This window comes from Oncorhynchus gorbuscha, linkage group LG21 (assembly GCF_021184085.1).
Source record: "Oncorhynchus gorbuscha isolate QuinsamMale2020 ecotype Even-year linkage group LG21, OgorEven_v1.0, whole genome shotgun sequence".
In the NCBI taxonomy this organism is placed as follows: domain Eukaryota; kingdom Metazoa; phylum Chordata; class Actinopteri; order Salmoniformes; family Salmonidae; genus Oncorhynchus; species Oncorhynchus gorbuscha.
In genome coordinates, this window is record NC_060193.1 from 24,017,952 (window position 1) to 24,162,130 (window position 144,179).

General features: G+C 43.1%; 1 protein-coding gene across 2 annotated transcripts; it reads right to left on the bottom strand.

Moving 5' to 3' along the window:
* Window positions 1-52,826: 52,826 nt before the first annotated feature.
* LOC124007982 (inactive ubiquitin carboxyl-terminal hydrolase 53-like) lies at window positions 52,827-118,440 on the bottom strand. Of its 2 annotated transcripts, none has more exons than XM_046318896.1 (17): window positions 117,925-118,440; window positions 97,381-98,067; window positions 96,465-96,557; window positions 95,962-96,096; window positions 92,150-92,260; window positions 91,569-91,651; window positions 91,335-91,419; window positions 90,912-91,058; window positions 81,639-81,788; window positions 77,476-77,644; window positions 75,227-75,391; window positions 74,030-74,176; window positions 66,042-66,846; window positions 64,874-64,941; window positions 57,749-57,818; window positions 56,749-57,528; window positions 52,827-56,509 (listed from the first exon to the last, which is right to left on the bottom strand). In XM_046318896.1, the coding sequence occupies exons 2-16, from the start codon at window positions 97,522-97,524 to the stop codon at window positions 57,099-57,101; spliced, it is 2,802 nt and encodes a 933-aa protein (XP_046174852.1). In that variant the 5' UTR covers window positions 97,525-98,067; window positions 117,925-118,440; the 3' UTR covers window positions 52,827-56,509; window positions 56,749-57,098. The 2 variants fall into 2 exon arrangements, with proteins under 2 accessions (XP_046174852.1, XP_046174853.1); XM_046318897.1 differs by lacking the exon at window positions 117,925-118,440 and adding an exon at window positions 102,594-102,718.
* Window positions 118,441-144,179: the final 25,739 nt, after the last annotated feature.

Sequence of the window (144,179 nt, forward strand, 5' to 3'; positions counted from 1 at the left end):
TCTCATAAATAGTTAATCATATAAGTCCTACTGTGGAGAGAGAGCAAGGGAGGGGATCTGGTGCCTATGATCCTCACCCAACAGGGCAAGTCATGACAAGGGCTTGTAAGTAAGCATTTCACTGGAAGGACTACACCTGTTGTATTCTGTGCATTTTATTTACACGTCCGGAACACCTATGTGAGAATGCTATTCATTGACTACAGCTCAGCATTCAACAATATTCTTCCTTCCAAGCTCGACACCAAGCTCAGAGCCCTGGGTCTGGACACCACCCTTTGCAACTGGATCCTGAACCTCCTGACAGGCAGACCACAAGCTGTGAGGATTGGCAACAACACCTCCCCCACACTGACTTATAACACAGGGGCCCCCCAGGGTTGTGTCCTCAGCCCTCTGCTGTACTCCCTGTTCACCCACAACTGCGTGTCTTTGAACGACACCAACTCCATAATCAAGGTTGCTGACAACACCACGGTTGTAGGACTGATAACCAACACAAACGAGTCAGCCTATAGGGAGGAGGTAAGTGAACTGGCATTGTGGTTTCAGGACAACAATCTCTCCCTCAATGTCAGCAAAATAAAGGAGTTTATTTTTGACTTCAGGAAGCAGAGAATCAATTTGGCCAGTGAAAGAAAAATAGCCTCTGATCTGTTGAACTCACTAAACACAAATATGGCATTTGTAAATTATTTGAGGGTTGGAGTGTGCCCCTGGCTGTCCATAAATAAATAAAAATGAGAATATTGTGCAGCCTGGTTAGTGTAATTTAATGTATAGCATTTACTTTACTTTTACTCAAGTATGACAATTGAGAATATTTTCCAACACTGTACTAAAGTACATTTAAACCAGATCATTTTAGACTTCTACTCAAGTAGAATTTTACTGGGTGACTTTCACTTTGCTCATTTTCTGTTAAGGTATCTTTACTTTTACTCCAGTATGATATTTTACCCCTTAAAGGACCACTGCGGTCAAAAACTAGATGTCCTGTGTTTTATATTGATATATTTTCACATTGAGGTTGGAATAATACTGTGAAATTGTGAAAATATTAATGCCCTTTTAGTGTAAGAGTTTTCGTGGGACAGAGTTTTGGCCTGTCTGATGAAATAACCAGGTGGTAAATTAGTTAATAGACCAATTGTAACGACGTTCGTCTGTTGAAGAAAGAGAGTCGGACCAAAATGCAGCGTGTAGGTTACTCATGACTTTAATTAAATTAATCGCGGTACATGAAATAACTGAATACTAAATACAAAAACAACAGAACGGAACGTGAAACTAATTACAGCCTATCTGGTGACTACAACACAGAGACAGGAACAAACACCCACGAAATACAAAGCGAACTCAGGCTGCCTAAATACGGTTCCCAATCAGAGACATCGATAAGCACCTGACTCTAATTGAGAATCGCCTCAGGCAGCCAAGCCTATACCACACCCCTAATCAGCCGCGATCCCAAATAATACAAACCCCAATACGAAACACAACATATAAACCCATGTCACACCCTGGCCTACCCAAACATATAACAAAAACACGAAATACAATGACCAAGGCGTGACACCAATAAGAAAGAGTTCCAAACCTTTCTGCCAATAACAGCTAGTTTTCAGGTTTCCCCTCCCCACTCTGAACACTGAGTCTAAACTAAAGTCTTGCTTCAGAAATTGCTCTTGTGAAGAAGCTATTTTTGTTTATTTTCAACCATTTAAATTGAAACAAAACACAGAGGGTCTACATAATCAGACAATGTCCCTGGGTGGCGTTACAGACCACAACTGTAGCTGAAAATGTACTATTAATACATCAATTTCATAGTGTAAGTGTTTATGTTTGATAATACACTATTTCCATTATGCAGATTTTCACCAGATTTGACCTTTGACCCCTTGAAAACGGCCTTCAAAATCTAAATTGACCGGAGTATGGGCAAGTGGGTGTGTCAAAAGGAGTGGGTGTATGGAAAGCGAATCAACTAATTGGGCAGATTTGTTGTCACTCAAGACCATTTTGCGTGGCTGATTGGGGTGCAGGACGGTCCATAAGCCAGCAACCAGTGCACAGGTGTTGTATCGACGTGCCTACCGCCATGAAGTACTTCCTATTTGGTATCACAGTTGTGTTGTTGGTGATAACTAATATGGCCATTTTATTTAAAGTAAGATAGCAGCCTACACAATAAATAACTCATTGATAACATCTACACTGAGTGTACAAAACATTGGGAACACCTTCCTAATATTGAGTTGCACCCCTTTTGCCCTCAGAACAGCCTCATTTATTCGGGCCATGGACTCCACAAGGTGTCAAGTTTTCCACAGGGATGCTGGCCCATGTTGACTCCAATTGTGTCAAATTGACTGGATATCCTTTGGGTGGTGGACCATTCTTGATACACACGTTGAGCATGAAAAATCCAGCAGCGTTGCAGTTCTTGATACAAATCGGTGCACCTGGCACCTACTACCATGCCCCATTCACAGGCACTTAACTATTTTGTCTTTTCACCATCTGAATGGCACACATACACAAGCCATGTCGAAATGGTCTCAAGGCTTAAAAATCCTTCTTTATCCCATCTTCTCCCCTTCATCTACACTGATTGAAGTGGATTTAACAAGTGACATCAGTACGGGATCATAGCTTTCACCTGGACTCACCTGGTCAGTCTGTCATGGAAAGAGCAGGTGTTCCTAATGTTTCATATCAAATCAAATCAAATTTATTTATATAGCCCTTCGTACATCAGCTGATATCTCAAAGTGCTGTACAGAAACCCAGCCTAAAACCCCAAACAGCAAGCAATGCAGGTGTAGAAGCACGGTGGCTAGGAAAAACTCCCTAAAAAGGCCAAAACCTAGGAAAAAACCTAGAGAGTAACCTGGCTATGTGGGGTGGCCAGTCCTCTTCTGGCTGTGCCGGGTGGAGATTATAACAGAACATGGCCAAGATGTTCAAATGTTCATAAATGACCAGCATGGTTGAATAATAATAAGGCAGAACAGTTGAAACTGGAGCAGCAGCACAGTCAGGTGGACTGGGGACAGCAAGGAGTCATCATGTCAGGTAGTTCTGGGGCACGGTCCTAGGGCTCAGGTCCTCTGAGAGAGAGGAAGAAAGAGAGAATTATAGAGAGCATATGTGGGGTGGCCAGTCCTCTTCTGGCTGTGCCGGGTGGAGATTATAACAGAACTTGGCCAACATGTTCAAATGTTCATAAATGACCAGCATGGTCGAATAATAACAAGGCAGAACAGTTGAAACTGGAGCAGCAGCATGGCCAGGTGGACTGGGGACAGCAAGGAGTTATCATGTCAGGTAGTCCTGGGGCATGGTCCTAGGGCTCAGGTCCTCCGAGAGAGAGAAAGAAAGAGAGAAGGAGAGAATTAGAGAACACACACTTAGATTCACACAGGACACTGAATAGGACAGGAGAAGTACTCCAGATATAACAAACTGACCCTAGCCCCCCGACACATAAACTACTGCAGCATAAATACTGGAGGCTGAGACAGGAGGGGTTAGGAGACAGGAGACACTGTTGCCCCATCCGAGGACACGCCCGGACAGGGCCAAACAGGAAGGATATAACCCCACCCACTTACCAAAGCACAGCCCCCACACCACTAGAGGGATATCTTCAACCACCAACTTACCATCCTGAGACAAGGCTGAGTATAGCCCACAAAGATCTCTGCCACGGCACAACCCAAGGGGGGGGGGGGGCGCCAACCCAGACAGGATGACCACAACAGTGAATCAACCCACTCAGGTGACGCACCCCTTCCAGGGACGGCATGAGAGAGCCCCAGTAAGCCAGTGACTCAGCCCCTGTAATAGGGTTAGAGGCAGAGAATCCCAGTGGACAGAGGGGAACCGGCCAGGCAGAGACAGCAAAGGCGGTTCGTTGCTCCAGAGCCTTTCCGTTCACCTTCCCACTCCTGGGCCAGACTACACTCAATCATATGACCCCATATTGTTGTTCTGAAGCCATTCCAGCATTGCTTTGGCTGTATGCTTAGGGTCATTGACCTGTTGTAACGTGAATCTTCGCCCCCAGTCTAAGGTCTGAAGCAGTTTCTCACCTAGGATTTGCCTATATATTTGGCTCAGTGCATTGTTCCCTCTATCCTTACCAGTCTCAGAGTCCCTGCAGAAGAAAAGCATCCCCATAGTATGATGCTGCCACCACCATGCTTCACAGTAAGGATGGTGTTAGATGGGTGATGAGCTGTGGCTGGTTTTCTCCAGACATAGCACTTTGCATTCAGAGGAAAAAATTGTCTCATCAGACCACAGAATCTTTTGCTTTGTGCTCGGTCTTTCACATGCTCCAGATATGCTGTCATGTGCCTTTTTCTCAGGAGCGGCTTCCATCTATCCTCTCTCCCATAAAGCCCAGATTGGTGAAGTGCTGTAGAGACTGTTGTCCTGCAGGCAGGATCTCCCATCTCAGCCAAGGAACTATGTTTTTCTGTCAGAGTGGTCATTGGGTTTTTGGTCACCTCCCTGACCAAGGCCTTTCTTGCCCAGTTGTTCAGTTTGCTTAGATGGCCGAGTCTGGGTAGTTCCATATTTGTTCAATTTCCCAATGATGGAGACCACTGTGCTCTTGGAAACTTTCAACACTTTAGAAATTGTTTTATGCCCTTCCCCAGATATATGGCTCATCACCATTATATCTGGGAGATCTACAGACATATGCCTCATCACCATTATATCTGGGAGATCTACAGACATATGCCTCATCACCATTATATCTGGGAGGTCTACAGACATATGCCTCATCACCATTATATCTGGGAGATCTACAGACATATGCCTCATCACCATTATATCTGGGAGGTCTACAGACATATGCCTCATCACCATTATATCTGAGAGGTCTACAGACATATGCCTCATCACCATTATATCTGGGAGGTCTACAGACATATGCCTCATCACCATTATATCTGGGAGGTCTACAGACATATGCCTCATCACCATTATATCTGGGAGGTCTACAGACATATGCCTCATCACCATTATATCTGGGAGATCTACAGACATATGCCTCATCACCATTTATATCTGGGAGATCTACAGACAGTTCCTTGGACTTTATGATATAGTTTATGCTCTGACATGCACTGTCAAATGTGGGACCTTGTATAGACCGGTATTCCTTTCTAAATCAAGTCCAAACATTGGAATTGGCCAAAGGATGACTCAAATCAAGTTGTTGTGACATTGCAAGAAAATTGGATGCACCTGAGCTCAATGTGGAATGTCATTGCAAATGTGTACCTTTGCATGTCATTTCTGTATTGCATTTTCAATACATTTGCAACAATGTCTAAAAACATGTTTTCACTTTGTCATTATGGGGTATTGTGTGTAGAAAAAAATCAATTTAATCAATTTTGTATTCTGGCTGTAACACAATGTGGAATACGTCAAGGAGTATGAATACATTCTGAAGGCACTACAACAGAAGTCTCATGGCAAAACTATCACTATTTGGTTTTATACATAATGATGATTTTCTCTGAATAAAAATATATAAAATCATGAAATTAAATGTGTTTCTAGTCTTCTCTTTCTGCCAAACGTTAGTTTTTGTAGTGAGCTTGTGATATACATTTACATTTACATTTAAGTCATTTAGCAGACGCTCTTATCCAGAGCGACTTACAAATTGGTGCATTCACCTTATGACATCCAGTGGAACAGTCACTTTACAATAGTGCATCTAAATCTTAAAGGGGGGGGAAGAGGGAATACTTATCCTATCCTAGGTATTCCTTAAAGAGGTGGGGTTTCAGGTGTCTCCGGAAGGTGGTGATTGACTCCGCTGTCCTGGCGTCGTGAGGGAGTTTGTTCCACCATTGGGGGGCCAGAGCAGCGAACAGTTTTGACTGGGCTGAGCGGGAGCTGTACTTCCTCAGTGGTAGGGAGGCGAGCAGGCCAGAGGTGGATGAACGCAGTGCCCTTGTTTGGGTGTAGGGCCTGATCAGAGCCTGGAGGTACTGAGGTGCCGTTCCCCTCACAGCTCCGTAGGCAAGCAGCATGGTCTTGTAGCGGATGCGAGCTTCAACTGGAAGCCAGTGGAGAGAACGGAGGAGCGGGGTGACGTGAGAGAACTTGGGAAGGTTGAACACCAGACGGGCTGCGGCGTTCTGGATGAGTTGAAGGGGTTTAATGGCACAGGCAGGGAGCCCAGCCAACAGCGAGTTGCAGTAATCCAGACGGGAGATGACAAGTGCCTGGATTAGGACCTGCGCCGCTTCCTGTGTGAGGCAGGGTCGTACTCTGCGGATGTTGTAGAGCATGAACCTACAGGAACGGGCCACCGCCTTGATGTTGGTTGAGAACGACAGGGTGTTGTCCAGGATCACACCAAGGTTCTTAGCGCTCTGGGAGGAGGACACAATGGAGTTGTCAACCGTGATGGCGAGATCATGGAACGGGCAGTCCTTCCCCGGGAGGAAGAGCAGCTCCGTCTTGCCGAGGTTCAGCTTGATCATATTAATGAAATAAACAAATACAAATATTACATTTCAAAGGTAACTAACCTACAGTAGCAAGGACGTTGGTGTAGTACAAATGTCCGATACACATTTTGATTTGACTGTTTTCTGTGCTATATGACACTTAGCAGAAGTATTTATCCAAAATAACTTACAGTACAGTATACCCATGGTATACAGAATGCAGTGAGGATTTCAAGAAGACGACTGTAGAATGAATAAATACTGAATATGAGAGGTAGTGGAAATGTGGTCATAATGTGTGCTCAAGGGTAGTCCTACAGATTCCCATCTTTCAATGAGAAGTTCATTTGAATTAGATCAGTAAGGGGTCTTGTAACTGTTGCCAAATAATGACATGAACATATACAGTATTTCTAAGAATGTGAGAGTAGTGTGACTCTCCCACCTGGTCTCGAACCCAGGTCACCAGCACCAATGATGAACACCCGAATCATTGTCCCAATAAGGGATATCCTTAGGACATGTGCTTATTGGGCCAGTATAGTTACACCCGGTCCAGACGCAAACCTTAAGGGACAGATCACAATTTACTGGGGGGAATGGTGGTCCAAAATAGGGGAGGGGTTTCAAACTTTTTGCTTACTTTTGTGAGGGTTGTTAGATTTTTTTATTGGGCACAGTGGAGATTCGTGATTTTTTTTCTCCCCTGGTTTACATTTCCTCTTTTGCAGGTTTTACTAAGTCACTTCTTCCATCCTAGCCAAATTCGTCATCTGCTTGTATGCATCTGACCTACTGTATATTGAAGGTGTTTTGGTACTTCCCTTATGCACTACACTTCTCTGTGTGCTTGTATGCATCTGACCTACTGTATATTGAAGGTGTTTTGGTACTTCCCTTATGCACTACACTTCTCTGTGTGCTTGTATGCATCTGACCTACTGTATATTGAAGGTGTTTTGGTACTTCCCTTATGCACTACACTTCTCTGTGTGCTTGTATGCATCTGACCTACTGTATATTGAAGGTGTTTTGGTACTTCCCTTATGCACTACACTTCTCTGTGTGCTTGTATTTACTTTTGTTTAATACTCTTGAGATATCTTCATTGGCTAAATTTAAATCTGATCTGTCTTTTTAATTGGGGGCTCCATATTTAGTTTAAGAAAGGTCTTTTGTAAAATAACCTATAAAACCTACTGTAATTGGTTGGGTATGGTATTACCCTAATAAAGTTCAGAAACGTTTGTGAAGGTTTGATATGGCTATTATTAAACTTTAGCTACTGAAAGCATATATGAAGGTAGTGTGCACCGGTGGTCCAACAGACTCAGACAGTTGAACTTGAGTTGAGGAAGAATTTCAGGCCGACCAGAGTTACTCCTATAATGTAACAATATAAATCTGCATCAAAATCTAACCCTGATGAGCCATACATTAGAATCAATTTATGAGCCCTAGCCCAGAAAGACCAAACGTTTACACCGTTATCCAATATGCCTATGATATAGGCTACCGCACCTTACGCACAACAGAAAAACATTTTAAAAACTCAGATGTAGCCATGTTAAATAAGGTGACCCCCGAAAGCAAGACAGATGTGTAAATTAGCTGGGCATTCAGTCCTTACACTGTAGTAAATGACACAATGGAAATAAGTCACTGTGTAAGCCCAGTCACCTTTTCAAATGACAAATAAAAATGAATCCCAACAGTGCAGAGGCAATTTGATGAATGGAAGGTGACGTTACACAACGTTAAAAAGTTCAATAGCATTGAGATTGTCAGGGTAAGCCTACAAGGTATGGCGATGTGTTTTATTTAGTCAAGATTGACATAGTTATTGTGTTGAAAACGCAAACCATGATGGTATGTTTTTTTTATTGGTTGTGTGGTTCGTTGGCACAGAAACCCTCAACCTTCTGGTCCGTAGCCCTGCGTGGCATCGACTGTGCCACAAAAGCACAAGCTCACTACAGTTATTTGTGGTCATGAATCTTATTGAGTTAATTCTATGAGGGAGGAAGGTGTTCAATTTATTTTACAGTACAAGAGGGTCATGTGAAAATATGTTTTATGTTGGGGACCAGAGTATTGACACCATGAGTTGGAACAGATGTGTGATATAACCATTGAAAATTAATATCTTACATTCTGAGAACATGGCAACCATGTTCTTGTTACGCTCGCCTCTAGGAAGAGGGAAAGCAACACCATGCAACAACTCAACATAGTGTGAAAGAGGTATGGGACTCTAGGTGCGTGTAAGGATGACAAAAGGCAGAGAATTTACCATTTACTAGGAAATTATTTCTTCACACGGTAATATGGGGACAAGGGGCTGGACGGAACCAAAGCAAAGAAAAAAAATGTCAAAATCCAATTATCCATCTTACCTGCCTACCCACTACCTATCACCACCTGGTTCGCTAACCAAAATACAGGGGGTGGTCCACCAGGTCTTACCTAGTGTGCCTAGATAGTGAAAAATACAGGTTATGTATGCCCACAGGCCTCTTGCCTAAGCACTCCCTAGGTGCCTTCCCTCTCCCCCTGCGAACAAATGAAACAGAATATTATAAACAATTTCACAAACAAACTGAGAAAAATAGGACAGCAAATACGCTCTATTTGACTGAGCAACAACTCACACAGACCATACCAAAGCTGCACCTAGCAACAACTGACAGAGTACCTAGCAACACTGCCTGTCTCACTCTCAGCAACAACCAAAATATGATATAGAAATCATCTCCCTTCTGAGCAACAGAACACTGGTTTATATGCAGCTGTAAAAAGTGTTGGTAATTGACAACAGCTGCATTCTCTGATGAGAGGGCGGGGTCAGCTCTCCAATCATCAATGGGGCTGACCAATCAGCTGCTTGGGGATAATTTCAGGAAGCCATTTCCTGAACTACACACATGCAAATACCCAAAGCACAACACAGAAACCGGGGGACGTAACAGTTCTTTATATGTTAGGAGAGACGTTGGATGAATATTGTCCTAACCCTCAGAAAACTGGATACAGGAATGTTCTTGCTTCCAATGAAATATTTTATATTCTGAGAACATGGTAACCACATTCTGGGTGTTGTGTTTGACATTAGGGAATGTTCTCCTAAATTTAACACCAAAACATGCTAAAACGGTTCTCAGGAGGTTTTTGCAAACATACACAGAATGTTCCCCTAACGAATGGAAAACTGGATAGTCAAAAAAACTAGGGAATATTACAGGTAACATTACAAAAACGTTCTCTCTCTCTCCATAATTGTTAGTTGGGTTGAGTTGTCAACTAATGTGAATTAAATGTGAAATCAACAAAATATTGAACCATGTCATTTTGATTAAGGTTACAAACAATCTCCAAATTCCTTTACATGAATGATTTTTTGTAAATGCAATCCCTTTTCCACGTTGATTCATCATCACATTGAATGTTTTTTTTTTTTAAGGACATGGAAACAACCTTGATTCAACCAGTTTGTGCCCAGTGGAATGTGATCCCGTAGGCAACCCCGCCACTTGACTTTTGTCTGTCTGCCTTATTAGTGTTACCAAAATATGTCGTGTTTTATCATCTCACGCCACTCCATTGTCAGTGCTCAGTGAGGAGGGCATCCATAGAACATTGCACTGCAAATTGCCAAATGGAGAGATGATTCAAATGGAAAAAAGACTGATGCATCTGTTATGAGATTTTCCATTTCTGTTTTTTTTTTGTCTTTCTCCCATTGCCTTGAGGCGTGTCAGAAGATGAATTGCCACTAAGTACCATCTCAAACATATTAGAGTCCATAGATTATAGCCATTATAGGTAAAGCTCCTGGCTAAAAGATTAGTCGTCTAATTATAACTTTGCTCATCTTTGGTTGTACATTATTTGTGATGCATTGCCTCTTTGATGCTTGAGTAGCAAGCGGAATGCCACTTTAATAGTGTTTTCCATCTCCCAATCTGTTTACTCTCATTGCCATAATGGTTGCTGAAATGCTCAAATGGCTCTTGCCACACGTTATGAATGATGTCCTCCTGCTAAATATTTGTTTTGCCCCCAAATGAGAATGGTATAGGCGACGGAACATTGAAGAAAGAAGTCAAGCTCACATGCTGACATTGACACCCTCAACTTTGAGGACATCTTCCATCACTCACTTCGAGTTTTTCCCCCCAAAGATTGATTCCATGCTTCCCATCTCTCACTGCTAAAATAAGCCTAGACGGATGCATGACAAATGTTTCGATATATATCGGAGGCCCATTACCTAGCCTTGTTTTTTGTCTGTGAATCCGCTGCCGATCCATCAGCGCGTTTAATCCCAACTGTCCCCACTGTCTGCTAAATGTCACATAAGTTTCCAGACAGCCTGGCTGTCACAGTGGAGTGTGTGTGTGTGAGTGTGCATGTGTGTTTGTGTCTGTGTGTCAGAGTAAAGAGGGAGCCTTATCCAGAGCAGGGTAAATCCAATCGGTTACCTGGCGAGGCTCAGAGCAGCTCGATCGATGACATTTTCCGTTGTTGCTGATGAACTTCCTTCTCTGAAAAGGTGTATCAATCAGACCTGTCGTCAACCAGGACTCTGTCTTGCATTTAAAATACATATCCAGCATATGGGACCAGACAGTGTCTTTTCCAATCCTGGTCCTATGGAGTAGGGACGTACAGAATGTTCAGGGTTTTGTTCCAGCCTAGTACCAACACACATGACAGATCACTTAATGTACATAATCAAGTGCTTGATGATTAGCTGACATGTGTCAGTACTGGACTGGAACAAAATATGGTACATCCACAGGGTTGAAGAACACTAAACTCTTAGAAAAAAGGTGCTCTCTAGAACAGAAAAGGGTTCATCAGCTGTCCCCATAGGATAGCCTATTGAAGCACACTTTTGGTTCCAGGTAGAACTCTTTTGGGTTCTACCTGGAACCACAAAGGGTTCTCATATAGACGGTTTGGTTGTTTAGCAACAAAACCAACGTGTGCGTAACTATGGGGCAAAACAGACTGGGTTGGCTTAGATCAGGGTTTCCCAAACTCAGTCCTGGGGCCCCCCGGGTGCACATTTTAATAAATAATCAAAGTTGAATGATGAGTTGGTTACTTGAATCAGCTGTGTAGTGCTAGGGCAAAAACCAAAACGTGCACACAGGGGGGCCCCAGGAACGAGTTTGGGAAACCCTGGCTTAGATTGTTGACAACATGCAAACTAAATTTAGTCTCCAAATGTTTATTGAAAACATAAATACATTTGCACAATGACCACTTGTCTCTCTTACATCATTACAGTTGTTGGTTAGCTAGCAAGCCATTTTTTTGCCATAGTAGCATAGACACGACATGAGTCAAATCACCTCGAAACATGACATGGTACATGGTGACATGGTGTCGAGCCACGTACAATGGGCCACCTACAAATCCACACATGGTAGCTTCTTGTCATTGTTGCTAGCCAGTTTTGGGGAGTAGTGAACTACATGTACCGTAAAACTTAACTGGGCAAGGGCACACATTTCAGCAAATAAATGCCTGATTCAAATAAATGGTGTGTCTAAGTTAATTGTTTACGAGGTTACCATGAATTCCAATTAATTGTTTGAGGTTTAATGTTTGATTTGTTACATTAAATAATTTGGTAATGAATCAAACAAATGATGGAAATCATCCGTTTTTATTAGCAGTAAAAAACTGTTAGCTATTGGCTGCTAACAGCTGAGAGCTGCTAGCTAACTGACATGCACAAAGCGTGTCTGGAGCATGTCTGGATCCAGAATTCTAAATTATGTCCCGGGTCTAGGTCGGATCTGATAAGATTGTCGCAGGTTTCGGGTATGTGTCATTTTAACTGACTTGTCCATAAGGGCCTGTAGAGATCTGAATGTGACTGCTGCTCTTGCTTTTCACGAGAGTAGAGAGTGTAGCTTGTTGTTGTTGGCCAATCTGAAGTCATCAAAGCGGCAATAGGCTACAGTCAGAGCCATTACAAAAACGTTCTCTCTTTCTCCATAGAGGCCAGCATCCCGGAGTCACCTCTTCACTGTTGACATTGTGATCCACTCCTCTTTCTATTCTGGTTAGAGCCAGTTTGCGCTGTTCTGCAAAGGGAGTAGTACATATCATTGTACAAGATCTTCAGTTTCTTGGCAATTTCTCGCATGGAATAGCCTTAATTTCTCAGAACAAGAATAGACTGACAAGTTTCAGAAGAAAATGTATTTATGCATATCTGGCCCGGGTGTGAAAGTCCCAGGTCAATTTCAGAACAGGTCCAACGTTTTGGACCCATGAATACGTCTAGTACAGACTCCCAGAAATTGGCCGATCACCCTCTAGTGGCGAATGTAAGAACAGTCAAAGAGGAGAATAATTATTCTGTCAAGGAAGTTTTTTACCCCCCAAAATAGACATACTAAGACAAAAGAAGCATGACACGGTGTGTAAAGGATAACACATTCGAGCAGGAAATTAATAAATGGATTTATATTTTGTAAATGAAGGCTGGAATTAAACAATAAACTATGCAAATGAGTGTGCATGAAGGAAATAGACACATGGCTCAAATAGAAACCTGTTTCTAATAAGCATCTCTTGTGTTCAGTGAATTCAGAAAATAAATCCCAAGGCTATTAATTGAAGTTTTACAGTAGTTCAACTACTAATTCATCTAAATTCAGTGTTTTCAGTAGTTAATTACTTTGTTTGCAATGTAGTGGTGTGGCTAACAACGAATTACGCAACTTTTTGTGTTTTAATAGGCTAAATTACACATTCTATTAACGTGTATAACGGCAAAGTGATCCGTTTTTTCAATTTGTTGTCTATGGCATTTCAGAGGAACATTTTTCAAAGTAACTTTAGTTCAGTAAACTATACTTTTCTTAAGGGTGGCCTTACTGTAGCTTCTTTCAGTGTGAAGTAATTGGTAGCTTGGTAAGCTTTATTTTCTGAGTAGATTCCCTAACACTGCTGCTGGCTATCTGACCGTTCAGAATCATAACACCACACTGTCTTCTGCCTAATCCATGATATCTATGTCTATGGGGATAGCTAAAGGACCCTTTAGGAACACTTTTTTTTAGAGTGTAGGTGGAGAGGTTTTTGGTGATGTCTGTAAGTTGGTGATGCCACATGCACATATTGTCCTCGTAATACCCTAAAGCGAGCACCGGTAACACATGTGTTGCCATTATTCTCTTGCATAGAACAAAAGTGAGGGAAGAAGGGTTATTGAAGCTTGATGATTTTCAGTGTAGCGGACACACTGCAACATGTTCACGTTATTTCTCATAAACAGATTACTCATTGACTTTGTACAATCAGTTAATGCATGTATTAATCACAATAACGTGTTAGAGCAGCAAATGTATGTACTGGTCAAAACATGTTAGCTGCCATTTCAACACAAAGAGAGATAAGAAGATAGGATCGGATGGAGAGTCAGTCTGTGTGAAGGAAGAGATCAGGCGTCGGAGCAGTTATGATATGGGTGTCTGAAGCCTTTTCAGACGCGCTGTTTTGGCCGCTGCACCAGTCAATCACAATTACAATGGCGATGGGAGACGAGAGCAGCGAGGCAGAAGGAGCAGGAGCGATAATTACAATGCAAGGGACAAGATAATGGGAACGCGTCTTGCTCTCCCAACCATTTCCTGTATTAACTGCTGACTGACATCCGACAACCGGCAATCACAGGTAATATTTGTGAAGACCAAAATGAATGAATATGACAGTGTGTGTGTGTGTGTGTGTGTGTGTGTGTGTGTGTGTGTGTGTGTGTGTGTGTGTGTGTGTGTGTGTGTGTGTGTGTGTGTGTGTGTGTGTGTGTGTGTGTGTGTGTGTGTGTGTGTGTGTGTGTGTGTGTGTGTGTGTGTGTGTGTGTGTGTGTGTGTGTGTGTGTGTGTGTGAGATAGAGAGAGGGTGTTTGTTCATTTATCTGTGTGTTTGCGTGTATCGGCACATGTGTGATTGTGAGTGCATGTGTGAGAACATGTGTCCACACAAGCCTATGTGTATTATGTACAGTGCATTCAGAAAGTATTCAGACCCCTTGACTTTTTTCACATTTTGTTATGTTACATTCTTATTCTAAAATTGGTTAATTAAAACATTTTCCTAATCAAGCGACACAATACCCCATCATAACAAAGCAAAAACAAGTTTTTAGAAATTGTTGTAAATGTCAAAAAAATACATTCAAAACGTATTTACATAAGTATTTAGAGCCTTTTGATATGAGACTCGGAATTGAGCTCAGGCACATCGTGTTTCCATTGATCATCCTTCAGATGTTTCTACAACTTGATTATAGTCCACCTGTGGTAAATTCAATATATTGGACCTGATTTAGAAAGGTACACACCTGTCTATATAAAGTCCCACATTTGACAGTGCATGTTAGAGAAAAAACTTAGCCATGCGGTTGAAGGAATTGTCCGTAGAGCTCTGAGACAGGATTGTGTCGAGACAGAGATCTGGGGAAGGGTACCAAAAACAAATATGCAACATTGAAGGTCCTTAAGAACACAGTGGCCTCCATCATTCTAAAGTGGAATAAGTTTGAACCACATCTTCCTAGAGCTTGTCACCCCGCAAATTGGACAAATCAAGGGAGAAGGGCTTTGGTCAGGGAGGTGACCAAGAACCCGATGGTCACTCTGACAGAACTCCAGCATTTCTCTATGGTGATGGGAGAACCTTCCAGAAGGACAACCATCTCTGCAGCACTCCACCAATCAGGCCTTTATGGTAGAGTGGCCAAAGAGAAGCGACTCCTCAGTTAAAGGTCCGACAGCCCTCTTGGAGTTTGCCAAAGGGAACATTAAGAACACTCAGATTATGAGAAACAAGATTCTCTGGTCTGATGAAAACAAGATTGTACTCTATGACCTGAATGCCAAGCGTCACATCTAGAGGAAACGTGGCACCATCCCTACGGTGAAGCATAGTGGTGGCAGGGACAGGAGACTGGGAGACTAGTCCGGATTGAGGGAAAGACGAACGGAGCAAAGTACAAAGATATCCTTGACCGGCTCCAGAGCGCTCTGGACCTCGAATTGGGGTGAATGTTCACCTTCCAACAGGACAACGACCCTAAGCACTTAGCCAAGACAACACAGGAGTGGCTTTAGGACATTACATTATCTGGCAGCAGCTCTGGTGGACATTCCTGCAGTCAGCAGGCCTATTTCACGCTCCCTCAAAACTTCTGTGGCATTGTATTGTGTGACAAAATGGCACATTTTCGAGTGGCCTTTTATTGTCCCCAGCACAAGGTGCATCTGTGTAATGATCATTCTGTTTAATCAGCTTCTTGATATGCCACTCCTGTCAGGTGGATGGATTATTTTAGCAAAGGAGAAATGCTCACGAACAGGGATGTAAACAAATTTGTGCACAACATTTGAGAAAAATAAGCTTTTTGTGCATATGGAACATTTCTGGGATCTTTTATTTCAGCTCATGAAACATGGGACCAACACTTTACATGTTGTGTTTATATTTTTGTTCAGTATAGTAGACATTAAACATCTATAACCAAACTGGCTAATACTCTGTTGTTGACCGATGGTAGCTATAGCATGCCAGATGCTAATCTGAGTGCTACTACTAGCAGCAGTAAATCCAAACAATGGCTAATACAAACATTGGCCACCATGATTACCACCACCACCAAGCCGTTCCTCTCTTGGCATCAATGCTGCAATGTATTGTTGGTATAGGAGTTTTTGATGAATGTAATTCCAATTGCGAAAGTAATTGTATATTTGTTTGTTTACACTTTTGCATACAGACTGCTTAGATGGAATATCAACAATCTACGTTGTTAGAGTTGTGGAAATATAAAGTGCAACCTGTCCTTTTTAATAATAAGAAAAACCATTATTCCCAGCATCCCTCTCAAGTGTCGCAAGCTGTGGGCATTTATCTGTGTAGTCTAATGTTGTTTATGAAGTGCTTGATTACGAGGGTTTAATGTTTAATGTACATACTTGAGATGAGCAATGGGGTACAAACATAATCGTACACACTGCAGATGCCCAAACAGCACTCAAGCAATATTATGCATATTGATTTTGAGCAGGATGAAACATATTCCCAGATGATAAATAGATACAGTATATACAATACCGTTCAAAAGATTGGGGTCACTAAGAAATGTCCTTCTTTTTGTCCGTTAAAATAACATAAAATTGATCAGAAATAGTGTAGACATTGCTAATGTTGTAAATGACTATTGTAGCTGGAAACGGAATATCTACATAGGCGTATTGATCATTAGAAAACCCTTTTGCAATTATGTTAAACTTGTTGTCCTGATTAAATAAGCAATAAAACTGGCCTTCTTTAGACTAGTTGAGTATCTGGAGCATCAGCATTTGTGGGTTTGATTACAGACTCAAAATGGCCAGAAACAAATAACTTTCTTCTGAATCTCATCAGTCTATTCTTATTCTGAGAAATGAAGGCTATTCCATGCGAGAAATTTCCAAGAAACTGAAGATCTCGTAGAACACAGTGTACTACTCCCTACACAGAGCAGTGCAAACTGGTGGGTGGCACCGGTGCACAACTGACACTGGACAGAGGAACTCTGCCTAGAAGGCCAGCATCCCAGAGTCGCCTCTTCACTAAAGACATTGAGACTGGTGGTTTGCAAGTACTATTTAATGAAGCTGCCAGTTGAAGACTTGTGAGGCGTCTGTTTCTCAAACTGGACACTAATGTACTTGTCCTCTTGCTCAGTTGTGCACCGGGACCTCACACTCCTCTTTCTATTCTGGTTAGGGACAGTTTGTGCTGTTCTGTGAAGGGAGACTCTTCTATGCTGTAATGTTAAGATTTCAATTCACTGGAACTAAGGAGCCCGGACCATGAAAAACAGCCCCAGTCCATTATTCCTCCTCCACCAAACTTTACAGTTGGCACAGAGTCCAATGGTGGTGAGCTTTACACCACTCCAGCCAATGCTTTGCATTGCACATGGTGATCTTTGGCATGTGTGCAGCTGCTTGGCCACGGAAACCCATTTCACGCTAACCAAGGTTGCCAGCTCGTGGTTTTAGTGCCAGCATCGGTCTGTGGTGGTATATTGACAGCTACAAAAAATACAGATAAACTCTCTAGGTAGATAGTGTGGTCTACAGCTTATCATGAGATACTCTACCTCAGTCGAGCAAAACCTTGAGACTTCCTTAGATATTGTGCATCAGCTGTTGTTCACATACATGCATAGGCCCCCGCCCCATGTCTTACCAGAGCCTGCTGTTCTGTCCTGCCGATGGAGTGTATATCCCGCCAGCTGTATGTTCTTAATGTTGTTGTTCAGCAACGACTTGGTGAAACATAAGATATTGTTTTTATATATTGCTTTTAATGTCCCGTTGGTATGATATACGTGCTTTCAGCTAGTCCCATTTATTTTCCAGAGATTGAACATTAGCTAGCAGGACAGAAAGCAAGGGCAGATTAGCCACTCGTCGCCTGATCCTCGCAAAAATCCTCGCAGTTCTAGCTGGGCAGAAATTTGACGAACTGACTTGTTGAAAAGGTATCATTGTCACGGTTGTTGAAAAGGTCGGACCAAGGCTTTTATTTAAGTGAAACTCTCAAACAAAAACAATAAACAAGCAACAAAACGTGACTTACGTGGTACAAACAATATCCCACAACCCAGGTGGGAACAATGAAGAACTTAAGTATGATCCCCAATTAGAGACAACGATAATCAGCTTCCTCTAATTGAGAACCATACCAAGTACACCAAAGGAAAACTAGAACACCCCAACCTACAACACCATAGAGAACCAAGGGCTCTCTATGGTCAGGGCACGACAGTCCCCCCCAAAGGTGTGGACTCCAGCCGCAAAACCTGAAACCAAATGGGGAGGGAAGGGGGGGTGACTGGTGTCGGTGGCAGCTGGTCGTAGCCCCCGCCCAGACCCCGGATCCGAGCATGGCGCCCTCATCAATAAAAGTAGTGATGAATTCAATATCTCCTCCACTTTCAGCCAGGAGAGATTGACATGCATATTATTAATATTACTATTAATATTAGCTCTCCGTGCCGCCCTGTTCTGAGCCAATTGCAATTGTTTTGCAAGTCCTTTTTTGTGGCACCTGACCACATGACTGAACAGTAGTCAAAGTGCGACAAAACTAGGGCCTGTAGGACCTGCCTTGTTGATAGTATTGTTAAGAAGGCAGAGCGTTGATTTATTATAGCATCAATTTATTTCTTCTCCCCATCTAAGCTATTACTGCTACTACTACAACTCCCCTCCAAGTCTCCGTCCACTACCTTGTATCCTTTTCCCTCTCGCTCTCATCCAACACTTCCCACACTGCCCCTACTCGGATGGTATCGCGCCGTCCCAACCTTCGCTCTCTCTCCCCCGCTACTCTCTCCTCTTCCATCCTATCATCTCTTCCCTCTGCTCAAACCTTCTCCAACCTATCTCCTGATTCTGCCTCCTCAACCCTCCTCTCCTCCCTTTCTGCATCCTTTGACTCTCTATGCCCCCTATCCTCCAGGCCGGCTCGGTCCTCCCCTCCCGCTCCGTGGCTCGACGACTCATTGCGAGCTCACAGAACAGGGCTCCGGGCAGCCGAGCGGAAATGGAGGAAAACTCGCCTCCCTGCGGACCTGGCATCCTTTCGCTCCCTCCTCTCTACATTTTCCTCTTCTGTCTCTGCTGCTAAAGCCACTTTCTACCACTCTAAATTCCAAGCTTCTGCCTCTAACCCTAGGAAGCTCTTTGCCACCTTCTCCTCCCTCCTGAATCCCCCCCTCCCTCTCTGCAGATGACTTCGTCAACCATTTTGAAAAGAAGGTCGACGACATCCGATCCTCGTTTGCTAAGTCAAACGGCACCGCTGGTTCTGCTCACACTGCCCTACCCTGTGCTCTGACCTCTTTCTCCCCTCTCTCTCCAGATGAAATCTCGCGTCTTGTGACGGCCGGCAGCCCAACAACCTGCCCGCTTGACCCTATCCCTCCTCTCTTCTCCAGACCATTTCCGGAGACCTTCTCCCTTACCTCACCTCGCTCATCAACTCATCCCTGACCGCTGGCTACGTCCCTTCCATCTTCAAGAGAGCGAGAGTTGCACCCCTTCTGAAAAAACCTACACTCGATCCCTCCGATGTCAACAACTACAGACCAGTATCCCTTCTTTCTTTTCTCTCCAAAACTCTTGAACGTGCCGTCCTTGGCCAGCTCTCCCGCTATCTCTCTCAGAATGACCTTCTTGATCCAAATCAGTCAGGTTTCAAGACTAGTCATTCAACTGAGACTGCTCTTCTCTGTATCACGGAGGCGCTCCGCACCGCTAAAGCTAACTCTCTCTTCTCTGCTCTCATCCTTCTAGACCTATCGGCTGCCTTCGATACTGTGAACCATCAGATCCTCCTCTCCACCCTCTCCGAGTTGGGCATCTCCGGCGCGGCCCACGCTTGGATTGCGTCCTACCTGACAGGTCGCTCCTACCAGGTGGCGTGGCGAGAATCTGTCTCCTCACCACGCGCTCTCACCACTGGTGTCCCCCAGGGCTCTGTTCTAGGCCCTCTCCTATTCTCGCTATACACCAAGTCACTTGGCTCTGTCATAACCTCACATGGTCTCTCCTATCATTACTATGCAGACGACACACAATTAATCTTCTCCTTTCCCCCTTCTGATGACCAGGTGGCGAATCGCATCTCTGCATGTCTGGCAGACATATCAGTGTGGATGACGGATCACCACCTCAAGCTGAACCTCGGCAAGACGGAGCTGCTCTTCCTCCCGGGGAAGGACTGCCCGTTCCATGATCTCGCCATCACGGTTGACAACTCCATTGTGTCCTCCTCCCAGAGCGCTAAGAACCTTGGCGTGATCCTGGACAACACCCTGTCGTTCTCAACTAACATCAAGGTGGTGGCCCGTTCCTGTAGGTTCATGCTCTACAACATCCGCAGAGTACGACCCTGCCTCACACAGGAAGCGGCGCAGGTCCTAATCCAGGCACTTGTCATCTCCCGTCTGGATTACTGCAACTCGCTGTTGGCTGGGCTCCCTGCCTGTGCCATTAAACCCCTACAACTCATCCAGAATGCCGCAGCCCGTCTGGTGTTCAACCTTCCCAAGTTCTCTCACGTCATCCCGCTCCTCCACTCTCTCTACTGGCTTCCAGTTGAAGCTCGCATCCGCTACAAGACAATGGTGCTTGCCTACGGAGCTGTGAGGGGAACGGCACCTCAGTACCTCCAGGCTCTGATCAGGCCCTACACCCAAACAAGGGCACTGCGTTCATCCACCTCTGGCCTGCTCGCCTCCCTACCACTGAGGAAGTACAGTTCCCGCTCAGCCCAGTCAAAACTGTTCGCTGCTCTGGCCCCCCAATGGTGGAACAAACTCCCTCACGACGCCAGGACAGCGGAGTCAATCACCACCTTCCGGAGACACCTGAAACCCCACCTCTTTAAGGAATACCTAGGATAGGATAAGTAATCCTTCTCACCCCCCTTTAAGATTTAGATGCACTATTGTAAAGTGACTGTTCCACTGGATGTCATAAGGTGAATGCACCAATTTGTAAGTCGCTCTGGATAAGAGCGTCTGCTAAATGACTTAAATGTAATGATGTAAATGTAATGATATGTTCTAGCGACGAGCAATCCCGTATCCGGGAGCATAATCATAGCCTCAAGCACATTACCATAACGCAACGTTTCCTATTCATGAAAATCGCAAATGAAACGAAATAAATATATTCAAACACAAGCTTAGCCTTTTGTTAACAACACTGTCATCTCAGATTTTCAAAATATGCATTACAGCCAACGCTAGACAAGCATTTGTGTAAGTTAAGCATAGCATAATGCTATGCTAGGCTGTGCTGGCAGCAGGCAACATTTTCACAAAAATGAGAAAAGCAACCCAATTAAATCATTTACCTTTGAAGAACTTAAGATGCTTTCACTCAGGAGACTCCCAGTTAGATAGCAAATGTTCCTTTTTTCCAAAAATTATATTTTTGTAGGCGAAAAACGTCACGTTTGTTCATCCTGCTTGGCTGAGAAATCGGCAGAAATACTTCAACTGTAACGCATTAGCATAACGCAACTTTTTCTAGTCATGAAAATCGCAAATGAAATGAAATAAATATATTGGCTCAAAAGCTTAGCCTTTTGTTAACAACACTGTCATCTCAGATTTTCAAAATATGCTTTTCAACCATAGCTACACAAGCATTTGTGCAAGAGTATTGATAGCTAGCATAGCATTAAGCCTAGCATTCAGCAGGCAACATTTTCACAAAAACAAGAAAAGCATTCAAATAAAATAATTTACCTTTGAAGAACTTCGGATGTTTTCAATGAGGAGACTCTCAGATAGCAAATGTTCAGTTTTTCCAAAAAGATGACTTGTGTAGGAAATCGCTCCGTTTTGTTCATCATGATTTGCTAAGAACAAAATCTGAAAATGCAGTCTCTACAACGCCAAACATTTTACCAAATTAACTCCATAATATTGACAGAAACATGGCAAACGTTGTTTAGAATCAATCCTCAAGGTGTTTTTCACATATCTATTCGATGATAAATCATTCGTGGCGGCTGTGTTTCGCCTCGAAGCAAACGAAAAATACACGCAGGTGGAGATTACGCAATAATTGCAACGGAGGACCCCAAGCGGCCACCTGGTAGATGTAGTCTCTTAAAGTCAATTTTCCAATGATTTGCCTACAAATACGTCACAATGCTGCAGACACCTTGGGGAAACGACAGAAAGTGTAGGCTCATTCCTGGCGCATTCACAGCCATATAAGGAGACATTGGAACACAGCGCATTCAAAATCTGGCGCACTTCCTGTATGAAATTTCATCTTGGTGTCACCTGTAGCATTAGTTCTGTGGCATTCACAGACAATATCTTTGCAGTTTTGGAAACGTCAGAGTGTTTTCTTTCCAAAGCTGTCAATTATATGCATAGTCGAGCATCTTTTCGTGACAAAATATCTTGTTTAAAAAGGGAACGTTTTTCATCCAAACATTTTAATAGCGCCCCCTAATGCATAACTGGTTTTAACCATGACAGTACAATCTAGGGTTACTCCAAGTAGTCTAGTCATCTCAACTAGCACAATTTCTATAAGGGCACAAGGCGAGACCCAAATGCACACAGGAGGCAGATGGTTGAGCTCCGATATTTATTATACCAAAAGAGGTAGGCAAAAGGCAGGTCGGGGACAGACGAGAGTTCATAAACCAGGTCAGAGTCCAAACAGTACAAGGGGATAGGCAGGCTTGAGGTCAGACCAGGTAGAGTGGTCAGGCAGGCGGATTCGGTGTCAGGTCAGGCAAGGGTCAAAACCAGGAGGTCTAGGAATAACCAGAGACTGGGAAAAATAGGAGCAAGTAGAAACGCTAGTTGACTTGGCAAAACAAGATGAACTGGCACAGAGAGATAGGAAACACAGGGATAAATACACCAGAGACTAATGGAGTAAACAGGAGACACCTGGAGGGGGTGGAGACAATCACAAAGAAACAGATCAGGGCTTGACAGTATCCCCCCTCCTCTAGGGATGCCTACATGGGCGCATACCTGGCTGACCGGGGATGTCGGCGGTGAAAGTGGGGTCCAGGATGTCTCGAGCGGGAACCCAGCACCTCTCCTCCGGGCCGTAACTCTCCCAGTCAACCAGATACTGGAAACCCCTGCCCCATGGTCAAACACCCAGGATGCGTTTCACAGTGTATGCCGGATGGCCATGTGATGGCTGTGAGACACGGGCTTAATCCTAGACACATGGAAAGTCGGGTGAATACGGATGGTAAGGGGTAACACAAGATGGACAGCAGTGGAACTAAGGACCCTAGAGATGGAAAAATGACCAATGAAATGGGGGAACAGTTTGAGGGACTCCCGAGTGGAAAGCTATACACTCTGCCCAATGCGGTAGCGAGGAGCTGGAGTCCGGTGGCGGTCCTCTTGTCGACGATACTTAGAGTTGGTCTTGAGAAGTGCTGCCCGAGTTTTTCTCCAGGTACATCGACAGTGGTGGACAAACATCTGAGCCAAGGGTACGTTGACCTCCTGCTCTTGTTCTGGGAAGAGTGGAGGTTGATACCCCATAGATCACTCAAAAGGGGAGAATCCCGTGGCTGAACAGGGAAGGGTGTTCCGGGCATGCTCCACCCAGACTACTTGTCGGCTCCAGGTAGTAGGGTTGGTTGAGACCAGGCATCTTAGCGTGGTCTCTAGGTCCTGGTTAGATCGCTCCGACTGGCCGTTGGATTGGAGATGGAATCCAGAGGACAGACTGGCCAATGACCCAATAAGGGTGCAGAACGCCTTCCAGGACTGAGACGAGAACCGAAGACCCCGGTGGGAGACCATGTTCACCGGGAGTCCATGCTGATGTGCTGGACCATAAGCTGGGCCGGCTCCTTGGCAGAGGGTAGTTTGGGGAGAGGGATGAAATAGGCGGCCTTGGAGAACTGGTCCACTACCATCAGAATGACAGTGTTGCCATCAGACACAGGTAGCCCAGTGACAAAGTCCAGAGAGATATGGGACCAGGGACGATGAGGGACAGGTAGTGGCTGAAGGAGGCCAGAAGGAGCTTGCCGTGAAGTCTTGTTCTGAGCACACACTGTGCACGTGACGACGAAGGCAGAGATGTCAGAAACCATTGTGGGCCACCAGAAACATTGTCGGAGGAAGGATAGGGTATGACGGGAACCTGGATGACAGGACAGCCTGGAGGAATGAGCCTATTCCAGGACGTGGGACCGAACTGAGTTAGGGACTAAAAAAAACAGTTAGCTGGGCCCCCTTCAGGTTCAGGCTGGAAATGTTGTGCCTTGCGGATCAATGTTTCAATACCCCAATCCACATGAGGTAGGAAGAATGATTTCTGAGACCAAAGGTGTGGCAGAGGAACTGTATAGGCGGGAGCGGGCAACAGGCTTAACATTTTTGGACCCTGGGCGGTAGGTAAATGGTGAAGTTGAATCTTGTAAACAATAAAGTCCATAGGGCCTGTCTGGAGTTAAGGTGCTTGGCTGTATGGAGATATTCCAAATGTTTATGGTCAGTCCAAACCAAGACTGGCTGTTCTGCTCCCTCCAGCCAGTGCCTCCACTCTTCCAGCGCCGTCTTGACCGCGAGGAGTTCTTGGTTGCCTATGTCGTAGTTCCTCTCTGCAGGATTGAGACGATGGGACAGGAAGGCACAGAGATGGAGCTTCTGATCCTGGGCAGATCACTGGGACAGGATGGCCCCCACTCCAACATCAGAAGCATCAACCTCAACCACAAATTGACGGTACGGATCTGGATGTACTGGTTAGGTGCTGTGGTGAACCGATGCTTCAGGTCCGCAAAGGTTCTGTCGGCCGCTGGAGACCATGTGAACGATACCTTGGGAGAGGTGAGTGCAGAGAGGGGGGCCGACAGGGTGCTGTAGCCCCTCACTTCTGCCATGAATTCCTCCAGGCTATGGCCACAGCAGACTGCTGCTCCCACACAGCTGTTGCCCAGGAGAGCGCACTTCCGGACATTAGCGTGATTAAATACTCTATCTTCGATTGGTCTGACGGAATGAAGAGGGCTGGAGTTCAAAAATGAGGGAGCACTGGGAAAGGAATGCCCAGCAGGTACCAGGATTGCCTGCATAACGATCCGGAGGAGGTAAGCGGTGTTCTCGAGGAGCTGGTTGACCAAATCCACTAGTAGTAGAAAGGTTACTGGCTGGTTGGGAGGTCTCAGAGGTGCTGGGCTGTCTATGAGCTAACTCACTGATTTTCTCAATTATAGCTTTGAACCCTTGGTCGTGGTGTTCCGTCAGGGAACAAAGCCCTTCCAAAAGGTCCAGCAGTAGCTCCTCATGCCTCCCAATGGTGGCTCCCTGCAGGGAGACAGCGTGACGGAGCTGGTCCCGGTCTGTTGGGTCTGTCATGGCCAGTTCGTACTATAAGGACACAAGGCGAGACCCAAATGCAAGACACACAAGGCTCCTGTGTGTCTCCTTGCTCCTATACAACCAGTGTTTCTCCTTGCTCCTATTTTTCCCAGTCTCTGTTTTTTCCTAGCCCTCCTGGTTTTGAACCTTGCCTATCCTGACGCCGAAACTGCCTGCCTGACCACTCTGTCTGTTCTGACCTCGAGCCTGCCTATCCCCTTGTACTGTTTGGTGTCGGACCTGTTCACTGAACCCCTGCCTGTCGTGACCTCGAACCTGCCTATCCCCTGGTACTGTTTGGTCTCTGACCTGGTTTATGAACTCTCGTCTGTCCCCGACCTGCCTTTTGCCTACCGCTTTTGGTATAACAGAGTTCCTCTGTCCAGTGTCTGTGTTCTTTTGTCCATCTAAATATTTTCTTTATATTGGTCAGTCTGAGATATGGCTTTTTCTTTGCAACTCTGGCTAGAAGGTCAGCATCCCGGAGTTGCCTCTTCACTGTTGACGTTGATACAAGGTCTACTCTTCCGGGTTGGAGCGAGCGGTCGCATCGACACTTCGCTCCACAGGTAGTATAACTTTTTCATTACATTTCATTATAGCACAACGGTTTGATTTGTCTAAATCTTAGCAATTTCATCTTAGCTAGCTACATAGCCGTCTTTGTATCAAAGATAATTGCGTAATTATCGTATTTCGCCGTCCTAACGTAGTCTTCACTAGCCAGCTAGCTAACGTCCACTGATTAGCTGCACTGGAGAAACTATTACACTCAACTGAACGACTTGATTAGTGTAGCGTTAGCTAGCTACATAGCTGTCTTTGCTGTCTTCGTATCCAAGATAATTGTGTAGTTTAGAGTGTGTAGTCTTAGAGTGATTATCTTAATTTACCGAGGTTAGCTAGCCAGCTATTTGTTGTCCTTAACGTAGGAGACTCTGCTAGCTAGCCAACAGCAAGCCAACAGCTAGCCGACAGCTAGCCAACAGCTAGCCAACGTCTTCTGAATAGACTCAACAACCCGGTCGCATTCACAGGTAGTATCACATTTTCATTTTATTTCATTACAGTATAACGGTTTGATTTGTTTGATCGTAGCTAGCTACATAGCTAGCTACATAGCCGTCTTTGTATCAAAGATAATTGTGTAGTCTAGAGCGATTTTCTAGGTTAGCTAGCCAGCTATTGTCGTTCTTTTAACGCAACGTAACGTAAACAACACTACTAGCTAGCCAGCTAGCCCCCGAATAGCAGCACTGCAGAAACTATTACACTCAACGGAACGACTTGATTAGTGTAGTGTCAACAACACACCCACTGCCAGCTAGCCTACTTCAGCAGTACTGTATCATTTTAATCATTTTAGTCAATAAGATTCTTGCTACGTAAGCTTAACTTTCTGAACTTTCGAGACGTGTAGTCCACTTGTCATTCCAATCTCCTTTGCATTAGCGTAGCCTCTTCTGTAGCCTGTCAACTATGTGTCTGTCTATCCCTGTTCTCTCCTCTCTGCACAGACCATACAAACGCTCCACACCGCGTGGCCGCGGCCACCCTAATCTGGTGGTCCCAGCGCGCACGACCCACGTGGAGTTCCAGGTCTCCGGTAGCCTCTGGAACTGCCGATCTGCGGCCAACAAGGCAGAGTTCATCTCAGCCTATGCCTCCCTCCAGTCCCTCGACTTCTTGGCACTGACGGAAACATGGATCACCACAGACAACACTGCTACTCCTACTGCTCTCTCTTCGTCCGCCCACGTGTTCTCGCACACCCCGAGAGCTTCTGGTCAGCGGGGTGGTGGCACCGGGATCCTCATCTCTCCCATGTGGTCATTCTCTCTTTCTCCCCTTACCCATCTGTCTATCGCCTCCTTTGAATTCCATGCTGTCACAGTTACTAGCCCTTTCAAGCTTAACATCCTTATCATTTATCGCCCTCCGGGTTCCCTCGGAGAGTTCATCAATGAGCTTGATGCCTTGATAAGCTCCTTTCCTGAGGACGGCTCACCTCTCACAGTTCTGGGCGACTTTAACCTCCCTACGTCTACCTTTGACTCATTCCTCTCTGCCTCCTTCTTTCCACTCCTCTCCTCTTTTGACCTCACCCTCTCACCTTCCCCCCCTACTCACAAGGCAGGCAATACGCTCGACCTCATCTTTACTAGATGCTGTTCTTCCACTAACCTCATTGCAACTCCCCTCCAAGTCTCCGACCACTACCTTGTATCCTTTTCCCTCTCGCTCTCATCCAACACCTCCCACACTGCCCCTACTCGGATGGTATGGCGCCGTCCCAACCTTCGCTCTCTCTCCCCCGCTACTCTCTCCTCTTCCATCCTATCATCTCTTCCCTCTGCTCAAACCTTCTCCAACCTATCTCCTGATTCTGCCTCCTCAACCCTCCTCTCCTCCCTCTCTGCATCCTTTGACTCTCTATGTCCCCTATCCTCCAGGCCGGCTCGGTCCTCCCTCCCGCTCCGTGGCTCGATGACTCATTGCGAGCTCACAGAACAGGGCTCCGGGCAGCCGAGCGGAAATGGAGGAAAACTCGCCTCCCTGCGGACCTGGCATCCTTTCACTCCCTCCTCTCTACATTTTCCTCCTCTGTCTCTGCTGCTAAAGCCACTTTCTACCACTCTAAATTCCAAGCATCTGCCTCTAACCCTAGGAAGCTCTTTGCCACCTTCTCCTCCCTCCTGAATTCTCCTCCCCCTCCTCCCTCTCTGCAGATGACTTCGTCAACCATTTTGAAAAGAAGGTCGACGACATCCGATCCTCGTTTGCTAAGTCAAACGACACCGCTGGTTCTGCTCACACTGCCCTACCCTGTGCTCTGACCTCTTTCTCACCTCTCTCTCCAGATGAAATCTCGCGTCTTGTGACGGCCGGCCGCCCAACAACCTGCCCGCTTGACCCTATCCCCTCCTCTCTTCTCCAGACCATTTCCGGAGACCTTCTCCCTTACCTCACCTCACTCATCAACTCATCCCTGACCGCTGGCTACGTCCCTTCCGTCTTCAAGAGAGTGAGAGTTGTACCCCTTCTGAAAAAACCTACACTCGATCCCTCCGATGTCAACAATTACAGACCAGTATCCCTTCTTTCTTTTCTCTCCAAAACTCTTGAACGTGCCGTCCTTGGCCAGCTCTCCCGCTATCTCTCTCTGAATGACCTTCTTGATCCAAATCAGTCAGGTTTCAAGACTAGTCATTCAACTGAGACTGCTCTCCTCTGTATCACGGAGGCGCTCCGCACTGCTAAAGCTAACTCTCTCTCCTCTGCTCTCATCCTTCTAGATCTGTCGGCTGCCTTCGATACTGTGAACCATCAGATCCTCCTCTCCACCCTCTCCGAGTTGGGCATCTCCGGCGCGGCCCACGCTTGGATTGCATCCTACCTGACAGGTCGCTCCTACCAGGTGGCGTGGCGAGAATCTGTCTCCTCACCACGCGCTCTCCCCACTGGTGTCCCCCAGGGCTCTGTTCTAGGCCCTCTCCTATTCTCGCTATACACCAAGTCACTTGGCTCTGTCATAACCTCACATGGTCTCTCCTATCATTGCTATGCAGACGACACACAATTAATCTTCTCCTTTCCCCCTTCTGATGACCAGGTGGCGAATCGCATCTCTGCATGTCTGGCAGACATATCAGTGTGGATGACGGATCACCACCTCAAGCTGAACCTCGGCAAGACGGAGCTGCTCTTCCTCCCGGGAAGGACTGCCCGTTCCATGATCTCGCCATCACGGTTGACAACTCCATTGTGTCCTCCTCCCAGAGCGCTAAGAACCTTGGCGTGATCCTGGACAACACCCTGTCGTTCTCAACCAACATCAAGGCGGTGGCCCGTTCCTGTAGGTTCATGCTCTACAACATCCGCAGAGTACGACCCTGCCTCACACAGGAAGCGGCGCAGGTCCTAATCCAGGCACTTGTCATCTCCCGTCTGGATTACTGCAACTCGCTGTTGGCTGGGCTCCCTGCCTGTGCCATTAAACCCCTTCAACTCATCCAGAACGCCGCAGCCCGTCTGGTGTTCAACCTTCCCAAGTTCTCTCACGTCACCCCGCTCCTCCGTTCTCTCCACTGGCTTCCAGTTGAAGCTCGCATCCGCTACAAGACCATGGTGCTTGCCTACGGAGCTGTGAGGGGAACGGCACCTCAGTACCTCCAGGCTCTGATCAGGCCCTACACCCAAACAAGGGCACTGCGTTCATCCACCTCTGGCCTGATCGCCTCCCTACCACTGAGGAAGTACAGCTCCCGCTCAGCCCAGTCAAAACTGTTCGCTGCTCTGGCCCCCCAATGGTGGAACAAACTCCCTCACGACGCCAGGACAGCGGAGTCAATCACCACCTTCCGGAGACACCTGAAACCCCACCTCTTTAAGGAATACCTAGGATAGGATAAGTAATCCCTCTCACCCCCCCCCCTTTAAGATTTAGATGCACTATTGTAAAGTGACTGTTCCACTCGATGTCATAAGGTGAATGCACCAATTTGTAAGTCGCTCTGGATAAGAGCGTCTGCTAAATGACTTAAATGTAAATGTAATACTGGTGGTTTGCGGGTACTATTTAATGAAGCTGCCAGTTGAGGATTTGTGAGGAGTCTGTTTCTCAAACTAGACACTCTTGCTCAGTTGTGCACCAGGTCCTCCCACTCCTCTTTCTATTCTGGTTAGAGCTGGTCCGCGCTACTCTGTGAAGGGAATAGTACACAGTGTTCAGTTTCTTGGCAATTTCTCTCGTGGAATAGCCTTCATTTCTCAGAACAAGAATAGACTGACAAGTTTCAGAAGAAAGGTCTTTGTGTATGGCCAATTTGAGCCTGTAATCGAACCCACAAATGCTGATGCTCCAGATACACAACTAGTCTAAAGAAGGCCAGTTTAATCAGAACAGAGGTTTTCAGCTGTGCTAACATATTTGCAAAAGGGTTTTCTAATGATTAATTCGCCTTTTAAAATTATAAACTTGGATTAGCGAAAACAACGTGCCATTGGAACACAGGAGTGATGGTTGCTGATAATGGGCCTCTGCACGCCTCTGTAGACATTCCATTAGAAATCAGCCGTTTCCAGCTACAATAGTCATTTACAACATTAACAATGTCTACACTGTATATCTGATCAATTTGATGTTATTTTAATGGACACAAATGTGACCCCAAACCTTTGAACGGTATTGTAAGGTCCCTCAGTCAAGTATTGAATTTCAAGCACAGATTTCACTACAAAGACCAAGGAGCTTTTCGAAAGGCTCATAAAGGAGGGCAGTGATTGGTTGATGAGTAACAATAACAAATCAGACATTGAATATCTCTTTAAGCATGGTCAAGTTAATAATGATGCTGTGGTGTAAATATAAACCACCCAGACACATCAAAGATTCAGCTGTCCTTCTGAACCATTGGGGATTTTAAAACAGCTAACAGTTCAATGTCTGTGATGGTCAAAATTTGAGGATGAATCAATAACATTGTAGTTAAGCATGATGGTGGCTGCATCATGGTATGGGTATGCTTGACATTGGCAAATTCTGTGGTTTTCAGGATGAAAAGAAACGGGATGGAGCTAAGCACAGTCAGAATCCTAGAGGAGAACCTGCATCAGTGTGCTTTACACCAGGGACTGTAAGAGGAATTCACCTTTCAGCAGGACAATAACCTACAATAGAAGGCCAAATCTACGCTGGAGTTGCTTACCAAGAAGACAGTGAATCTTCTGCTTACCAAGAAGACAGTGGCCAAGTTAGTTGTGACTTAAATTAGGTTGAAAATCTATGGCAAGTGCTTGAAGAATTCTGAAAAGATAAATGGGCAAATAGTGCACAATCTAGGTGTGTAAAACTCTTACAGACATACCCAAGAAGACGAACAGCAGTAAACGATGACAAATGTGTTTCTAACATGTATTGACTCGGGGAGCTGAATATACTTATATTTTAGTTATGCAATTTCTATTAATAAAAAAATAAAAAAATGTTTTGCATATGGTTCACAAAAAAAAATCACAATTAAATTAATTTTAATCCCACTTTGTGGCTAGTATATTAGACATTTTTTTAAAGACTATCACAATGTCTGAAAGACACTGTTTGGAAAGATTAGTGTGATGTAAGCCTGATCAATTGATTAAAAAAACAAGTCATGGCTACTCGTAATCAAATGTAAAATAGTCACAAAAGTTAGTCATTCTTGTTGTTACCATTCCAGAGGAGAATACAATAACCTATTTTTGGAGGGAAACAGTAGAATACTCACAACCGTCCCGTTAAGAAGCCTCCTTGCCTCTCTACTGCTCACAACACATCACTCAACAATCATCTAGCGAAAAAATGGAGGAAGCTGCTAAAAGCTGTTTACACGCATGCAGGCAGTGTGTGGGGGGGATTACGACAGCCCCTAACATACAAGCTCACCGCCATGATCTTTTTAGAAAAGTGTCAAAGATAAGGTTACATTCTTTGCACGCGTATCAGATGTCACCGCTGGAAAAAGTTGAGCCCACTCGAGGATGATTGAAGGGTAGATTATTAGAGGGATGATTGTGCATGTTCCAGAATATAACCTCCTTTTGTTGTGGTGCTGCTGCAAATTATGCAAATTCATGTTGAATGAAGGAGGACGGGGAAGGAGAGCTGTGTGTCATTGAGCTTTTCCCTCATAGTCACTTGCTCATGCTTAAAACAAACACACACAAACACACTCACAGACCACACACAAAGCAAAGTTACTTGAGGGGGAAGACTGGAAATGTTAATCCCTGGTTATTAAGTCTTTAAAGCTTGCAGCCTTCAGAGCCATTTGCAAAAACTGATTATTTATTTTTTCTTTATATGTTAGTTTTCACTCATGTACCCCTGTGTTTCACCTACAACCATGACAGAGTGGCTGCAAGTGGCAGCAGCCGGGGAATGGTTTCCTAGGAGATGGCAAAAGCAGCACTTGTGGATGTACTAGTGGTTCAATGAGTTATGCCCCATTTCTACACCGAAGTGTCAGCCACCGACTTCTCAGCTCGGCTCTATGTCGACTGCATGATGACAGTGTAACACACTGTAATGATTTAAATGGCATTCTAGCATGGTAATGTAAAGAGTTTGAAAGGATAGTGGTAATCGTTCACCACAAGTTTTACCAAACTGGAACTGCGGAGTGCGTACAGTCTCATCCGGGAGGGGTTGAGTGGAATACAGCATTTAGCACTATGTCTGGTCACTATGAGTACTTGGTGATGCCAAGTGATGGGGCGGCAGGTAGCCTTGTGTTGGGCCAGTAACCGAAAGTTTGCTAGATCAAACCCCTGAGCTGACAAGGTAAAAAATCTGCCGTTCTGCCCCTGAACAAGGCAATTAACCCACTGTTCCTAGGCCGTCATTGTAAATAAGAATTTGTTATTAACTGACTTGCCTAGTTAAATAAATAAAAATTGCCATTTGGCTTAGTCAATGCTCCGTCAGTGTTCCAGGCGTTCGTTAACCTGTTACTCCTACCCCCTACTTTTTTGAACATTCTGTTAAAAATCGCGCAACATTTCAGCACCCTGCTGCTCATGCCAGGAATATAGTATATGCATATGATCAGCATGTGTGGATAGAAAACACTCAGACGTTTATAAAACTGGTTAAATCACGGCTGTGACTATAACAGAACGTGCGTTTCATCGAAAAGCGCAGGAAAATCTGATCACTGAAAATGGAAATATATATCCATCCGCCACTTCAACCCATTGATAAAGGCGACCACAATAAATGGGGCTGAGGTTGCAATACCTACAGCTTCCACACGATGTCAACAGTCTTGTCATTTGCCTAGGCTTTGTTTCTTGGTCAAACGAAGAAGAGACAAGCCATTTCTTCCGGTCTCCGACCGGATATTTTGGTTGAGATTTACCCGGACATTATTTCCAGACAGACAGCTCAAGAATATACATCGCCTCGTGATCAATTTGGTCGCTTATTAACCGGTTAAGACTCTAGGGGCAGTATTTCATTTTTGGATAAAAAGACGTGCCCGTTTTTAGCGCAATATTTTGTCACGAAAAGATGCTCGACTATGCTTGGAATTGATAGTTTTGGAAAGAAGACACTCTGACGTTTCCAGAACTGCAAAGATTTTCACTGTGAGTGCCTTAGAACAAAACCTACAGGCAAAACCAAGATGTTTGAGCGACCAGGAAATCAACAGGATTTCTGATGGCACGTTTTCCATGATCGCCTTATATGGCTGTGAATGCGACAGGAATGAACGGACACTTCCTATCGTTTCCCCAAGGTGTCTGCAGCATTGTGACGTATTTGTAGGCATATCATTGGAAGATTGACCATAAGAGACTACATTTACCAGGGGTCCCGCACGGTGTCTGTGTGGAAATTGGTGCGCAAAAGTCAGGTACCAGTATTTTTCCATCCGAATCTGAGAACAATGCAGGCTTCCAGGAATGGCATTTCAATGAAGAGATATATGACAAAACACCTTGAGGATGGATTCAAACAACGTTTTCCATGTTTCAGTCGATATTATGGAGTTAATTCGGAAAAAGTTTGACGTGTAGGTGACTGAATTTTCGGTTAGTTTCGGTAGCCAAATGCATAGTAACAAAACGGAACGTTGTGTCCTACACAAGCATCTTTCAGGAAAAACTGGACATCTGCTATGTAACTGAGAGTCTCCTCATTGAAACATCTGAAGTTCTTCAAAGGTAAATTATTTTATTTGATCCCTTTGCTGGTTTTTGTGAATATGTTGCGTGCTAAATGCTAACGCTAAATGCTAAGCTAGCTATCACCACTCTTACACAAATTATTGATTTTCTCTGGTTCTAAAGCATATTTTGAAAATCTGAGACGACAGGATTGTTAAGAAAAGGATAAGCTTGAGGATAGGCATATTTATTTCATTTCATTTGCGATTTTTAGAAATCGCTAACGTTGCGTTATGGTAATGAGCTTGAGGCTATGATTACGCTACCGAATACGGTGTGGGTAGGACTAACAGGTTAACGTGTACTAATACCTAAAGTTGCATTACAAAAGTATTTCGAAGTGTTTTGTGAAAGTTTTTTAATATAAAAAAATGACGTTACGTTATAAGACGCAATTTTTTTTTTTTTTATCACACAGTCTTCATAGATCGATATCTAGGCTATATATGGACCGATTTAATCGAAAAAAAGTTTCGAAAAAGGTTTGTGAAGCGCCGACTATGCTAATTATTTTGTTTACGTCCCCTGCGGGTCTTTTGGGGTGTTACATGCTATCAGATAATAGCTTCTCATGCTTTCGCCGAAAAGCATTTTAAAAATCTGACTTGTTGCCTGGATTCACAACGATTGTAGCTTTAATTCAATACCCTGCATGTGTATTTTAATGAACGTTTGAGTTTTAACTAATATATATTAGTAATATAATATAATATTAGCATTTAGCGTAGCGCATTTGCATTTCCAGATGTCTAGATGGGATTCCTGTGTGTCAGGTAGGAGCAAGAGGTTAACCTCTTCAGTCGACCCTCTACTTTTTCGAACATTCTGTAAAAATCGCGCAACATTTCAGCGCCCTGATACTCAGGCCAGGAATATAGTATATGCATATGATTAGTATGTGTGGATAGAAAACACTCAGACGTTTATAAAACTGGTTAAATCACGGCTGTGACTATAACAGAACGTGCGTTTCATCGAAAAGTGCAAGAAAATCTGATCACTGAAAATGGAAATAAATATCCTTGCGCCACTTCCAGGAATTGTTCAAAGTGAACCGAATTACGAGGCCGAGGTTAAAGTGCCTACAGTCTTGTCATTTGATTCAGCTTTGATTCTTGGTCAAACCGAATCAAGGGAATCGATTCCCTCCGGTCTCCGACCGGATGTTTTGGTCGAGCTCTCTCCAGACATCTTTTCGAGACCGACAGCTATAGAAGTTACATCGCCTCCTGATGAATTTTATCGCTTATTAACGTGTACTAATACCTAAAGTTGCATTACAAAAGTATTTCGAAGTGTTTTGTGAAAGTTTATCGTCGACTTTTTGAATTTTAAAAAATGACGTTACGTTATGAAACGCTATTCTTTTCCGTATATCACACAGTCTTCATAGATCGATATCTAGGCTATATATGGACCGATTTAATCGGAAAAAAAGACCCAATAGTGATTATGGGACATCTAGGAGTGCCAACAAGGAAGATGGTCAAAGGTAATGAATGTTTTATATTTTATTTGTGCGGTTTGTGTAGCGACGACTATGCTAATTATTTTGTTTACGTCCCCTGCGGGTCTTTTGGGGTGTTACATCAGATAATAGCTTCTCGTGCTTTCGCCGAAAAGCATTTTAAAAATCTGACTTGTTGCCTGGATTCACAACAAGTGTAGCTTTAATTCAATACCCTGCATGTGTATTTTAATGAACGTTTGAGTTTTAACTAATACTATTAGCATTTAGCGTAGCGCATTTGCATTTCCAGAGCTCTAGATGGGACGCCTGCGTGTCAGGTAGGAGCAAGAGGTTAACGAGGTGTTCAGTGACATACTCGGATGTCAGGTGGTCATGTATGTTGATGACATCCTAATCTACTCAGCTACCCTGGAGGATCACATCACTCACGTTCGTGCAGTCCTGGAATGCCTCCTGACTAACCACCTGTTTGTCAAAGCTGAGAAGTGCCAATTTCACCAGAGGGCTGTTAGCTTAGGTTTATGTGTGGATGGATGATTGAAAGGTAGATGCAGTCAGGTCATGGCCAGTCCCAACCACCATAAAGGGGTTAAAACGTTTTTTGGGGTTTTGACAAATTCTACCTCCCCTTCATCAGGAACTTCAGCTCTGTCTCCGCTCCTCTCACCTCTCTCCTCAAGGGTGGGCCCCATAGGTTGGTATGGAGCCCAAAAGCCGATGAGGCCTTCTATCTCCTTCACCTCTCTGGGATATTCGGGACTCAAGCGTCCCACCTCAACAACAGCCAGTGAATTTGCAGGGGGCCAAATTCAAAAAACAGAAATCCCAGAATTAAAATTCCTCAAACATACAAGTATTTTATACCATTTTAAAGATAAACATGTTGTAAATCCAGCCACAGTGTCTAATTTAAAAAAGGCTTTACGACGAAAGCACACCAAACGATTATGTTAGGTCAGTACCTAGTCACAGAAAAACACAGCCATTTTTCCAGCCAAAGAGAGGAGTCACAAAAAGCACAAATAGAGATCAAATTAATCACTAGCCTTTGATGATCTTCATCAGATGACACTCATAGGACTTCATGTTACATAATACATGTATGTTTTGTTCGATAAAGTTCATATTTATATAGAAAAATCTCAGTTTACATTGGTGCGTTATGTTCAGTAGTTCCAAAACATCCAGTGATTTTGCAGAGAGCCACATCAATTTCTAGAAATACTCATAATAAACATTGCTAAAAGATACAAGTGTTATGCATGGAATTTTAGATCCACTTCTCCTTAATGCAACCGCTGTGTCAGAAAAAAGCTTTACTGAAAAAGCACACCATACAATAATCTGAGTACAGCGCTCAGACAACAAAACAAGCCATACAGATACCCGCCATGTTGTGGAGTCAACAGAAGTCAGAAATAGCATTATAAATATTCAGTTACCGTTGATCTTCATCGAAATGCACTCCCAGGAATCCCAGTTCCACAATAAATGTTTGATTTGTTCGATAAAGTCCATCATTTATGTCCAAATACCTCCTTTTGTTAGCGTGTTTGGTAAACAAATCCAAACTCACGAAGCGTGAGCAGGTCCAGGCGAAAGTTCAGAGGAAAAGTCATATTACAGCTCATAGAAACATCTCAAACAAAGTATAAAATCAATCTTTTTGATGTTTTTACATAAATCTTCAATAATGTTTCAACCGGAGAATTCCTTTGTCTGTAGAAATGCGATGGAATGCAGGTTGCTCTCACATGAGCGCGTGTGATCAGCTTATCCCACTCTGGCAGACCTCTGACTCATTCAGCTCCCATTCCCCCCTCCTTCACAGTAGAAGCATCAAACAAGGTTCTAAAGACTGTTGACATCTAGTGGAAGCATTAGGAAGTGCAATATGACCCCATAGACACTGTATATTCGATAGGCAATGGCTTGAAAAACTACAAACCTCAGATTTCCCACTTCCTGGTTGGATTTTTTCTCAGGTTTTTGCCTGCCATATGAGTTATCTTATACTGACAGACATCATGCAAACAGTTTTAGAAACTTCAGAGTGTTTTCTATCCAAATCTACTAATTATATGCATATTCTAGCTTTTAGAAGCAGGGACGTTTCACCTCCGCCCCATCGCTCAAACATCCAGATCCCACAACATACTTTGTGGTGGAGGTGGATGCTTCAGAGGTAGGCGTGGGGGCAGTTTGACTCAATGACAGGGTAATCTGCAGAAATAGTACCCCTGTGCTTTTACTCTAAAACTTCAGAGAGGAATTATGACGTCGGGAATCGTAAGCTCCTGGCGGTGAAGCTGGCATTAGAGCAGTGGAGACACTGGCTGGAGGGCGTCAAGGAGCCATTCATCATTCTCACTGACCATCGGAACCTGGAGTACATACGGACAGCGAGGAGGCTAAATCCGCACCAAGCGAGGTGGTCCCTTTTCTTCACAAGGTTTGACTTCACACTGACCTATTGCCCAGGTTCAAAGAACACCAAGGCCGATGTCCCGTCTCTAAGATTCGGGAGAAGGTCCTGTCCAGAATGCGCCTATAATCCCATCCTGCTGAGCTGTAGCTCCTGTAGTCTGGAATGTAGATGCGGACATCTGCCAGGCTCTAGTAGAGGGAGCCCGCACCCACTGTCCTCCCAAGCGCATTTACATTCCCACAGGGATAAGGGACCAGCTGCTGACCTGGTTGCACTGGTCGTTGCTGAACATCCAGGTATTTCTCGCACTACCCAATCCATCTCTGGGAAATACTGATGGCCTACCTTAGCGCAGGATGGCACTCGCTATGTCAACTCCTGTTTTGTATATGCCCAAACTAAATCCCCCCAGAATGCTCCAGCAGGGAAGCTCCTCCCCATTCCCGTGCTTCAGCGACCCTAGTCACATCTATCCATTGACTTTGTAACTGATCTCCCCTCCTCTGATGGTTTCACCACCATTTTGGTGGTTGTGGATATATTTTCAAAGTCATGTAGATTAATCCCTCTTTCTGATCTCCTTATCTCAAGGTTTTCAGGCGGCCCTGGCCCTGTCGACTCCGGGCCAGACTGATGCTCCTGCGGTGGATAAGTGGTTCCGGCGCGCAGAAGAGGTGTGGAGCAACGCTCACGTGAGACTCCCGCACGCCATCCACTGGCAAAAGTAGCAGGCAAACCGCCACTGCAGTGCGACCCCCTGTGTTCCACCCGGGGATCGTATCTGGCTTTCTACCAGGAACCTCTCTCTCCGCCTGCCCTGCAAGAAACTGAGCCCCCGTTTGTGGAGCCGTTCAAGGTTCTCCGGAGGGTCAACGAGGTGACGTAGGTTGTGGCTTCCTAGTCACTATCGTATCTCACCTTCTTTTCATGTCTCCCTTCTCAGGCCAATGGTTCCTGCTCCCCTAGCTGATGCTGTCCCCTACAACAGTCCCCCCCCCCTGTATATCGAGGGGAGTCCACCATACGCTGTCAGATCCCTACTGGACCCCCGGAATTGTGGTGGTCAGCTCCAGTACCTGGTGGACTGGGAGAGGTATGGCCCAGAGGAGCAGTGTTGGGTTCCGGTGGAGGACATTCTGGATCCCAACATCATCTGTGATTTCCACCTTTGAGGACCGGCCTGCTCCTCGTCCTTGGGGTTGTCCCTTTCGTTGGTGTCATCATGCGGCGGGAGCCACACGTCAGATGGGGGTTACCTTCAAGTCTACTCCCCTCCGGTGCTCGATGTTGCCAGTATACTAACCACCTGTCCTGGGTCTCATCATTACGCACATCTGCAGGGTCATTAGGATACTCACCTGTACTCCATTACCATCCTGATTACCTCCCCTTTACCTGTCACTCCCTTCGGTTCCTTCCTCAGGTGGTATTGTCCATGCCTTATTGCCACTGTTATACTGTCTCGTTTCAGGTTTGTTGTTTTATGAAATGTTTCACCTGCACCTGCTTCTCTTTTACAGTCAGATAAGCTAGAGGAAGCAAGTAAATAGAAATTCAAGCCTTGACTATGAGGAGAGGGTAGATGGTAAGCACTATTAAAGCTGAAGCCACACCAAATTCGATAGAAACTTGGAATAGCACAACACAGAATGTACTTTAAGGACAATCCAGCGAATCTGACACTTTGCATCTAGAAATATATTTTAATTATGTTCCTCTCTTTCTTTTTTAGATGACTGGTGGATACGGGTGGGGCAGTCAATGTCCCTTCTATTGGGACTCAAAGATACAGAGCTCTGTAGGTTAAAGCGAGAATGTGCTGGGCTGAGCAATGTCAACAGAGCTCAGTCGTGAACATTTTTGCAAGTGGTTTGTGAAAAGACCAGGGTCAAAGTGCTAATACGCAAACACTGTCTGACCTCTTTGAGAGAAAAGGGGGGGGGAAATGATTAACGGTCGAGAGAGAATCAAACATTGCTTCACCAGTCCCAGAGAGAAAAAGTTAAAGGAAAGATTCACCCATTTTGAGTGTTATATTTTAGTTTTTTTGTGTCTCTGAGTGATGTTCTATCGATTCCCGGGTTTAATGTTGTCTATCTGAGCTATTGTTGTCAAGCAGGCAGAAATTCATCCATATGATGCATCATTGCGATAAAGCCACACTCTCTACACTAGAAGTTCATAGGAATATAACGTTTCGCACACAAAAATGTTTATCATACATGTCAGATTTGAATACTGTCCGATATCATAAAGTCAGAGGTTGCCTTCTCTCGAATGAACTATTGACCATATTTTTGCAATATTTCTACCTCAAGAAATGTGTAACTTAACAGAGGGTCCAACAAATTTCTCCTATTTGTCTGCCTCTTCAGTCCAGGGTGCATTGCTTGGCCGTTGCGCATGTCAGAGTCCACTCTGCGAGGCACATTGATCTGCAGGTTAAACATGCTGAGATTGAAGACCCCTAAATTGATAGTGTTTAGGCGATTTAAAAAAAAGCTAAATAGGTACTTAACATGCTGATATTGGTGTTATGGTGTGTAGCTTTGTTTGCTTGCTAGCCAGCCAGCCCATAGAGGGAGCACTACATTGGGTTTTGTAGTCGATTTATACTGCAACCGATTTCCACAACTTTCATGTTGTTTTACCAACCATACTATAAAGATAAAATGAAACATTGGTTCACAAAAAATAAGTGTAAATTATAGGAATTTGTGGTTTTGGGTGGAATATTCCTTTAAAAGCAAGTTTTGCTTGTTTTTTCTTCTCTCTTGCTTCCTTCCTTTCTCTCTCTAATCTGCGTATTTTCCTTAAAGGTCCGCTAGCGTCTGAGCTTTGAACTTCTTTTGCCCTGCAAAATTTCAATTAACCTGCCAATGGAAATCGGGGTGGCCTGACCGGAGGTTTGCCATCACCTTCAGGAAGCTTCACTGTATAAGGCATTAGTGTTTTACTGCGACTAATCTGAAAGTGGACCTGGCAGCTTGGCTTTATAGGAAAAGCCAACATGTTGCCACCATGATTGTAATTTTCTTCTCTCTCCCTCGGAGACACTTTTACTTGCCAATGTGTCTGTGTCACATAGTCATTACATTGGTCTCGTTTCATGCAGCAAGTGGGAGAGGTACTTGTGTCTTCTCTGCCAGATAGCCTTAGGATAGCCGGGACATGTGATATCTCACTGCCCCCTAGTGTTGAACTACAGCAAGGACTTTGTCTTGACATGCCCTAACATGTCCTAACATAACACAGAGAGCTTCCTCTTTATTATGAGACTTGAAAGTGATTTCCTAAGGTAAAATAAATGCTGATCGTATTACATATCGTAATATGGTACGATATCAGCCAACTGAAACTTCAGAGGGCAAGTAACAAGATAAAGATCTGACCCAAGTCAGATATAAACAACAAATAAAACAAGCATGTATCAGAAACTACAGCATCTCATCATACAACCTGGGGAAGGTTGCTGGCGAGAGCTTCTTCAGTGTGGTAACATATATTTAGCCTAGCCTCCAGTCTGCTCTCTCTTGGTACCTCATTAAGCCACCCTGTCAAATCTCAACATTTGGCAAATACCCAGAACGAACTACCCCCATACCGTTTTACTTCTCCAGCCAGCTCATATTTAGGTTTCCACACAACTCTCATGCTCCCAATTTTTTTACATCTTCCAAAGCAATCAGATTTCACACTTTCTACAGACCCAAATGAGTGGCTTCTTCCTATAATGTACTAGCCCAAGTTAGAGACTTTTTCTTATAATCCGGTTCCTACAACTCGTCAGGATGAAGGTGAACAGAGGCCTGGGGGCTTGAGTGTGCATGTGTCTCCACACAAGTTCACATGGGGGAGGGTGGTCTAACCAGGGGAGAACGACTTCCCTCTCGCATTGAGGATGTCAAGTTGAAAGCTGTCGACGCTACTGCAGATATTGTTTCCAGAAAACAGAATTTCCCATTATAGTGAATGGGGAAATGGCCACCTTCGTGTTCAATATTCTTGGATAACAAAAGCATTTCCCAACACAATCATGGTACCAATAATTGCTTTTATTTCACCAGATGAATGTCATTGAACCGATACTTTAAAATCACACACAGGCAAAGTTATCCAGATAATTTAGTTGCTAATGGCAACTTGAGATACTCCATGAGAGTGGGCAGAACTCTGCTAGCCTGCGACTTCACTTCGTAGAATAGCTCACACTGCGCATGCAATGTTTCCAAAAACTCCTACATGTAAAAAAAAAAGATGGCAACACGCTGAAATGACACTTTCTGATCATCAAATGCACCACTGATTCTCATAGGAAATAACGGGTTGACGTCATCGACGACTTTGTCCATCTTCTTTTTTTACAGTCTATGGGTCTAACAGATTAAGAAAAAAACAACAAAATCCGAGAGAAATACAGAAAGGGAGGGAATGGATATAGACAGAAACGGATATGGTTCAGAAAGCGAGTTCTGGAGGGGAAGAGAAATTGAGACACAGAAAGAGGAGGAATAACACCAGGAGAAACAACAAGGTTGGAAAGGAAAGTAAAAAATAAATAAAGATGATGTAGAGGAGGCGGATGTGATGGAAGGATGAGGACAGGAGGGAGTAGGGGGCAGAGTGAGGGAAGGGGTAAAGTTAGCAAAGGGGAAAGAGATTGAGGCAGGTTGACAGAGTAAAAAATTACATGGAGATGGAGTGTAGCGAGAGAGGGAGAGGGGAAAAGAGAGAGAGAAGTGAGAGAGAGGGGGAAATGAAAAAGCAGAAGCCTGCCTCTGACAGTGTTCTCAGCCTGGCTGATGGCTCCTAATGAAGTAAGTCAGCTGCAGAGGAGGAGCCGCCTGACAGGCAGCGAGTCAGAAGAGGAAACACACACATACACAACTCTCTGAGTCAGCCAAGACTCAAACACCCAAACTCTGTCTTTGACAGACAACCCATGCAATCAGGAGGAGACTTCTACCCAAATGGCAGGAAAGATAGAGATGGACACCTTACTTTTTTACGTTACGTCTCATCAATAGGGGTTTTGTGATCATCTAGGGGAGTGTACTCACCCTTGGAGTTAAAGAAAATAGTAACCCCCTCAATTAATCACAAGCCTGACACCTAATCATTGAATTGTGGCGTCTAGTACACTCGTCTACCTCGATTGCAACCATACCGTTGACAGACTTGATATAAATGATGACAACGAATCACTAGTCTCATAGGAACTTTACAAAGGCATCATCACATCTCTATCAGTCTTTATTTCCTTCCCCTCTTCTCCTTCTCAAATAGTCAGCTGGCACGTCAGTTTGTTTTTAGTCAAAACACGGTCGACTGCCTCACAACGCCAACCTGAAAATAGGAACTTAGATTGGAGAAGAAGTGAGCCGTGCAATTTTCATTCAGCCTGGTTCTCTCCTAGATGCGAATGGAGACAGTCCTGAGATCAATACACTATTTGTGCATAGAAATTGTGCAGGGAGGGTAGGCAAATTAGCTATGATTAGCAAAATGGGCTGCGGTTGAGACATCGCAATTACTACAGCAAATAACAAACTATAAATACAATTCTAGGCTGATTGCATGCAGGGATTATTGAGATTAGGGGTCCTTATTTTGTAGATGAAATGTATTTTTGTGAGAAATATCTTTCACCTGCTTATTATTGATTCTGTTATAATTTTGGAGAGACAGGTGACTGCTTAAGAGATGTGCAAGGGCGTTAGTTTTCGTTGTCCTTTGCTGCCCTCTAAGGGACGAGGAGGTGAATAAAGTAGTTTATTCTAAATCAAATCAAATTTTATGTCAGAGCAGCATAGACTAAGATACAGTAGAATAGGATAGAGTACAGTATATATGTACGAGATGAGAAATGCAAAATATGTAAACATTATTAAAGTGACTAGTGTTCCATTATTAAAATGTCCAGTGATTTCAAGCCTATGCACACTACTGTTCAAATGTTTGGGGGCACTTAGAAATGTCCTGGTTTTTTGAAAGAAAAGCAAAACATTTTGTCCATTAAAATAACATCAAATTCATCAGAAATACAGTGTAGACATTGTTAATGTTGGAAATGACTATTGTAGCTGGAAACGGCTGATTGTTAATGGAATAGCTACATAGGCGTGCAGAGGCCCATTATCAGCAACCATCACTCCTGTGTTCCAATGGCACATTGTGTTAGCTAATCTAAGTTTATCATTTTAAAAGGTTAATTGATCTTTAGAAAATCCTTTTGCAATTATGTTAACACAGCTGAAAACGTTTGTTTTGATTAAAGAAGCAATAAAACTGGCCTTCTTAAGACGAGTTGTGTATCTGGAGCATCAGCATTTGGGGGTTTGATTACAGGCTCAAAATGTCCATAATCAAAGATCTTTCTGCTGAACCTCATCAGTCTATTCCTGTTCTGAGAAATGAAGGGTATTCCAGAACTCGTACAACGCTGTGTACTACTCCCTTCACAGAACAGTGCAAACTGGCTCTAACCAGAATAGAAAGAGGAATGGGAGGCGCCGTTGCACAATTGAGCAAGAGTACAAGTTTATTAGAGTGTCTAGTTAGAGAAACAGACGCCTCACAAGTCCTCAACTGGCAGCTTCATGAAATAGTACCCGCAAACCACCAGTCTCAACGTCAACAGTAAAGAGGCGACTCCGGGATGCTGGCCTTCTAGGCATCGAACCCACAAATGCTGATGCTCCAGATACTCAACTAGTCTAAATAAGGCCAGTTTTATTACTTCTTTAATCAGAACAACAGTTTTCAGCTGTGCTAACATAATTGCAAAAGGGTTTTCTAATGATCAATAAGCCTTTTAAAATGATAAACCTGGATTAGCTAACACAACATGCCATTGGAACACAGGAGTGATGATTGCTGATAATGGGCCTCTGTACGCCTATCTAGATATTCTATTTCCAGCTACAATAGTCATTTATAACATTAACAATGTCTACACTGTATTTCTGATAAATTTGATGTTATTTTAATGGCCAAAATTTTTGCTTGTCTTTCAAAAACAAGGACATTTCTAAGTGACCCCAAACTTTTGAACGGTTGTGTACTGTATATAAAGCAGCAGCCTCTAATGTGCTAGTGATGGCTATTTAGCAGCCTGATGGCCTTGAGATTGAAGCTGTTTTTCAGTCTCTCTGTCCCAGCTTTGATGCACATGTACTGACCTCGCCTTCTGGATGATAGCGGGTTGAACAGGCAGTGGCTCGGGTGGTTGTTGTCCTTGATTATCTTCCCTGATGTAGAGATGGATGGAAGGATGGAAGATGGAAAGAAAGAAATACAAGAGTGAAGACAAAGCAAAGAATGCTAGATTGGCTTCGAGAAAGGATGTGATACATATTGGCTGGAACAGTTCAAAAGCATGCTTGTGGAACACAATAACTACACCTCCCAATCTGATAACACGGACAATATTTAATAATAAGCAGTACCCTTAAAGGAATAATTCACTCAAAAAACATATTTTGGTATTTCTTTTCATTAGTCCACTGTTGATCCAGTCCCAAAATGTTTTGTATGTCAGTAATCAAGTTTTCAAGATTTAGGACTTTGAAAAAACAAATTGCAACTTGCCCCATCATCACGATGATGCAAAATGTGGCAAATTGCAATTTGCCTTTTGAAAGTCTAAATCTTGAAAACATGATTGTTGACATGCAAAACATTTTGGGACTGTATCAACTGTGGACTAATGAAAAAAATATATATATATTGTTTTTGAGTGGATTATTCTTTTAATCTGGATTTTGTTCCATGGTGCCAATAACATTACATATGGTATTAAACTGCCCCAGAATCTCATTAAGGCAATCGCAGCTTAGCATGGGTTTATCTAGCTTGGCTAGAAAGCAGTTCAAATGCTTTCACCATTCGTTTCCAGGTGTTCAATATTCCAGGGCCTTTGAGGGGAAAAGGTGATGCTTATCTGTGACAGAGCGTCAAGAGCTGCGCAGTTCCTGTGACATCTCGGCCTCCGCCGCCTTTTAGTTGTGGTCCTGTGAAGCTCAGTTGGTAGAGCATGGCGCTTGTAACGCCAGGGTAGTGGGTTCGATCCCCGGGACCACCCATACGTAGAATGTATGCACACATGACTGTAAGTCGCTTTGGATAAAAGCGTCTGTTAAATGGCATATATTATTATTATTATTATTATTAGTTAGTCAAATAAGACAGACTGGGGATATGCCACACAGTGTTGCCTGTCTCTATGCTATGTTGTTGGTCAAAAAGGGTTTTATTTTTAAGGTTATGTGTTGGGAACCTATAGGGCAGGATTCAATCCGTAATGCAGAAGTAGGGTGGAAGATTTGCCTTATAGCTCAATTGAAATTGAAAAGCAATGCTCCCATGTTCGCAGAGAATGCATTCACTGTAAATGCTGCATGTCTGCTCAATCGGAAATTACATTTTAATTTGAACTCAAATCTTCGGCAATATGGATTGAATCCAGCCCCTAGGCTATAGATAGACCACAATATACGCTGTACTGTATGTATTTTTTTATGTGAGAGACAAAAAATAGGGGTATTTTTCATAAAGAAACTATAAAACAATGGTATATAGCACAAGACATTGTGAAGTACAGTATCAGATAGTTTGTATCAGACATCTTGAATTAAAAGATTCATATTCACCAATTTGTGCCAATAATGTCAGTCTTGTCTGATTTTAATGCTATTGATGTCTGTAAGCAGGAAGTTGCCCTGGGAAACTTTGTGTACGTTGATGTCATCTTGCTAGGTCTACCTTGATGACAATGATGTCATCTTACTGGGCCTACCTTTAAGCAGGGAACTTTAAAATATCTGAAGTGAGACACTATTCAGTCAACTCTCTTTGGGGATGCCAAACGTCAAGTTAGTGTAACCCTGCGGGTCGGGGGGAGCTGTCATACCTGCTAAATGAGTGGTGGCCCGCTTGCTCTCCAGACCACGTTCCGTCTCGGTAGCGCACCGCCTGGGGGACTCCATCTCTTCCCATAAATGAACAAAGCCTTGAGTGAGCTCTTCATCAGTGTGGACCTTCCTTTGTCAAGTGTTTAGTCAGTTAATTACCTGAGGGTCCAGTCCATCTGGTGACCAATAAGCATATCATTTGCCTGCCTGTTTCCCTGCAGGGGTTTGAGGCCAACACAGTGACTTTTAGATGGGGTAATTGGTGAGCATGATACTAGCACCTGTGTTGGAACATGCAACATCTTCCAAGAGAATCATGAGTACTATGAAAAACCGAGCTTTATGTGGGACTCTAGAAATATGGGTATTAATCAAATGTTATATTTGCTTTGTAGTCAGCTGTCAAGGTCATGCTAAAAACCACAAAGCTGGTTGAATAGTGTATGCAATTGAGGTATAGACAAAACAACCCTTAATTCCTTTACATGTTTGATGATCCCTCATCCATCTGAAAGAGTTGGATGGAATTAGTAATATGGTACAGGAGGTTACAATGTTACAGTAGGATCAGCCAAACAAAGAATCTCAGTACATGGATCTTTAATCCTGACACGATTCCTCCAAGTAGTGCTTAGTTGTGAGTCATGAACCTAATAACAGTGGCTTGATGGGCAGGTTTCATTGGAAAACGTGCAGCTGCAGTTAACAGTTGAGATACATTCTGACTGCTGAACTCAGAAAACACTGTCAGCCCCAGTAAGACCACAACATGGTGGAATGTCAGTAGAAGTCGAGAGTGCACACTGGCAACATTTGCTGTACTGTACATGTCACCACGACGGTCTAAACAAAGTTGTTGTGTGTATTAATAATTTTTCATCTCTCATGGGCCCTGTGATGTATAACACGTGCTAAACCCGCTTTTTATCCACATAAATAACAGCACAAGTATGTAGAAGACACAGCACAATGGTTGTGTTAACATTTGTGTGTGGACCAGCTCTCCATTGTATCACAAAAATAGCAGTTGTATCACAACCCTTGTGTCAAATATGGAAGTCCAGAGAGGACATACAGTTGAAGTCGGAAGTTTACATAAACTCGTTTTTCAACCACTCCACAAATTTCTTGTTAACTATAGCTTTGGCAAGTCGGTTACATTTACATTTAAGTCATTTAGCAGACGCTCTTATCCAGAGCGACATCTACTTTGTGCATAACACAAATCATTTTTCCAGCAATTGTTTGCAGACAGATTATTTCATTTATAATTCACTGTATCACAATGCCAGTGGGTCAGACGTTTACGTACACTGAGTTGACTGTGCCTTTAAACAGCTTGGAAAATTCCAGAAAATGATGTCATGGCTTTAGAAGCTTCTGATAGGATAGTTGACATAATTTGATCTCTGGATGTATTTCAAGGCCTACCTTCAAACTCAGTGCCTCTTTGTTTGACACCATGGAAGAATCAAAATAAATCAGCCAAGATTCCAGAAAAAAACTTGTAGACCTCCACAACGCTGGCTCATCCTTGGGAGCAATTTCCAAATGGCTGAAGGTACCACGTTCGTCTGTACAAACAATAGTACGCAAGTATAAACACCATTGGACCACGCAGCCGTCATACCGCTCAGGAAGGAGACGCGTTCTGTCTCCTAGAGATGAACGTACTTTGGTGCGAAAGGTGCAAATCAATCCAAGAACAACAGCAAAGGACCTTGTGAAGATGCTGGAGGAAACAGGTACAAACATATCTATATCCACAGTAAAACGAGTCCTATATCGACATAACCTGAATGGCCGCTAAGCAAGGAAGAAGCCACTGCTCCAAAACTGTCATATAAAAACAGACTACGGTTTGCAACTGCACATGGGGACAAAGATCGTACTTTTTGGAGAAATGTCCTCTGGTCTGATGAAACAAAAATATAACTGTTTGGCCATAATGACCATTGTTATGTTTGGAGGAAAAAGGGGGAGGCATGCAAGCCGAAGAACACCATCCCAACCATGAAGCACAGGGTATGCAGCATCATGTTGTGGCGGTGCTTTGCTGCAGGAGGGACTGGTGCACTTCACAAAATAGATGGCATCATGAGGAAGTAAAATTATGTGGATATATTGAAGCAACATCTCAAGAGATCAGTCAGGAAGTTAAAGCTTGGTCGCAAATGGTCTTCCAAATGGACATTGACAGCAAGCATACTTCCAAAGTTGTGGCAAAATGGCCTAAGGACTGCAAAGCTCTGACCTCAATCCTATAGAAAATGTGTGGGTACAACTGAAAAAGAGTGTGTGAGCAAGGAGGCCTACAAATCTGACTCAGTTATACCAGCTCTGTCAAGAGGAATGGGCCAAAATTCACCCAACTTATTGTGGGAAGCTTGTGGAAGGCTACCCGAAACATTTGGTCCAAGTTAAACAATTTAAAGGCAATGCTACCAAATACTAATTGAGTGTATGTCAACTTCTGACCCACTGGGAATGTGATGAAAGAAATAAACGCTGAAATAAATCATTCTCTCAACTATTGTTCTGACATTTCACATTCTTAAAATAAAGTGGTGATCCTAACTGACCTAAGACAGGGAATTTTTACTAGGATTAAATGTCAGGAATTGTGAAAAACTAAGTTGAAATGTACTTGGCTAAGGTGTATGTAAACTTCCGACTTCAACTGTATGAATAAAAAAAATGATTCTCATAATGTTGAGATCACGACTCATGTATCTCATGATCACGACATAACAAAAGTTGTTTCTTCGAGATCACAAGATAATAGTCTTGTGATCGCGACATAACAAAAGTTGTTTTGACCGCAATGCACTCGTGGGGCATTTAATCCCTGAACGATGCCTGACTGGCAGTTCTGTCTCCCAGGCTGCCACAACCTGCAAGGAACGACGCAGCTAACTTGGTTAGTCTTGTGAGATAGCTAGCTATGCTGGTTGTTAGCTTGCATAACGGATGTGTGTAATTATAGAGAACACAATGTTTTGTGGATATTTACATTTACAGTGGGTGAGGTCCATTTTAGCCTCAGAGGTTGATAAATCAAGATGCTGTCTTGTAGGCTGTTTCATGTGTACGGCTCCTTGCAGACAGCCTACAAGGCAGGATCCGGATGTATCAGCCTCTGAGGCTGCTACTGAATCTGATCAGCCCGTCAGGAATGGAGCTCATCCACTCTGTAAATGTAAAACATGAAGCATCCCTTACAATTATACACATTCGTTTTGCAAGCTAACAACCAGCATTGATAACAGAACTAATTATCTAGATAGCTCGCTCACAAGACTAGCCCAGTTAGGGGTGTTGTTTCTTGCATGCCCTTGGCTGTGGTTTTGGGGGTGGAAGACAGCCTGGGAGACAGGGCTGCCTGTCAGACATCATTCAGGGCTTAAATGCCCCACGAGGGCTTAGCTTCCCCCACAAGCTCTTAGCTCAAGGTAAGGGACATTTAGCTTGCTAAGATTCTAATTTATAAACTGATAATGAGCTCCAAATACAAATGAAAGCATGATGTTAGCATATAATGTACCATCCTTTAGTGTAGCAATTAATCAATAAAGTACGCACTGATCCACAGTGGGCTCTGCTGCCTCAGCCATTTATTTTGTGATCTTGACAAAACAATTTTTTTATATAGTGATCATGAAATGTAAGTTGTGATCGACATAAGGAAATGATTTATTTTATTCATACAGTATTCAGATCCCTTCCCTTTTCCCATATTTTGTTACGTTACAGACTTATTCTAAAAATAATTAAATTAAAACAAATCCTCAATCTACACACAATACCCCATAATGATGAAGCACAAAAAGGTTTTTCATGTTTTTCTTTGCAAATGTATAAAAATATAAAACAACTTAAATATGTTATTTACATAAGTATTCAGACCCTTGCTATGACACTCGAAATTGAGCTCAGGTGCATCCTGTTTCCATTGATCATCCTTGAGATGTTTCTACAACTTGGAGTCCACCTGTGGTAAATTCAATTGATTGGACATGATTTGGAAATGCACACACCTGTCTATTTAAGGTCCCACAGTTGACAGTGCATGTCAGAGAAAAAACCAAGCCATGAGGTCAAAGGAATTGTCTGTAGAGCTCCTAGACAAGATTGTGTCGAGGCACAGATCTGGGGAAGGGTATCAAACATTTCTGCAGCATTGAAAGTCCCCAAGAACACAGTGGCCTCCATCATTCTTAAATGGAAGAAGTTTGGAACCACCAAGACTCTTCCTAGAGCTGGCTGTCCGGCCAAATTCCACAATCGGGGGAGAAGGGCCTTGGTCAGGGAGGTGACCAAGAACCCGATGGTCACTCTGACAGAGCTCCAGAGTTCTGTGGAGATGGGAAAACCTTCCAGAAGGACAACCATCTCTGCAGCACCCCAACAATCAGGCCTTTATGGTAGAATGGCCAGACCGAAGCCAATCCTCAAGCCAGCTTGGAGTTTTCCAAAAGGCACCGAAAGACTCAAGACCATGAGAACCTAGATTCTCTGGTCTGATGAAACCAACATTGAACTCTTTGGCCTGAATGCCAAGCTTCATGTCTGGAGGAAACATGGCACAATCCCTATGGTGAAGCATAGTGGTGGCAGCATCATGCTGTGGGGATGTTTTTCAGCAGCAGGGACTGGGAGAGTAGTCAGGATAGAGGGAAAGATATTCTGAGCAAAGTACAGAAGAGCTCCTTGATGAAAACTTGCTCCAGAGCACTCAGGACCTCAGACTGGGGGTGAAGGTTCACCTTCCAACAGGACAACAACCCTAAGCATACAGTCAAGACCCGAGTCCCCGAGTTGCCCAGCCAGAACAAGGACTTGAACTCGATCAAACATCTCTGAAGAGACCTGAAAATAGCTGTGCAGTGACACACCCCACTCAACCTGACAGAGCTTTAGAGGATCTGCAGAGAATGGGAGAATCTTCCCAAATACAGGTGGGCCAAGCTTGTAGCGTCATACCCAAGATTTGAGGCTGAAAATCGCTGCCTAAGGTGCTTCAACAAAGTACTGAGGAAAGGCTGAATATTTATGTAAATGTAATATTTCAGTTTTTTTATATACATTTGCAAAAATGTATAAAAAATGTGTACATTGAAGGGGATGGGGAACTCTTTAATCAATTTTAGAACAAGGCTGTAACGTAACAAAATGTGGAAAAAGTCAAGGGGTCTGAATGCTTTGAATGTACTATGTCCTCTCTGGACTACCGTAGTAGCCTGCTGAATTTGGAAATGAACTTTTCTTTCATTTTAATTTCAACACAAATGAAAATGTGGCACTGACTTGCCCATTGATTGATGCTTCATCATCTCAATGAAGAGTTCGGCGTTCAACTAGCCACGTGCGACATGCACGCGCATTTGCAAGCCTTCTGGAGTTAGTGGAAGGCAGACAAGCAATATCCACCATCGTAGTACAGATGAAGCCTGAGCTGGAAAGATTAACTTTCTTCGTAGTGTACCCCTCTGGAGAAAGGAGACATTATTGGTACACACCCTTTCTTTACATGTTGTCCACATCTCCTCCATGCAATAGATGGCAGCAGAGCTTCGGGTTTCCAAGCCTCCATTGCGAAACCTTTTGTGCTCCATATATCAAAACTCAGCTTCCCATTTACTCTTACAATACAATGTATAACTTCATATAGGGTGTTCAATTGCATTTACCCTAATCTTTCATGGACAGATGTATCCATAAAATACAATAGTTTACGTAAGATGTTGTTTTTCAGAGATCACATTTACCCCAAGTAGGCTTTTTATTTACATTAATGATGTAATGAGAATAACTTAAAAGTGGGAATTTCATGGTTTAAAATAAAACATGTAGACAATGCTATGGTTAAATAAAATGGTTTATTAAACAATTTTTAATCAAAAATTAAATCAAATGTTATAAAAGCAGTTTTGTACAAATAATGGCTCCTATTTCAACTCCTCGACATAGAAAAATAGAAAAGGCACTGTGCAGTGAAGTCTGCCGAGCAATATATAAAACATATGACAACAGAAATAATCATAAATATAACTTTTTACAGCATCACTAGCCAATGTGATCATCTCTGGGGGTCAAGCACAATACCTGTGGAAAAGCAGGCCTTTTCTACCTCATTAAGAAACTATAAAAATCCATTACTCAATCCATCCTTGAGGTTTAGGCTTCAGATTAGAAAAACCAACAGACCTCGGTCAAATTCACATGTCAAATACTTACCAGTTTGAGGTGGGCTTGATTTAGCTTGGAGTTTGGATTTTTGGAACAAATTATATTGGTTCAATTGTATGGGGAAAACTAAATGAATCACACCTAAATTATTTGACACATGTATTTGACGCAGGAGTAGAAGACAAATACATAGAAGCATGGTTTGACCTAACATACCTTTAACATACTACCCAGTATGGACAGGAGCAGACAAATAAGCTTATATCTAGAAAGGAGTGATTGCGATCCGAACTAGGAATAGAAAAACTTATAAAACACAGCAGCGAATGTTTATGAAAATTTGCGATTCTTATTGGACAAGTCTGGTTAGTCCCTCCCCTTTTCGGCAATTTGCTTCCTAGTGAATACACAGTTGAAAGGCAGATAACATACTGTGCCAGTGCCAATAAATTGAGACGTTTCTCTCCTAACAATCACTAAACTCGCATTCAACCTCTGACTAGAACAGATTCACCCAACACCTCGGTGGCCACATAAGGGGACCCTTGGGATCCATTTTAAAGTAGTGCTCCTACGAACCATGACTATTGGACTTTATTTGGGTTAAAACATTCCCCCCCCCCCAAAAAAAAGGTAACATTTACACTTAATTTACACTAACTCTAATGCAAGAGTAGCAATGTTTTTTGATGACATCATTAATTAATCAAACAGACCTGAGCCACGCATCAGGCTGTCACGCCATCACGGAATAATGCGACCAACAACAACAGTTTAAACAATCTGTGGCAGCCTAACACCATCGTTATCAGCAATAGCCTAGCGATAAGTGACATATCGAAAGGTGTCAGGAGCCCCCAATCATAACCAAAAACACAACCATTAAATGTACAACTATTACTTCCTATTGCAAACATTTTATCACGTTAAGCACAAAGTAACCAGTGATCTAAAGTGTAAATGCAACAATGTTTCACGGGCATATTTTCAAAGTGATAGCTAACAACACGCGTGCTGCAAAAACAGTGACACTCACCAAACTATGAAAATGTGAAACTTAACATCTTCTTAAAAAGTTCATATTGAAGGGTGATGTTAAAAAAATAGAAAAAAACATCCTCATCGATAAGTTGTGGCTGCAGCCGCTGCACACCTCAACAAAAGCTAGCTAGACCGTGGGAGAACTAGGCTACTGCTCATACTATCAGGAGTGAAGTGTCTAGGCCTTTGAAAAAGCGGAAGTTTAAAACAATACTGTAAAAACGGTCCTACCCAGTCAAAATATGATTAGTTGTCTTCCCTGTCACTGTTGAATGGCAGATGTCTCGTTTCTGAGGGCCTAACCATGGCTGGCTTAGCTAGCAAAATATTTATCCTCAAAGACCACCACCACACACAAAAAAAAAATATATCCACATTTAGTATTTTTTTCTCTTCGTTGTTAAACGTTCCCTTTCCAACACAAACTGAAGAGATGAAATCAGAATATCATTTAAATGATCAAATATCATTTATAATCATTTTTAAAATACAAAATAATAAATCATTTTATAAATCTTTAGGAATCCTTAGAGCTTCTCGTCTTCCCCAACTGGCTCTTACAAAAACAATGGATGAGTGTACACTAGGGCTGTGACGATCAATTTCCGATGACGGCAATTGGCCAGCCAAATAACCGCAGTCTCTGTAATAACGTTAGAACAGCAAAAATAATCATATATTATTTAAATGCACATTTTCTCGGCTCCTGACTGCTTGTGCTGCCATATACATATATATACTGCATAGAACAGGTGTCTCCATTCAAGTCAATTATCGCATAATGGGTGGACTGGAGGCGAGTGTACACAGAGAAGGAAGATGAAGTGAAAAATCCAACTTTCACATTTTTTGTTTTAAATGGAAGTCAATGAACCAAGTAGACCAGACCCAGATGCTATTGCATTGGTGTCTATGGGAGAGCCACCCCCTTAAGTAGACAGGAACTGATAAAAAAAAATCTATGGTAAATGGCCCGAGTGAACGATCTTCATTCATCCACAATCTTTGTGCAACGTAGGAAGTAAAGATATATATATTATATTCAACCTAGAGTACCCATCAATATGTGTTGTGATTTGTTGATTCAACTCACATTACAAAAAATACATTTCATTGCATGAGTCACATTTGAATGAACAATCTACATAACCATTGAAAATATTGCATCACGATACCAGGCAGCCATCGAGTTTACCCATGAGTTTACCAGTCAAATTGCCAGGATTAGAGGTTCCAAGCCTGGTCTATTCATTCTATTTCTATGTGTGCTGCTGCATTGTGGGGTGCGTTGCATAGGCACCACCTTGCTTGTTTCAGCAAGAAGCAACCAAGTTTCATCACGTTGTTAAGAGTCCATATTACCACAGAAAGGGACTCAACTGCAGGAATGCCCAGCCGCCCAGTCTTCAGTCTTCTGTTTGTTTGCAAATGTATATATTTTTTTACAGTTATGACAGATATTTTATTTTCATGACAGTCAATCCATAATCGTTGGTCACATAGTTAAACGGTAATTGTGCCAGCCCTAGTGTCCACAAACTGAAAAAACATCTTATTCCATGAATGAATGAATCCACACTGAAGACTAAAACTAAAAACCTGCTCAAGGCTTATCTACCTCACCCTGCATTGTCACATAGGCAGAAGTAGCACAGTAACCGTATAACGCTGAAATTAGCATAATTCCAGAAAGAAATACAAGCATTCCATCAATTATCTGCGTAAATTGTAAATGGGTTAGAGTCATTGTTAAGGGTATTTTATTTGATAATCTCTTAAGGGGAAAAAGTGGCTTCGTGGGAGACATTCTGTGATTCAACTCAGTGGATGACCTTGGAAGTAAGTTCGAGGAGGTCCATGCGTAGACCAATATCCATCCTAGGTTTAGATCCTTTTTTGGTAGTTTTGGGGGCTTTCTACTGTGCAAATCCACAATTACTGCTGTTGCCATCTAGTGGCCACAATCACAATGGTACTAAGATTGTTCTGCAGAAAGACTGTTCTGCGGGGTGGCGCAAGACTCCTGTGACTACTGCTGAACTGAAAAGTACTCTTCAGACTAGTTGTTACTGCCTTTGGGAGTTAGCAATCTCTTTGGCGTTCCAGATTCATGTTGGACTTTATGATATGAGATCTGTACAAATAAGCATCATCATAAGAAGGTTTCAAAACTTGTAGGAGGAGATGATTGTTTTAACTGTGGCTTTCATACCAGGCCCTTCAACAGGAGTCTCTATCATAGAAACCCATGTTCATCAAGTCCTTTGGGTGTTACAGGATTCCATTTTGCAGTATGTTTACTGGTGGAGTAACCTGCAAAAGACCAGAGACATAGATTAGAACACACAAAGAAAACAGTATCCACCACACTAATAGACTTTAACGAAAGTTCTGGTCCTTTTATTTATTGATGACGAACAAATCTATAGCAGGAACATGTTTTTACTTTGGTCATAATAAACAAATGGTGAAGTGGGTATGACCACAAACAATTAGGGCTCCAAGTGTTTTCCACGTCCTGTGGCAAATTATCTACAGACAATTCCATTTACCTGATTCAGGCCGGTTCTTGGGGAGCTCTGCAGGTTGGGCCTCAGGGATGGGGAGCCACCCATCTCCCAGGTCGCTCTCACCAGACACCGCGGGTTGTTCCCCATCTTTAGTGTCCCTGTATAAGGTGGACCTCTGGTGGTACTTGGCCCGGTATGTGTCGGTCATACAGTTGTCCACGGAGAAGTACGTGGTGGGGAGGACCATGGGGAGAACCATCCCCCGTGTGATCGGGGAGTCTAGGCCATCTATGTCATCCCCTGGCCTTGGGCTGGGAAACCTCTCCTCTCCACTCTCACTGGCCGACAGATCGTTCCGGTCCTGGTCCGACGAGCCTGACTTGGAGCTTGCATCAGACGAGAGCTTGTGCTCGGAGGGCGTCTCGATCCACCTGTGGAGGGTGGTGTGGGAGAGGGACAGGATCGGACCATTTTTGCTCTCGTTCCGGGGGGCTCGTCCGGGAGGGCTCTTGGAGCTGGTAAGAGCGGAAACCCGACTGGTCTGTCGATCGGTGGGCGTAAGTCTTTGGGGGGAGAGGCGGGGCTAGGTTTTGGTAATGGAGTTGGGGGGAGGGTTCTCTGGGGACCAGTGGCCTGGTCTCTTCCTGTTCGGAGAATGGCCCAGCGAGGTTGTCGGAGCTGTTCCACTCTGAGCTGGTCTTGGCCAGGTATGAGGGAAAGGGGCTGACCAGGCTGGGGCTGCCATCGACATTATCCTCCTGCTCGTCATCCATACCGTCCCTCCTCTCCAGAATTCCAGGCGTATATCGGAAGGCTCGTCTTCTGTTGCAGGGAGAAAAAAAAACACACATCAATTAAACAGTCGATCCAGAATAAGATTGCATACTTTGTCACTAGCATCAGTACCTGTACTTCAAAATGGGTGAATAGCAGAGACCAATCTTAGGAATCTTTACTCTATATCCAGTTTACAGATCAAATACTCAAAAGAAACAACCCTTTCACTCAACTTACTGTAAGTAATACAATAACCATGCTTTACCTTTGTAATCTTGGACTCAATTTGAGGAGATGCGTATCTTGCAGGTCCGGAGACTTTGTTGGGTGTTCACCTGGAAGATAATAATAAGTTCATTTGATTTTGTTGATTGCTACTAATTTGCTACAGCTACACAAACAAGACTGCCCTATTCTGAATCAAGTACTCAAAATTATTTTTCAAAATACATTTTTAACCCTTAACCTCACTGACACAACCCCAAAAAATTATCTGACTCTGCTCTGATCCCATGTTGGAACAGACTCACAGTATTTTCCTGCCTGCCTCTAGCACAGACATGTTATCTAACTTGGTTGTGGGCCTAGCCCGGTGCTGGGGGAGGACACATCAAAGTAGAGGCAGTCTGGTAGAGTGCCTTCGGGCCCCATGTACCACTGTCTGATCCGGCATGAGCGAGGCCAAGGCCCCTCAGAGAAAGCTAAAGTCCAAAGCCCAGGCCAATCTGCTAGCCTTTAGGCTAATCCTTGCTAATGCAAAGTGAGGACTTCAACCCAGTGGGGAGATGGGGACAGGGGGAAAGGGTCGTACCCTGAACCGAGGGGGGTGGGGATGTGACAGGCAGAGGGTGTCCAGCATCTGGACTTTCTGCACCTGGCAGATTTAGGCCCCAGTGGCAGAGCCTGACCCAGTGAGCGATGTCAACAAAGCAAGTGACAAGCAGATTAAATAGGGAGCCATCAGTGGTAGTGGGACAGTTGCAGAGAAGGGCATGACCACGAATAAAATTAACTAGGGCAAGAAAGTCAGGGCGTGCATGTTTACCGTTCATGTCAATGCAAAGAGACGTGCGTCAATATAACCTCTAAGGCCCTTGGACTCTCACAGGAAGTGTGGCTAAAAGTTTATGGTTGAAAAGTGTGCATCATTTTATAAGGCTTAGACTGTCTGTGATGTGTCAACATACTCGGCTTTCACCCTCTCACCTTTACCTTTATGCTCCGCAGGAGCATTGCTGGCTAAAACCCTTCAGCTGGCGTGCATTTATTACGCTGGGATCTGACTTTTTTTCTCTCCCTCTCAACACTGCGTGCTTTTATGTCGCTAAGTCCGTCGTTTGAAATTTTGGCAAGCAACCATAACAATATCAATACGAAAACAAAGTGGGTTGCAGTTTTGCCCTCCACTACATTGCTTCTTACTGTAGCAAATCCTCTCTTCTTTACAGTCGGCTGTTGCCGAGAGAACCAGGGGGACTGGGGAGAATAGCTGTTGTGTAACAAAGAGCAAGGCAGCTGTGGCTCTCCGGTTAGAGAAATGCCTCTAACCAGATCCCAAAATGGTTCAGACACCGGCAATTCGATTACCATCAAATCAATGGTTGAATAATCTCTTAAGTGGTTAACGGCAGAGTTGGGGTCACTCTGATAGTTGTAAAACTATAAGTATTAGAGACCAACAACTTAGGTGATGCATACCTCTGTAATACGGTGCATTAATAAAGTAATGTGGTATTGTTCCATCTCTTCGCACTTACGGGCACAACGAGTTCAACAGTATAGTTCAGAAACTGTGTGGCTAACGCTGCCATAAGAAACAACATGGATAAGCTTGTGTCCCTATGGAAAAATACATATTTCCACACAACGAGAATGCATATTTTGAATATGCTTCTTTGGTTCAACACTGTAAAAATAAATGTGTTTTACTGGATGAATCCAAAAGAGCACACTTTGAAACCCAGTTATGCCAGGTGTACACTACTTTCAAAATCCTAACTTCGCTGAGCCGCTCACATTTAACGACCGTCTTTCCTGTAGTTTCTTTTTGGTCTTGCCAACGTAGTGGTGCCCACACTAAACAATCTGGTACAAATGGGTGTCACACACACCAAGATTCTTCACTTGGTCGTGAGGATTCTCCATACCACGCTCTCTTGCGAAAACAATGTGATGATGTCATTAGGTTGTTAACGTAGCTAGAACGAGCTGTGGCCCTAGTGAACAATAACAAGAATAACATCTTCCTGAATAATTATAATTCAATTTTTTTCAGAGTGAATACAATTGCACTAAAATTGTTTATTTTTTGTATTATTTTATTGATATTTTTTGTATGTTTGAGTATTTTCTTGTTAATACCTGTGGTTTGTTTTGTTAGACATGTTTGATGTAGCAATGCAAGTTGATTTTTGTATTATGAATACTATATATATATATTTTTTTATGTAATTATTATTATTTTTTAAACAAAACAAGCTGTGGCTCAAAGCAGCCTCAAATGTTTTCAGTCAGACATTCACGCTTGCCATACAGAGTTTAAATATCTAGCCAACATTTTGAACTGAATAACATTGCTTGTGAACGCATACTAGTAGTAGTCGTCGCTCTTGCTCGAGAGTAGGCAACGACATCGTCTCCGATCTCAAAAATCTGTTTGGGACAGCCAAATCAAGGCCAAAATCATGTAGTGTACACCCAGCTTTTCTGTCTTTGATAGAATATGGCCTCTGGTGTTTGTGTACATAATATTTAGTGTTCCAGTGGTGATTTTTTATACGAAGATACTGTTTTTGTGGACCAAAATCACTGATGCCACTGATCCCATTTCAGTGAATGGGACTATCCTGAGCAGCCGAAAGGACACCTGTCAATCAAATCAACATCTTACTAATCACATTGTTTCAGAACTCTATGAACCTAGCTCAGCATCTATATAGGAGCCTCAGGTTACTTACCAAATATCTCACGTGGTGTCACAAACTCCAACCTCTCCCCGTTATGAAAAATTATAAAACCAGAATTTAAGAGCTTTTTGAACGTCTTAAATAGCTGTGTTGAAGCAACTAAATTAAACAACTTCAGATGTTTCAATTTCAAGATTGCCGAGTCAAGATTTGTAGAGCTCAGGGTTTTCTGCTGATCTGCAGTCCTTCAAATTCCTTGACATCAATCATACTTGCATTCACACTACCTATTCAGTTTTCGTGCGAATCAATTATGGGGAGGAGAAAAAGAGAACCATGGCAAAAAATGTAAAGCCTTTTGACAAGTTTAAACTCGATCTGATGGTACATCTGAGTAATCAAAGGACCCAAAAGCTGTCGAGAGTATTTATTGACACCTAAAGATAGTTCCTTTTCCAGCTTGAAACTAGATGAGACACTGATCAGAGGGATCTAACTCAAGCTGGTGTGGATGGCAGGGATCCAAAGATATCAGATCTCACAAGCAACTGACCTTTCACGTTGCTTAAATTCACTTTTAAATTAATCGATCAGTCTGTACATTAGTCGAGTTCTCTAGGGGTGTCAACTCCACATTTACTTAGGCAGACAGTTTGTTAAAATGCTGACAATTTAACCATTTATTCATTTCAAAGTCATTACGAATTTCATAAATACAATAGTTATTAACCCCAATGCCTGTTCATATTGTTGAATTTTGAAAATATTGACCCTTTTTTTATTAAATCGTCTCATCACTCAACATAATCCACCCACTCGGTATGGCTTATGGGAGTGCTGATAGGATCCCAGTCTGAGAACATCAAGCAGAAAGGTGCAATATAAATTTGGACTCTATCCCAGGGCATTAACACAAAAGTTTAACACATCAGTCACAGGCTTGTTAAGTGGTGTCAATGGGCTTTCTAAGCCTGGGAGCATTACAACCCAGCTCCCAACTTGCTGAGTCATAGGTTTCGTCCCAAATGCCACCCTATTACCTAAATATTCCACTATATTTGAACGGGTGGTCCTTCTGTAGCTCAGTTGGTAGAGCATGGCGCTTGTAATGGCAGGGTAGTGGGTTCGATCCCCGGGACCACCCATACGTAGAATGTATGCACACATGACTGCAAGTCGCTTTGGATAAAAGCGTCTGCTAAATGGCATATATTATTATATTATTAATGGGGCCCATAGAGCTCTGGTCAAAAGTAGTGCCCAGTATAGGGAACAGGGTGTCATTTTGGATGCACAATAGACCAAAGTACAGTAACACAACATAGGACTGCGAAATAAATCCTTCTCGGAAACTGCTTTATGTTAATAATTTCCATTAATTTAATATAGATTTATCTATTTACTATCTTCATTCAAATGTGAGTATTAAAACAGAGAGAGATTTGGTAGCTTACATGACTGGATAATTGTTTGAAATTAATATGCAGAAGAGTCCTATTAAGTTTTTGTTGAACATGGAAATGCTTTGGTTGTGCTTGGTTACCCATTGGGAGCCAAAGGCACTCTTTTCATCTAAACAGGCTGAGGGAGCAGAGCCAAGGCGTGCTCTCAAAAGCAGTGGGCGCGCATACAAAGGCATGCCTTATGTCTTAGACACACTAATACACGCCACCACAAATGCTTGAACACAACAACGTTAACTTCACTCAGAGGGGTCGGGTTAAACGCGGAAGACACATTTCAGCTGAAGGCATTCAGTTGTACAACTGACTAGGTATCCCCCTTTAATATTTTAAAATTGTTGTTTGCTCAAAACGTTCTGTCTTTCACAGACAAATTAACACCTACATAGAAATAATTTGTCAGCCTTGATAAATAGAGACAGTTTGTGTCTTGGTGACTTGGTGACAGAGGTTGGTGCATGTAGGTGTTCAGTTGGGGTAGTGTGACACTGCACAATATGGCTTTCATTGTGAATGAAACACGTCGATATTCTGAGGAAGGAGAAGGGGGGCCATATTCAGTAAGTGTTAGCGATGTTGTTCTAACACGATAGCAAAACAAGAAATTAGCATGACAGTGTGTGTCTATGCCTCCAGACGAGTGTCTGGGGAACCACAGGAGCCAATCGGAGTAAATCAAGCGAGGGCATGATTTACTGCTTGGATACAGCCGTTTGAAGACGCTGGACTTTCCACCCATGTCCCAGCAGCCTTGACCTTTCGAAGCCCTCACACAGACAGAATGCCTTCTCTAAAGGCATTCTATCCATTTTAGCACCCTGTGGTTAGGCTGGCATCTCGGCAACAAAAACACAATGTAACACTGTCATTTAGGTAGGCAAAGTCTGGACGGCTGTTCCAGAAGTGATCTAGACATAACATCCATATCCTCTACTTTTATGACTACTCTACTTTTGTAGACGTAACATAATATCCAGACAAAACAAAGGTTTGTTGTTTATAAAATGGTGTTTACTATTTATGTCTGTACTGATTCCTGGCCAGCTTTGATCTTAAAAAGTATTTTAGCCTCTAATGGACTTCTGGAATCTGCAGCGCAGCCCGGGCTCACAGCTGAACTCCTGCCAAATTCAATTCAAAAACTTTTGCTGGAGCTTGTCAATACAATTTGCAAATGGCAGGGAGTAGAGGCAACAGCCCTGGCTCAAGTAGGGTGACTCAAATATCGAACACTCAGGTTATCAACAAGTCAGCCTTCCTAAAAAAGTTGGCATATAAATAGTTGGAAAATTGGAACGAAATAGTTGGAAAATTGGAAACATTTTGTGGCAGATTATAGATCACCGGAAGCCAAGAACACAGCAATCAAAGTGGTGCCTGAACAATAAAATAAATTGATTCTCTTGTAGGCCTACTGTGTGTGCAATAAGCTAATACAATTGTGAAGGCATTAAAATACAATTTAATTGATCCCCACTGTTTTAAATCAAACTGCTAAAAATGACAGATCCAGAAGAAGAAAAAAGACCTAAGGGGGATCAGAAATCGCAGCGGTGATAAATACATCAAGGCTTCAAAAGGGTTTGTTTCCTTGCCAGGGAGTGTTTCCACATGGATTGCTCTGCTCTGCACACACAGACGCTCACAGGCCAGACATAAAACACAACCCTTTTCCACTCCGATTAGTCAGCTCACCAGACTTACGTAAAACCAACCCACCATCCCGCTGTTCTAAACACTGATGTTTGAGACCTCGCATTCACCCCATTTGTTGTTATTGAGAAGAAAGGACAAAATAAAAGGAGGGGGAAAAGTGTGGTGCCACAGAAAATGGCATTTTATTTATGTGTGTGTGAATGCCACCTTCTGACAGGCCGGGTCATGGCATTTTCTGCCTGGCTGGGCACAGCTGGGAGGCCCCCGTGAGCTCGCTCATCATTCCTGCTCTGTAAGGACAAACTCCACGGACAATTCTGAGAATTGGTGACGGGTGTTTAAAAGGGCTGCCGTAGATTGGAGCATTATAAAACAAAATCTATTTCTCTCTTGGAATGGATGGTTCAGACAGTGGGAACGTGATGAAAAACAGACACAGTATGTGAGAGGTGGCCGAGCAGTGAGCCCCCCCCTGCTGCTATTCATATCAACTAATCTCCCTCCATCTCTTCTGGGGGCTAAAATAGCTATTATAACTAGTCGTAAACCTGACTTGTATTTACTCGTTTTTTTGTACTAAAAGCTTGTTGCCTTCAATCAGACACAGGAGTTATTGATTAGTTTGTAAGATTTGTTCCACTTCTCTTTGAAACTGGGTGCCTAGGTGTTAAGTGTTAAAAATGACATTGCAAAGTAAGGGTTAAGTATTAAAATACCGGATACATTGATATTCACCCTTCTCCTAACCACTTTTCAGGCTAATACATGCATTGTTCAGGGCAGAACACATCATATTACTCTCTGTGGACTGCAAAGCACACATTAACTTTGCTCTGGAAAAGGACCGGTCCAGCAAATGAGAAACCAATCCCATGTGTACTTGCATAAGAAATCGCCACCATTGGGCTCTAACCTTAGCACAACTGATGGGACTATAAATCAAGGAAATTACAGAGTGGTGTTTCTTAATATCTTTAGACTTTATACTGCACAATAAACATCTCGGGGGCAAAACAATTTAACTTCTGAAGCACGTAATGACAAAGATTATCATTCTCTGATAATGACCGCACCAGAGTCTATTTTACCTCTATATCAGACACATTGGGTTAAGTATATTTCCTACCATCGGAAAGTTTCAGCTGCTCATTTCCCCCCCATCGTCTACACAATAATACATTTAGTCTAGATGAGATCTCATCCAGGTAGCCAAAATATTGACTCAAAATTAGCACATTAGCAAATTAGATAATGATATTGGGAGTGTGTTGCATTTGCTCCACTAATGGTTAAGGTTTGGATTGGGGGGAGGTGAAGCTGATCCTAGATCTGTACCTAGGGGAAACTTTACCCTGTAGTACTTACCATATGAGAAGGAGGAGTGCAAAATGTGGGCCTTGGAGTCGTCTCCTCTCCGGTGAGAGAAAGGGTCCCTGAAATACACAAATTGAGTAGGGTCAAACGCTGACGCCACATGACAAAGGCCTTTCTATGCATGTCCCTTCGTATGGTGTCTCTCCGCATGCAGGTTTTTCCCCCAACTGACCTTTTAAAGAGATTAAGTTGGATCTAAACTGCTAGCGTAAACACGGAAATCCACTTTACCTCACACTACTTTGTTCTGTATCTGATTTATTGTGGAATAATACGATACTAATCCACAGAAACAGCTTTTTTCTTTTGGTAAATGTATGGCTCACATCCATTGCTCTTCTCGGCTGGTGCATTGATCAATTCGGGAGACTGAGAAAAGTCTATACTTATTGTGCCCCAACAGCAGTGGAGCACTGAATTGTAGGATGCCAATAGAATAGCTACTGTGTTTAGATACCATTTCACGATCGCCTCGGAGATGATCTATATTAAAGCCTTAGTGAGATTTCACTTACAGATTTGTACATGGATTTCTATATAGTCATTAACAAATCAAAGTTTATTGCTGGTGTACACAGATTTGCATTTGTTATAGCAAGTGCAGGAAAATGCTTATGTTACTAGCTCCAAGAGTGCAATAGAATGTCTAATTTAATACTAGTCATTTCAAGACACATATAGTCTTAACACTGACTCATCAAATAAAAGATTATTCACTCCAACATATTGAGTAATATATTTATATTGTATACATCGGGATGAATTAACATATTTAACTATGTTGTTATAATGGAAACACCACTGTGGGATCATCGCCAAACAAGACACCCTGCCTAGACAAATGATGACCCTAGTACAATAACGTTGGTAGATTCTGCTCCATGTGCACTTACGTAAAAAATGTATTACTCTATTTTTAGAATGAGTTGTTTTTACCATTTAATTATTCAGAAATTGCAGCGATTTTGACTCTCAGTCGAATCATAACACGAGTGACAAAGAGATTATAGCTGGAGGAAGGCAGCGACAGCGTTTGACTTGAAACTGTTTGAGTGAGTGAATACAAGGTGTGTCTATCAACAAACTAGTACTGAATGAGGTTGAATATATGATCTTAGAGAAACAACAACATGAGGCAAAAAATAACAGTCCTGTTTACCTTGTCAGGTGAACCTCAGGTATGGGCCTCAGCTCTTTGGACATAAAGTTCTCCACCACGGGTGAGTCCAGGTTGGCCGAGCCGTTGCTAAGCCGGTCGCTGCTCTCGTATCCTGACTCTGTGCGCTGGATGCTCCAGTTGTCGCTGTGCACCGTTAGTGTGTTCGCCATCACAGTGGTGCCCTTTGACCTGTCCTTTCCCTCCGACTCCACCGAACTGCGGCTGCCGCCCGTTTCAGGACGCTGCTCATCCTCATAGATGGTCATCAGGCTCTTGGGCTTGTGCTCTTCACGCCCACCCCATGTGAAGTCCCTGTCCATGTCTTTTTTGTTGGGGGGTGGCGTCCTCTCCTGGCTAGAAGGTCTCCGGTGGGGGCTGTGCTGCCGGTGCTCGTGACCCCCTCCACCACCACCGCTAATCACACTATCCACATTTAGCACCTCACGCATGGGCTTCCATGGCCGACTGGGCCTGCTGCTACTACTGCTGCTGCTGGAGCTGGAGTTGTCATTACGGCTGCCCTCCCGGCTGCTGTCTGTGTCATAGCCATTGGAGAGCTGCTCCAGTCTCCGGCTGTAATGACCGCCACCGAAGCCCCTACTGCTGGGAGGGGCTGGATGTACATGGACCCTGGAGTGGGAGCGAGGAGGCCCCTCGTGTGAGGAGGACCTGCCGCCAAAGTGGGGGGTCCTCTCTGTCTTGGTGGGCCCTTTGCCCTGGCTGGCGTACATGTGCGTATCCAGGTACTGCTTGAAGCCATTCTCCGGTGGGGAGGTAGAGCGTGAGTACCTCTCTGGGATTGGATCTGAATGAAAGGATTTTATGTTCAAGTGGTTTATGAGGATAGGTGCAGTGTGTGGGTACATACAAAATGTATGTACCCACAAAATGTAAGGACATTGACCTAGAGGTGTGTCTGCTACTTAAAAGGATGTGGAAAATATTTTTCTACAGGTTTTGCTGTACATGAAGGAATAAATATGAAGGAAAAAACAATCAAGATAAAAAATAAACATGTTTAGCGACATTACGCCAAGGCTTGACGGAAAAGATGCAAACAAAACCCCATCAAGTAATCTGAGGCCAAAGTAGGGTGGTAGGAGAGAAGTGGGTGGTTTAATGGTCCAAATAACCATTTCTGGTTGAAGTCACTAGGAAAAAGTCACTTTTTTTGCAGGGCTAATTCTGATTCCAACATTGCACTCGAGCTGGCATAGTATCCAAACTGTCGCCTGCAATGCCAAATGCCAGTAGATTGTGACACGTTGCCAAGTGCAGCAACTGACTTTCAATGCCATTCCAACCCACATGGGGTTTGCCAAGGAAGACAGCAGGGGCGTAGTGTGGGATGTGAACAATGGGGTCGTGGTGAAGTTTACTGTAGGGACATAGAGTACCAGTCAAAAGTTTGGACACACTTACTCATTCAATGGGTTTTCTTTATTTTTACTATTTTCTACATTGTAGAATAGTGAACAGGTCAAAAAATGAAAATGTAATATTTGAGATTCTTCAAAGTAGCCACCCTTTGCCATGATGATAGCTTTGCACACTCTTGGCATTCTTTCAACCAGCTTCATGAGGTAGTCACCTGGAATGCATTTCAATGAACAGGAATACGTTGTAAAAAGTAAATTATTTGGAATTTCTTTCCTTAATGCGTTTGAGCCATTCAGTTGTGTTGTGACATGGTAGGGGTAGAATACAGCCCTATTTGGGAAAAGGCCAAGTCCATATTTTGGCAATAACAGCTCAAACAAGTAAAAAGAAATGACAGTCCACCGTGAAGCATGGAGGTGGTGTGATGGTGCTTTGCTGGTGATACTGTCAGCGATTTATTTAGAATTCAAGGCACACTTAACTAGCATGGCTACCACAGCATTCTGCAGCGATACGCCATCCCACCTGGTTTGCACTTAGTGGGACTATCATTTGTTTTTCAACAGGACAATGACCCAACACAGCTGCAGGCTGTGTAAGGGCTATTTGACCAAGAAGGAGAGTGATGGTTTAGTGAGATGGCGCCCGAAGAGGATGGCTGACATTTTACATGCCTGTAACCAATTGTGCTATTTTGATAATTTTTTTGCAACTTATTTTTTAAACTTATTTTGTACATAATGTTGCTGCTACTGTCTCTTATGACCGAAAATAACTTCTGAACTGGGATTACTCACCACGAACTGGAAGAAGCTTTTTCCTTTAACAAGTCCGACGAGAAAGATATACTGCTCTCCCGCGAACAGGTCCAGATTAATTTTCGTGAAGAAAAGACGGAGGAAAAGAGGACGCAGATCAGGCTGCCTTTTGAGAATCCGTAGGCGAGCGAGTAAACTCCCACTTCTACTTGCTAACATGCAATCATTGGAAAATAAAATTGATGATCTAAGATTATCCTACCAACGGGACATTAAAAACTGTAATATCTTAGGTTTCACCGAGTCGTGGATGAGCAACGGCATGGACAACATAGAGCTGGAGGGATTTTCAATGCACCGGCAGAACAGAGAAGCTACGTCTGGCAAGACGAGGGGTGGGGGTGTGTGTCTTTTTGTCAATAACAGCTGGTGCGTGATGTCTAAAATTAAAGAAGTCTCGAGGTATTGCATCTTATGATAAGCTGTAGACCACACTATCTACCAAGAGAGTTCTCATCTATATTAAGACCACACTCAACTAACTCTGTAAGGCCATAAGCAAACAAGAAAAACGCTCACCCAGAAGCGGCGCTCCTAGTGGCCGGAGACTTTAACGCAGACAAACTTAAATCAGTTTTGCTAAATTTTTACCAGCATGTCACGTGCAACCAGAGGAGGAAAAAAAAGAAGATATTATATATATATATTTAAAAAACTCTAGATCACCTTTACTCCACACACAAAGATGCATATAAAAGCTCTCCCCCACCCTCCATTTGGAAAATCTGACAATTATTATATTCTCCGGACTCCTGCTTACAAGCAAAAACTAAAGCAGGAAGTACCAGTGACTCGCTCAATATGAAAGTGGTCAAGATGACGAGGATGCTACGCTAGTTTTGCTAGCACAGACTGGAATATGTTCCGGGATTTATTCAATGGCATTGAGCAGTATTCCACCTCAGTCATCGGCTTCATCAATAAGTGCATCATCGAATTCATCCTCACAGTGACCGTACGTACATATCCCAACCAGAAGCCATGCATTACAGGCAACATCTGCATCGAGTTAAAGGCTAGAGCTGCCGCCTTCAAAGAGCAGGACACTAATCCGGACACCTATAAGAAATCCCGCTATGCCCTCAGACGAACCATCAAACAAGGAAAGCATCAATAAAGGATCAAGATTGACGCGTGTCGGATGTGGCAGGGCTTGAAAACTATTATGGACTACAAAGGGAAACACAGATGCAAGCTGCTCAGTGACGCGAGTCTACCAGACAAGCTAAATGCCTTTTATGCTCACTTCGAGGCAAGCAACACTGAAGCATGCACGAGAGCACCAGCTGTTCTGGATGACTGTGTGATAACGCTGTCGGTAGCCAAGGGGAGCAAGACCTTAAAACAGGTCAACATTCACAAAGCGGTGGGGCCAGATCGATTACCAGGACGTGTACTCAAAGCATACGCGGACCAAGTGCAAGTATCTTCACGGACATTTTTCAACCTCTCCCCGACGGAGTCTGTAATACCTGCATGTTTCAAGCAGGCCACCATAGTCCCTGTGCCCAAGGAAGCGAAGGTAACCAACCTGCCTAAATGATTACCGCCCAGTAGCACTCACGTCGGTAGCCATGAAGTACTTTGAAAGGCTGGTCATGGCTCCATCAACAGCATCCTACCGGATACACTAGACCCACTTCAATTCGCATACCACCCCAACAGATCCACAGATGACGCAATCTTAATCACCCTCCACACTACCCTTTCCCACCTGGACAAAAGGAATACCTATGTGAGAATGCTGTTCATTGACTACAGCTCAGTGTTCAACACCATAGTGCCCACAAAGCCCATCACTAAGCTAAGGATCCTGGGACTAAACTCCTACCTCTGCAACGGGATCCTGTACTTCCAGACGGGCTGCCCTCAGGTGGTAAGGGTAGGCAGCAACACGTCTGCCACACTGATCCTCAACACTGGGGTCCCTCAGGGGTGTGTACTTAGTTCCCTCCTGTACTCCCTGTTCACCCACGTCTGTGTGGCCAAACACGACTCCAACAACGTTACGTCATTACGTTTGCTGACGACAGTGGTCGGCCTGATCACCGGCAACGATGAGACAGCCTATAGGGAGGTCAGAGAACTGGCAGTGTGGTGCAAGGACAACAACCTCTCCCTCAATGTGAACAAGATAAAAGGAGCTGATCGTGGACTACAGGAAAAGGCAAGCCAAACTGGCCCCCATTAACATCAATGAGGCTGTAGTGGAGCGGGTCAAGAGTTTCAAGTTCCTTGGTGTCCACATCACCAACAATATATCATGGTCCAAAAACACCAAGACAGTCATGAAGAGGGCACGACAACACCTTTCCCCCCTCAGGAGACAGAAAAGATTTGGTATGGTTCCCCAGATCTTCAACAAGTTATACAGCAACACCATCGAGAGCATCCTGATCGGTTGCATCACCGCCTGGTATGGCAAGTGCTCGGCATCTGACCGTAAGGCACTACAGAGGGTAGTGCTAAGGCCTAGTACATCACTGGGGCCAAGCTTCTTGCAATCCAGGACCTATATAATAGGCGGTGTCAGAGGAAGGCCCGTAAAATTATCAGAGACTCACCCAAGTCATAGAATGTTCTCTGTTACCGCAAGCGGTAACGGAGCGCCATGTCTAGGACCAAAAAGATGCTTAACAGCTTCTACCCCCAAGCCATAAGACTGCTGAACAACTAATCAAATGGCCACCGGACCATTATATTGACCCCCCCTCCATTTGTTTTGTACACTGCTGCTACTCGCTGTTTATTATCTCTGCATAGTCACTTCACCCCTACCAACATGTACAAATGACCTCTAACCTGTACCCCCGCACACTGACTTGGTACTGGTACCCCCTATATATAGCCTCGTTATTGTGATACTTTTAATAATTTTTTACTTTAGTTTATTTGGGAAATATAATAATCTTAACTCTTCTTGAACTGCATTGTTGGTTAAGGGCTTGTAAGTAAGCATTTCACGGTAAGGTCTACACTTGAAATATTCGGCACATGTGAGAAATAAAGTTTGATTTGATGGAGTACTGCATTAGATGACCTGGCCTACACAATCACCTGACCTCAACCCAATTAAGATGGTTTGGGATGAGTTGGACCGCAGAGTGAAGGAAAAGCAGCCAACAAGTGCTCAGCATATTTGGAAACTCCGTCAAGACTGTTGGAAAACCATTCCAGGTGAAGCTGGTTGAGAGAATGCCAAGAGTGTGCAAAGCTGACATCAAGGCAAAAGGTGGCTACTTTGAAGAATCTCAAATATAAAATAGATTTTGATTTGTTTAAAACTTTTTGGGTTACTACATGATTCCATGTGTTATTTTATAGGTTTGATGTCTTTACTATTATTCTACAATGTAGAAAATAGTAAAAATAAAGAAAAACCCTTGAATGAGTAGGTGTGTCCAAACTTTTGACTGGTACTGTACGTCTGTAGACAAGAGGAAGGTGTAAATAATGGACGCCGGGAGGCCGTATGTGTCTCTGTGGTGTAGCAGTAGGGGAAGTGACCTAACGTTGTGACGTCTGTGAAGATATTATTGATGAATGGTGTGTGTGTGTGTGTGTATTCCCTGCTGGCTGTCCATGACTCCTTGAACTGATGAGTCTGTGGCCTGGAGATGTGCATGATTGAGAGGACAAAGTGTTTGTATGCGTGTGTGGTTGTCTTTCAAGGACACTGAGTCATACCCGCCACTTTCGAAAGATATGACCGGGGGGCACACGCACACACAAGCTCGATATTTCTATACTGGATGACACTTGTACCCTCGCTGTATCCACAACTAGCAGAGCATGAAGCTACTGTACATACAGTACTACCTCTATCAAATTTGATTTCGCTTGGGAATATAAAAATAAAATCTAAATAGAAACAATTGACTAGCACTTTTTAATGGAAGAGGATGAAACATTTTTAAGCCCTAAAACCATTACAGGGGACAAAAAGTGTTTGTACCACAAAACAAGGTGTGCAGTATGCAATAGCCCCTGGTATAATTGGTGTAATCGTGGACCAGCTGGGTCCATGTAACACATTTTGGGCCACATATGTCAAATGAGAAAAAGAGACACTGTTAAAGCTTTACTTGTCAAAAATATGCTCTTCTAATTATCGTCCAACTCTATTAACTGATGGAGCGCTTGAATAAAGAGTAATAGGAGATGCACTAAGGGACCAGTATTTAACATTTGGGTGATTTTGACTAACAACTGGCCTTCTCATGATTCCAATGGCTCTGTTGGACGGAGCATTGTTCTTTCAAAATCAGGGTTGTGGGTTTGATTACCCCCCAACCCCCATACACACACGTCTGGGTGTATGTTTTATAACTGGAAATCCCTTTGGGTAGAAGTGTCTCCTAAATCACCATAATAATATTCATCAATAACATGACAAGGTGTGTGATCTAGGATTGAGGCCTGCACTGAGTCTCAGGTGTACAGAGAAAGTTATGAGGGGTTATATTCCACAGCGCCTTAGATGTAACCTCTCCTGAGAGATAGAGTCGCTACAGAGATGGATTCTGCTGACGGGGCGTGCGAGAGTTAAACCACCTCGAACATAACTGTTCACATGGCGTGTGTGTGAGACTTGTGTGAGTGTGTGTGCGCCTGTGAGTGGATTTGTGTAAGAGTTTCTGTTAGCTGTGTGTGGTGTGTGGTGTGTGTGTGTGTGCATGTGTGTGTGTGTGTGTGTGTGTGTGTGTGTGTGTGTGTGTGTGTGTGTGTGTGTGTGTGTGTGTGTGTGTGTGTGTGTGTGTGTGTGTGTGTGTGTGTGTGTGTGTGTGTGTGTGTGTGTGTGTGTGTGTGTGTGTGTGTGTGGACAGATGGTTTAACTATGGCTGTGATGAAAACACAGCACATTTGTCTTTTAGGGTTGGAAGCTAAAAATCAACACAGTTACACTATGCTAGAGGAAAACTGGGTAATGTGTTCTGGTAACACTAACTCCTATATTTCCTACATAGTGCACTACATTTGACCAAAAACCTGTGTTCATAAATATTGCACTATATCGAGAACAGGGTGCCATTTATGATGAAGCCAATGCCATTTATGATGAAGCCATTGACATCAACACTTCCTATCTGACCCGAATGCTAACTTTCTTATTTTAAGCGTCTCTTTTTCCAAGTATGTCCAGTAGCTTTGAGGTCAGCTTTTTAGTGGAGCACTAGCCTGTTCACAAGCAGCACTAGAGATGGATGTATTTCACTTACATCAACTATAGTGTCACTTCCAGTCTCGCCATTCATCACAGGCATGACGCTAGCATCTGTTAGCTTGGTGCATTCAATCACAAAGGGATGTGAGCCTGGTGCTAACAGGGACGCTTGTGGTTGCATGGTGGATTTGGGGGCTAGTTCATTTTCAGTTCCTAGCACCTTGCCCCTAGTTTCTACCCCTTTGGTGTTCAGAGACATTAAATGACAGGATAGGTGAGAGAAATATGACAGAGGGTTAGAGACTAAAATTTGCGGGGGGTGATGAGGGCAGGCTTGAACAGATGTCAGAATTCTAATCCTTATCCTGACACAATGCTCCCAAACCACCCTGTCTGATTGATTATGTAAGGGCCAGTACAGTGAAATGCTAGTCGTTTGTGTTGGTCAGGTGATTTGATGTTATGCATGTTGATAATGTTGGGTTGCATGTGCATTGTGTACACCGTTGTGTCAAGGGTTATCATATCTTAATTGTATTTCTGTGTGTGTGTGTGCGTGTGCGTGTGCGTGTGCGTGTGCGTGTGCGTGTGCGAGAGAGAGAGAGAGCCTGTGCGTAGTTCCACACCTCTGTAGTGGGCATCCCGTCTCCTCCTCTCCATCTTGTCCTGGTCTCTCCTGGTGGGGTGCATCCCCCGGACTTCCACTGCCTTCTGGGCCACTTCTCTGGATATGTCCTTCAGACGGCTCTTAGGATCACTGGTGCCCAGTGTCACTGCAAGACGGGGAGAAAGAAACATTATGTAACACATTCCATTTCAGTCCTTTTGAGAAACTGATACAGAGAGACTTAAATTCCAATGGACAATACAAGGGGCAGAAACACAGCAAAAAGAATGTGTAGCAAGTCAAACACGCAAGTGGGAACTTTATTTCTCCTTCTAAAGCCAAATACAAGAGAGACAAAACTACAGTAACGTAGGCCACCCCAACTCCCTCTCCATCTTCCACACCCTCAATCCCTCCTCTTCCCCACTCCCCTCTATACCGACTAGACCCCTGGACGCATTGAACAGTGCGGAGTGTGTAAAGGAGGGAGAGTGGGGGGAACTTTAGGGCAGACCAATGTGCTAATGTAAACGGCGGGCTTGTATGTTGGGTGAGGGGAAATGCACTGAGGTGGAACCCGTGGAGCTGCGGAAACCATTTCCTTCTCCTTCCGAGTGTGATCTCTCGCCATGTCGGAGAAAGTCAGAGACGACGGAGAGAACTAGAACTATGCACTGCGGTCATTTCAGACCCACCCTCTTTAGCACAAAGAATGTGCTAGAACAGGTTCTCTGTGAATATGAGCTATGATCACTCCCACCTCTCCAAGATATAGGCCTCCAATTGAATTCATGATAAGATAATTTGGTCTTACACATTGCACATTGTAGTCACTACATTGCCTGAATTAAGTGTTGTGAGGACAATTCATCGCTTTTCCCACAAGGTACTTGACTGCTATTGTTGTCAGTCATTCAGAGTGGATTTGCTGTTCTCAAAAGCCCTGAGCTACTGGTAACATTTTCCATTGCTGGGGGATAGAAAACAGTCAAAACACATTGTACAGTTGAGCTGCTGGCTTTAAGCAGGGAGTAACAACAAAGGGGGACCAAAACAAGGGCAGACATTACGCCATGCTCCACAATAACAAAGGAATGTGCAATAATAACTAAGGCTGAATCGCCAATGGCACCCCATTTCCTATATTGTGCTCTTCTTTCGACCAGAGCCTGTATGTAAAAATACCCCTCTCTCTCCCACCCCCCAACCGTCGTACCTGGTCCTCGGCCCCCGCTAGTCTGGCCGCTGCCCCTGGTAAAGGTGGAACTATGGATAGATGGGCTCTGGCTCTTCTGTTTCAAGCCGCCAAGGCCCAGCAGGGCATTCAGGTTCTCCCTGGTCAGGTCCAGCTTCTTGGGGCCTGGAACTGTAGACTCAGGCGCTGGGCAGTCGGAAAGGAGAAGAGGATGAGAAAAATCAGGGTTGGGATCAATTTTATCAATCCCAAAAAGCAATTCTTAGGTATTTTGTAATGCAGTGCCATTAGCTTTTCAGTAAATTCCCCAAATATCCCCAATAATTAAAAATAAATATAAAAAAGTGGAGCGCTACCCAGTTAACAAAATGTGTGATAACTGAAATTGATGACAATTAAAAATTAAAATGGTCGCTCTTTCTTCTTAAGCTCGTCTGTTGCCTCTGAAGGCAACATGGCAACGTGACGACCTGAGGCGAGGCCAGCTCAGCGAGTTAGAGGGAGGATCATTAACGGGGATAAATCCCACCCCAAACATATCCAAATGTTTTTAATCCCCACAAAGAAATGTTCAGCTGTTGTCATCAACAACTTCCTGCCATTGCCAACAGCAATGAGTATTATGGTTGAGGTTGACGTCAGAAATAAGTAAATCATACGAAAAAAGAAGTGGGCACCCGAGTGGCGCCACGATCTAAGGCACTGCATCTCAGTGCTAGAGGCGTCGCTACATACACCCTGGTTCGAATCCAGGCTGTAACACAACCGGCCGTGATTGGGAGTCCCATAGGGTGGCGCACAATTGGCCCGCGTTTTGCAGATGTAGGCAGGCATTGTAAATAAGAATTTGTTCTTAACAGACTTGCCTAGTTAAATAAAAGGTTAACCATTTTTTTACTAAATAAAAAAAGGCCTTCGGCTCAGGAACTTTCGTTGTTCGGTTTCAAATCAAGTATTGATCGGTTGGAACACCGTTAGCTAGTACACTTAAACATCCAACTAGAATTGCTGAATTCCGACAGCTATCCCAAGATTCACAGCTTTTCCAGAAATCCCAGTGGAATATTCCTGTAATCAGGATGCAATAGGCAGGACATTTTGCAAGTGATGGCACACAAAGTGATGGCACACAAACTTGTTTTAAAGTGCAGCACGTATTTGTAGAGTTATAGTCACTTCGGTTAATAGGGGCGGCAGTGTAGCCTAGTGGTTATAGCGTTGGACTAGTAACTAGTAACATGAAGGTTGCAAGTTCAAACCCCCGAGCTGACAAGGTAATGCAATGCCATTAGCCCCTGAACAGGCAGTTAACAGGCAGTTAACCCACTGTTCCTAGGCTGTCATTGAAAATAAGAATTTGTTCTTAACTGACTTGCCTAGTTAAATAAAGGTAAAATAAAATAAATAGCACGCCTTTTCTGGTCACCCACAGTCTAGACACTTGACATGAATGTCTTGAAAAGACACCAAAATTGCGTCCCCAATTGACCCCATCACTTTTATGTCCACACTGCAACGTGTACTGTAGCGCAACTTTTGTTTTTATGATTCTCACTCAGACTGAATGTGGCGGGGCTGACACTTAATAAAAAGCTATTCATGTGCATCTGGCAGGGGGCTCACGGTTTGACCAAAATATTTCAAGGAAGTTCTGGTCAAAACTTTTAAGAACCACTGCTCTGTGGCAGTGGCAGTCATTTGGTTAAGTATGCATTTCAACACACGCCGTCAAAAAAGAAAGTTAACCACAGTCACACCATTGGCAACACTTGCTGACATTACTTCCAAATGGCTGGTGCTGCAGAACTCTACTCTTAGAAGAACGTATTGGCTGCGAATTTACTGCATGACTTAAATATAGCACCCACTTGTTAAGCATGAATTAAAATAAACGAATGTTTTATAAACGTGGTATGTGGTTCCTTGGAATTGGTACAGATGAAGCTGAGGAACGGTGGTTTAACCAATTTGGAAAGGGGGACCGTTTTAATCTGGTCTCCAAAAGACCTAGACCAAGAACAAATTTTGGTCTCAAGTTGTCTCAAGTCAAAGATCATTAGATAGACTGCATCTGCATCGCAAAAGCACATCTTGGTTTTGACTTGGCATTCTGGAAAAAAAACATTTTCTGCATGATTTTGAATTGTAAATTGAAAGCAGTTATTCCCCTCAACGTGCTGGAATGTTCCCATAACTCTAGGGTTAGTTGTGTAGTTCTTCCCATAAAAGGAACGAAAAGAGAATGTCCCTTTGTCCGATGTCTTGTATACCTTGGACGTCTCCGTTGACGGGGGTCTTGTAGCGGGAATGATCACAGTTCTGGCGCGAGGCGTCGTCTACGGAGATGGCGCTGCCGTCTGGGTTGGAGTAGAATAGGAGGAGGGGCTGGAAGTGGCCTTTGATGCATTTGGTGGCCACGTCTTTCCACCGGGTCCCAATCTAGGATAGAGAAGATGAGATATAGAGGTCAATATTGTGTGTGTGTGTGTGTGTGTGTGTGTGTGTGTGTGTGTGTGTGTGTGTGTGTGTGTGTGTGTGTGTGTGTGTGTGTGTGTGTGTGTGTGTGTGTGTGTGTGTGTGTGTGTGTGTGTGTGTGTACCACACACATACACAAACTGGCATTTTCCCAATGTGACGAGAAGTCACCTTTGTCTTACTGGCAGCAACCAGTTTCCTCATCTCATTACCCTGAGAGGTCTTTTCAGAAGATGTGTTCTTTAGTAAAAATATACATTACTACTTTTGAAGCTCCTGTATTTGATGAGCACCAGTTGCCAAAATCTACATTTAAAGAAGGTCCCCAAACCCTAGCTCTGATCTGTGTACACCTTTCAGAAAACACTGACTCGTTCAAAATGGTTGACACAATACTCCGCTGCAAGTAATGTCGAATGCATTGTTAAAAATGAGACCATGCTGGTCATTTATGAACATTTGAACATCTTGGCCACGTTCTGTTATAATCTCCACCCGGCACAGCCAGAAGAGGACTGCCCACCCCACATATGCTCTCTCTAATTCTCTCTTTCTTTCTCTCTCTCGGAGGACCTGAGCCCTAGGACCGTGCCCCAGGACTACCTGACATGATGGCTCCTTGCTGTCCCCAGTCCACCTGACTGTGCTGCTGCTCCAGTTTCAACTGTTCTGCCTTATTATTATTTGACCATGCTGGTCATTTATGAACATTTGAACATCTTGGTCATGTTCTGTTATAATCTCTACCCGGCACAGCCAGAAGAGGACTGGCCACCCCACATAGCCCGGTTCCTCTCTAGGTTTCTTCCTAGGTTTTGGCCTTTCTAGGGAGTTTTTCCTAGCCACCGTGCTTTTACACCTGCATTGTTTGCTGTTTGGGGTTTTAGGCTGGGTTTCTGTACAGCACTTTGAGATATCAGCTGATGTACGAAGGGCTATATAAATACATTTGATTTGATTTGATTTGACGTATGGATAGTGGACAAACAAAAACCTTGGAGGGATGATTTTGACACAATGCTTTCTGTGGCGTTCTTTGTACCGCTACCCCAAAACATGCACTGACCATAAACCAGAAGAAGCACAATTGGATCCAAGCTTATTGCAAACTGTTCAGAGATTAATTTTACTTTTCTAATTCCACACAAAAAAACTCTGATTGGCCAAGGAGGCATTGTTGTACAATGCAAATGCTCATTTTCCCTTTGTCCTGGATTTTAAGTGAAAAATATGCACTGAAGCGGAGTCTCACAATCACATTAGCTGAGCTGGGCTAGGTGTGTGCCTCGCTAAAAAATGCCACAGAGGCAGACTGGAGGCTAACAGATGCTAGTGTGCTCCCTAATTAACCAAATGAACGAAGGGGGAGAGAGAAGCAGAAGGTAAGACACAGTGAAAGAGGAAGTGAGAGAACAAGAAAGGAAAGCAAAATGAGGGAAAAGAAAAAAGGATGGAGAAACAAAGGTTGGAAGAGGTTGCTTTGAGTTGGCATTTTGATGGTGAACACTTATCTTTGCCCGGGACAAAACATACAAAAAATATATATATAGGAGAAACACCGAACCACTACTGCAACAACACATTTTTTTTTAAAGAATGAATGACAAGAATGATAGTCAACAAAACACAACCTGTAAAATATAAATACAGTGGAAGTTTTAAAAGCTATCCATAAACTGTAGGGCATGTCTGCTCGTTACTTGGTGTGAGGCAGTGAGAGAATGAGGAGCAATACAGCAGGTATATGGAGTGTTATTTAGCTGGCTAAGAGTGCTGTACTGTAGCAGTCCGTCCCAGTAGGGACAAAGTGCACACACTGCATAAGCTGCTGATGGATTGACTCGGAGCCAGCCAGCCCCTGCACCGCAGTCCAGTCAAATGCACTGGACACACACACACCGTGCCGTTCATTAGCACACTCACTTATGCATGCGCACACACAAAGTCATGCGCACGCAAAAGTCCAATTTCAACCACGAGTCATTTCAATATATCCAAAAAGTCCACTAAACAGTATATCTCAACTGTGGATGACTGATGACACAATTAACTGCTTTAATAGTTTCCATTGGGAAACCCTAGTACACTACTACTGTACAGGTGCTGCTGCTGTGTGTGTGTGCGTACACTTTTGTGTGTGAACTTGTGAAAGCGTGTGTGTACATCTCTCCCCCGCACAAAAATAGTTATTAAAAGTAACACCCTTGCCTTTCTTACTAGCTCTGACTTTGTTCATAGCTACTTTGAGGAAAAATGTACTAACTACGACTGATGCATGGTTATCTCACCTAGCGATCTTAAGACGAATGCACTATTTGTAAGTCACTCTGGACTGCTAAACAACTACAATGATGGGGAAAAAAGGTGTCCCACTGGGCACAGATGTCAGTTCAACGTCTAGTTTTGATTTACACTGAACAAAAATATAACCGCAAATTTACACTGAACAAAAACGTATGTAAAGTGTTGGTCCCATGTTTCATGAACTGAAATAAAAAGAACCCAGAAATGTTCCATATGCACAAAAATTTTGTTTTTCTAAAATTTTGTGCACAAATTTGTTTACATCCCTGATGGTGAGCATTTCTCCTTTGCCAAGATAATCCATCCACCTGACAGGTGTGCCATATCAAGAAGTTGATTAAACAGCATGATCATTACACAGGTGCATCTTGTGCTGTGGACAATTAAAGGCCACTACTTTTGTGACACAACACAATGCAGATAATTTAATGTTAATTTCTCTACCATAAGTCCCTTCCAACGTCGTCTTTGAGAATTTGGCAGTATGTCCAACCGGCCTCACAACCACAGACAACGTATATGGCCTTGTGTGGGCAAGCGGTTTGCTGAAATCAACGTTGTGAACAGAGTGCCCCATGGTGGTGATGGGGTTATGGTATGGGCAGGCATAAGCTACGGACAACGAACAATTGATTTTATTGATGGCAATTTTAATGCACAAAAATACCGTAATGAGGTCCTAAGGCCCATTGTGAGGCCCATTTTTTTAAAGGTATCTGTGACCAACAGATGTATATTGGCGTCGGCTAATGGGATACTAATAAATAAATACAAAAATCTGTATTACCAGTCATGTGAAATCCATAGATTAAGGCCTAATCAATTTATTTCAATTGACTGATTTCCTCATACGAACTGTAAACAGTCAAATCAATGAAATTGGTGCATGTTGGGTTTATATTTTTGTTCAGTATACATTTGGTTGAGTTTGATGAAAACAAAGAAGAAATACCCTTACGTTGATTACTTTTTCCAACACCAATTAGTTTTCCATGTTGATTCAACGTTATCGCCTTGATTTTTGGGGGGTTGATTCAACCAGATTTTGCCCAGTGGGTGTGTGTGTGAGCGAGCCTCCTTGAGTTCATGCGTGTATGTGTGTGTGCTTGCTTGTGTACGTGTCTGTGTGGGTGGTAGTGATTATAGCAGACTTTTCAACCCCGGGGGTGGGGAAGGGCGGTCGATGGGGCCCTTAGACGATAAAGACTGTGGTGATGGAGATAAGAGGTGGAGCGGGGCGCTCCTTGCTCTCTCTTAAAACTGCCTGCTTTTATCGGTTCAGACAAGTACATTTATGCACTGCGCATTGAGTTGCTGCCTGGGGACAGTTTAGCTCCCTGTTGACTGCAGGTAGCCTATAGGATCTAAATCAGTTCATGGAAACCGTTCCATTGATATCAGATTGTGTTTATATATTATTTAAATAGTCAAAGAACTATTCAAGCCAGTTACCAATGTAACATTACTTTAGTTAGTCTTGCCATAAAACGTATGCGCACGCTAGTGCATGTGTGTGTGTGGTCCGAGCTTCATATTGCACCACAGCAAAATACTCGGAGGCTATGAGGGCATTGGGTGAGGTATGTGTGTGTGTTTGCTTACTTGCTTGATGAGTGTGTATTTTGGTGTTCAAGACGCATCAGCGAGCTCTCACCTCTTTGACGGTGGCGTCGTCGAAGAAGACCCATTTGGCGGATTTGGTGTGGAAGGCAAAGGCACAGTAGTGGCGGCTGGAGTAACAAATCATCCCCACCAAGAGCAACTCTCCCTTTTTTGCGTGCTCGTCTGTCACCCGGTAGAAGAGCTGCGGACACATACACACATTTCAATTACTTTATTTGGATCAAATGAGATAGAAATGACCAAAATACACAAAAACAATCCCATGCTGTCCACGAGTAACGTTGCCTGATGACTTATGTTAGCTGCCCGAACTAATGCCTAGCCTTTAGTTCAATGGACCAACACAGTCTTGCATTATGCAGCAGACCCGGGTTCGAACATTCTTAGTCACATTTTCTGCCCTTTGGCCAAAACTATCATGTTAGCATTTGGACAGCATAATTGCCCTTCAACTTGGACTGTTGGACTCGTTTGCATTGTACATTTCCACAAATCGAGCAGTTTCCATCAAGCTAGTTCAGGCAATTATCAGTGTAACCACAGCCTCCCACCAGTTTGAAAAGACCACTAGATGAAGAGTTTGAAATAACCCGTATTTCCTGAATGGCCAGTTCTCTTTGGCTATGGCAGACAATGAATTCCTATGAAAGGGGAGGTTTTCTCCGACATCCAGCACAGTCACATGAACAGTACAAGTATGAATCAAGACCTTTGTGGTACTTGGTGGGGCTTCTGCTAGACTAATCCAGTTCTGGAATGCACTCAAAACAAGGAGAGGGGCAAAGAGGAATCTGTGCCTGTAGTCTAAGGGGGCTGTTGTGTAATACGTTGGGCCTGTTCTGTGAGAGTTTGGCCTAGGTTTGACACAGGTCTCACAGAAGCTCATTCTGTGCCTGTAGTCTTCAAGGGAGGTGAAGTTGCGCAATATGTTGGGCCTGGCCTATAAGAGTTTGTTCTAAATTTGTAGTAGGTTTAACCGAAGCTCATTCCGTTTCTGAAAAAAACAAACATCTTGAAGGAACAGGAAGTGTCAGCCAGAGTAGAGTGTTACAAATTAAACCTACTGCATGCCCACGCCAAGGACACTCTGTACTCCAACACAGTCCCAAACTCACACATGTACAGAAAACACGCTCCACATCTTCCACACACGCCATGTTCTCTTACACATACCACACACACACACACGCACAACCTTTCTCTGACTCGCTCTCTCACACACAAACACTGTGCCGTTCCATCGTGGCACGAAGGAAGCGTTGACGCGAGCTGGCCCGTGCAGCAGAGGCTTTTTGATCTGCGACGTGGGCCAACTGGGCATCACACCGCACACTGCTTACGCAACTCTCAGACTTACAGAGGGATAAAGACCCACTTTATTTCCCACATATGCTCCACGGCACCAAAATAAACAGACCCCAACAAAATCTGGGCAAAGAATGGTAGCTGTGGAGGCTCCAAAAAACCCACAATACACACAAAAACACAAGACAGAAAACAAATTGAGTAAAACCAGAATTAAGTGATTCCATACATATTCCAAAACAAATTCACAACAGTGTATTGTTTTTGTTGTTTTTCCTATTCACATAATTTTGGAGCGGAGGCAGACATTTTGTTTTGATGCAATCAGTGCCTTGGCCAATTTAATCAGACTACTTGACTAATCTGTTTTAGTACGGGCTGACAGTCGAAGATTATTGTGATTCTTGGAATAAGACATTTTTTAATCTCATGTGAAGGTTTTTGGCCATGTCAAACTTTCTTCACAGGTATTTGGCTTGTCCTCCATCAGAGATCTTTTTGTGAGAAATTGCACTGGTCACTCAAAACATTTTTAAAAGTATTTATAAAGTATAAATAGCCCACACTTTAGATGAGGCCATATAAAAATACGTAACTAATGACTATATTTATATTTACACTAGAACAACCAACACAAAGAAAAAAAGAGTGTAGACCTCCACAAGTCTGGTTCATCCTTGGGAGCAATTTCCAAACGCCTGAAGGTACAACGTTCATCTGTACAAACAATAGTACGCAAGTATAAACACCATGGGACCACACAGCCATTATACCGCTCAGGAAGGAGACGCGTTCTGTCTCCTAGAGATCGACGGACTTTGGTGCGAAAAATGCAAATCAATCCCAGAACAACAGCAAAGAACCTTGTAAAGATGCTGGAGGAAACAGGTACAAAAGTACCTATATGCACAGTAAAATTATTCCTATATCGACATAACCTGAAAGGCCGCTCAGCAAGGAAGAAGCCATTGCTCCAAAAACACCATTAAAAAGTCAGACTGCGGTTTGCAACAGCATATGGGGACAAAGAACATACTTTTTGGAGAAATGTCCTCTAGTCTGATGAAACAAAAATAAAACCATAATGGCCATAATGACCATCGTTATGTTTGGAGGAAAAAGTGGAAGGCTTTGCAAGCCAAAGAACACCATCCCAACCATGAAGCATGGGGGTGGCAGCATCATGTTGTGGGGGTGCTTTGCTGCAGGAGGGACTGGTGCACTTTCCAAAATAGATGGCATCATGAGGAAGGAAAATGGATATATTGAAGCAACATCTGAAGACATCAGTCAGGAAGTTAAAGCTTGGTCACAAAATGGGTCCAAATGGACAATGATCCCAAGCATACTTCCAAAGGTGTGGCAAAATGGCTTACGGACAACAAAATAAAGGTATTGGAGTGGCCATCATAAAGCCCTGACCTCAATCCTATAGAAAATTTGTTGGCAGAACTGAAAAATAGTGTGCGAGCAAGGAGACTTACAAACCTGACTCAGTTACAGCAGCTTTGTCAGGAGGAATGGGCCAAACTTCACCCAACTTATTGTGGGAAGCTTGTGGAAGGCTACCCGAAACATTTGACCCAAGTTAAACAATTTAAAGGCAATACTACCAAATGCTAATTGAGTGCATGTAACCTTCTGACCCACTGGGAAGAAATAAAAGCTGAAATAAATTATTCCCTCTAATATTATTCTGACATTTCACATTCATAAAATAAAGTGGTGATCCTAACTGACCTAAAACAGGGAATTTCTACTAGGATTAAATGTCAGGAATTGTGAACAACTGAGTTTAAATGCATTTGGCTAAAGTGTATGTAAACTTCAACTGTAAGTGTTGATATGACAGGGGTCAAAAATAGTCTAATGTCAGTTATTGGGACAAATTATTTGTGGCCTCGCTCGTGCTTCACGCCCTTTGCTATGAAGTCTCTAAATAAGATCTGGTGCAAACAATTACCTTCAGAAATCACATTATTTAACTAATTAAGTCCACCTGTGTGCAATCTAAGTGTCATATGATCTCAGTCATATATATATATATATACACATATATGCAAATACACACACACACACACACACACACACACACACACACACACACACACACACACACACACACACACACACACACACACACACACACACACACACACACACACACACACACACACACACACACACACACACACACACACACACACACTGCGCAAAAGAATAAAGGGAACACTTAAACAACACGATGTAACTCCAAGTCAATCACACTTCTGTGAAATCAAACTGTCCACTTAGGAAGCAACACTTTCACATGCTGTTGTGCAAATGGAATAGACAACAGGTGGAAATTATAGGCAATTAGCAAGACCCCCCAATAAAGGATTGGTTCTGCAGGTGGTGACCACAGACCACTTCTCAGTTCCTATGCTTCCTGGCTGATGTTTTGGTCACTTTTGAATGCTGACGATGCTTTCACTCTAGTGGTAGCATGAGACGGAGTCTACAACCCACACAAGTGGCTCAGGTAGTGCAGCTCATCCAGGATAGCACATCAATGCGAGCTGTGGCAAGAAGATTTGCTGTGTCTGTCAGCGTAGTGTCCAGAGCATGGAGGCGCTACCACGAGACAGGCCAGTACATCAGCAGACGTGAAGGTGGCCGTAGGAGGGCAACAACCCAGCAGCAGGACCGCTACCTCCGCGTTTGTGCAAGGAGGAGCAGGAGGAGCACTGCGAGAGCCCTGCAAAATGACCTCCAGCAGGCCACAAATGTGCATGTGTCTGCTCAAACGGTCAGAAACAGACTCCATGAGGGTGGTATGAGGGCCCGACGTCCACAGGTGGGGGTTGTGCTTACAGCCCAACACCGTGCAGGACGTTTGGCATTTGCAAGAGAACACCAAGATTGGCAAATTCACCACTGGCGCCCTGTGCTCTTCACAGATGAAAGCAGGTTCACACTGAGCACATGTGAGTCTGTGCCCGCCAGAGGTAGCCAGACTGCCATTAGGTACCGAGATGAGATCCTCAGACCCCTTGTGAGACCATATGCTGGTGCGGTTGGCCCTGGGTTCCTCCTAATGCAAGACAATGCTAGACCTCATGTGGCTGGAGTGTGTCAACAGTTCCTGCAAGAGGAAGGCATTGATGCTATGGACTGGCCCGCCCGTTCCCCAGACCTGAATCCAATTGAGCACATCTGGGACATCATGTCTCGCTCCATCCACCAACGCCACGTTGCACCACAGACTGTCCAGGAGTTGGCGGCTGCTTTAGTCCAGGTCTGGGAGGAGATCCCTCAGGAGACCATCCGCCACCTCATCAGGAGCATGCCCAGGCATTGTAGGGAGGTCATACAGGCACGTGGAGGCCTGTAAATTATCAATGGAAATCAAATGTATGTGTGATTTTGTTTTCAGCACATTCAACTATGTAAAGAAAAAGTATTTAATAAGAATATTTAATTCATTCAGATCTAGGATGTGTTATTTTAGTGTTCCCTTTCTTTATTTTTTGCAATACACACACACACACACACACACACACACACACACACACACACACACACACACACACACACACACACACACACACACACACACACACACACACACACACACACACACACACACACACACACACACACACACACACACACACCTGTTCTGAAATGCCAGAGTCTGCAACACCACTAAGCAAGGGGCACCACCAAGCAAGGGACACCATGAAGATCAAGGAGCTCTCCAAACAGGCCAAGGACAATGTTGTTGAAGTGGAGTTCAGGGTTAGGCCATAAAAAAACAAACTTTGAACATCCCACGATGTACCATTAAAAAACTGAAAGGATATGGCACCACAACAAACCTGCCAACAGAGGGCCGCCCACCAAAACTAACAGACCAGGCAAGGAGGGTATTAATCAGAGGCAACAAAGAGGCCAAAGATAACCCTGAAGGAGCTGCAAAGCTCCACAGCGGAGATTGGAGTATCTGTTCATGGGACCACTTTAAGCCGTACACTCCACAGAGCTAGGCTTTACGGAAGAGTGGTACACGGGTCAGATGAGACTAAAATTGGGCTTTTTGGCCATCAAAGGAAATGCTAATTCTGCCACAAACCCAACACCTCTCATCACCCCAAGAACACTATCCACTCAGTAAAGCATGGTGGTGGCAGCATCATGCTGTGGGGATGTTTTTCCCAACGGCAGGTACTGAGAAACTGATCAGAATTGAAGGAATGATGGATGGCACTAAATACAGGGAAATTCTTAAGGGAAACCGGTATCAGCCTTCCAGAGATTTGAGACTGGGACGGAGGTTCACCTTCCAGCAGGACAATGACACCAAGCATACTACTGAAGCAACGAGTGGTTTAAGGGGAAATATTTAAATGTCTTCTAATGGCCTTGTCAAAGCCCAGACCGCAATCCAATTGAGAATCTGTGGTACGACTTACCAGCGGAATACCAGCGGAACCCATCCAACTTGAAGGAGCTGGAGCAGATTTGCCTTGAAGAATCCCAGTGGCTAGCTGTGCCAAGTTTATAAAGAGACTTCCAGCTGTAATTGCTGCAAAAGATGGCTCTACAAAGTATTGACTTTGGGTAGGGTGAATAGTTATGCACGCTCATGTTCTGTTTTTTTTTGGTCTTATTTCTTGTTTGTTTCACAAAAAAAAATATTTTACATCTTCAAAGTGGTAGGCATGTTGTGCAAATCAAAATGATTACAACCCCCCCAAAAAATATCAATTTGGCAACAAAATAGGAAAAATGACAAGGGGGTGAATACTTTCACAAGCCATTGTAACAGTCAGCGCAAATCTTCCTCACTTTCACTTGATTGCAACACTTCCCACAAATAAGTTGCTTGCAGGAGCTGCAGTTGAAACAGGTGTTGTAGGTTCTGTTCCGAGTGCATCTGCCCACCATGCAATTTCTCCTCCCCGGGAGCTGTGCGCAATTTGGCTCGGGCAATGGCTCCCGTTGAATCTTTGCTGCTACCTTGGCCCGAAATGTCGCTCCCGTAGCCCGTGTGCCAGACTGATGATGAAGTCTTTCCTGCTCATGATGTTCATGCACAGCTTGAACAACACGTGTGATGATAGCAGCTATGTCAAGCATGTTGTAGAACACAGCAACAGGCCAGCGGCGAGTTCCTCCTTTCACCTAGCACAGCTGTGCCATCTAACCCGAAACATTATCCGGAACTCGCTCACCTGCTGCCCGATATGGATCCTTTCTCAGATATGGAAAGCTATTCAGCATGAATCAGAATAATAATCATCAGAATGTCATGAACCATTTCATCACTGCCATCAGAGTCGTTTTCATTCAGATCTTGTAGCAACGCTAACGCAGCATGTGCCTCCATTCTTCTTGGTCTTACCATTGTAATTGAGGCACACTCTCACTGTGTAGCCTACTCCAAGTAGGAGTAGAGTAAATTGATAAAACCGCTTGAATGCCAGTGGATTGATATAGGGTACACCGTTTTCAGATTATAATTACAATACATCAATAGAATGGCCCGCCTCATTCTTCATTCACAATTGGTGATTAGGCCTTCACAATTATGCATAGTTGTTTCTCCTCGCTCATCAACTCACCCATTTTTCCCAATCATACTATACTTCATATATTTAATCTGCTGTTATATGTGTGAAACTAGTTTCGGTATAGGCTAGGTTCTGTTGAGGCAATTATCAGGATTATTATTAACCGAGCACGGCACATGCAGCTATCAGAGGAGCAGGAACCGGCTGATGGAAAACCAATCCAAAAATTACATTCCTTCCTAAAAATGGGTTATAACTACACCATAACACTATAACTAATTTTTCAGTTTTTGATTTGTTAAAAAAAGTTTTAAATATTCAATAAATGTTGTTCCACTTCATGATTGTTTCCCACTTGTTGTTGATTCTTCACAAAAAAATACATTTTTACATCTTCATGTTTGAAGCCTGAAATGTGGCAAAAGGTCGCAAAGTTCAAGGGGGCCGAATACTTTCGCAAGGCACTGTAACTGCCTTAATTTCGCTGGACCAATGCTGCATTTTTTAATAGGGATCAATAATAAATACAAATACAGTGTGTTATATAGACTTATTCAGGAAAAGACAAGGACGAGGGGGACAGGACTTTAAAAATGGCAGAGTATATAAACATTTACATTTATTTTGAGTCATTCTGATGCTCTCTGCCTTGCTAGTTTTAAATGTACACTGAGTATATCAAACACCTTCCTAATGTTGAGTTGCACCGCCCCCCTTTTCCCTCAGAACAGCCTCAATTAGTCGGGGCATGGACAAGGTGTCAAAGGCGTTCCACAGGAATGCTGGCCCATGTTGACGCCAATGCTTTCCACAGTTGTGTCAAGTTGGCTGGATGTCCTTTGGGTGGTGGACCATTCTTGATACTGTTGAGCGTGAAAAACCCAGCAGCGTTGCAGTTCTTGACACAAACCGATGCGCCTGGCACCTACTACCATGCCCTGTTCAAAGGTACTTTCACCATTGGAATGGAACACATCCACAATCCATGTCTCAAGGCTTAAAAATCCTTCTTTAACCTGTCTCCCCCCTTCATCTACCCTGATTGAAGTGGATTAACTAGAGACATCAATAAGGGATCATAGCTTTAACCTGGATTCATCTGGTCAGTCTGTCATGGAAAGAGCTGGTGTTATTAATGTTTTGTATACTCAGTGTACACAATCACAAAGAAATCCATTCATATTCCATTTAGGAAGGTCATGAAAATATGATACAAAGCTATTTATTTAAAAATAACAGAATAGCATGCTTTGAGTTGTATTATCTGTGCTTAGAAGCCAAGGCTATGGCTGTGCCATGCCAATCTATGGCTGTGCCATGCCAATGATATCAATTTGTTCATTTAGCAGACATCCCAGGCCCTGCCATAGTCAATAAACATTTTACAGTAAAAATATGGAATATATATATAATAATGGAATATAACAGAAGAAAATGAAGGATTATTTTCCAAAAACCAGTTACCTACTCACATGAGGAATGCACGGCGCCACAGTTATTCTTGGAAAAAGTTACATTTTGAAACAGAGACCATCCGCGGAATTTGTACAGTTGTTTGGCATGAATCGGTTCATTAGAAACCTTGGAATCTGCTCTTTCTGATGAGGTATAGCAATCATAATGTCTGGCCTGCATGGACTCTATAGGATGATATGGAAGAAGTGTTAATTGGTACTCTCAAGTACAGGTCATCAGTCCCTTCATTCTCGAATTTGACAATCGATAATATTGTCACCCATCAGACTATTGTCAATTTAATCTTGTCTTTAGGCAAAATGTGTTATTTTTTATGCAAAATTATTTGAAATGTAGTTAGATGTAGAGTGGAAGGGCCAGCTTGGTAGGCAAGACTATCACTTCTGGATCAATCAATACATTTGACTGATTATATTTGAACATAATAAATGCATTCATTTGGCAAATTATTATGGATTATTTATACAATTGAAATATCATCGTCAGAAAGGCCATCAGGGCCATTCTAGTAGGTATGGAATTCCAGTGCTCTGAGTGTTAAATGGAGCAATGAATGGAGTAATGAATAATACATTAATAAACTATTTACTAATCCATTTTAAATGCTTGGTTACATGGAGTTATTATAAAGCGCTACCCAACTTTACATACACTGAGAGTCCAAAACATTAAGGACACCTGCTCTTTGCATGACCTAGACTGACAAGGTGAATCCAGGTGAAAGCTATGCTCATTTATTGATGCCACCTGTTAAATCCACTTCAATCAGCGTAGATGAAGGGGAGGAGATAGGTTAAAGAAGGATATTTAAGCCTTGAGACAATTGAAGAGCCTTTGAACGGGGTATGGTAGTAGGTGTACTTTCATTGAACGAAACAAGAGTAGACCGACTGACATAGCGCTACCCTACTGAACGGAGCTTCGTAGTAATGTGCGTTTTGTCCCTGCTGGCTTGCTGTCCTTACCCCAGAAAGGTTGAGGTGTGGCCCCAGCGAGCGAATTACGTCCTCTGTGAGGTCTGACTGGTCCGAGTCCCACACGAAACCGATGGTGACGATCTCTGGAGAGTTCATGAGGACGCGGCGGATCTTGATCCTCTGGCCACAATTACTCTGATGACAGAGAGAGGGAAGAGACTTAACTAGGGGAGCAGAGCTAACTAACCAGCTTAACAAACTAAACTAAGCAACGTAACTAGCCAACTAACTAAGTAACAAGAACCATAAATACAATTTCACAGTTGATCTTATTTCTGTTGTCTTGCTAGTGATTTTCCGAATTTCCCCTTCTTAGTAGCTGTTTAGTGTGATGAGATGAAGGTACATCCTGACATGAATTTTCCATTGAAATGCATGACTTTCTTAATGCTTGATGGGGCAGCCACTTACCGGACAGTTACGGGAATCCCCGATGGTACTGGCCGCTTGCAGCAGCTCTCCAAATGACTCATCCCGCCTCTGATACACCTGTTGACTGAGAATGAAAGAGAGTGTGAGACAAGGAAAGAAAAGTAGAGAGAGAGACAAAGCTAGAAAGCACAAAAGTCACTCAGTAACCCTACGAGGAACATAGAGAAATGTGTTCTGTGTGACATCAGTTTGAAAACAATAAGCATGGCTTACCAGAGGGCAGTGGTGGAGACATAATGCACTAGCTCAGTGAAGGGCAGGGGGTCAGAGGATGCCCCACAGCTACGGCAGACAGACTGCAGAGGAGAGGGCAACAGGAACATAATACAGACACATGGCCGTTAGCTAGGCGCCGCTTAGCCACTGCCAAGCACTAATTATCAAGTCAGCGTGTCATTTCGCGTGGGGTAGTAGTTTGGGGATGGTTATGGGGAAATTACTACTGTGGGCTGTTTGTGAAAACTGTGATGGGAGAGAGTGGAGTGTTTGTCAGAGTTGAGAGGAAAAGTGGCGGGTGGGTTGTGGTTTGTGTCCGGTCTTCTGACTTAATCTATTGCCCCCTTAACTTTGGGCCTTGAGGTCCAAAGCATTGCTGGTTTTCAGCTTCGGGGAGAAGTTTCCACTAGTTACAAATCTATTCATAAACTACGAAGAAGAAAATAAAACCTGCAGTACATGTAACCTCAAGGGTCAGATATGAGTTCCTCTGATCTATCATGTATTGCAGACCATGTTGTTTTTTACCCATCAAAGCAACCTTCCAGCTAGAGAGCTGCCAGATGTGGTTCTCTAACCTGTTCATAGAGTGTCATGGCAAACTTCTGGTGTGTGATGCAGGACTTGGAGGTGCAGGCATCTGTCTCCTCAGGCACAATATGCAGGTGGATCCTCTCCAGAATGTTCTCCTGTGAGAATATAGTATGCCGATAAGAAATGAGAATACACACACTGAGTATACCAAACATTAGGAACACCTACCTTGTATTGAGTTGCACCCCCTCCCCTCAGAACAGCACACATTAGTCGGGGCATGGATTCTAAGTCAAAGGCGTTCAACAGGAATGCTGGTCCAAGTTGACTTCAATGCTTCCCACAGTTGTGTCAAGTTGTCTGGATGTCCTTTTGGTGGTGGACCATCGTTGATACACACAGGAAATTGTTGAGTGCGAAAAACCCAGCAGCGTTGTAGCTCTTGAAACAAACCGGTATGCCTGGTATCTAGAACCATACCTTGTTCAAAGGCACTTAAATAATGTATCTTGCTTAATCATCCTCTGAATGGCACACATACACAATCCATGTCTCAATTGTCTCAAGGCTTAAAAATCCTTCTTAACCTGTCTCCTGCCCTTCATCTACACTAACAAGTGACATTAATAAGGGATCATAGACTGACCAGGTTGAAGCTATGTTCTTAATGTTTTGCATACTCCGTGTATAGGGCATAGTAATCTCGGTTCACCCAGAACTAAAATATTGCGTAATTTGACCAGATGCTTGATTAGGTTATGGGTTAACCCGAACCCCCATAACCTAATCAAGCATCTGACCAAATTACGCAATGTTTTAGTTCTGGGTTAACCAAGATTACTATTCCCTATACACGGAGTATACAAAACATTAAGCATGTTAGAAATTAAGATTTCTGGTTTGTGAAGTCCCCCACCCTCGCAAAAGGAAAATCTTAGCTGAAGCCACCCCTTATGATAATTTCACTTGTGTTTATCATTCGTGTGGGCACACCAGTTTTAGCACCGCCCTCGCCCAATCCTTATACATCTAAATAAAAACAAAAACCCAAGATCCGGAACTAATGCTGCTTGTTATCTTACATATTCCATAGGACAGTGGTTCTCAATTCTGGCCCAATTCTGGCCCAAGTGGGTGCAAATTTTTTTGCCTGAGCACTACACACCTGATTCAAATAATCAAAGCTTGATGATGAGTTGATCATTTGAATCAGCTGTGTAGTGCTAAGGCAAAAACTACTGCCATAGGATGGTGACAGTACCAGTTAGGTTTACGTAGGTCTTTCCATGAGAGATTGAGACAATAGTTGTCAACAAATCACAATATATTCCATTAGCAAAGTTTGCTCGATCTTATCCATGGAAACATTCTAATTTACAAATTGAAACTAGTAATCATCCCCCCTCGATTACAATATTACGAATCGCCAGCTTATTCTTTATCCTCAGCATGTATTACCCTCAACTTACCCTCAGCTATCAGCTTCTCTCCCCAATGTACCAGTACAGAGAAGAAATACTCCCCCCCCCCTGATACATCAGTATGAGCCTGTATTGTTTTGTGACATTTAACAGCTAGGGAGTTATGCTGTGCCTCACTACTGTAGTTAAGGAACCAGTCCGTGTGCAAGCACTTGAAACTCGCTCCGGTTGCTATGGAATCCCCCTAGGTTTATGAAACATTCAGGCTGCTTTTAGACCTCCATAACCACACAGCCCATTTGTTCTGACACTGGCTAATTCTGCTCATAAATAAATCCAGGTCGTACTGCTAAAGCATTTCATTACAGAGCGTCGGCCTTTACTTTACGCATGTAAACCCAAGATTCCCATGGGGGGAAAAAAATCTAGATGAAGAGAGAGTCGCCGTATAACCTTGCCAAATCCTAACATACACACAGCAGAACGTTCATGCAACTTCACGCCCGCAGAGAAATAAACACAGAATGAAGTCAGTTGTTACAATGTTAGAATGGTTAAGGTGACATGCCTGACAAAGGACTATCTGATCAAACTGCACATAAAAATAAAAGGGAGGGGGGAATAAAGTTGTACAACGTATGCAGAAGCTCCTTTAACCATTCTACCTGATATCACGTCACCTCAGGTGTTCGAACATTTTTATTCTAGCTATGTAACTGAAACAGCATTGTTGCCACTCTGAAAAAGGGGCATTGTTTATAGAACAAGAATTCAAACAGCAAGTTTTTTGTTTTGTTTGGTACCTGACCTTTCAACCACCACTTTGGAATTCATTGGATCGTGGTTCTTTAAAAATCATTGCTTATTCATAACAGACTTGGGTAGGGAATCTGAGGTAAATTTGACGTAAACGGCTCCTGTGACTGGTTCCCTGTGTTGCCAGAAAGCTCGTAGAGTGGGCATATTGGTTTGGCTGACCGCTCGTTTTCTCATCACCTCCTGTTCTTGAGAGAAAGAGACTTAATTTTCTCTGCTGTTTATCCTCCACTGTATAATGAGCTCTCCTGAGTGAATGTCCTCCCCACTCAAGACCTGCTGCGCTAAACAGGAAATTATTATATGTCTGTGCTGACTTGGTTTAGAGCAATTACGCTACAGTGACAAACCTGATGCAGGCAGACAGAGAACATAATGTACTGTGGTGTAGCCTCACCTAAGCCATATAGCCCTATAGCTAAAGGGCTAAAGATGAACTAATTCATTAGCCAAGTTGAAGTCTAAAACTAGACGTAATGTACAGTAAAATTCCTAAAATCCTGGATGTTTCTTAGTTGGTGTTGAAGCGTGTGAACATCATGCTCTCAGATGGTAATGACCTTTTCTCTGTTGGGTCTAGAATAAGTGTTAAAAAGAACAGGGTAACAAAGCATTACTATTACATAGTGGTGTAAAGTACTTAAGTTAAAATACTTTAAAGTACTACTTAAGTCATTTTTTGGGGTATCTGTACTATTTATATTTTGACACCTTTATTTTACTACAATCCTGAAGAAAATGATGTACTTTTTACTCCATACATTTTCCCTGACACCCAAAAGTACTTATTCCATTTTGAATGCTTAGCAGGACAGGAAAATGTTCCAATTCACACACTTATCTAGAGAACATCCCTGGTCATCCCTACAGCCTCTGATCTGCCGGACTCACTAAACACACAGGCTTTGTTTGTAAATGTGGTCTGAGTTTTGTTGTATGCCCCGGACATCCTAAAAAATTTTTTTTTGATGCTGTCTGGTTTGCTTATTATATAAGGTAATTTGAAAAAAGATTTATACTTTTGATATTTAAGTATATTTTAACAATTAAATTTACTTTTGATACTTAAGTATATTTAAAACCAAATACTTTTATACTTTTACTCAAGTAGTATTTTACTGGGTGACTTTTACATTTACTTGAGTCATTTTCTATTAAGGTATCTTTACTTTTACTCAAGTATGACAATTGGGTATTTTGTCCACCACTGTTATTATAGTAGGATAAATGTTTGGAAGTTAGCAAACTAAACACAAGTGTACTGAATAGCTATGGTCAAAATGACTCAGAGAGCTCAAAGACCACTTTAAACCACTCAGTGGTGTTGCATAATACAGTGAGGAAACAGTGAAGGCCCAAAGACCGTGTTTTGTCTTACATAACCCACCACCATGATATATTAGAGGCTGTGTCGAGGGGATTGATGGGAGAAGGGACATACCTCTTTCAGAGGATGACCTCGCTTAAATGTTTGTTACAACCCCCCCCCCCCCCCCCAAAAAAAAAACACTCACGCAAACTAACATACACACACATTCCACTCTATTCGCCTCTGCTCAAAGGCCCCCTGGATACCAGGAACCTGCCAGAAAGTCTGGTCAGTCACCAAAGGAACTTACGAAGCACTCGGCAGCATCGTCCATGAAGCCCAGCTGAAAGCGGTGCTCATCCTTAAAAGTCTCGGCCAGGGCGTGACGCAGGTTGTCTGAGGGCAGGGCGCGCTCCCGACTGTGCTGGAACTGGGAGAAGATGCCCTGCGGAACAGGAAAGGGGGATACCTAGTCAGTTGTACAACTGAATGCCTTCAACTGAAATGTGTCTTCCGCATCTAACCCAATCCCGCTGAATCAGAGAGGTGCCGGGGGCTGCCTTAATCGAAATAAGTTAATTCATTAAATTCTGCAAATGAAAACATTTACAAATAATTATTTATAGCAGTTCTCAAGGGACAACTAACTACTCCCTCAAAGCTCAATATCCCCAGTCTGAATGTGTTTTATCAACAAAATGTCAAATCAAATTATTGGTAATGCTATCAAAGCACCGATAAAGCCCTACAAATGTATTTTTTTTTAACATTTGGGATTGCTTGCAACAACAAAGACTTGATGAAGTCGCATACCTTCAACGCACAGAAGATACATGAGTCTCCGAGACAGAAGTGTCCAGGAAGCTGCCTCAGACTGCGTCTGAAGATGTCCAGATGCCACAGTACCTGAACAGGGGATTGAAGAAAACATATTATTGTGAAAGTATTGTCATGCTGTGTCAGGCCATGAGGACAACATGGCCTGGGGCGGCAGGTAGCCTAATGGTTAGAGCGTTGGACTAGTAACCGAAAGGTTTCAAGATCGAATCCCCGAGCTGACAATGTAAAAATATTTTGTTCTGCCCCTGATCAAGGCAGTTAACCCACTGTTCCTAGGCCGTCATTGAAAATAAGAATGTGTTCTTAACTGACTTGCATGGGGAAAAATTAAAAGAGGAGAGAGAGAGAGAGAGGAAAGAAAGAGGAGGGGGGTGGTTCTGTTCTTTGGAAACAAAGCCCTGGGTGGCGGACGTCTTCATCCAGCTCAGCCATGTCTCGCCCTCTGAGTCACGGCCTGGAAGGGTCCGCCAAATGCCTTCTCACGAGGCAAAAACAACCTTCCAGTAACTTGCCGGGAAGTACTGAAGCATTTAGAGAGTGACTAAGCTATTGGCTTTGAGGTTATAAAGTAATGTTGGTGGTGGGAAAAAAAAATTTGTCAGGAGGGAGATGCTGTCTAGTCCGTTACTATGAATAAGCAAAGCTAACATGAATGTAGCCTCCTGGAAATGAGATCATGTTTCGTATTGGTTTACCAGGTATTTCAAATCAAGGGATTGGGCATTGTTACAATTTGCATTAATGCACGTGTCCCTTATCAGATATTAACAGTGTCTCTACTTCCATCCTATTGTTCTGGATATATAGTCTTTGAAAAACAAAGCATTTATAGCAATTATCTGAAAGCATGCAGTAATCATTTACTATTCATTGTTTAGATATGACTCACCTGCACCGCACTGTTGAGAAAGCAGCTGTTCTGCCCCGGCTCGTTCAGCAGGCCTTTGGTGGGGGCTAGAGACAGCATGCTCCCCGGCTGGTAGGACTTGGCGAGATTGCCCCCCGGCTTCCTGAAGAACTTGACCCATGCCATTGGATAGAGGGTCTGCCTTTTGACGTGAGTGGAGTCACTCGGTGAGGCAGACTGGGGCTTGGTGGTAGCGGTGGGATCCCTCGTCCCGTTGAGAGGAACCCCAGACAGTCTGAGGCTACGTTATTCCGCTAGCAGCAGTTACTGTCCTGCTACACATGGGCGACTACTCCCACCTCTCCGCAGCTTGAGAGAAAGGTGATTTTACCTTGTCCACAACTTGGAAAGGTCTTAAATGTCACAGAAACCGGGAGAAATTTTTCAGAAAGTCCCTAGCTAGGAAGTCTGGAATCCAGACCAAATTATTTCGTCACCGATCGCTAGTCCGATATTTCTTATGCGTAGCTGTTTAACTCCTGAAGTAGGGGTGTTAGGCATTCTCCAGCCTGGATCATTCTGCACTGGGGATTCAGTGCCTCTGGGGGCTCTCCACATTGCCAGGATGTTATAGGGCAGTCAAATGGAGTTGATCGGCCTTTCCAAGCTTCATCCATAGCGAAGATCTATCCAGGCAGCGCTTGCCATTGTATGTCAATGGGGTCTGATCTGTAAAAGAAAGAGTGAAAAAGACTTGACACCATAAAATAATACATTTCACTGAAAACAAATTAACATCCAGGATTAACATTCTACGTATCGTAAATGGAAAAACATTTAGTCAGAAAAAGGATTGATGCTTGATCTTCCCACTTAGTAAATTATTTTTTTCGGGCAATAGTAAACAGCAGGCTTCACCTATTTCAAAGTCAGTAGTTGACCCCACCCTCTTTACAATATATATATCAACAAAGTATATCCATTAACTTTTATGACTGTCCTCTGTACCCAATGTTTCTAAATAAAACATTTGAAAGATTAAATGTATATAATCTATCCCCTCTTTCTAAACACATTTAATGGAGAGTGGGAAACAAAGTCATTATTGATCATTTACAGATTGCGAAATATCACATTGTTTAAGTCTTAGAAAAATCAGGTCACAAACTCAAAAGTCCACCAAACTAAGACATTACAGTCGACTGTGCATATTACGTGATTTAAAGTCTAAGCCGTTCGTCATCGTGTCACTTATAATAGTCGTGCCCCAGCTACCGAGTTGAAGGCTAAACAAGAAAGGGAGCTATGCCAAGTTACACAGTAATATCATCAGCCCAGTGAACAATGTAGTGCAAATTATCTACTTGCAGCACGCCTTCCTTCAGGTCCAACGGCTTGCCAATGGCCAAGCTTTCAGTCATGTAGTAGTTCTCATAGCCTTTCAACTTATGAGTGTTAGCCTGGAGCGGACATGGCAGACAATGCATGACCCGGCCCGGCCTGGCCTGACCTGCTGCTTGCAATAGCATCTTGAAAACATAACCAGGACACCAGTGTGTTGTTAAACATGTGAGATTCCTGGAACCAGTGCAGCCCTAATGCTCCAGGTCATACCGACACACTGAACTTCAAATGCAACAATCGATCCACGACAGAGAGAAGAGATTTTTCCCAGAATGCTGCCAGTGTTGTCTGCAATGTGTCATCTGTTCCCTTGGACATGCTGGTGTAGGGTTGTTTTCGTAAATTGAATGTGCATACTAATGGTAAAGAGTTATGAGCTTCATAAACCAAGTGTTTCTTTGCTGTTCATGTAGGTCTGTTTGTATCTTCTAAAAATGTTGGCTGAGGAACAAAGGACTCTATACCTAGTCTTTGTCAACAACTACAGACCAGTATCCCTTCTTTCTTTTCTCTCCAAAACTCTTGAACGTGCCGTCCTTGGTCAGCTCTCCCGCTATCTCTCTCAGAATGACCTTCTTGATCCAAATCAGTCAGGTTTCAAGACTAGTCATTCAACTGAGACTGCTCTTCTCTGTATCACGGAGGCGCTCCGCACCGCTAAAGCTAACTCTCTCTCCTCTGCTCTCATCCTTCTAGACCTATCGGCTGCCTTCGATACTGTGAACCATCAGATCCTCCTCTCCACCCTCTCCGAGTTGGGCATCTCCGGCGCGGCCCACGCTTGGATTGCGTCCTACCTGACAGGTCGCTCCTACCAGGTGGCTTGGCGAGAATCTGTCTCCTCACCACGCGCTCTCACCACTGGTGTCCCCCAGGGCTCTGTTCTAGGCCCTCTCCTATTCTCGCTATACACCAAGTCACTTGGCTCTGTCATAACCTCACATGGTCTCTCCTATCATTGCTATGCAGACGACACACAATTAATCTTCTCCTTTCCCCCTTCTGATGACCAAGTGGCGAATCGCATCTCTGCATGTCTGGCAGACATATCAGTGTGGATGACGGATCACCACCTCAAGCTGAACTTCGGCAAGACGGAGCTGCTCTTCCTCCCGGGAAGGACTGCCCGTTCCATGATCTCGCCATCACGGTTGACAACTCCATTGTGTCCTCCTCCCAGAGCGCTAAGAACCTTGGCGTGATCCTGGACAACAAACTGTCGTTCTCAACTAACATCAAGGCGGTGGCCCGTTCCTGTAGGTTCATGCTCTACAACATCCGCAGAGTACGACCCTGCCTCACACAGGAAGCGGCGCAGGTCCTAATCCAGGCACTTGTCATCTCCCGTCTGGATTACTGCAACTCGCTGTTGGCTGGGCTCCCTGCCTGTGCCATTAAACCCCTACAACTCATCCAGAACGCCGCAGCCCGTCTAGTGTTCAACCTTCCCAAGTTCTCTCACGTCACCCCGCTCCTCCGCTCTCTCCACTGGCTTCCAGTTGAAGCTCGCATCCGCTACAAGACCATGGTGCTTGCCTACGGAGCTGTGAGGGGAACGGCACCTCAGTACCTCCAGGCTCTGATCAGGCCCTACACCCAAATAAGGGCACTGCGTTCATCCACCTCTGGCCTGCTCGCCTCCCTACCACTGAGGAAGTACAGTTCCCGCTCAGCTCAGTCGAAACTGTTCGCTGCTCTGGCTCCCCAATGGTGGAACAAACTCCCTCACGACACCAGGACAGCGGAGTCAATCACCACCTTCCGGAGACACCTGAAACCCCACCTCTTTAAGGAATACCTAGGATAGGATAAAGTAATCCTTCTCACCCCCTCCCCCCTTAAAATATTTAGATGCACTATTGTAAAGTGGTTGTTCCACTGGATGTCATAAGGTGAATGCACCAATTTGTAAGTCGCTCTGGATAAGAGCGTCTGCTAAATGACTTAAATGTAAATGTAATGTAAATGTCTTTTGCCCATAATAAAATGGCATAACCCCTCTGTATTACTATTCATATTAGTGCTACCATATTGCAAAGAATGTGGTTAAGGGAAGTTGTCAGATAATTTCCTGTGAGCATCCCACTTATCTAGAAGCTATACGTGTTAGAATGATACACTGAACAGCAGTTTCCACTGTCAGCTCACATCCAATTCAGCTTCTGCTTTAAGTTAGGCACCTCAGAGTACATGATGACGCAAATATTTTATTCCATAGCTCAAAATCTTTGGAGTGCAACCCATAACTTGACAAATCAACAAATATATCCACTCCATGAGTAATGTACTGTGCCTGGTTGACATATCAAGTCATGCAGTCAGATACTGACTGGCTACTGGGCAGTTCTGGCAAATGCCAGATGGTCTGGTCCATTTTTTGCCCAGTGGGCCTATTTAAATTGTATATATTTTTTGCAAGAATTGTAATCATTTGTCCAAAACTGAGTACCTTAAAGAAGAAAAAAAAAGTTTGGGCTAGAGTTGGTGCCTTGAGGGGGGGGGGGGGGGGGGAATTCTGGTCCCACTCCATTCCTGCATGATGCATGCATTGCAATACATCTCAGGTATTGAATATATCCTGTTTTTACAATCTCTCTAGAGCACATGTCAAACTCATTCCGCGGAGGGCCGACTGTCGAGGTCTTATCTCCCCTCACCTGGTTGTCTAGGTCTTAATTGAAAGGAAAGGAGGTGGCAGGACAGAGTTCGGGAGTGTACAAAACATTAGGAACAGCTGCTTTTTCCAGGACATACATTAACCAGGTGAAAGCTCTGAAGCCTTATTGGATATTTATTGGATACTATCAATAATCAATAGAGTGGAAGGTGCACTGAGACTTGGTTCCCTCTGGTGGTGAACCTTTCCACATAGAGTATGATGAATGGGCATCTGCTCCAATAGCATTAGCTATAATAAAGGGGTAAAGTTGTAAGACTGGAGACCTCTCTCTATACCTCTCTATAAGGGATGGCAGGGTAGCCTAGTGGTTGGAGCATTGGACTAGTAACCAAAAGGTTGCAAGTCCATATCCCCGAGCTGACAAGGTACAAATCTGTCGTTCTGCCCCTGAACAGGAAGTTAACCCACTGTTCCTAGGCCGATATTGAAAATAAGAATTTGTTAAAAAATAAATAACTGAGAAGATGTTGATTGTATGCAGAACTGAAATTGTTATTGCTAGGAAGTTGGGAACCATGCTGTTTTCTTGACTAGGAGATAGCGAAGGTTTATAGATTCTGTTTTTATCATTTAGATATTTTCACAGCTTTTTCAGCTCGAGCTTAAACTCTTGAGAATATAGCAGAGCAGACTGTGGGATGGCACAAAGTGTCAGCCAAAACCAGTCGAGCAATATTTCTTCTCTGGTATTCAAACTATTTTCAACATGTCCTGAAATGTGACCACACAGCTACAATAGAGTATGTTTATGCTGGAACCAGAATTTGACCATTCATTCACAATAGTTTCTGATTGACTAAATTCTTTAAAAAAGTTTCTCTACAGAAAACAACCGTCTCAGGCCCTGTGGCTCTCATTTGCAACTACCCTCCATAGCAACAGCATTCCAAAGGAATAACTTAAGCCTGGCGTTGCTAAAGAGCTTGTGTCTTTGTGATTAGATGCAACGCTGTAGGGGCAAGTGGAAAACTGTACTCTACTTAACCTTCTAGAGTGACTCCATTCAACCATGCGTGTTTGTCATGTCTGTCTATACCGGGCCAAAAGCTTCCTGCAGACACCAATATATCACATCATCCATCCATTTAAAGCCTATTTTCTCAATGCACATTTGACCAAATGTGCCCATCCATTTAAGGAAGTGAGTTGCAAAAACTAAATTATTACTCACCATGTCCAATACGCCCGGAGAATGATTGAGAACGATTGATCAAGTCAGCTGTAAGGGGCCACGATTAATTTCCTTCATTTCTAATACCGCCTTCTCACAAACATTACCCTGATGTATCCATCCCTCCAGGTCAAATCAAGGAGGCCGGCATCACAATTCCATCACACATTCGGCCCTGAAACGATACTCAAGACCAAGATAAATCCTTGATTTCCACCATTAGAGAAAGTGATTCCCTGGAATCTTACATATAGCATAAACCTCAACATAAATTAACTGAATCTCTTCCATATTGTTGGCCCTTCAAGCCCAGCCAGTATGCATCCATAGATGACCATGAACAAAATAATCCCTATGGAGAAAACTTGGCCCACAGTCAAGTGCTTGTAAAATAAGTCCATGTCATCATGACCACATATTTAGAGTTCAGTTCAGTGCATAAGACATACTCCCCTTCCATAAGAAGTACATCCACAGCAACAACAGTAAATATGACTAATGTATGCTTACCTTATCACAGCACAGATAATACATTACTGTACTCAATCTGCCAACCTCTCTTATCTTCTAGTATCTCAAAGTCTGAGGTAAATTGGCACTGGTGTGACAGACTGCAACTGGAGCACAATATAGAACCAATGTACGTGTGTCTCAACAACCTTATAGAATGACAAAGATCTCTCTCTATGCTACCCTTGTTCAACATTGTAGACAACCCTGTGCTCAGCGGTGCCTTCAAACAATGCTATCACGTGTAGCCATCTCTGGTTTCTAAAACCTAACTGCTGATTTATCACCATTAACAATCATCACGTTATTATCAGTGTCATCTAATTTTCTTAGTCATTACAGTCTGGCAGTCACTACATTTTCACTGGTTTCGAAAAGAAACCAATTAACATTTCTGTGTGACCTACGTTCAATGTGCTTACAATATGGCACAGGTGATCAGGGCAGGTGACATCATTCCGTAAGGACATGACAATGCAACGCATGAGTGACAGACATTGTTGTGACCTGGATTGGCTGAATACTAATCACACCAGGGAGACAGGCATGGTCTTTCATTCCAAACCTAACCTGCTAGGTGAGAACTGGGACAGAGATGCAAGGGTGGAATAACACAGAGTGACTGTGCAGGGTCAGGGTTACAGGTAGCGAAGTTAAAACCGCAGAACATGTCAATAGCCACTGTGCTTTTAAGGTCAAATATTATATTAATCAGACAAATGGATGTTGGTGCTTTAAATACCCTGTGATTTGAGTGTGAGTAGAGTGCAGTTGTGTTGAAATATCTCGGCTTCCTGCTTTCAGTCCTGTCTGGAGAAAGCCTGCTCTCCAATTTGCCACTCTTCTGCAACCGAGCCGAGTGATGTCATGGCATGGGTCCTTGCGTAACCCGAGACACACCCTTCCTTTAGAGTTCTGAAGCATGGGTGACATTTCCTCAAGCTGTGTTTATTATGAAATTTGATCGGTTTAGACTAGAGGATGGAATTCCATGTCGCAAAGTCACAGGCTTGCACAGACGAACAGAAATTAGCTAATTTAAAAGAGACTCGTTATGGTCAAGTGTTAATGATTGTTTGTGAAGCCCATGTCCTTGTGTCTAACAGAAAGTATATCAATATACAGAAGTGAAATCCACCAACTTATCACAAACATAGGCATCACCTGATCTCAGTTCAAAAGCACATTCACCTGAGTGGGCAGGCCTTTCAAGGGGCCTATGAATCACTTTTCATGTCTATTTATTGAGTTCCTTTTCCATATATTTGTTCAACAACATCTCAGTCATTTGTATCCCAGACACTCAACAAAAATAGGCCTTTCTGTTAAAATGTGGCCATGCCCTCAACACTTATTACCGTATGGAATTATTAATGAGAAAAACAAAACAAAAATGACAAGCCACCCTTTCCAGGTGTGTTTGTAAATCTGGTAAGGATATACTACACTTTTGAGGAGTAGCCAAGCAAAGGCATTTCACTGGTCTGGATTTTGAGAATAGACCAAAGCACAGGAAGGAGTTATGGGACTCTCTTTGTAAAGAGAGAGGCTTGCTTAGATGGTGTCTTGCGAATTTCAAGCACAAACTCATGTTTTCTTGACATAGCGAAAATGCTAAGGCTAGCACCTTTGAGTAATCAGCTAGAGTGTCTGTTGTATATCAGCATCTTTGACAAGACAAGGCTGTCCGTTAGACTTGAACACAGCAAAACGTGACCTGGGATACAGTGTGGGATAGAAGTAATGGATGGCCTCATTAAGAGGAGTTTAACTTTTATATGGTAATGGCAAGAACCTTCGAATAAATTAAATCAAATTTTATTTCACACATACACATGGTTAGCAGATGTTAATGCGAGTGTAGCGAAATGCTTGTGCTTCTAGTTCCGACAATGCAGTAATAACCAAACGAGTAATCTAACCTAACAATTCCACAACTACTACCTTATACACACACAAGTGTGTATAAGGGATAAAGGGATAAAGAATATGTACATACAAAGGGATAAAGAATATGTACATAAAGATATGAATGAGTGATGGTACAGAACGGCATAGGCAAGATGCAGTAGATGGTATCGAGTACAGTATATACATATTAGATGAGTAATGTAAGGTATGTAAACATAAACGTGGCATAGTTTAAAGTGGATAGTGATACATGTATTACATAAAGATGGCAGGATGCAGTAGCTGATATCGTATATGTATATACTGTACTCTGAGTAATGTAGGGTATATTAAGTGGCATTGTTTAAAGTGGCTAGTGATATATTTTTTACATCAATTTCCATTATTAAAGTGAGTTGGAGTTGAGTCAGTATTTTGGCAGCAGCCACTCAATGTTAGTGGTGGCTGTTTAACAGTCTGATGGCCTTGAGACAGAAGCTGTTTTTCAGTCTCTCGGTCCCTGCTTTGATGCACCTGTACTGACCTTGCCTTCTGGATGATAGCGGGGTGAACAGGCAGGGCTCGGGTGGTTGTTGTCCTTGATGGTCTTTATGGCCTTCCTGTGACACCGGGTGGTGTAGGTGTCCTGGAGGGCAGGTAGTTTGCCCCCGGTGATGCCTTGTGCAGACCTCACTACCCTCTGGAGAGCCTTACTGTTGTGGGCGGAGCAGTTGCCGTACCAGGCGATGATACAGCCCGACAGGATGCTCTCGATTGTGCATCTGTAGAAGTTTGTAAATGCTTTTGGTGACAAGCCGAATTTCTTCAGCCTCCTGAGGTTGAAGAGGCGCTGCTGCGCCTTCTTCACAACGCTGTCTGTGTGGGTGGACCAATTCCCTTTGTCCATGATGTGTACGCCGTGATGTGCATGCCGAGGAACTTGAAACTTACTAGTTGATCTGTCGTCATTTAACGTGTCAGGCGAATGATCACAACAAAACACTGCCGTTAAAGAAGCGGCCGCTGGAAGAAAATGTGTTGTCATTTACCTCATTTTACAGACACGCAAAGGCAAAACTTGAAAACCTTGGTTGGCCTACTTTCTCTACTGAACACTTGATGTTGGACAGTGGTGCAGTGTGCCTTTGCTCAATGCAGATCCATACAGCATCCCATCTAGCTGCCGCATTACACACCTGTGTGACGGCTGAAGTATGTCCCTCCCCGCACCCCGCCGACTCTGACTCAACCTTGATGGATGACTTTCCCAAAAAGAGACAACATTCAGTGTGGAATAAGGCTGGGCATTGCCAGGGACCTTGGTGTCGACACGATAGATCTTGCGATTCGATACTGTGATTTTATTGGTTGTCCTTAGCTTATGCCTGCCCATACCATAATCCCACCATGGGGCACAATGTTGACATCAGCAAACTGCTCTCACCCAGTATGGTTGAAACCACATTTCATCCTTGAAAAGCATACTTCTCCAGCGTGCCAGCACTTCGCCAGCGTGCCAGTGGCCATCGAAGATGAGCAATTGGCCACTGAAGTCGGTTACGACGCTGAACTGCAGTCAGGTTCGGAGATGGTTTCTGACAGTTTGTGCAGAAATTATTTGGTTGTGCAAACCCTCAGTTTCATCAGCTGTCCGGTCTCATATGATCCCGCAGGTGAAGAAGCTAGATGTGGAGGTCCTGGGCTGGCATGGTTACACGTGGTCTGTGGTTGTGAGAACGGTTGATCGTACTGCCAACTTCTTTAAAAAGATGTTGAAGGTGGCTTTTGTTAGAGAAATTGACATTCAATTATCTGACAACAGCTCTGGTGGACATTCCTGCAGTCAGCATGCCAATTGCAATACTCCCTAAAAACATGAAACATCTGTGGCATTGTGTTGTGACAAAACTGCACATTTTAGAATGGCCTTTTATTTTTTTCCCAGAACAAGGTGCACCTGTGTAATGATCATGCTGTTTAATCAGCTTCATAATATGCCACACCTGTCAGGTGGATGGAATATCTTGGCAAAGGAGAAATGCTCACTAATGTTTACACATTTATGCAAATTTTTGAGATATTTTATCCCAGAAATGATGGCCTAGGAACGGTGAGTTAACTGCCTTGTTCAGGGGCAGAAGGACAGATTTTCACCTTGTCAGATCGGGGGATCCAATCTTACAACCGTACAGTTAACTAGTCCAACGCTATAACCACCTGCCTCTCATTGCACTCCACAAGGAGACTGCCTGATACGCGAATGCAGTAGAAGCCAAGGTAAGTTGCTAGCTAGCATTAAACGTATCTTATAAAAAACAATCAATCAATCATAATCACTAGTTATAACTACACATGGTTGATGATATTACTAGTTTATCTAGCGTGTCCTGCATTGCATATAATCGATGCAACGCTGGGGGATGATTTAACAAAAGCGCATTTGCAAAAAAGCACAATCGTTGGACGACTGTACCTAACCATAAACACCAATGCCCTTCTTAAAATCAATACACAGAAGTACATATTTTTAATCCTGCATATTTAGCTAAAAGAAAGCCAGGTTAGCAGGCAATGTTAACCAGGTGAAATTGTGCCACTTCTCTTGCGTTCATTGCACGGCAAGTCAGAATATATGCAACCGTTTGGGCCGCCTGGCTTACTGCAAACTAATTTGCCAGAATTTTACGTAATTATGACATAACATTGAAGATTGTGCAATGTAACAAGAACATTTAGACTTAGGGATGCCACCCGTTAAATAACATACTGAACAGTTCCGTATTTCACTGAAATAAACGTTTTGTTTCCTAAATGATAGTTTCCGGATTCTACCATATTAATGACCAAAGGCTCGTATTTCTGTGTGTTTTGTTATAATTAAGTATACGATTTTGATTTGATAGAGCAGTCTGACTGAGCTGTGGTAGGCAGCAGCAGGCTCGTAAGCTTTCATTCAAACTGCACTTTTTGTGCGTTTTGCAAGCAGCTCTTCGCAAGCACAGCGCTGTTTATGACTTAAAGCCTATCAGCCTAATGGCTGATGTAACCGATGTGAAATGGCTAGCTAGTTAGTGGGGTGCACGCTAATAGCGTTTCAAACATCACTCGCTCTGAGACTTGGAGTAGTTATTCCCCTTGCTCTGCAAGGGCCGCAGCGTTTGTGGAGTGATGGGTAACGCTGCTTCGAGGGTGGCTGTTGTCGATGTGTTCCTGGTTCGAGCCCAGGTAAGGGTGAAGAGAGGGACGGGAGCTATATTGTTACACTGGCAATACTATAGTGCCTATAAGAACATCCAATAGTCAAAGGTATATGAAATACAAATGGTATAGAGAGATATAGTCATATAAATACTATATTACACTTTTTTTTTTGCACTTTTACTTCTCCAACACTTTGTTTCTGCATTATTTAAAACAAATTGAACATGTTTCATTATTTATTTGAGGCTAAATTGATTTTTATTGATGTATTATATTAAGTTAAAATAAGAAGTGTTCATTCAGTATTGTTGTAATTGTCATTATTACAAATAAATTAATAAAAAAAAATAAAAATGTAATCGTCCGATTAATCGGTATCGGCGTTAAAATCATAATCGGGTGACCTCTAGGACCAACACTTTACATGTTGCATTTACAGTATGTGCATCGATCTAGGTTGGGCAAAACTAAACATGGTGATGTTCGCCATTGCAATCTCACTGGAATAAAGACCTCCTCCATTCCTGTCATTATTGAAAGAGATTGTGATATCTCCCATCTCAAAATAGGGCTACTTAATGTTAGATCCCTCACTTCCAAGGCAGTTATAGTCAATTAACTAATCACAAAATTGATATGAATGACCTGACTGAAACATGGCTTAAGCCTGATGAATTTACTGTGTTAAATGAGGCCTCACCTGGTTACACTAGTGACCATATCCCCCACGCATCCCCCAAATGCGGAGGTGTTGCTAACATTTACGATAGCAAATTTAAATGTACATCTTTTGAGCTTCTAGTCATGAAATCTATGCAGCCTACTCAACCACTTTTTATAGCTACTGTTTACAGGCCTCCTGGGCCACATACAGCGTTCCTCACTGAGTTCCTTGAATTCCTATCGGATCTTGTAGTCATGGCAGATAATAGTCAAATTTTTGGTGACTTTAATATTCACATGGAAAAGTTCACAGACCCACTCCAAAAGGCTTTCGGAGCCATCATCGATTCAGTGGGTTTTGTCCAACATGTCTCCGGACCTACTCAATGCCACAGTCATACTCTGGACCTAGTTTTGTCCGGTGGAGTAAATGTTGTGGATCTTAATGTTTTTCCTCATAATCCTGGACTATCGGACCACCATTTTATTACGTTTGCAAACACAACAAATAATCTGCTCAGACCCCAACCAAGCTATAAATTCTCAGACAACCCAATGATTCATAGATGCCCTTCCAGACTCCCTCCACCTATCCAACAATGTCAGAATACAATAATCAGTTAACCACCAAACTGAGGAACTCAATTTAACCTTGCGTAATACCCTAGATGCAGTTGCACCCCTAAAAACAAAAAACATTTGCCATAAGAAACAAGCTCCCTGGTACACAGAAAGTTCCTGAGCCCTGAAGCAAGCTTCCAGAAAATTGGAACGGAAATGGCGCTACACCAAACCTGGAAGTCTTCCGACTAGCTTGGAAGGACAGTATCGTGCCATATCGAAGAGCCCACACTGCTGCTCGATCGATCATCCTACTTTTCCAACTTGAGGAAAATAAGAACAATCCTAAATTTATTTTTGATACTGTGCTAACTACAAAGCTAACTAAAAAGCAGCATTCCCCAAGAGAGGATGGCTTTCACTTCAGCAGTGATAAATTCATGAACTTCTTTGATGAAAAGATCATGATCATTAGAAAGCAAATTACAGACTCCTCTTTAAATCTGCGTATTCCTCCAAAGCTCAGTTGTCCTGAGTCTGCACAACACTGCCAGAACCTAGGATCAAGGGAGACAAGTTTTTGAATACTATATCTCTAGACACATTAATGAAAATAGTCATGGCCTCTAAACCTTCAAGGTGCATACGGGACCCTATTCCAACTAAACTACTGAAAGTGCTGCTTCCTGTGCTTGGCCCTCCTATATTGAACATAATAAACAGCTCCGCATCCACCAGATGTGTACGAAACTCACAAAATGGGCAGTAATAAAGCCTCTCTTGAACAAGTTTAGCCACCGTGCTTCTACACCTGCATTGCTTGCCGTTTGGAGTTTTAGGCTGGATTTCTGTATAGCACTTTGACATCAGCTGAAAATAATAATAATAATAATTTTATAAATACATTTGATTGATTGATTGATTGATTGATTGATTGATTGATTGATTGATTGATTGATTGATTGATTGATTGATTGGTGTGGCTGGCTTCCAAATTAAGCAGACAGGTGTAAAGAAGAGCGTTTTGAAGGGTCATGTTTCGGAGGACGCGCGCCTCAACCGTCGCCTCCTGAGCCCGTTGGAGACTTGAAGCAATGAGACAAGATTGAAATTGGGGAGAAGGGAGTAAAATAAAAAAAAAAAATTTTAAATCTTCAAATAAAATAGTTTCGACGATATTGAAAAAGAAATCTTTGCATGGTTTTCTCCATATACCCCAGTATGCGGTAAGCCACCCAAGCCTACAGAAAATAGCGTCGTTTTTCTTTAGGTTGACAGGAGAGATTTCTCCCACGTGTGGCTGACAGTTGCACATTGTCATCACGGTTTGTTTGTGTCGTCTTCATCAATGGAAAAATGGATTGATATTCCCAAATGGAGTGACATAGGTCTACATTTAGCATGAAAGCACTTAGTAGGAGACTTGTCTCAGCAACTTGACACCGGTCAGTCAAGCTGACCTTCTCTGTGCTGACCATTTCCAACGTGCACTCAATACTTCACTAAATAATTCATTTAAAGCTGCCACCAGGCGTAACTGTGGTGCTAAAAAGCAGCGAGGTCAGAAAGTGAAGAGAAAACCGACATTTATTGACATAGTCCCTCACACTCAGTCAGCATCTGCCTCATTTTGCTTCATACACAAATGTTGGTTTCCATTGGTTTCAGTCGAAAACGCTTGTAATATCACAATCCCTAAATGTTGCAGATGAAACAAATAAAATCCTCAAACATTTTAGACCATGTAATAATGAAAGCTGACTACTAGGAAACCTTGCTCAGCTATGGGGAAATAAAACCATTTTCTGTTGAAAATCATGAAATAACAGAACGATACAAAACATTGGTAAATTCCCTGGGGACTGGAGACTGGGGAAACAATGCAAGCGGACGTTTCTCGAGTGGCCTTCCTGCCAAAAGCTCGCTGCATTCCAGCACACGGTCGCCACTTTGAACTCTGTGAAACTGAACAGGTCACCCACACCTCGCTGAGTCACTCAATGAATGACCCCCTTCTGTCACAGCGACAATGGAAAAGGGAGAGAACAAAAGTACATGTTCCCAAAACCGGACCCTGCATTTTTTTTAAGGCTCTGATTGAAATATAACATCCTCCCTTGGACTGTTCAGACTACTTCCTAAATGTCTCACTGCTTCCCATGACTTGCCAATAAATGTCAGCGCGACAGCGCTGGCCAAAAACTTTCTCTCCCTTTTTAAAACAGATGAATGAGTTTATTCTGTTCCAGCAGCTAAATGAAATGCTGCATGCGGAGGTCAGGTGGTTTAAGTGCACTCTGGCACAGCCCTTGTTTAATGCCACTGTCTAAGATTTAAGTCATTTATAAGCTAAATATGTATAGCTTCAAAACATGTTTTATAAAGTAATGTTGCTCTCATGGAATGGCATTTTTTAGCACTACAGTGAAAAAGTGAATGGATTTTCAGTTTAGTTGGTGGTCCTACATCCTACAGAGTGAGGCTTTAATGAATGGATGATGCAGCTGCTGACATAGGCCAACAAATGGGACACAAGTTATCATCCATGCCAGGTACCCTTCAATCAAACCTCCAATAGTGCTGATTATCGATTGGAACTCGCTAGTAAACTGCACTCCATTGAGAGTTAGCACTCTCGTCCGATTGGTACTCGATTTGACTATCCCAGTGATAGTACGTAAATAAATATCACACCAGCAAACTTCCATAAACAACAGTGAACTGACATAGTCCTCTGAAACAACTCTGGGAAATGAATTATGTAACATGGGCCATGCTGCTACAAACATTAGCTGTTTTTTCAGCATGCCATTATCTTCTAATCTACGGGTTCCAATGAAAATATCCCACAGTAAAGGTTGGTAAGATGAAAATGCATTGTGGGCTAAAAACAGCACAGCATTATCTAGCGGTGTACAATATAGGTAATTATGTCACAGCAGGATAATACAACTGTTGATGTGTTATCTTGAGGAGTGTGATGGCCGCCTCGCTTCGCGTTCCTAGGAAACTATGCAGTTTTTTGTTTTTTTTAACGTGTTATTTCTTACATTAGTACCCCAGGTCATCTTAGGTTTCATTACATACAGTCGAGAAGAACTACTGAATATCAGCGTCAACTCACCATCAGTACAACCAAGAATATGTTTTCCGCGACGCGGATCCTGTGTTCTGCCTTACAAACAGGACAACGGAATGGATCGCATGCAGCGACCCAAGGAAACGACTCCGAAAAAGAGGGAAACGCGGCGGTGTTCTGGTCAGACTCCGAAAAAGGGCACATTGCGCACCACTTCCCAGCATTCTTCTTGCCAATGTCCAGTCTCTCGACAACAAGGCTGACGAAATCCGAGCAAGGGTGGCATTCCAGAGGGACATCAGAGACTGCAACGTTCTCTGCTTCACGGAAACATGGCTTACTGGGAAGACGCTATCCAGGGCGGTGCAGCCAACGGGTTTCTCCACGCATCGCGCCGACAGAAACATACATCTCTCTGGTAAGAAGAGTGGCGGGGGCGTATGCCTCATGACTAACGGGACATGGTGTGATGAAGGAAACATACAGGAACTCAAATCCTTCTGTTCACCTGATTTAGAATTCCTCACAATCAAATGTAGACCGCATTATCTTCCAAGAGAATTCTCTTCGATTATAATCACAGCCGTATATCCCCCCCCTCTCCCCCAAGCAGACACATCGATGGCTCTGAACGAACTTTATTTAACTCTTTGCAAACTGGAAACCATTTATCCGGAGGCTGCATTCATTGTAGCTGGGGATTTTAACAAAGCTAATCTGAAAACAAGACTCCCTAAATGTTATCAGCATATCGATTGCGCAACCAGGGGTGGTAAAACCTTGGATCATTGTTACTCTAACTTCCGCTACGCATATAAGGCCCTGCCCCGCCCCCCTTTCGGAAAAGCTGACCACGACTCCATTTTGCTGATCCCTGCCTACAGGCAGAAACTAAAACAAGAGGCTCCCACGCTGAGGTCTGTCCAACGCTGGTCAGACCAAGCTGACTCCACACTCCAAGACTGCTTCCATCACGTGGACTGGGACATGGTTCGTATTGCGTCAGATGGAAATATTGACGAATACGCTGATTCGGTGTGCGAGTTCATTAGAACGTGCGTCGAAGATGTCGTTCCCACAGCAACGATAAAAACATTCCCAAACCAGAAACCGTGGATTGATGGCAGCATTCGCGTGAAACTGAAAGCGCGAACCACTGCTTTTAATCAGGGCAAGGTGTCTGGTAACATGTCCGAATATAAACAATGCAGCTATTCCCTCCGCAAGGCTATTAAACAAGCTAAGCGTCAGTACAGAGACAAAGTGGAATCTCAATTCAATGGCTCAGACACAAGAGGCATGTGGCAGGGTCTACAGTCAATCACGGACTACAAGAAGAAACCCAGCCCAGTCACGGACCAGGATGTCTTGCTCCCAGGCAGACTAAATAACTTTTTTGCCCACTTTGAGGACAATACAGTGCCACTGACACGGCCTGCAACGAAAACATGCGGTCTCTCCTTCACTGCAGCCGAGGTGAGTAAGACATTTAAACGTGTTAACCCTCGCAAGGCTGCAGGCCCAGACGGCATCCCCAGCCGCGCCCTCAGAGCATGCGCAGACCAGCTGGCCGGTGTGTTTACGGACATATTCAATCAATCCCTATACCAGTCTGCTGTTCCCACATGCTTCAAGAGGGCCACCATTGTTCCTGTTCCCAAGAAAGCTAAGGTAACTGAGCTAAACGACTACCGCCCCGTAGCACTCACTTCCGTCATCATGAAGTGCTTTGAGAGACTAGTCAAGGACCATATCACCTCCACCCTACCTGACATCCTAGACCCACTCCAATTTGCTTTCCGCCCAAATAGGTCCACAGACGATGCAATCTCAACCACACTGCACACTGCCCTAACCCACCTGGACAAGAGGAATACCTATGTGAGAATGCTGTTCATCGACTACAGCTCGGCATTCAACACCATAGTACCCTCCAAGCTCGTCATCAAGCTCGAGACCCTGGGTCTTGACCCCGCCCTGTGCAACTGGGTACTGGACTTCCTGACGGGCCTCCCCCAGGTGGTGAGGGTAGGCAACAACATCTCCTCCCCGCTGATCCTCTACACGGGGGCCCCACAAGGGTGCGTTCTGAGCCCTCTCCTGTACTCCCTGTTCACCCACGACTGCGTGGCCACGCACGCCTCCAACTCGATCATCAAGTTTGCGGACGACACAACAGTGGTAGGCTTGATTACCAACAACGACGAGACGGCCTACAGGGAGGAGGTGAGGGCCCTCGGAGTGTGGTGTCAGGAAAATAACCTCACACTCAACGTCAACAAAACTAAGGAGATGATTGTGGACTTCAGGAAACAGCAGAGGGAACACCCCCCTATCCACAGGAATGCCATAAAGATCATCAAGGACATCAACCACCCGAACCACTGCCTGTTCACCCCGCTATCATCCAGAAGGCGAGGTCAGTACAGGTGCATCAAAGCTGGGACCGAGAGACTGAAAAACAGCTTCTATCTCAAGGCCATCAGACTGTTAAACAGCCACCACTAACATTGAGTGGCTGCTGCCAACACACTGTCATTGACACTGACCAAACTCCAGCCATTTTAATAATGGGAATTGATGGGAAATGATGTAAATATATCACTAGCCACTTTAAACAATGCTACCTTATATAATGTTACTTACCCTACATTATTCATCTCATATGCATATGTATATACTGTACTCTACATCATCGACTGCATCCTTATGTAACACATGTATCACTAGCCACTTTAACTATGCCACTTTGTTTACTTTGTCTACACACTCATCTCATATGTATATACTGTACTCGATACCATCTACTGTATGCTGCTCTGTACCATCACTCATTCATATATCCTTATGTATATATTCCTTATCCCCTTACACTGTGTATAAGACAGTAGTTTTGGAATTGTTAGTTAGATTACTTGTTGGTTAACACTGCATTGTCAGAACTAGAAGCACAAGCATTTCGCTACACTCGCATTAACATCTGCTAACCATGTGTATGTGACAAATAAAATTTGATTTGATGTAAAATAGAGAATGAGTAATCCATCATTTCTGAATGAAGTCTTCTTTCCAATATATTCATTGTGATGGAAAGACATTTGCTACCTTGTCCTGAATCAAAGTATGTTTCCTATCAATTAAACTGAAATTGGAGCATCGTAAAATGTGAAGATTCAACCCTGCCACCCTCTAGGCTTATTTTTGTCCCACGATAGATAAGTAGGCTAATCGTAACACCTTCCAATTTAGTTTATTCTTAACGTGAACACCACGCTTTCTCAGATCTAAATAATTCAAACAATCAGACAAACCCACAATGTATATTAAGTACAATTTAATATACTCAATTCTAAACCATTAGTTTCTGATAAGATGATTTTCATCCGGTTTGTAATACCTTACACACAACTCAAGGTTTGAATGAGCTTAATGCCTGTGAGGAATATAAAAAGACAGCTATCTAATAATGGCCAAAATCACACAATCAAGGGAATATTCTTGAGGTGTCTGATGTTTGATGACAGGATGAGGTGTTCATTTGCTAGCAAGGCTTCTGGGGGAAAGAGGGTGTCGTAGAACAATGCATATCACTGAAACTCACTGGGGACTCGGGAGTTGAGTACAAATTGTACTCACTGGTCATACAAAAGACACAGTATTTCAAAAGCACAGCGCTATGTGGTAAAATGACTAATTGACTGTCTGCTTTATCACTCAGATGTTTGCTGAATGTTCTGTAAAAGTGAATCATGCTATAATCATGTTAATACAACTTTGTTATTGGCAGTGTTGAGAAACTAGTGCTGGTCCACATGACAAATATAAAAAGGTATGATTTCTACATGACCTATAATTCATTAATTATATGAGTGAAATAGTTATCCTTCCAAACAAAATGGTCATTAAGAAGGCCTATGTTGTTTCTGGGTTGGAATAGTGTGAGCGTTTACCCAACTACAGAATGGTATGGGAGTATACCGGTCATTAAAAATATGAATGTAAGTAGACCGCTGCTTGGGCCGCTTATCCTTCTCAGGAGTATGACATCATACTCTATGAGGAAATAGCAACCATTTTTGAAAGTCTGTTTGAGATGAGTGTTATTGTCTCCAATTTATGCTTTGGCCACATACGAGTATAGGACGAATCAACAACATTTTTAGGTATGAGTTATCATAATATGAACTTTAAAGAGTGAGGTTTTCACTGGACAGTTACTTTAATTTAGTACAGTCAAATCAGTTTGGAAGTAGGAAATTCTCCAATTCATTCCGGATTATTACAAGCACATTTCTCTATCAGATAATGGCACAAATCTATAACTAAATGGTTGACACCTAACAGTGTTTCGCAAATCCAGTCCTTGAGTGCCCCCAACAAATGCAATAGTTTAAACTAAATGAAACTTTTGGATTTGACAGGTTACTTAGTCAATGTTGCTGGATCCTGCATTAAAATAATCATGCAGATCTACGCTCAAGCATTTCCATTCATTTGCACAGGCTGCATCAGGCTATGTCAATTCAAGTAGGCTTGCAGTGTTAACCCAAATCCAGTCCTCGAGTACCCATCACCAGCACACCTGATTCAACTTGTCAACTAATTATCAAGCCCTCAGTTGAAACAGGTGAGTTTATCTAGGCTACAACAAAACATGTGTGCTGTTGGTGGGTACTCGGACTGGAGTTGGGAAACACTGCGGGCCTACTTGAACTGACAGTCTGATGCAACTTGTGCAAATTAATGGAAATGCTTGAGCGTAGATCTGCATGATAATTTTTAATAACCTGTCAGATGTATTGGTTTCAATTACAACAGTATTTTGGCCTACTTGTAACGGATTTTAAAACTTTACACGATTGACTAGGCTCACAAAATATCGTATAGCCTGAGGGACTTAAGTTTGAGGCTCAATTTCAATAACCTAAGTAAACTTTGCGGAATTATTGTCAGTGTACACCGGTAAGGGACATGCTAGACTTATCTTTTCATATGTTATGTTTGCTAATGTCCCAAGTGCAATAATGAAATATTGTTGCCAAGCCGGGTACTTTCACAATATTTAGGATAGGTTCTTATAGAAATAAGATATAGGCTTTTATTTCACGCAGTTATAGAAGCACTACTGATACCGCACTAATCCATATTGTTGACGTTTTTGTTTTGAATAACGTCGGAAGTCAATCGGCGATATCATACGTTTCAGATGAGTTTACCTGTAAATCAGGTACATTTCCGCCTCATGCGCGTTGTGCCACAGTCAAAACAACTAGGAACTCGGAGATCCGACCTCAAGACCATTGACGTCATGATTTGACATCGTTTTTTCCGGGTTCCCAGTTGTTTTGAAAACAGAATTGATACAGGAAAATGACCAGGGAAAAGTTTGAACAACCCAACCTAAACCAAAAGAACACTAACACTCACCTTTTTAAAGAATGACCAATATATCCAGCAGTAGGTAAATCCAAGGTAGGAAATCAGCAGGATCTTCCAAATGTATTTTGTGTTAGTTCTTGAACTGGGAACGGCTGGAGTTTCAGTGAAACCAGAGTGGAAACTGACGTAGCCTAGTGTCCCAATTCCAGCAGTCGTTGCGCGTGGTTAAAATTATTAGATGTCGCGTTATAAATTAAACCAAATAACTAAGAGAATAGCACGTGTAACAATTTAGCTGTAATCGTCTTTACGGTTACGGACTCTTTCTTCAATCAGAATTCCAGTTCTTGTCACAAGCCCTCCCATTCACTTGCAGTATACCGATTTTAAGAGTCGTGTGTGTTTCTGTTGCAGTTTGAGCAATGGTCGGCTTCCGCACCTGAAATATTGGATTAGTGATGTTTTCAGAGCTGCGAGGTCAAACTCCGCCTCTGGAGCACTGTATTTACTGCAACCGTCTGACTGTGCTGTGTTGTACTCTACTGAGACACGTTTGCATAGGAAGCAATCCCAACTGCCTGCGAGTGAAGGGAGGAGTTTCACGGTACTTTTCACCGTCAATCAAGCAGGTAATACCCAGTAGGCAACACTGGTTCAGAATATGTTAGTTTAACGTGTTTTTAATAGGTCTTATTCTGGTCGCAAACTGGTTGAAAATAAATAAAAAATGTAATGTGACTTTTTTTCTGACCAACATATGACCAGCTGGTCATAATTTTTACCACTATATTATGTGTTATATTATTCACTGGTCATAGTTAAAGTTTGATATTGAAAACATTGATAATTACATTTATATTTGTTACCATAGGCATCAATTCAAGTTTAAATCTGCAACATATTCTTACATTTAGATATAGATAAAGCAATGGCAAAAACAGATCTACATCCCCATTCTGCATACAGTAATTGTTTCACAGTTCACCCAAAGACATTACATGCATAGAGAGACTGGGACAGAATATATATCATAAAAATAAAATCTAAATGTATCTGTCACATGCGCTGAATACAACATGTGTAGACCTTACCGTGAACTGCTTACTTACTTACAAGCCCTTAACCAACAATGCAGTTTAAAAAAAATATTTACTAAATATAGTCAAGTAATATCACAATAACATAACAATAACGAGACTATATAAAGCCAATTGTTTTGTTGTACTAATTAGAATGAGTAGATCCTCATCCTGGACCTCAGAGCACAGAAGGCGATCTGGAGCATAATGGCCCTCTTGAAGAGTGGTGTGATGGGTCAGATCTGCAGTGAAGCGAATCAGCGCATTACAACTTCATCAATTTGAGATTGTAAAATAACTAGAAAATGACATTCCTGACAAAACTTTGGACTTAGCTGACTAAAAGTATTTCCATGGTACTAGTTAAAGAAGTTTGTGGCAGTTATAGCTTGGAGATGTCTTCAAAAAAGAGCACTTGCTCATATACATACATTGTATTCTCCTCCACCAACAAATCAACCAATCAATGACACTTACAGTAAGCAATACATAAACAACTGGCATAATGTGGGCATGCAGGACATGACAGAACAGTAACGCACAATCAAATATTTATAACAGCTTCTACTAAAAATGTTGCACTGTCCAACTTCAATGGAATGGAGGAATGGTAGCAACGGCATGTTTTGTCCTCTGTGCCTTTATATTGAAGTGGGACATTAATGAATTTATCATCAATCTGAAACAAGAAAGAGGATATCAAAATTAGCCTAGTTGGATAATGATCATTTTTATTTTTAAAGAGAAAATATAGATCCAATAAAATATTATATTTTTCACAAGTTGTCTTTCATATCATTGCGGCAAGAAACATTGTTAGAAAGGGGTGTAATTGTCAAATCTCTTTCTGTTCTCTGTAACTGTGCACGTGTGTGTGTGAGTTTTAGTGAGCGACGGTGAGAATGAATAAGAGAGAAATGGGAGAAAATGTACATGACCCACCAGGGGAGGTATCTGTTGAATCAGGACAGAAGGGTAGAAAAAATATATATTTCCTTTACAAACGTATATTAGAATAGGAATAGAATAGGTCACTAATAACTGAGAGGGTGGCCAAGAACTGCTGTAGAGGCCATGCATCAGGTCATTGACATGTTTTAGGAACTATTGAGATGGATCATGATTAGCCATTACCTAAAGTTTTCACTTAGTCTAGCAAGTACATTGACTATGTTGCCCCTCAGCAATCTGGCAGACAGACAGAGACAGGCAGACAGATAGGCTCTCTTTCTATGTTTTGCTGTCTATTTACATGACTTTGTCAGCAGGCTGAATAACTTCTGTACTTCTTCCCTTTGTTCCATCCATCCATCCACGATAGAAGATTCCTGCAACAAAAGAGAATCATGAATGGAAAAAGGCAGTTGAGAGGTGTGAAGTTAGAATGAGTGTTGAGGGGGAGCAGGCATAGTATCTGAAAATGTATCGTATTGTCAAATACAAAATACACAAAAATACAAGAGCCCTCTTGAAGAGGGAATCAAGAGATCTTCACATCCAAATTGGGGTACACACACATACACAAAATCAATGTTTCATATTTGTGTATTTACCAACCATCCCTCTCTCTCACACACACAATGTTGACAAAACAATGTTTTCTGAAGTTATTGTGATCATCTCTCTTTCTTCCTACCTCTCCCTCACACACACACACACACACAGATAGAATACACACACATACACACATTTACTGTCATTAACTAAACCAATATCAAAAAGCTAGCTAGCTACAACAAATGGCTACAACAGCTAAATATATATACAGTTGAAGTCGGAAGTTTACATACACCTTAGCCAAATACATTTTAACTCAGTTTTTCACAATTCCTGACATTTAATCAGAGTACAAATTCCCTGTCTTAGGTTAGTTAGGATCACTACTTTATTTAAAAAATGTGAAATGTCAGAATAATAGGAGAGCGAATTATTTATTTCAGCTTTTATATCTTTCATCACATTCCCAGTGGGTCAGAAGTTTACATACACTCAATTAGTATTTGTTAGCATTGCCTTTACATTGTTTAACTCGGGTCAAACATTTCGGGTAGCCTTCCGCAACCTTCCCACAATAAGTTGGGTGAATTTTGGCCCATTCCTCCTGACAGAGCTGATATAACTGAGTCAGGTTTGTAGGCCTCCTTGCTCGCACAGGCTTTTTCAGTTCTGCCCACACATCTTCTATAGGATTGAGGTCAGGGCTTTGTGATGGCCACTCCAATACATTGACTTTGTTGTCCTTAAGTTACTTTGCCACAACTTTGGAAGTATGCTTGGGGTCATTTGCAACCAAGCTTTAACTTTCTGACTGATGTCTTGAGATGTTGCTTCGATATATCCACATAATTTTACTTCCTCATGATGCCATCTATTCTATGAAGCGCACTAGTCCCTCCTGCAGCAAAGCACACCCACAACATGATGCTGCCACCCCCATGCTTCACGGTTGGGATGGTGTTCTTTGGCTTGCAAGCCTGACCCTTTCCCTCCAAACATAACGATGGTCATTATGGCCAAACAGTTCTATTTTGTTTCATCAGAACAGAGGACATTTCTCCAACAAGTACGAGCTTTGTTCCCATGTGCAGTTGCAAACTGTAGTCTGGCTTTTTTATGGCGGTTTTGGAGCAGTGGCTTCTTCCTTTCTGAGCAGCCTTTCAGGTTATGTCGATATATAGGACTCGTTTTACTGTGGATATAGATACTTTTGTACCTGTTTCCTCCAGCTTCTTTACAAGGTCCTTTTCTGCTGTTCTGGTATTGCACCAAAGTACGTTCATCTCTAGGAGACAGAACGTGTCTCCTTCCTGAGCGGTATGACGGCTGTGTGGTCCGATGGTGTTTATACTTGCATACTATTGTTTGTACAGATGAATGTGGTACCTTCAGGTGTTTGGAAATTGCTCCCATAGATGAACCAGGCTTGTGGGGGTCTACATATTTTTTCTGAGGTCGAGTTTTACATTTACATTTAAGTCATTTAGCAGACGCTCTTATCCAGAGCGACTTACAAATTGGTGCATTCACCTTATGACATCCAGTGGAACAGCCACTTTACAATAGTGCATCTAAATCTTTTAAGGGGGGTGAGAAGGATTACTTTATCCTATCCTAGGTATTCCTTAAAGAGGTGGGGTTTCAGGTGTCTCCGGAAGGTGGTGATTGACTCCGCTGTCTTGGCGTCGTGAGGGAGTTTGTTCCACCATTGGGGGCCAGAGCAGCGAACAGTTTTGACTGGGCTGAGCGGGAACTGTACTTCCTCAGTGGTAGGGAGGCGAGCAGGCCAGAGGTGGATGAACGCAGTGCCCTTGTTTGGGTGTAGGGCCTGATCAGAGCCTGGAGGTACTGAGGTGCCGTTCCCCTCACAGCTCCGTAGGCAAGCACCATGGTCTTGTAGCGGATGCGAGCTTCAACTGGAAGCCAGTGGAGAGAGCGGAGGAGCGGGGTGACGTGAGAGAACTTGGGAAGGTTGAACACCAGACGGGCTGCGGCGTTCTGGATGAGTTGTAGGGGTTTAATGGCACAGGCAGGGAGCCCAGCCAACAGCGAGTTGCAGTAATCCAGACGGGAGATGACAAGTGCCTGGATTAGGACCTGCGCCGCTTCCTGTGTGAGGCAGGGTCGTACTCTGCGGATGTTGTAGAGCATGAACCTACAGGAACGGGCCACCGCCTTGATGTTAGTTGAGAACGACAGGGTGTTGTCCAGGATCACGCCAAGGTTCTTAGCGCTCTGGGAGGAGGACACAATGGAGTTGTCAACCGTGATGGCGAGATCATGGAACGGGCAGTCCTTCCCCGGGAGGAAGAGCAGCTCCGTCTTGCCGAGGTTCAGCTTGAGGTGGTGATCCGTAATGACTCCAACCTAAGTGCACGCCCAATTTTTCAGTTTTTGATTGTTAAAAAAGTTTGAAATATCCAATAAATGTCGTTCCACTTCATGATTGTGTTCCACTTGTTGTTGATTCTTCACAAAAAATACAGTTTTATATCTTTATGTTTGAAGCCTGAAATGTGGCAAAAGGTCGCAAAGTTCAAGGGGGCCGAATACTTTCGCAAGGCACTGTATATGTTTTTCCTTTCGTGAATTAACTCACACTTTTTCCCCCTTACTAGCTCTGACTTTGTTGATAGCTACTTTATTGAGGAAAAATGTGACTGTGATATGGTGTTGTCCCATCTAGCTATCGTAAGATGAATGCACTAACTGTAAGTCACTCTGGATAAGAGTGTCTGCTAAATGACTCAAATGTAGTGCCGAGTCTCAAACGGAATAGGCCTGAGCACACCGTGTTCATTGGGTACCATATGCCTTGAGACCCTTACCCACTTTGGTGCACTCTGCCAGCTGTTGTTTGCCAACTGTGCTAAACTGAGTCATGCAAACCCTGCTGGAAAAAAACACTCACATTTGAATCATTATAATGGTTCTAGTGTCTTACATCCACCGGGTGCATGGCCCACAAACACTATGCACATGTTTTATGTAGGCTGGTGTCTATTAATAGGTGTCATGAAAAATACGCCTTAATCTGGTTGTGATCTGGTTATATGGCGTCTCGACCAAATTCTAACTAGAAAAATATGTCTTCATCACATTGTATGCCCGCTGGGATATGCCTTTACTAATGTGGTTTCAAGTCGGTTACCATACTGGTTTCAGGTGTGGAAAAGAGTCATATGCATTTTTATATTATTTATACATGCTGATAGCCTACTGCTTATAAGCTACACACAGCCTACGGACGCCAGCAATGTAGCAACTATTAGGCCTACAACACTGCTTGACGATTATGAAGAGCTGAAATCAGTTGTACAACAATGTGATATAGGACTCCTGTTACCCAAACACCATCTGCCCAATCCTGTTATATAAAGGAAGCAATGGAATAAAATTAAAGCATTTTTTTTGAGTGCAAATATTGTGCATTCTATTATTGTATTCTATTCTTTAGTATAAGTTACTTTGCCACACTTCTGTATTTTACTAGTAGCCTTTAACAGTGCTTGTTCACACTATGCAGATGTGTCTGTGTCACGTCCTGACCTTAGTTCCTTTTTTATGTCTCTATTTTAGTTTGGTCAGGGTGTGAGTTGGGGTGGGCATTCTACGTTTTTGTTCTATGTGTTATAGTTCTATGTTTGGCCTGGTATGGTTCCCAATCAGATGCTGCTGTCAATCGTTGTCTCTGATTGTGTCTGTGTTTCACCGTACAGAACTGTTTCCATTTTCATTGTTTCATTGTTTCACTTTGGTTATTTTGTATTCAGTGTTCAGTTATATTTCATTAAAATGGACACTTACGACGCTGGATTTTGGTCCGATCTTTCATTCTCATCATCTGATGAAGATCGTTAGTCTGTCTGTGTGTCTCTATTTTGTGTGTGAGAGGGCATGTGTGCACGTCTGTTAGAAGTTCCTCTGTGTTGATGCCATTCTCATTTCCTTTATGGAAATAGAAAATGTAACTCCTTAACCCATTGCGCTTGGAGAAAGAGAGGTTAAAAAAGGTCACATCCATCCCAGAGACAAACCGTGAGGTCATTTAAAGCTCTCGTAATTCAAATCAAATACAACTTTTACGGTTCATTCTTTGAATTGTTGACCAAACACGAATACTACATGATTGTCACTCAGAAACACAATTTGGCTGTGGCTTTATTATGTCATGACATTTATACATAAATACATTTAGGCACTCTTTTTATAAACGGCCACAGACTTACGAAGTTAATCTAACCACAGCTTCCCATCATCTGTTTCTTCTTAATTCCCAGATTCGGAAGCTCTTTGAATGGCTTCCATATACTGCTTAACAGTTTGTTTTAGGGTGCAATTAATTTTTGTTGATAGAAGTGAAGAAGAAGTGTTATGAGTGTTATCAGCTACCTGAATTTGGGACAGTTTAAAGAGATGCAATGTCATTTTTGCTGCTTTGGGCTCAGGTTCTATTAATCCACTTTAATGCAGTGAAGATCCCACTCAATCCAATATGGACTAATTATTTTCAGGTGGGCCAAAGGTCTCACAAGCTCGTGCTTGATAGACATTGTCTTTCAAACAAAGCTGTCCAATGGCAAAGAGTGGTCAAGGAAATCAGGACGTGGCGATCAATTGATTTGATTTGGCTGTGCGATTAAAGGGGGCCACAGCGCATCTGAGTGGCCCAGGCTTTCCCCAGGAAATACCTGTGAGCCATAGATGAGACAATGTCTTGTCCCTCAGCCAACGTTTCCCTGGGGGACACATAGTGCTTCCTCTCAGACCAGGGAACAAGTTTAGCAGTGTGTTAATCATTTTAAGCGATGTGGGCTAAGAGCCCACGCCACTGAGCCCTTATCTACAATCACCAATTCAAAACCATGCAAAGGACACTGGCCTTTTACAGCGTGGGAGTGGACGTTACTCCCTCACTGGGTGGGAGGAATTCTTCAAAGGGATGATCACTATATCAATGCTTTCATTTGATACAAAACACCTGAAGAAGTCCATAGGAAAACAGAGTTAGAAATACAGTTGGTGCATTTCAACAACAAACACGGAAGTGCATTCACACTAGAAACATGTTTGATTTGACAATAACTTGAGACCAGTCACTCAATAGGCTAGGAATGTTTCTGTGCTTACAGGAAAAGATGAACAAAAAAGTGTTTTTGGTATCAGTGGGGTGCATTGCATACATACTGAGCCTATTTTCTTCCCAACGTTGGACATTCTCACCTTGGGCGTAGGCTAGTCCTTGATTTGATCACTGAATATCTATACATAAAGATGGCTCAACTTCTTTCAAAGTTTAGAAGCAACTTCCAAAAGTTGATTTTTGACCTTGTGGACAGCTTGCATATCAGCAGTTGAATCCACAGATTTGGGACGCGTCAGCATCGCTCTGTAACACTGAGTCTGCCCGAATATTACTGTATAGTTGCGGCTGGTGCATTGACGGGTCATTGTCCGATTTATACCTAACGTAAATGACTCCCGGGAATCAACGGCCTCTCATTTCCAGCTCTGGGTCATTGGCATTGCAGACAGTCAGGCATGTGCACAGATAGGGGTCTACCTGTGCAGAGCACCTTTGCTCCATTGCACTCCCATTAACAGCACCGTTACTCTTATCCAGGTGGGATAGGGCAGTGTGCAGAGCCATGGCCATTGTGTCGTCTGTTGGGGCAGTATGCAAATTGTAGTGGGTCTAGGGTGTCAGGTAAGGTCGAGGTGATATGATCCTTAACTAGCTTCTAACAGACTGGGATAGGGAGAGATTTAATGTGTCAGTAAACACTTAAGCCAGCTGGTCTGCACATGCTCTGAGGATGTGACTTGGAATGCCGTCTGGTCCGGGCAGGCTTGCGAGGGTTAACATGCTTGAATGTTTTACTCACGTGGGCCACAGAGATCGGGTCGTCATGAGCGGCTGGGGTCCACGTGTTGTTTTTCTTGAAGGAGAACAGGTGTTTTTAGCTTGTGCGGGAGCGAGGCATCAGTGTCCGTAACATGGCTGGCTTTCCCTTTTACAATCCATGATTATGTGGAGTCCCTGCCACATGCGTCTCGTATCTGAGCCATTGAATTGCGACTCCACTTTGTCCCTGTACTGATGTTTTGCCTCTTTGATTGCCTTATGGAGGTCATAGCTGGTCTGTTTGTACATGTCCATATTCCCAGTCACCTTGCTGTGGTTAAATTCAGTTTTTGCGCAAATGCTGCCATCTATCCACAGTTTTTGGTGCAAATAAGTTCTAATCGTCACAGGAGGAACAACATCTTCTATGCACTTCCTGATAAACCCAGTCACCGAGTATGTGTATACATCGATACTATTCTCAGAGGTGACCCGGAACATTTCCCAGTCCACGTGATCAAAACAGTCTTGAAGCATAGATTCCTATTGGTCAGACCAACATTGAACAGTCCTTACCACGGTTGCTTCATGCATAAGTATCTGCCTATAGGCAGGGAGGAGCAGATGGAGGTGTGGACTGATTTGCTGAAGTGAGGGCCTTATAGCCATCCCGGAAGGGAGAGTAACAATGCGTGGTCTCTATGTGTAGCACAGTAGATGTGATATATAGAATTTCAGGAGCCTTTTCATTAGATATATGCCATATTTAATAACAATGAGGATAGGCATTAAACTTCCTTGAAAGCAGCCAATTCTATTTGCATTTACATGCTTTTCAAGTTTGTTAAGCTCCAAATGAGTGAGTTTTTCTACTCACACATACAACCCACCCATGCAAAGTATAGCTTTCCGAATTAGAGACCAAACAGGTATTGACTGCAAATTCCACAGCAAAACAAAGCCACTGATAGTCAACACTACCCTGTTTTGGCTGGGTTGTGAATAGCATTTTAATAGAAAATGAATTACTTAGACTTTGCCAGCTCTGCAAGGAGACACTGACTGTACAGTACATAGTAAATGGCCCTCTGAGAATTTCTGCCTCTGCTTGCCCTGACTTCTCACCTTGAGAAAATCCCCCAGTCAACAGCTAGTGATTTGCTGAACACAGTGCCTTGCCCAGAGGCTCAAATGACAAACCCATCTCCTCTAGCACCCACCAACCCAAGCCATTTTCCCACAATTCCCAACACTGTAGATAAAAGCAATAAGCTGCATTCAATCATTTGGAGTTATCAGGAAAATGACATCTGACACATCCCAGATCCAAATGCTATGTTTTCATTCACTTAGTTTGAACTGTTGATGTTTCTCTCACAGCTAGCCATTTAGGTTAGCATGACCCAATGTGCCTAACAAACATATTGACCAATCCCCTTGGTGGAGAGAAATCAGCTCATGTTTATTTTTGGATTAGTTGGGCTGGTCACCATGCGGCTAAATGCTGTTTCACCCCAAATGCAGCCATTTGATGGACAGCTGGGATATTTTCAGCATCACTGTCTGGCTTTTCAATCCCATACTTGTTTCTATTATTGGTAATGGGCAGACTTTGTTTGGAAACGGGGACAACCGCTAGCGTTAAAAAACAGGGCCACGTTGTTGGGCTTGCTCTTTTCAGAACTGTTAAAACGTACATGAAAAGACGTAAAACAGGCTGTTGATGCTGTGGCATATAAACCAGATGTTGTGGCCTACTAAACCTATTGACTGGAGAATGCATTTAGCTTTTCAAATGATATTACTTGACTCTCCTATCTACTGTACATGTGATTATAGGTACAAAGTATAACAGCTACAATAAAGTATACATCTCCGTGAGTTACTGTCAGGTTTTAGGAAAATGGCCATCACATTGAGGTGCACTCCTTCTCCAACCTCTGCCAAGTTAGCAAACACAGAAGTGCCCCTTTGTGGGATTGCCGGTACTCACAGAAAATGCAGATGCTGCAAATGAGATATGTACTGTACTAATGTGTGAACAGTACATCTGTGTGTGAGGGTGTGTCTGTATCAACCCGGTTAACCAGCTCTGCCCATTCACCAAGGAACCATCCAGAGACCATTGGCTGTTTGTAATCATGATTGACATCGACCAAACTAATTCATGACAGGACTCCGAACGTATTCTCCAAAATGCCCTTCTTATTCACAATGTACCCACCAATATCAAAACCAAAGCATCAGAACATGTTCTTTCCTCTAAAACACTATGGGTAGTGCCATTATTGAAATACCACTAACTAGCAGCTACATACAATGTGAATACCCCTAGTTACATAAGAGAGAGATTAGAGATGGTTCATTACCACAATCGAGGCCACGGGAGGTAATGCGGCTATTGACTGGGAAACTGCTAGGCCTATATTTATCCAGGAATTATAATCTGTTAATGATGATGGTTTTGAAACAAAACCACGTGTCAGCTGTCTCATAGAAAATAATAATAGATACATTTTTTGGGGGGGGGGGGATTGTGCGTTCTCTTTACTGGTTTTGTCCCTGGAACACATTGATACATCAACTAACGTAATTTGGATGTATGAATTAGAGGTCGACCGATTAATCGGAATGGCCGATTTTATTAAGGAAGATTTCAAGTTTTCATAACATTCGGTAATCGGCATTTCTGGACACCGATCATGGCCAATTATATTGCATTCCACGAGGAGACTAGCATTAAACATATCTTATAAAAACAATCAATCTTAACATAATCACTAGTTAATGGTTGATGATATTACTAGTATATCTAGCTTATCCTGCGTTTGAGTATAATCGATGCGGGGGCTTGTTAATTTATCATTGAATCAATCGTTGCACGAATGTACCTAACCATAAACATCAATGCCTTTCTTAAAATCAATACACAGAAGTAAATATTTGTTAAACCTGCATATTTCATTGAAAGAAATCCAGGCAATATTAGCAGGCAATATTAAACTAGAGAAATTGTGTCACTTCTTTTGCGTTCATTACACGCAGATTCAGGGTATATGCAACAGTTTGGGCCGCCTGGCTCGTTGCGAACTAATTTGCCAGAATTTTACTTAATTATGACATAACATTGAAGGTTGTGCAATGTAACAGGAATATTTAGACTTAAGGATGCCACCCATTAGATAAAATACGGAACGGTTACGTATTTCACTGAAAGAATAAATGTTTGTTTTCAAAATTATAGTTTCTGGATACCATATTAATGACCTAAGGCTCGTATTTCTGTGTGTTATTATGTTATAATTAAGTCTATGATTTGATATTTGATAGAGCAGTCTGACTAAGCGGTGGTAGGCAGCAGCAGGCTCATAAGCATTCATTCAAACTGCACTTTCGTGCATTTGCCAGCAGCTCTTCGCTGTGCTTCAAGCATTGCGCTGTTTATGACTTCAAGCCTATCAACTCCCAGATTAGGCTGGTTTAACCTATGTGAAATGGCTAGCTAGTTAGCTGGGTGTGCGCTAATAGCGTTTCAATCGGTGACGTCACTCACTCTTAGACCTTGAAGTATAGCTTCCGTCCCTCTCCTCGCCCCAGGAACACATAGACAACAGTCACCCTCGGCCCTTGAGGGCCGCGGCTTTTGTGGAGCGATGGGTAACGATGCTTCAAATGTGACTGTTGTCGATGTGTTCCTGGGGCGAGGAGAGGGACGGAAACTATTCTTTCAAACTGCACTTTTGTGCGTTTTGCCAGCAGCTCTTCGCAAGCACAGCGCTGTTTATGACTTCAAGCCTATCAGCCTAATGGCTGGTGTAACCGATGTGAAATGGCTAGCTAGTTAGCGGGGTGCACGCTAATAGCGTTTCAAACGTCACTCGCTCTGAGACTTGGAGTAGTTATTCCCCTTGCTCTGCAAGGGCCGCGGCTTTTGTGGAGCGATGGGTAACGTTGCTTCGAGGGTGGCTGTTGTCGATGTGTCCCTGGTTCGAGCCCAGGTAGGGGCGAGGAGAGGGACGGAAGCTATACTGTTACACCGGCAATAGTATAGTGCCTATAAGAACATCCAATAGTCAAAGGTATATGAAATAAATGGTATAGAGATAAATAGTCTACAACCTAAACTACAACCTAAAACTTCTTACCTGTGAATATTGAAGACTTATGTTAAAAGAAAGCACCAGCTTTCATATATTCTCATGTTCTGAGCAAGGAACTTAAACGTTAGCTTTTTTACATGGCACATATTGCACTTTTAGTTTCTTCTCCAACACTTTGTTTTTGCATTATTTAAACCAAACTGAACATGTTTCATTATTTATTTGAGGCTAAATTGATTTTATTGATTTATTATATTAAGTTAAAATAAAAGTGTTCATTCAGTCTTGTTGTAATTGTCATTATTACAAATAAATACATTTTAAAAAATTGTCCGATTAATCAGTATCTGCTTTTTTTGGTCCTCCAATAATCTGTATCGGCGTTGAAAAATCATCACCGGTCGACCTCTAGTATGAATGTATCATATCATGCACAGGACAAGTTGTCCAAGTGTGTTGAGGATCTTTAAGAGGCACTCAAACCTTTGTCTAATTTGAGCCAGTAGTTTTGAAAGGGTGGTCTCATGAGCCGAAACGAGTCCTGTTGTTTGTGTACTATGTTATCCAATTGTGCACCATGTCATCCATTTCATGTCATATACGAATTAGTTGTGCTTAAGATCCCGTAGTGTATCTTTAATAAGCAAGAACAAGGTAGGCATAGATATTGCTTAACATAGTGGAATGTATATCAGTTCAACATGCATCACTATGAATTTGCATGTAGCATGACAGCAGTATGAAATCAAAGAAATTAGTACAAAGAAACTGTTGGTGCAGGTGAAGTATCTTGATAACAAGTGTTAAGTCATCAGGGACAACTGCGAACAGTGTAGACATACAGTAGCTATATGCATTTACTTGAATCATTCATCTCCATCTGCCTTTTTAGAAAAAGGACAGATTCACATTATTCGCCTACTCTCTCACCGTCGCCTTGCACCGCTGCCGTTAGCTGTTAACTGCTGCAGGGAGGGGAGTAAAGGGGATGACGTGAGCAATAAAAATGGGCAATTGACCATGTTAACTTTGGCTCGCAGCCAAGGGGTGACTGTGATATATTTTGCTGCTGTGTTTGCTGTATCCGTGGCAGCCCGGGCTCCGGCACTAGTCGTGGAAGTGATGCCGTCTCCTCAGTGCTGTCTGTTAAGGAAACGAATGGCCTCCGCCATCATGGATAAGAGACATTTATTATTCTTTCCACTGAGACGTCTTCAGAAATCGGGGGGCGGTTTCTCATTCCCATTCATGTTGCTTTGCATGGACAAAAGCTCCTGGGATTCCACAGGATTTGTTTAATCCTCAGATTTCTGCTCTTGAACCAGGAAAGGGTGTTCGATTGTCCAAGGGGAAAGCTGTTGTCTTAATTCCAAGCCATACGCTTGTTTACCTAGAAAGCATGTCAGTCGCTAGTAAGTCCATCACTATTTGCAGGCCATTAACCAATGAGAGGTTAATATACAGTGGGGTCTGAAATTATTGACACCCTTGATAAAAATGAGCAAAAATGACTGTATAAAATAAATAATTCAAACATTGAGCTATAATGTATGCTCAAAAAAATGTGTACGTTATATTATGTCATACTAATACAATTGCTCAGAGAAAGAGATTTTGTTAATTAACAAGTAATAACAACAAATCTCAGCCTTTTTCATAATTATTTGGACAACACATTGGGAGGGTTCTTAGACCATTTCTCCGTACAGAAACCTTCCGGATCCTTGATTTCCTTCGTCTGTGCTTATGGACTGCCCTCTTCAATTCAAACCACACATTTTCAATGGAGACTAAGATCTTTTGGGTCAATTTTGATGTGTGCTTGGGGCTAAGGTCTTGCCAAAGCCATTTTTTTTTCATCCATATGTTTTGTTTTTCCTTACTGACCAAGCTTCCTCTTCTTCCTACTTCCGCTCCTACCAGTTTTGGATTTATTTTCTCTTTTATTCCCCCTCATCTATCTTTGTGTTTATTTTGTTTGTAGTAAGCTAACCATTAATGATGGGGGGACTGAAGCTTTGATACGTGTCATCCTGTCGATCACTGTTTGACCCCATGACATCTCTCCCAAAAAAACGACTACTATCATTGGTCAAAAACGTATTGACAGTCAAATATAGGTCTGCCTTTTATGACATTTTGAGTTATACCACCCGTGAAGCCTATTCCCTCTCACCCTTTCACCCCACCACATTAGTAACCCTATACCAACCCATTGACCTCGGGATATTTTCTTCACTTGTATTTTTGAGCATCAAGCTGGGATTAGCACCCGCTACGAGATAGACCACCAGCTGTGTCAATTTACAAGCACCGGGCCGAAGTCTATAGTACAGTAAATTTACAGTACACTATATTATCTACATATCGGCAGTATTGTTAATAAGAATAATAATAACAATAATAATGTAGACTATATACTGAAGAAAGGACCTGTTTCCCAGGCAGATTAGGCCTGCTCCTGTACCAAAAATCACTTAATGGAGATTCTCTTTGTGTTAAAGTACAACTTATGCTTTCTCTGGGCCTGGGAAACCAACCCATAGAGTATGAAAACACATGGTCACCACACAATCCCAATGGTTGGATATCAATTATTTAAGAACATGTGTGGAGGTCAAATATCACTGACTATTTATCCCAAATCCAACGTTATATTTTCGAGATCATTGTCTGTATAGTTAGGAAAGGGGTATAAAATATTCCCAGTCAAACCCAAATATGTCCCTTGGTCGTCTGATGAAACAAATTCTCAGACAGAAACAGGTGCCTATGAGAGCAAATGTAAAGCGTTCACTTTCAAAACAACTCCCTCTAGCTGTGCTTGTGATACCTTGCAGTTTAGCCTATACAATATCCTACTAGTAGCCTGGAATCCACACTGATATTGCTGTGTTTCAGGCTAGCTCTTTCCATGAGACATTGACATGCTAGAGGAAACCATTTTGGAGATAAGTCTCACCCTTTTTGAGCCTGTCTGTGTGTCAGACTCTGCCTCAAACATTGGCTTTTGTTGCTGTGTGTGCAGAAGGATTCTCTGGGGACTGAGACACTTTTCCATGACACAAACCGTCTAGCTGCAGTAGCAACAGCACCAAATGTCAGTAGCTTCGCAAGACATTGAGAGTGCTATATACATTCAAATGGCAGGGTAACATGATATGAAACACTTTTGAAGTACAGCAACACCAAGAAAAACACCTTTGTCATGTTTATGTAGTAGTTATGAAGTTACAAAAGCCAACAAGAATTGTGATTGTTGTGTATGCTTGTCCTGCATTCTACAATCACAGGCAATCACATGATTGAAAGGCAAAAGTGCTCTCGTCTTATCTGCAATGCCCCAGAGAACATGTGTAATTGTCCCTAGATGTCTATCGGTCGGGTGTTTGTTAGATTTTACAGTACACCCAGAAACGTGGTGGTTTTTACAATGAAATAGTTATTTTTGAACTTACTTTGCCTTGCCAAGAGTTGCTGAATATCTTCTCAGCTACAGTACTCCTAGAGCACAGTGTGTACAGTGATTGGGAAGGGCTCGTCTTGGACCTGCTCGTGCAGCAGACCAATACGTTCCTGGACGTCCAACCAAAGCCCCTCGATTTACTCAGCCCACCTCCCACTGTGCCATCCCGTGCCAAATAATACACCCCTGGGGGAAACTGGTGGAGATTAAAGACTGAATGACCCCCCCCCCCCAACCCCACCACCAGCCAATAATATTTCCTTTCTGAGTTTTGATACTGTGCACAATCGAAGTTCAAAGAGAGTCCAGGCCGTTCTTGATAAACAGGCTAGATATAGCGTAACAGTCTTGGCAATGCTGACGTGCTGGGATGCTGGGTGTACACCGAGCGCGAAGGAGACTGATGGAGAGAAAATCAATAAGACAGCTAAAGGCGGGGTTCATGTGTTCCAGTGCATTCCGAAGAGTGCAAAACAGAGGCTAGGAATGCATGCAGCCACTTTTCCCAAGTCGTTATGGAGCAATAAGGAGTGGGTTTGCAGCGTCTGTCTAGTATTCAAATTCATAAAGCTTTATTGTCCATCCGATTGACATGATGGACCTTTTGTCTTTGGCATGTGGCTCATAAAACACAACACATTCCAAAGTTCTCTCTTTGTGGTAGCTGATGTGCATTGTTCCTTTCATCTTAAGAAATGAAGTACGGCTGAAATAATTCCTCTGTTATTCATCCAGGTGTTCATCCAGTATTTATGTTCTGACTATATTCTCAGCTGTTCAGTAGATTTTATAGCCAAATATAAGGGGAGAACAAGGACCAAAAACAGTCTCCGTAAGCTGGCGCTTGCCGAGGCCCCATTTTTCATATCCAACAGTGACAAGACAGTAAATTCACACCACATGGTCTCTGACCTATCACACACTGCTCTTGTGATGGGCAGCTAAAGCAAAAGCTGTCTTTTACATATGGGTGTTCTTTTTGTCCAGTACTTCGCCATATCATGTGTGCTATACTCTCCTTGCTTTCATGGAGTGCTTGAAGCCATGCTTGACAGGCAATGGAGAAAAAAAGTGAAAAATAATGACTCCACATGGTAATTATTATTCATGAAACTGAAAGATTCTCACTTTGAATTTGATTGAAGTTTGTTTGTGAAATTTTGTAGATAAGAAGGATTTTTTTTAAGTACCTGGAAAAATATGTCACAGTGAATGTGTCATTTTTATCACTGAGTTTGAATCGCTGTTGGTATACATCCAGTGATAGCTATATGTACGAGAAACAACTTAAGTGAAAAAATGCAACTATGTAATATTTTTTATTTATGTAGTATACTTTCCAAAGTGCTCAACACACTTTCCAACATAAAAGTGGCGGGAAGACTCACCACACTTGTAAGTCACTTTCAGTGTTGAGGAAAGTTACTTTTTAAAGTAACTCGTTGCAATGTAACTTCCATTGAATGTTAGTTGTTACTGTGGAAAGTAACTTGTTACATTACTTTTGCATTACCAAAAACAGAAATCCCTCTGAAGATGCCTTGCGCGTGTTGCTCATTCTTATGCCCAATAGAGGGTGCACATTATCCTTTGAATGGCTTGCATAGCCTAATCTATAATTCAAGTGATATTAACTCAAGTAATGACAGATGCAATAGCTTGGATTTTTACTTTACCTTCTATAACTGTATTTTAATGTTTGATTTGTTTCATTAAATCATTCAGTAAGGACTTTAAATTATGGCAATCATCTGTTTTTATCGGCAGTATAAACTGCTAACAGCTGGGAACTGCTAGATAACTTGTAAACTCGTCAGCAACTTGGGGAGTACAGACCCCCAAGAAATCAACTACCCTAGTGGCGAAAGTAAGAACTGCAGTTGAAGCATAGTATGCAGTTAGTTTTTTACAATCGCTTACGAACTTAAAGTTGTACTTCAAATCAAATCTTATTAGTCACATGCGCCGAATACAGCAGGTGTAAACCTAACAGTGACATGCTAACTCATGAACCCCTAACCAAAAAATATGGATTAGAATAAGAAATAAAAGCAACAAGTAATTAAAGAGCAGCAGTAAATGTACAATAGTGAAACTATAAATAGAATCAAATCAAATCAAATCAAATTTTATTTGTCACATACACATGGTTAGCAGATGTTAATGCGAGTGTAGCGAAATGCTTGTGCTTCTAGTTCCGACAATGCAGTGATAACCAACAAGTAATCTAACTAACAATTCCAAAACTACTGTCTTATACACAGTGTAAGGGGATAAGGAACATGTACATAAGGATATATGAATGAGTGATGGTACAGAGCAGCATACAGTAGATGGTATCGAGTACAGTATATACATATGAGATGAGTGTGTAGACAAAGTAAACAAAGTGGCATAGTTAAAGTGGCTAGTGATACATGTGTTACATAAGGATGCAGTCGATGATGTAGAGTACAGTATATACATATGCATATGAGATGAATAATGTAGGGTAAGTAACATTATATAAGGTAGCATTGTTTAAAGTGGCTAGTGATATATTTACATCATTTCCCATCAATTCCCATTATTAAAATGGCTGGAGTTGGGTCAGTGTCAATGACAGTGTGTTGGCAGCAGCCACTCAGTGTTAGTGGTGGCTGTTTAACAGTCTGATGGCCTTGAGATAGAAGCTGTTTTTCAGTCTCTCGGTCCCAGCTTTGATGCACCTGTACTGACCTCGCCTTCTGGATGATAGCGGGGTGAACAGGGGGGTACCGATACAGGGGGGTACCGATACAGAGTCAATGTGTGGGGGCACCGGTTAGTTGAGGTACTATGTACATGTAGGTAGAGTTATTAAAGTGACTTTGCATAGATGATAACAACAGAGAGTAGCAGCGGTGTAAAAGAGGGGGGGGGGGTGCAAATAGTCTAGGTAGCCATTTGATTAGGTGTTCAGGTGTCTTATGGCTTGGGTGTAGAAGCTGTTTAGAAGCCTCTTGGACCTATACTTGGCACCCTGTTACCGCTTACCGTGCGGTAGCAGAAAGAACAGTCTATGACTAGGGTGGCTGGAGTCTTTGACAATTTTTAGGGCCTTCCTCTGACCAGGTACAGAGGTCCTGGATGGCAGGAAGCTTGGCCCCAGTGATGTACTGGGTCGTTCGCACTACCCTCTGTAGTGCCTTGCGGTCGAAGGCCGAGTAGTTGCCAAATCACACAGTTATGCAACCAGTCAGGATTTAAAAAATAATTTCTAAATTTTATTTGACCTTTTATTTAACTAGTCAAGTCAGTTAAGAACAAATTCTTATTTTAAATGACGGCATAGGAACAGTGGGTTAACTGCCTCGATGGTGCAGCTGTAGAACCTTTTGAGGATCTGGGGACCCATGCTAAATCTTTTCAGTCTCCTGAGGGGGAATAGGTTTTGTCGTACCCTCTTCCCGACAGTCTTGGTGTGCTTGGACCATGTTAGTTTGTTGGTGATGTGGACACCAAGGAACTTGAAGCTATCAACCTGCTCCACTGCAGCCCCGTCGATGAGAATGGGGGCGTGCTCGGTCCTCTTTTTCCTGTAGTCCACAATCATCTCCTTTGCCTTGATCACGTTGAGGGAGAGGTTGTTGTCCTGGCACCACACGGCCACCACACGAGGTCTATAACCTCCTCTCTATATTGTTAGTGATCAGGCCTACCACTGTTGTGTCATCGGCAAACTTAATGATGGTGTTGGAGTCGTGCCAGGCCGTGCAGTCATGAGTGAACAAGGAGTACAGGAGGGGACTGAGCATGCACCCTTGAGGGGCCCCTGTGTTGAGGATCAGTGTGGCGGATGTGTTGTTACCTACCCTTACCACCTGGGGGTGGCCCCTCAGGAAGTCCAGGATCCAGTTGCAGAGGGAGGTGTTTAGTCCCAGGGTCCTTAGCTTATTGATGATCTTTGAGGGAACTATGGTGTTGAACGCTGAGCTGTAGTCAATGAATAGCATTCTCACATAGGTGTTACTTTTGTCCAGGTGGGAAAGGGCAGTGTTGAGTGCAATAGAGATTGCATCATCTGTGGATCTGTTGGGGCGGTACGCAAATTGGAGTGGGTCTAGGGTTTCTGGCATAATGGTGCTGATGTGAGCCATGACCAGCGTTTCGAAGCACTTCATGGCTACAGACGTCAGTGCTATGGGTCCGTAGTCATTTAGGCAGGTTACCTTAGTGGTCTTGGACACAGGCACCATGGGGGTCTGCTTAAAAATGTTGGTATTACAGTACTTGAGGCACACTCAGTGAAACCATGAACTCATGTGCCTAATCTTCAGACCAAGTCTGCAAAACTGCAAGCACATTATCTGCTTTACACTCGGTTTGCAATTGTAAAACACTTTTTGCTAAACACTAAACACAGTTCTCTACATTCAACACATCATTCAAAACTAACAGGTCTTGTGTTTCATTTGGAAAACACTCCCATTCAAAATACCACACTCCTTTACCGATTACCTACACCCAGTGCTCACATGTGAAAACACTTATAGCTCATTTCTTCACTTAGTAATCAGAGCTTGAGCACTATAAATTGGCTTTCTTGGTTTGGACAACAATGTAGGCCAATTGTAGAGAGAGAGTTAGAGGAAGAGGAGTGAAAGTAAGAGGGGGATGAGGACAAGGAGGAGGATGGGGAAGAGGATGAGGACGTGGAGTGGGACAAGAAAGAGAAGGAATGAGAACAATCACAAATGTGGGCCACTTTGGTTGACCATGAGGTCTGAGTTTCAGGGAGGCCTATAACTTGAGCTGCAACACTGCAGCAAGTGTCATCTGGACATTTTTAAAATGAGAACAGGTAAGTTAACCTACCCTCTATACTATGCTACTGTACTTACAGCACTACAGTAACATGTCATTTCATACTGAAAGAAATCTTGCACCCTAACCATTCACATCATGTTTTTGCAGAATTGCTAGACAACCCTTCAATGGAGGAAGAGCAGAGCAGGAATAACACATGGTGAGTATGGTCATTTTAAACAACAGCATATGTTCACGACAACTGCAACACCTCATCATCACTGCAACACACCATTCAGTAACATAAATAGGGTGAGTTTATCCACACTTAGCCGTCTCCTGAAAAGCCATCAGATTCGTATGAAGCAGCTCTACAGAGAACTATTTGAGCAAAATTCTGAAAGAGTGAAACAACTGCGCTATGAATATGTACAAGTAAGCTATACTATCCTGTCATTGGTACTGTAATCCAGTGTATTGTGCTACATGTTGACTGCTCTAAGTCTATTCATACTGATATACAATAATGTTTTGTCTTGTCTGTTTCAGAGAGTTATGGAACTAGATGCTGCTGCACAGCATCATGATTTTCTCTATGTTGATGAGGTCAGCTTTAAACTAGCCAAAACAAGTCGAAAGGGAAGAAACCTCATAGGACACCGTGCCATCGTCAATGTCCCTGGACAGTGTGGTGGCAACATATTTTTTTATTTATTTCACCTTTATTTAACCAAGTAGGCTAGTTGAGAACAAGTTCTCATTTACAACTGCGACCTGGCCAAGATAAAGCAAAGCAGTGCCACACAAACAACAACACAGAGTTACCAATGGAATAAACAAACACAGTCTATAACACAATAGAAAAGTCTATATACAGGGGTAAGATAAAGGGAGGTAAAGGCAATAGATTGCCCATAGCGGCTAAATAATTACAATTTGGCAATTAAACACTGGAGTGATAGATGTGCAGAAGATGAATGTGCAAGTAGAGATACTGGGGTGCAAAGGAGCAAAAACAGTGCAGTGATCTGTGAACTGCTCTGATAGCTGGTGCTTGAAGTTAGTGACGGAGATATGTGTCTCCAGCTTCAGTGATTTTTGCAATTTGTTCCAGTCATTGGCAGCAGTGAACTAGAAGAAAAGGCGGCCAAAGAAGGAATTGTCTTTGGGGCATGACCAGTGTAATATACCTCCTGGAGCACTTGCTATGTGTGGCTGCTGCTATGGTGACCAGTGAGCTGAGATAAGACAGGGCTTTACCTAGCAGAGACTTGTAGATGACCTGAAGCCAGTGGGTTTGGCGATGAATATGAAGCGAGGGCCAGCCAACGAGCGCATACAGGTCACAGTGGTGGGTAGTGTATGGGGTTTTGGAGACAAAACAGATGGCACTGTGATAGACTGCATCCAATTTGCTGAGTAGTGTTGGAGGCTATTTTGTAAATGACATCGCCGAAGTCAAGGATCGGCAGGATAGTCAGTTTACGAGGTTTGTTTGGCAGCATGAGTGAAGGATGCTTTGTTGCGAAATAGGAAGCTGATTCTAGATTTCATTTTGGATTGGAGATGCTTAATGTGAGTCTGGAAGGAGAGTTTACAGTCTAACCAGAGACCTAAGTATTTGTAGTTGTCCACATATTCTAAATCAGAACCGTCCAGAGTAGTGATGCTGGACGGGCGGGAAGGTGTGGGCAGCGATCGATTGAATAGCATGCATTTAGTTTTACCTGCATTTAAGAGCAGTTGAAGGCCACGGAAGGAGAGTTGTATGGCATTGAAGCTCATCTGGAGGTTAGTTAACACAGTGTCCAAAGAAGGGCCAGAAGTATGCAGAATGGTGTCGTCTGCATAGAGGTGGATCAGAGAATCGCCAGCAGCAAGAGCGACATCATTGATATATACAGAAAAAAAGAGTCAGCCCAAGAATTGAACTCTGTTGCACCAGAGGTCCGGACAACAGGCCCTCCGATTTGACACACTGAACTCTGTCTGAGAAGTAGTTGGTGAACCAGGCGAGGCAGTCATTTGAGAAACCAAGGCTGTTGAGTCTGCCGATTAGAATGTGTTGATTGACAGAGTCAAAAGCCTTGGCCAGATTGATGAATACAGCTGCACAGTATTGTCTCTTATCGATGGCGGTTATGATATAATTTAGGTCCTTGAGCGTGGCTGAAGTGCACCCATGACCAGCTCGGAAACCAGATTGCATTGTGGAGAAGGTAGGGTGGTGTCATGACTGTCCTGATTGGGTCAGGTTACAGGAGACCACAACCCTACACATTATCTCCCAACCCCAACAGAGGAGGAGAGATCTAGAGGTCTGAAGATGTGGGGTTTTTATGACCCCTCACGCCCCTGGTAAATCTTAGACCACACAATATTCCTGTGTCCCCTCAATATGGAGAGCCACCCTCAGAACATTAATCATGCAATAAAGGGACTTTGGAACAATGGTTTCCGATAGATGGAATATGAAAATGTATGTAATTTTTGTTTTGTTATTAAAGGTTAATAGATGATGTTATTACGAATACATTGTAACGTTAATTAAGAGTTTTCCTAGTATATGTTTGATGTTTATACATTGTACGTTGTGTGGAAAATGTCCAAATGAAAGAGAATGTTTTGGTAAAGATGAAATGTGAAGTTAGTTGTCTAAAATTGGATTTGAGTAAAATCTAGACCTTGCCCTTAACTTGGTACGCCCAGAGAATTGCCCTAAAGGCGGTTACGCCCACTTCTGACCCAGGGTATAAAACCTGTGAGTTAAGAATTAACGGATCAGACTAAGTGACCCAAGCTGCAGCCGAGGTCTAATAAAGTCAACAAACCCAAAACGCAACACAAGTTTGAAGACAAAGAAATATTTTTCTACCCAAGCTACAGATGAGTAGCTGTGTCTAAGCGGGTGAATTCAAGTCGAACCACCTAGCCTCCACTCCCCATCAAATCGTGGTATCTACACTGTTTCATTCCTACGCTGTGAGTTCTGAGCTACAGAGCTGTCTGTCCTCAGAAGAGCCCTTCCAGAGCAAGGGCGAGGGAACAGACTCCTAAGCAAAAAGGACACTGACATCGTGAGAACAACCAGAGAGTTGCGCCGGAGAAGTGCGTCATTGAGCAACCTGAACGGTCTGAGCGGAGAATCCACAGAGACCTTCCCCATGTAATTACATCATTATATTCTGACCCATAAGAGCGGCAGTTTGGGGCAAGGCTAGGGTTAGAATAAGCATAGCTACCAAATTCACCCAAATGTATATTTCTCTCAGGGACATTCGCTTTTTCTCTCTCTTTTAAATCCCCAATTTGGGTAACACGTGCTATAGTGTGTTGCCCCGTTATACTAAGTTCTAATCAATAGCCTAGAATGTGTTTTTGTGTATGTGTATCTTTTATCATAATTTTAGATTTCTAGGAAATAAATACTCAACTAAGATTGGTGTGGTACGAACTCATTGGTGAGACCCGGGTCCGTGCAGACTCCCGGATTATGCGACGTTCAGAACAAGACTGTAGAGGTAACTGATTCATTAGCGGCTGTTGTAAAATCGATATTCTGATATTCTTTGATTTAATTTGGGAAATAGAAACTCAAAAAAACTAATTTTCCCAAGGTGCCCCAAGTTAATGAGTTAATAATTGCTTGATTCAGTTAATCACGCAATTAGAAACCTTTTATCATTCGATGAGCAACAGTCGTCACATTAACTAATACAATGTCACGACAGTGGGATTCGAAATGGTCGGTGATCTTTTTGTTAACTTGGCTTTCGAAGACCTTAGAAAGGCAGGGTAGGATAGATATAGGTCTGTAGCAGTTGTGGTCTAGAGTGTCTCCTCCTTTGAAGAGTGGGATGACCGCGGAAGCTTTCCAATTTTTGGGGATCTCAGACGATACGAAAGAGAGGTTGAACAGGCTAGTAATAGGGGTTGCAACAATTTCGGCGGATCATTTTAGAAAGAGAGAGTCCAGATTGTCTAGCCCGGCTGATTTGTAGGGTTCCAGATTTTGCAGCTCTTTCAGAACATCAGCTATCTGGATTTGGGTGAAGGAGAAATGGGGGAGGCTTGGGTGGAACAAAAGGGTTAGCTAAGGCATATTGAGCAGGGCTGGAGGCTCTACAGTGAAATATGACAATAATCACAAATCAACAGGCTAGCAGAAGGGCCTTAGAGGGACGTCGCGACGGAAGAAGTCTGTTGTAGCCCCATCGTGCAGCTAGGTCGGCAGATCAGTCGTGACGGCTCAGCAGGGCTCAGTGTAGTAAAAGGGTCCAGGCCAATTGACAAAATAGATATAGTAGCCAAAGAAATTGGCTGATGGACCTCTTCAGCTAACAGTCCAATATGCTCTAGACAGCTAGCGGGCCACGGCTAGCAGAAGGGCATTCAGTGCACATCGCGACGGAGGAGCCTGTTGATAAACCGCCTCGAGCAGATTACGTCGGTAGTCCAGTCGTGAAGTATCGGCGGGGCTCCATATCGGCAGTAAAAGGGGTCCAGGCCAATTGGCAAAATAGGTAGCCCAAGGAGTGGCTGATGGACCTTTTCAGCTAGCATAGGCTTGCTCCAGGCTAATTGGTGCTTGCTTCAGGACAGAGTCAGGAGTAGCCACTCAGATAGCAGCTAGCTAACTGCGATGATCCAGGTGAAAAGGTTTGCAGGAGTTGTCCGCGCTAAAGGTTAGCTGATGACCGCTAGCAGTGGCTAGCTGACTACTAGCTCGTTAGCTGGCTAGCCTCTGTTGGGGGTTCCAGTTCTAAAGTAAAGAAAATAGTAGATCCATACCACATTGGGTGAAGCGGGTTGCAGGAGAGTATGTTGAAGTTGAGGTTAAGAAAAAATATTTTAAAAATATATGCGAAGAAAAAAGATGTAAAAATATATATACTCAGGACACGACAAGATTAAGACAAAGACGCCTTATTGCTAATCCATCTACGCCATCTTGGATCATCATGCCACTCTACATCCTTACTATTCTGCCCACATTATCACCTTCCTTGACACCCTGCATAATATCCTCATTCCCAATGACCAGCGGAATGGGCCAGAGCAGTCCAAACGCAAGTTTTGATGCTCAACCTGACAACATATTCTCCATTTCTAAACCCAATTAGAAGAGTTATTTTCGGCGTGGCGTTGGAAGGTACACGATCGCCAACCCCACCAACGCATACCCCTTCTCCAGGCGATGGAGGAGGCCTGTGTTGACATAGACGAGTGTGTATGCCAGGGCAGGATACGCCACTCCAGACTCCCCCCCCCCTGTTGAGCCAAAGAGAACATCGCTTGTGATGTTGATGAGGTGCTGTGGCCAGACCCAAATAGGAGACAGGATGCACCCTAATTTTTTTATCTTTACAGTTACAAGCTTATTTGTTTATTTTCCACTGTATTTGTTCTGTCTGTTAACTGTTCATCCTGAAATCTGGATGAAAATACAATGTTTTGAGAAAGAAATACATTTTATTTTCACTCCCTTGCATTTCTGTTTATAGTGTAAATATATATTGAATATGCATACATACTGTATATATTTGTGC

Coding starts and splice junctions, on each gene's coding strand:
- LOC124007982 (XM_046318896.1), bottom strand. CDS start 97,524: ATGGCATGGGTCAAGTTCTTCAGGAAGCCGGGGGGCAATCTCGCCAAG. Junction 75,392..77,475: donor CGTCAACGGAGACGTCCAAG/GTATACAAGACA, acceptor CCGACTGCCCAG/CGCCTGAGTCTACAGTTCCA. Junction 64,942..66,041: donor CCTGAGGTTCACCTGACAAG/GTAAACAGGACT, acceptor TGTGTATTTCAG/GGACCCTTTCTCTCACCGGA.